Raw genomic sequence first — 135816 nt, 5'->3', positions numbered from 1 at the left:
AGACATATCAACATCAATGATCGATGATAGTTGAAACATTAATTGTACATCATGTGTATACAAATCTTAGAATAAAAACTTGAAAATAGAAAGAAAAACTCAGAAATTTTAAAAAAAAATTAAAAAATAGGCATAAAACCAGAAAATCAAAATTACAAAAAACATATATACGCAAAATAAGATCTAATTTTATTTTCTAAATAACGAAAAGGTTTTTAAAAAACTAAAAATGCTCGCAATGAGTAATTTTGAAAAAAAAAAAAAAAAAGAAGCAGAAAGCGCAATAAGAAAAAAAAAACACACACACACAACACCCAAAAGGGAATAAAGATTAAAGTACAAATCTATTATTAATGGCCATGTGGATCTTAAATAAAGATTACAAGGAAAAAAAAAAAACACAATATTGGGACCAAATAATATATTTCTTTTTATTCGAACCACTAAAAATATTACCTAATATGGACCTACTAATTTCTCCAAACCAAGCAATACTGAATATAACAATGAGAGGATAACTGTTATTCTATATCTTAAAAATTATTTTTAAGTAAAACAAGATCTTTATTAGTAGAAGAAGGCCAAATTGTGCTTACGTCTAGATGAAGCAATAGGAGAAAGGTCAAATTATTCACAAAATTTCTCATTTCATATTTGACTTTTTTACCGTTATTCATTTGTTAACGAAACAATTTTTTATCATTACACATATTAATACCAAATTTTTTAATTATACTGATAATATCATCATAAGTGTAATTATCATAATTAAATAATTTCGAGATATCAGTAAGTTCATCCTTAATTTTATTAGCAAATTAATAAATGAGATATTTATATATATATAGACACTCACAAGTATAATTATGAGAAAAAGAAATAAAAGGTTATATGGATGCATGGAAAGCATTTAGTTTTCTGCTAAATTCTGGAGGCCACTAATTTACGGCAAATCATTTAAAGTGTATAAATTTCGTGTAATTTATTTAAAAAGAATATTATTAAAAAATATATTTTTTATATGAATTTTAAATTTATTATTTTTTAAAAAAGAATACTAATGAGTTACAGTAAATATCATTTCTATATAAAATATGGTGATCTTGTATCAGTCTTTACATAATGATATGGTGTCACGGAAAGGGAATAAAAAGCTGCACCGATACCTGATCTATATTTTTGACTTACTAGCTATGATTAGATGTGTGTGTTAATATGACATGTATCTTCATTAGCACATACATCAACAAGTGAGGCGTAGTCTTTAATTCCCATTAATCTAAGGATTAACAGCATAGGTAATTGGGGCCATAATTTAATGCAGAGAGTACTACTTACTACTAACCCATAAACGGCCCCATTTATTTTTTGGTTCATGAACGTCCATTATTATGTACCATTATTAACCTTTTTCTTTTTGGTCGGACGTACTTTCAGAAAAGCAAGCTACCTCTGGAGGCTTGCACTAATTTCTTTCTTTTTTTTTTTTTTGTTTTCAAATTATATTTCAAACTGCATGGGAAGCAAATGGAATGCGGTGGATTTAGACATAAAATTCAGATAAAATGAGATGAGATATTTTATTAAAAAAAAATAAAATATTATTAAATATTATTTTTATTTTAAAATTTAAAAAAATTAAATTATTTATTATATTTTTATATAAAAATTTAAGAAATTTATAATGATAAGATGAGATAAAATATGACTTGTTTTCAAACCCACCCTACACAGGAAATTTATAACCAATTATTAATTTCAAACTTTGTTTTAGGAGGCCCTTCAAAGTTATCACTAGTGTAATTTTACTTTTTTTGTTTTTTTAAATATTTAAAAATATATATAATATAAAAATTTATTAGTAGTGACTTCCTTAACTGTTAAAAAATAATAATAAAAAAATAAAATAAATGATCGATCAAAATGAAAACTTTCAAAAGAATAAAAAAATAAAAAACTCCTTCAGAGCTGCTCAAACATTTCTCAGGAGGAGTTTGAGCGGCTTCACCACTCCCGTTTATTTGAGAACTCATATGAAGTAGAAACCGTGCATGTGTATACTGTATATAGATCAGTGCAATACACGGTGTGAGAAATGCATGTACGGGTTTCCAAGCGGACAACCAAACGTGGAATGCGTGGGGCTATTTTACATTAATAAGACACCAGAGCTTGGGAACAAAAGGGGCCCAATGGTCGGCTATCAACAACTTCAGCAGAAGAGATTGGGATTTCAAAGCTCCGAAGGGGTGTGAAAACATAATAATTAGATTTAAGATGATTTGTATTTTCCCAACAACCAGCTGACAACACCCAAAAACAAGTGCTCTTCAAAGATAGAGTGAGCGATTAATCTTAAACGGTTCAGCCATTAACTGAAACTGTAACAATATTGATTGCTGTCTCTGTTACCCAGATGGAGCTTGAGTAGTACTTCTCCAATCTAAAACCAAAAAACATCGATTGCCATTACCAGGCCAGATGGTAGTTCCACACGCACAGAATCTCATGAGCTGAATGAATCAGAAAATGGACCATCAATAATAAATAAAATAATTCATCACCATTTCACCTGCGGAGAATGACTTCTCATGGAACTGTAGTACTTGACGAAACACCTTGTCATCGAGATTTTATAAATGGCCTCAGACTCTCAGGTGCAATCCAAAACGAATTTCTCATAAATGGATCGATGGAACTGATTTCCTCCTGACAACTAACGAGCAAAGCTGATCATCAAAAATAAGGGATAGTTAATTTGGCAAATTAAATTGCACCAAACGTTTTTTTAGTTGTAAATAGTTACTTTAGTTGTAAGTTCATTTTTTTACACACGTGCTGCACATGTACACGGTTTCTTCTCTTGTATATATACACGTAAACTCAACTCTGTATTTTACTTTTCACTTTCATAATAATGGTGAATACAGTTTCCAATTCAGAAGAATTCATGGACTTTCTTAAATCTTCTTGCACTTTCGGGTGATTGGATCATCCAAGATCAATTTTCCTACGTGGTATTAGAAGAAATTTTCTATTCTTGATGGCTTCTTCTTCTACTTTTGCAACGCTCGCTGTGAATCTCACGGACGATTCTTCAAAGTCCGTATTTTCTTCATCATGGCGAAAATCCAGAGATTATTCTTGTTTCTCAGTTGCTGCATGTAGCTAATTACAATTCTTGGAGTAGATCTATGAGGATTGCTCTCAAGGCAAAGAACAAACTAAGGTTTATCGATGGCAGTTTGAATTTTCCTTCAAATTCCTCTAATCATGCGCACGATGCTTGTCTTCGATGCAATGGTATGGTGTTTTTATGGATTCTCAATTCTGTCTCGAAGAAATTAACAGCAAGTTGCATTTAGATTTATACAGCTGCTGCACTTTGGGCTGACCTCTAAGTGAAGTTTTCGTAGTCTAGTGGGCCACGAATTTGCCAACTTCATAAGGATATCTCATCTTTACTTTAGGAAGACATGTCTGTAAGTAATTACTACACTCAGTTGAAAACCTTATGGGATGTGGACCAAATTGTAATTGTGGTGTGTTGAAAGGGTTACTAGAATATCAACAAGAAGAATGTGTGATGAGGTTTCTAACGGGGCTTAACGATACATATTCTCAAGTTAGAGCCCAAATTCTCTTGCTAAATCCTCTACCACCCATAAACAGGATTTTTTTCCCCTAATTTTACAAGAGGAAAGCCATCGTAGCCTTGACATTTATAAAGTTTCCAATTTGGATTCCGCTAGTTTGGCTTCTACTAGACAAACATTTGATTCCCATAAATATGTTCCAAGATCCAACTTCTATTCACAAAAATCGAAGTCTATTTGTAGCCATTGTGAAATAACAGGACGCACGAAAGAAAAGTGTTACAAACTACATGGATATCGTCTTGGCTACAAGAACACAAAGCCTAGAATAAATTAAGTTGATGGTAACTCGTATGATATTATTTCACAAGATAAACAAGTTAGAGAGATACCTCAATTACCATTTACTCAAGAACAATGCCAACAATTACTTTCTTTGCTTGAGATACACAATTCATCTAAAAAACCTGCCTTGGCTCATTTAGTAGGTACCACATCTCGGCCAAATCCTTAGTCATTTTTCAATCAATCAGGTAAATTCTTGTCTATTGTGAATCTTGATCCTTGTTTGTTCTCTGTTAAACAATATCATTTTGATCTTGATATTCCATGGATTATCAACACTGGAGCTACTGACCATATGGTTAGCTGAGTGTCACTTTCCCTCTTATACCATTGCATTCATCTTTTTTCACACTACCAAATGGCCATAAAGCACCAATTATACACATGGGTTATTAAAATTTCAAATTCCTTGGTTCTTAACAATGTTTTGTTTGTTCCTTCATTTTCCTTTAAATGCTTGTCAACTAGTCATCGTACCCATTCTTCTAATTGTTGCCTAATCTTCTTAAACAAATTTTGCTTCATGCAGGACTTGTATGCATGGAAGACAACTGGTCTAGGTGAAGAAAGAAGTGGTCTTTACTATTTGCTGCATCATAAAGCATCAATCTCTGATGCATCGTCTATTGGACCTTTTGTTTGTACATCTATCAATTTGGTTCTATGGCATTATCGCCTATGTCATCCTTTTTTTCTCAAACAAAGTTTTATACATAAACTTTTTCATGTTGTAACTCCTTCAAGACATAAAACTGTGATGATGTATGTCATTATACCAAACAATCTAGATTAGTTTTTTCCAATAGTGACAAATATGGGGCACACTTTCTACTCCTTGTCCCTTTGAAATAATACATTGTGATATATGGGGCCCATTTTCTACTCCTACTCTAGATGGGTTCCATAATTTTTTAACAATTATTGATGATTTCACAAGAGCAACTTGGGAATACTTAATGAAAACCAAATCTGAAACTTGATCCAAACTCATCTCTTATATTGCTATTGTAGAGACACAGTTCAGTTCTAAAATAAAAATCTTTAAGAGGTGATAATGAGTTAGAGTTTGATATGTCTGCTTATTTCTCTGCTAAATGTATCATTCATCAAAAGAGTTATGTAGCTACTCCTCAACAAAATGGAATAGTGGAAAGAAAACATTGGCATTTACTAGAAGTTGCACGTGCCTTAAGGTTTCAAGCATATTTACCTCTTTGTTTCTGGGGTGATTGTGTTCTAACAATAGCTTATATCATAAATAGATTGCCTACGCCTATCATTTCTAACAAATCTCCCTATGAACTTCTATTTTCTCAAAAACTCAGTTATTCCCATTTAAAAGTGTTTGGTTGTTTATGTTATGCCAACACTCATGTTGTTCAAAGATCCAAATTCGATTTTAGAGCTAGAAAATATATTTTTCTGGGTTATTCATTTGGGATAAAAAGGTACAAATTATATGATTTGAACTCTAAATCTGTTTTTTTTTTTTTTTTTTGTCTAGAGATGTAGTATTCTATGAACATGTCTTTTCATATAAAAACAACAACAACATTTCTTTAGATCTTCAATCAATTTCTTTAAAATCTTTTGTGTTGTCCATTTCTGCTTCAAATATACCTGTTGTTGTCTTACACCCTATTGATAATGCAGAGAATTCTCACCATTATTTACCTATTGATCAGTCACACCAAGTTTCAGGTTTTAATCCTTTCATTAATAATCATTTTGTCAAAAGGTCTACTAGAACCAAACATGCACTACAATATTTGCAGCAATATTATTATGATTTAATCACTTCTTTTTTGTCAAGCATGGAATCTTCCATTGCTACAACTTCTTCCAAGGTAAGTACTCCTTATTCTTTGTCTACTTACCTTTCTTGCAACAAACTCTCTCCCACTCATCGTGCTTTCACCATAACTCTCTCATCTCAATTTGAATGTAAATACTACCATCAAGAATTTAAATTCCTCATTGGCAAGAGGCTATGGCAGCAAAATTATCTACACTCGAGAAAAGTAATACTTGGATTCTCACTGACTTGCTTCCTGATAAACACCCCATTGGTTGTAAATGGGTGTACAAATTAAATATAAATAAGATGACATCATTGAAAGATTTAAAACTGGGCTTGTAGCTAGGGGATACACTCAACAAAAGGGGTTGGCTTTTATTGACACTTTTTCTCCTGTGACCAAACTTACAAGTGTTAGATGTTTGCTAGCCGTTGCTTCTTCACATAATTGGTATTTACATCAATTGAATGTAAATAATGCATTTTTCCATGAAGATTTGGATGAGGAAGTGTATATGACACTACCTCAAAGGTATGACAAAAAGGGGGAGACTCGGGTATGCATATTAACCAAATCACTATATGGCCTAAAGCAGCCTTCAAGGCATTGGTATTGTAAAGTCACTAATTGTCTTTTAGAACATCATTTTACACAGTCTAAGTGTGATTATTCCTTATTCACATGAGTTTCTGGTTCTACATTCCTTGCCCTTTTAATATATATTGATGATGTGATTGTGGCTAGCAATGATCTTAAGGTTGTCCAAGACATAAAATCTGTTCTTAATGGTGCTTTTCAGATTAAGGATCTTGGAGATCTTAAATATTTCCTTGAATTAGAAGTGGCTAGATCTTGTAAAGGAATTTCACTATGTCAAAGACATTATGCCTTGGAAATACTGGTTCATACTGGTTTTTTTCACTGTAAACTAGCTAAAGTCCTTATGAATTCTAACATGCGTTTGGCCAAGACAGATTCTGCATTGTTAGAAGATCCCACAGTATATAGAAGGTTGGTAGGGAGACTGCTTTATTTGACAATAACGAGACCTGACTTGGCTTATTCTGTGCAAATCTTGAGCCAATTCATGGATAACCTGCCTAAATACATTTAGATGTTGCACATCATGTATTAAGATATCTATAGGGTAAACCTGGTCAGGGCATTTTTCTTTCATCTCCTCCTTATTGCACTTGAAGGCTTTCACAGATTTTGACTGGGCAACTTGTCCAGACACCAGAAAATCAGTCACTTGCTTTTGTATAATTTTGGGTGATTCTCTTGTTTCTTGAAAATCATAGAAACAAAATATAGTTTCATAATCTTCAGTTGAAGCTTAATATAGAGTATTGGCTTCCACTGCTTGTGAATTAACTTGATTAATTGCTTTATTCCAAGATTTTGGCATTTCTCGTCAGTATCCAGCATTATTATTCTGTGACAGTAAAGTTGCACTCCATAAAGCAGCAAATCCTATTTTTCATGAGAGAACTAAGCATATAGAAATTGATTGTCATATGATGCGTGAGAAGATGCAATCTGGTGTACTTCGAACTCTACATGTTACTTCTCAACACCAGCTAGCAGATATATTCACCAAATCCTTGCCTCTTACTCAATTTCTTTATGTTCTTTCCAAGATTCTGTTCAAGATGGTTGTTCTTGACATTCACACTCCATCTTGAGGGGGAGTTTCTTGTAAGTTCATTTTTAAATTTTCTTATAAATAGTTACTTTGTAAATTTTTTAAATAGTTACTTAAGTTGTAAGTTCATTTTATTACATGTGCGCTGCACATTTACATGTTTTCTTCTCTTGTATATATATATATATATATATATATATATATATATATATATATATGTAAACTCAACTCTTTACTTATTTTTCACTTTCAAAATAACAGTGAATATAGTTCCCTCTTCAAAAGAATTCTTGGATTTTCTTGAATCTTCTTGCACTTTCAGATGATTCGATCATCCAAGACCAATTTTCCTACAGGTACATTATGATGGACACTTTCCTTAGAGTCAATTTTGCCACTTCCAAATCTTAACATGCACAAGACTTCTTAATAATCTACTCTCAAGATACAACAACAACGTCGGTTTCCATTAATCTCATTTTTTGTGCACATAAAAAGATATCTTTGAACATAATATAAAATAAGCCCAAAGAAAGAAAGACACAAAATAAAGGATGAATTGTTTCTCTAAATTTTCTATAGAATTTGGAGTGATTAAATTCGTAGGTGGGGTTCCCTATTTACAGAAAATAAAATGACACTTGTGAAAAGTCATAATTTTTCAATTCGCGGTGAACACATTTAAAACATTTTTAATTAACCAAAGGTTGCAACATTTTGTGTAAAGGCCCCCTTTTCCAAGTGTTGTGCATTGGTTCAAATTATAATGGTGCCTATTTGTGGGACTTGAACATGGACTATAAGGAAGAACCATAAAGGCCGAACCACTGAACCAATGCATTGGTTCATGACATTGGGCACATATTGATACTAAATATGGTTAAAATGTTGTGATCAATTAACTATAAAATCAACAAATCCCCCACTTGATTGAAATATTTTAAAAAATAAATAAATTCTTTAAGCTAAATACTATACATCAATAGAGGTAGTTTGCGGCTTTGAATGTCTACCTAGTGTTAGCGTGTTTCCATCTGAAATATTTATGCTGAGCCAAGTGTGGAACCAGAATATTTAAACTCAGACTTCTTCATACCACACGCATAGTATGACATATATCATGTTCCTATCAAAGTGGTGCATAAATGTTGTGCATTATATCTTGGATTCATGAGCACTTTAGGAAATAGCCCAATTACAATAGACTATAGCCCCACAGTAACAATCACATATGTGAGTCCTCCAAGGATACCTACAATTTAATACCTCGTCTTAGTTTTGGACTCATTCAAAACATTTAGCGTTTTCATTATCATTGCATTCATAGCACCCACACCCTAGGGATGTACTAATAGTAATATTTTGATAATGCTCTTCAATCACTCAAGTAGCTTGTTCTTACCATTGAACTTTCTTCTTGGGGTCTCTAGTTAGGAAGGTTGGGTTTTGACTACCGGTGACTTAATTAATGGATTTTCGTCCATCACCCTTAATGTATGTATAACCTTTAACTTTGACAATCCTTTCATCAAATGATTTGCTAAGTGCTAAGTTATCTTCTGAATTTACACATTCAAGAGTCTTTCTCAGGTATATTATAATAGAATGTTTGATACTAAGTGTCTCCTCTTATGATTAAAGTATTTATTATTACAAACACTTATCATAGCCTCATTGTCACAAAGAACATAAAAAAGCTGATATTGACTTTTTAACTAATGGAACTTCTGACAATAAATTCTTAAGCCACTCTACCTCATATCCGGTAGTATTCACAGCTATAAATTCAGCCTCCATAGTAGGTCATGAATCACAGTTTGCTTGGAAGATCTCCAGGCCACAATTGCTCCGCCAAGAGTGAAAATATATCCACTTATTTCCTTACAGTCTACTATGCCAGTTATCCAACAAGTATCATCATATGCTTCTAATACAATAAAATACCTAGAATAAGGGATACTGTATGTCATGGTTCCTCACAAATATATAAGAATTCTATCTAATGTCTTCTAATGAAAATCATCAGTCCTACAAGTAAATCTGTTAAGTCTACTCATAACATATGAAATATTAAGTCTAGTAGAATTAGCAATGCACAACAATGTACCAAAAACCTGACAATATCTCAGTTCTGAAATAGGATTTTCAAGATTCTTACTTAAATGCAAACATGGATCAAGAGGAGACCTAATAGGTTTTCATTCGAATCTACCAAACTTTTTAAGAATTTTTTCAATATAATGAAATTGATTTATGCTAATACTATTACGACGTCTAATTACCTTAATACCAAGAATTACTTGCGCTTCTCCCATATCTTTCATGTCAAAATTCTTAAATAGAAAATTTTTAACATCAATAATAATTTCTATATTGGTACCAAAGATGAGAATATCATCAACATAAAAATATAGCATTACTTATATATGCACCATAAACTATTTTAGCATATAAACACTTATCACATTCATTTATCTTAAAATCATAAAATAAATTTATTTCATCAATTTTTTTGTGCCGTTGTTTAGAAGTTTGTTTAAAGACATAGAGAGATTTAATAAGTCTACAAACTTTGTTTTTGTCTTAGAACCACTAAAACCTCTTGTTGATGCATGTATATCTACTCTTATAGATCACCATTAAGAAAGATGGTCTTTACGTCTATTTGGTGGACTGGTGAACCTTAAGTTTATAGATTCTACCTAAAGCAATTAGAACACAAATTGTGGTTATTTTAGTAACAGAAGAATACGTATTAAAATAATCGATACCCTCTATTTGTTAAAACACTTTGCAACAACCTAGTTTTAAATTTATCAATATTACCATCAGATCTCAATTTCTTTTTAAAGATCCATTTACATCCAATGGAGTTGCATCAGGGAGGAGGATCACATAAATTCCAGGTGCCATTAGTCTTAAGAGATTCCATATAATTGTTTACTTCTTCTTTCCAAAAAGAAGAATCAATAAAAAACATGGCATCATTGAAAGTCAAAGGGTCCTTCTCCACATAATAAGTATAAAATCCTGTCCAAAATCTTTTTTCTTTCTCGCTCGTTTTCCTCTTCCAAATTTATTTTCTAATCCATATGAACTCTCTGGATTAGATAAAGTTATAGGTTGATTATTGTTGGAAGGGAAACTAAATGTAGATAAAGGTCTTTCTACTTTAGTTTTGAAATGAAATAGATCTACAAAAAATGTTGTATCCCTAGACTCCATAATGGTGTTGGGTTCAATACATTAGGCTTCTGATTTGATAATGAAAAACCTATATGCATGATATGTTTAGCATATCCAATGAATAATGCATCTATTGTGTTGAGACATAATTTTATTTTTGTAATTTTTGAAAAATTAACCTTGCCAAGACAACCCCAAACTCTAAAGAAGTTAATATCGGAAATTCTATCATTCCAGAATTTATATGGTGTCTTGTCAGATCACATGAATGGTACTCTACTCAAGATAAAATAAGATATAAGTATTGCTTCCTTTCATCATTGCTCGGGTAGGCAAAAATTAGAAAGCATGCATTTGATCATCTGCCAAGATTCTATTTTTTCTTTCAGTAACACCATTGGGTTGAGGAGAATATGGAGGGATTTCCTAGTGTATAATACTATTCTCCTCGCAATATTGAACCAATTGATTAGAGCAGTATTCACCTCTTCTATCAGACCTGATAATCTCAATATTTCTCTCTAGACTTTAGTTGATTTTCAGCTTCAGTTTTATAGATAAAAAGTTTATTAAAAGATTCATTTTTTGTTTTAAACAAGTAGAGATAACACTTGGGCAAATCATCTATAAAAGTAATTAAGTTATTTATTACCACATTTCAAAACACCATTTAAATGGCAACCATTACTATGAATTTATTTAAGCAGTGACAGATTTCCTAAAACAAGTTTAAAGGTTTTCTAGGTTGTTTTGACTGAACACATACTAAATATTTTTTATCTAAATCAATAAGAACTGTAGGAATAATTTTTAAATCCATCATTTTTTGACATTATGATAATTAACATGACTTAATCTAGTATGTCATCCTTAAGAAGAACAATTAGAAAATGCAAATCTATTCTTAGAATCGGATTTGTCTACGACATTGTTTTGAACATTTATGACAAATAAACCATCACTCACATAACTTTTTTCCCACAAATGACATATATTTAGTTACAATAGTTTCCTTAGGTTGAAATAACAATGTGTAGTTTGCCCTACTTAGTAAAAATCCACCAATTAGGTTTTTCGTTGCTTCTGGCACATAAAACACTTATTCTAAAGGAATGGTGTTTCCTAATGTTAGTTTGAGTTCAAATTTTTTTACTCCAAGTACTTGTGCATATGTGAAATTAACCATCTTCACTTTCATGCCGTTTGTATTCCGATACATTGAAAAAATATTGTGGTTAGAAGTGACATGTACGGTAGCTCTTGTGTCTACTTTTCAATCATAAGAACTACAAGTCAAATAAATTAGGAGACTTATGGTTACATACTGTTCATTGGTTCCAACGGAGTCAGTCCTGTAAGCACCATATAAGCCTGTGGGTTAAGCAATCTTGGGTTGTTCGTTGTCTTGATTTTTCCTCTTCTTGCAGCGATAGTTTTTAGCCAGTGACCCAATTTGTGGTAGTTAAAATAAATGGATCTTTTATCATCTTTGTTGATATATGACTTTGGTTGTAAATTGTGCCTATAACTAGTTTTACCCTTATTGAATTTGTATCTATGGCATAATAGATTTCCATGTATTCTTTGGCCTTCTACAATATTTGTCTTCGACCGAAACTTAGAAATCAAATGTGGGATATGATCATTTTTCAAGTGTTGTTATTGGATCCTATTTACACAGATTAAGGTTTTCATGTTCTTGTCTTCACTATTATCTTTAAGAAATATACCAAAATCTTTCCATAAAGGAGTCGACTTGTTTATTCTACAAGCAATTTCGAGATGCTCGATAATACCCATTCCCCGTTGGTCCGATTCATGGTAAATAACTCATGAGTTTGCTATAGCACAGATTTGGAATCATCAATTTTAAAATCAAGAAATATACTTGTGATATACTTATCCATTCTAGCATATTATACACATTATTTTTTATCAAGAGTATTCCAAATCTTTTCGGCAGATTTAAGGTGTAGGTAAAGAATAAAAAGTGCATAACTTAAATGATTTAAAATCATACATCTACACAAGTTATCATTTTCTATGTAGGTTTGCAATTCAATAGTACATGCGGATTCATGTTAATGATCAGAAAAAAGATGATTTTCAAGAACAAAATATAATCCATGCATTATAAAAAAGATTTTCATCTTTTCTAACCAACGCTTAAAATTGACTCCTTCAAATTTTTCGGGTGTAATAGATGTAACACTCAGGCCCAGCACCAAGTCCAAGCCCAAGCCCAAGCCCATGAAATATTAATTTATTGAGAAATTTATTGAGATTAATTTTTATGGGAAGCTCATTTGAATTTTAACTAGTAATTTTGAATAGGCTACGGGTCCAAAAAAATTTAGTTTGGCTCTTAAATAGACTAATTGATCATTTAAAGCCCAAAAGCATGAACCAAGCCTAAGACCCAAAGACCCACGAAAAGGCCAAACCCATTTACTCGACATCCAAACCCGTGTATAAAACCATACACGAACACTGCTCATCATCTCTGCCTCCATTACATATTTAGGATTTTCAGTGATTCATAACAGTCCCATGTCACACGTCCTCCCCATGGGTAGACCATGTTGTATTGTACTGCAACCTCCCCTCCACGCCAACCCAAACCGCAAGCCACCAAACACACACACACACAACACACACATATATAGACCCATACAATGTACGTTCATCTCCTTCAAGCTATACGGTTGCCGCAACAAGTGTCACCCTTGTGTACATTGCCACCCAACACAACCTTGCAAGCTCCTCCATTTCCAGCAACCACAAGCAGCACACCCCCCAACTGAAGCTGCCACATCACTACCACCATGCACCACCCAACCACAGTTGCACTGCTGCCCTCTCTCTCCACAATAAGCTGAGAATGAAGGCCCCTGCTCTGTCTTCGTGAGCCGCAAGTTGACTAGATCAAGAATCACACTAGGAAGCCACCTCAATGACATACCCAACCGTGAAGTACCTCACCCGTTCTACCGTAAAAGACTTCTTGCTAAATCAGTATTGTATGTCCTCCACCGTGAATGCAGCCCTGTCCGCACCTGAGTACCTCCAACTGGCAGACTCCTTCCACCGCATCCCTTTTGTTTCCAACAACCTAAAACAGAGCACTTCAGTGCAGCCCCTGTCTAGGCCCCTTACATCCTTGATCACTGCTCAGCAGCACTAAGGCCACTGTTGCGCTGCCATAGTTTCCCATCTTCACTACACCACCGTACCACATAGTGGCCACCATGAACCGCCACAAAACCAAGTCGTGAGTTACACATTCTTCCCCACACCAATTCTCTCTCGACCACACTTCGCTCTCTCTCTCTCTCTCTCTCTCTCTCATGATCTACTGTCCTGAACAACCATCGCTGCTCACCCACGCTGGAAGCTCAAGGTTAAACCCACGACCCACATCACATGACTACTCTGCCCGTAAGCCTCTCTCCTCCACTTCATCGGTTAAAACACGTCTTTTGTTAAGCCTTAGATAGTAAATTACATATATGTGATCCAGTGCTTATTACTTATGATGATATTAGAGTGATAAAACTAGGAGAAATTAGATGTTGGAGGTTGTAGATATTTTAGAGTTTAATCACATGATTATTTGGAGGGATTATGTGGATATTAACTATTTGGGGAGTGATGATGTCTTTGGCTTATGATTATAGGCTAAATGAAGTCTAAGCTATTAATTAGATATTTTGGATATTAATTAGAAAGTGTGTGTTTAATTAAATTTTGGGTTATGATTATGGGCTAAATGAAGTCTAGGTTATTTATTAATTTCAGGTTTAAATTAGAAAATGGGTGCTTAATTAAATTGTTACATACTATTGGGAATTTACACGAGTTACGTGACTATTTTATAGGTGATGATTGGAATTCCCTTAGTATGGTTGTGAGGAAATTCAGATGAAGTTAAAAAGTCTGGATAAACGAGATTCTCATGCTAGACTTTGCATAAAAAAGATATGGACTGAGGTTGATTTGTGAAAAATATGCATGTTATGTTTTGAAAATAACTGTGACAATAACCTCAAATATGTGTTTTGCATTACTCATAAATTTTGTATAAAAGAGAAAGTATTTTCTGTCATGATTGGTGTAGATATGATCAAAAAATTTAGCATTATGTTTCTAAACTGTGCAAAAAGAGCGAATATGACATCTGAAAATTTGTGCATGTTTTGTGAAGATGCTTTGAATCTATTTTGAATATGTGAAGATGCTTTGGATCTATTTTGATTATGTGAAGATAATATGATTCTGTTCAGTACTCTGTTTTTATATAATTTGATATCTGAAAACTTTAGGCATAACATTCTAATTCTGTATCTAGTTCTATTTTTGGTTCTGATTTGATGACTCTGATTCTGTTATATAGTTGGTACCAACATTTCAATTTTTTAGTGCACCAACTTTGAAAACAAAGTGATTTTTCTACGTGGTCTTTCCTGTTTGCCCACTCAGGACTCTGAGAATGAATAAGGGAAAGACTCACATTATGATACTGTCTGGTTTGGCAACCAGGGATAGCAAAACCCAACCACTGGAGTTAAACATGGTCTTTGTTATGATATAATAAGATGATGATGTTCAATTATGTTATGTCAAGAAGTTTTTTTAAATATGAACATTTTAAACAGTCGCTCTAATATTTTGATAACATGTTTTTGGGATCTGCATTCTGAAACTAAAATGTTTTACTTTGCATTTTAAACTTTGTGAAAATGCTCATGTTTACATACTACTATATGTTCTCTACTTACTAAGTTGTTGATAACTTACACTTTATTTTCACAATATTTTTCAGATGATTTGAATATTTTAGTTGATGATCAAGATTATGGAGCATGAGAGAGATTATTTAAGTATAGTGGATTAGGCACAAAAGGATATCATGGTTATTGGAGAATGTTATTCAATAAATTTGTTGTGTTCTGATAACGTGGTATGTTGAGAGGTTGACATTTATATTAAGACTTTGTGACTTTTTAGTTAATTATTTTGGAATAGTTAGTTTAAAACATTGAAATCTATATGTAATTGAGAATTTGGAGCTTAAATTTGTATTTGGGAGACATGCTTTTAGGTGAAAGGTAGTAACTCTCCGACTTATCTAAGTATGGGGCGTTACAATATGTTTGTTAGAAATCATGGTTATAACCAATCAATTAACAATGGAACTCTATTTTAAGAAAGAGAGATCTACCCTAATATTGTTGTGAAAAGAATGGAAGATATAAAGGATTTATGTGCATATGCTTTGTAAACTAGAAAATAAATAAAATAACACAAATAATTTAGAAAGAGAGAATCTGGTGATGGTGCACATTGTGGTGGACGTTTTCCTTAAGGTAGATTCCACCGCCTCAAAATCTTAACATCCACTAGGCTTGTTGACAGTCTACTCCTAAGATACAATAACGTCGGTTCTCATTAATCTCATTTTCGATCCACACAAAAAGTAGATTCTTGAGCTCAATATAAAATAGACAAAATCTAAAAAAAGAAAGACACAAAATGAAGGAGGAAGTGGTTTCCAATTTTTGTAAAACAAAAAGATACTTGTGAAAAGTCATAACTTTTCAATTTGAAATGAGCACATTTAAAAGGTTTTCTATTAACCAAAGGTTGCAACACTTTATGTGGCCCAGCGGTTAAGGCCCCCTTTTCCAAGTGAGTTTGCATTACATCAGTCACTATTCATTTCCACACCTGACAGTTTTTTTTTCATAAGGTCTAAGGTGTAGGATGATGAATAATGGCTAATGAGAAGAATTATTCTTTCTAAGTGTTGTGCACTGGTTCAAATACCCACCGTGCCTTTTTGCTTGAATTTTTCCTTTGTTTTTGTATTCTAAAAAAATATTAAAACAATGAGATGGGGAGTCGAATGTGGACTATAAAGAAGAACCACAAGGGCTGAACCACAAAAACAGCGAGTTAAAATGGCTACTTGATTTATTATTATTGGATAGACGAGTTAAAATGGCCGAAAGGTAGAATGCTCTCTGGAAGTATCTACTTTTGGGTGTCTTTTTTTGTTGTGAGGGAATGAAGATTAAAAAATAGAGAATTTTTCTTTTATAGGGGAGGAAGAAACTGCTTGGTACTTTATTTCTTGTTTTCAATTTGAAAGTTGAAAATAAGAAAAATAATTTGATAAGTGGCAAGCTCATGGGATGGCATGTGTCATCCGTTAACTGAGATAGACAGAAAATCTGATGGAGGGATCTAATCCAAATTATTTAATATCACATGGGGCTAATCCTATAAAAAGGCAAAGGGGACTAATCGCAAATGAGCATAAGCATATGGGAGTTATGTCCAAACTTTCCTATTGATAATAGTTTAGTCAAAACAACCTTGGCATAACCGTAACTGAAAAGACATCAGAAAGAGAAATAGAGGATACGTTTTACCCTGTGGAAAGGTTGTGCATCTCGGCAACCAACTTAGCATAAATAGAAAGTAAAATATTCCCCTCTTAAGCTTGACAAGCTGAGTGTGCACTAAAGAAAATCCACACCAAAATCACTTCATTTCCAAAATGGGTGCACTTGAAACAAAATATGTTGGTACCAAGATAGTAGCATAACTAAAAATAGAGGCCACAATTAATGATCATGGCAGGGTCATTAACCAAAGCAAATATAGAATCTTATGCCTCATGATTTTCAGTTATAATATAGTATTAACAATTGTGCAATAAATAGATAATACCATTTAATCACATAACAAATGCAAATGTTACATTTACATTTTATGCGGTAGATAAATAGTGTACAAAAAACACTCATGTCTACACCAGTCACAATAAAAATATTATTTTAACATTAGATATAGAGAATAGTGTAGAAAATAACTTAGGTGGTTTTCATAACAAAATATGCAAGTTTCTAAAAAAATAAACATCAGTCAATTTTAGGTAAAGTCTAGCATATGAGTGTTGTTTATTAGATTGATTGGCAAATGCTAGTGGTTTGCTCAATACTTAAACAAAGTTTTGCCTGGTCTATTACGGTAATCATTCAAAACTGCCTAGTAAACAATATGGCAATTGATCAACATAAAACTAGCTTAAGAAATATCTATATCATTCTGACCAAAGCTTGATAAGAAGCAACTCATGAGCATACTAGAGAATTATTGTCTTCACCCCCTTTTCCAAGGTTGCAGCAGAATGCTAGGGTCTACTTGACCGCACCCTCACTAGAGGCAATTTTAGGAGATTGGGACTGTCTTCTCTCCATTCCCTTGAGGCTATCTAGGGAGGTTGTGGCCATCTTGACCCCTTCCCTTGAGGTTACCTCGAGAAGCTGGGTCTATCTTTACCCTTCCCCTTAAGGCTATCCCAAAAAGGTGGGGCCCACTTAGTCCCACCCTCATTTGAGGCATCCTCAAGAGACTATGGGTGCCTTCGCCCTTTCCCTTGAGAGTACCTTGCAAATCTGGGCCTATCTTAGCCATTTCCTCCAAGCTAACTTTGAAAGCTGGGGCTGGCTTTGCCACACTTTTACTTGAGGAATTCTTCAGGAGACCATGGCCATCTTCACCCCTTCCCTCAAGGCTACATTGGGAAGCTATGACAGTCTTCATCCCCTCCTTCGATGCTACCTCACTCTACTAGGCCTATTGTTACTTTTCTCCTTGAGGCTACCTTGGAAATGTGGGGCCGACTTTGCTAAAACAGCCTTTAAGGCATCATTAGGAGGTAATGACCGACTTCACCCCATCCTTTGAGGCTACCTCAGGAAGGTAGGCTTCTCCCCCTTTCCCTCAAGGTTCCCTTCGGAGGCTGGTGTCAGCTTTGCCCCACCTTCCCACAAGGCATCCTATAAGGCTGTAGCCACCATCACCTCCCTTCCCTCAAGGTTCCCTCAGGAAGCTAGGGTCTTCTTCACCTCACCTTCCCTTTATGCATCATCCATTGGTTGTGGTCGTCTTGGCCCTTTCCCTTGAGGCTTCCTCTGGAAGTTAAGGAAGGCTTCGCTCACTTCCCTTGAGGCAACCTCAGGAAGATGGGGTCGGCTTTGCTTCAGCCTCCTCAGAGGCATCCGGATGGAGTGGCCTTTTTTGCCCCTTCCCTTGAGGTCACCTAGGGAAGCTGGGTCTGTCTTTGCCCTTTTCGTCGAGTATCTTGGAAAGTTGGGACCGACTTTGCCTCACCCTTATTCAAGGCATTCTCGGTAGGTTGCAGCTCTTTTTGCCCCTTCCCTCAAGGCTACCTCAGGAAGCTGGGGTTGGCTTTGCCCATCCCTCCCTTGAATCTTCCTTGGGAACTACGGCTTGCTGGGATTTTTGTGTAGTGCTTAGTTTTATTTTGAGATTGAGTTTGATGATAAGATTCAAGCATTGATTTTGTTGGCCTCATTATCGAATAGTTAGGAGGCATGAGAATGACTGTGAGTAATTCTGCCGAGAACATAAAGCTGAAATATGATGATATATGAGACTTGGTTCTTGTTGTGGAGGTGCGTAGGAGAGATTCTGGTGAAACCACGAATTCGGGTTTTGCTCTTAACATTGATACTCGGGTAGAGGACATGACAAGAACTCAAATAAGGATAGGTTAAAATAGATAAATGAGGGTAGGAGCAACTTAAGCTTTGGGTATCAAAGCACTTGCTGTAATTGTGGCAAGATGAGTCACTTAAAACAAAACCGCAAAAACTTGAAGAAAATTGAGAATGATGCTGCAAACACGGTGACTGAAGAAGTACCAGATGCTCTAAACTTGATCTCTATAGGATAGCTTAATGATGAAGGTCATTCGATAGTTTTTTTGGTTGGTGTATGGAAGGTCACAAAAGGAGCTATGGTTCTGGCTCATGGTTAGGGGTGAGCACCGACTTAGTCGAAGTCGGATTCCCCTAAATCCGACCATGACTCCAACTTTGACTTATTAGAGTGGAGTTGGATTTGGGCTTTCAGCTTTGGACTTTTTTTTAGCTCCATATTTAGTCCATTTTAAAAAAGAATTTTTTGTGGGTTTTCAATTTTCAATTTTTCCAAAAAATTAAAAACTAAAACTAAATCATTCACTGTTAATTTACTTCTATACTAATATCTAACTTATTTTTATACTAGAGTTATACTATAGTATCTAATTACTTGTTATCATACTATAGTATTACATATTAATTTTAGTGTCTAATTACATGTTATTTTACTATAGTATTACATATTATTATATTATACTAGTGTTGAACTTATTTTTACACTAAACTTATTTGTAATGTCTAATTACATGTTATTATACTAATGTCTAACTTAATTTTAAATTAATTATATACTAAACTTTCTAGTATCTAATTACATGTTATTATACTTTAGTAAATTAGTATATGTGTTATTAACATATTATACTAGTCTTCTTTAAATACTACTGTCTAACTTATTTCTATGTTTGATTATGTATGGTAGTAATACTATGATGTTTACATATACTAAACTATCATTAGTCTACTTATATTATAGTATAAGTATATTTTTTTGGAATAATTAGCTCATAGTAATATATTATTGAATTTAACTCTATATGTTCTGGTTATATAACTATACTAGTATATATGATATATATATATAGATAAATACATATTTTTATAATATATGTACAATATCAGAGTCAAATTTAGAGTTGAAGTCGGAGTCGAAGCATAAAGTTGAAGTTGGATTGGATCGGAGTCAGTCCAGCAACACCTCCGACTCTGACTTCGAGCCGGGGTAGAGTTGAAGCAGAATCGGATTTGGAATCCAATTTTCAGATTTTTTATCAGCCCTACTCGTGATTAGAAAACTAGTACTGTGTAAATGAAATCAGGATCAAGCGACATGATTGCTAAAGCTAAGAACAATGCAGAGTTGTGGTCCAACAAGCTTGGTCGTATGAGTCAAAAAGGGATGATGGTACTCCTGTCAAAGGGGAAGCTGCCAAAACCTAACGAAGTTGATCTACTAGAGCTACAAATTCAACTCCTCACGAGTATGAGTTTGTAAGCCTGGATGAACTTCCTAATATCATAGTGCAAAGTAGAAGTATGAGTGACAGTGAGAGTAAGTCTAGTGCACCCATTCCTATTGTTTCGCAATCAGATCCAAAATCGTCTATACCTACAGTTGTTATTCATAGGTCGTCCAAGACTACATGACTTCCATAAAGGTTTTCACCCACCTTGAATTATATTCTATTGGCTGATGGTGTTGAGCTGCGGAGTTATGATGAAACCTTGAGATATGAGAATTCAAGCAAGTAAGAGTTAGCAATGAAAGATGAGATTGACTCTTTGTTAGGGAATCGAACTTCAGAGCTGACTGAACTTCCAATAGGGAAGAAGGTTTTGCATAATAAGTGGTTATATTGGTTAAAGATTGAGCATGATAGCATCAAAATGTATAAATCTAGACTTATTGTGAAAGAATTTCAATAGAAGAGAGGCAATGACTACTTTGAGGTTTTCTCTCCAATTGTACAAATCACAATAATAAGGTTAGTACTTGGAATGATGGCTTTAGAAAATCTACATCTTGAACATTTAGATGTGAAAACAACATTTCTCCACGGTGATTTAGAAGAAGAAATCTATACGCATTAGTCAGAGGGGTTCACAGTACAAGGAAAAGAGAATCCAGATGTCAGGCAGACCACTGTTATTATGTTAGGTATTTGACAACTCCTATATCATTATATTGTTGTATAGGGATGATATGCTTATTGCAGGTTTCAATATTGAGAAGATAAACAATATGAAGAAATGATTGTCAAAACAGTTTGCAATGAATGATTTGGGAGCTGCAAGGCCAACTTTCAAAAGCAGAGTATGTTAAAAGAGTCATCACCTGGTTTAATATGGACAAATCAAAATCAGTGGGCACACCTTTGGGAAGTAATTTCAGACTTAATAGGGATCAGTTACCAAAGCTAGAGGAGGAGCAAGATTATATGAGGAAGGTACCTTATGTCTTAGCTATTGATTCTCTAATGTATGCTATCGTCTATACGAGACCAGACATTACTCATGTAGTAGTAGTTGTGAGTCGGTACATGAGTAATCTAGGAAAGTAGCATTGAGAGGCAGTAAAGCGGATTATGAGGTACTTGAGGGGTTTTTCAAATTCATGTCTTTGCTTTGCGAGAGCAAATATGAGATTGCAGCGTTATGTTAATTCTAATTTAGCTAGTTATACTGATAGTCGGTAGGTGTATTACCGCGGTTTGGTCCAATTTTAAACATTTTAAAGAACCGAACCGGTATCCACCGGTTTTCAAAATTTAAGAATCGATACTAGATCGATTAACTGCCGAAATCAGAACTTCCGATTTTTCTAATTTTGGTCCGGTTTTTCCGATTTTAAGTATAAACAAAATCATATTCCAAAAACTTTTTAGCAAGAAATTGACCCATTTTTGGCTGAAAAGTTATAAAATTAGAGTTTATATGTTAATATCAAAATTCAAATGTTATATTAAAACTTTTAAGATTAATTTTATGTTATATCAAATATTATATTAATTTTATATTATAAGATTAATAGACATGAATAATAAAATTAAAATCTTATATTATATTAATTAGCAATTTAGCATATATTATATATAATATAATATAAATAATATTTTATATATAATATAAAATTAAAAATTAAAAATATATGTATATCGGTCCGATTCGATTGAAACCGATTTTTAAAATATGAAAACTGATTACGAATCGGACTGAACACACTAGTTCAGAACATTTCGATCCAGTTTACCCATTTCTTTTTTGCACCCCTAATAGTCGAAAGAGTACTATAGGTTTTGTATACACTTTGGATGATACTGCTGTGTCATGGGATTTAAGCTTGCAAAAGATTGTTGCTCTGTCTACCACAGAAGTTGAGTATGTTGTTGTATCTGAAGCCTCAAATGAGATTATTTGGTCACAGAATTTCTTGGAGGAGTTGGGTAAGAAGAATGAGAATGGTACTCTCTATAGTGACAGTCGAAGTGCCATATTCATTGCCAAGAATCTAACATTTTATTCCAAGACCAAACACATCAAGACAAGATATCCTTCTTTCATTCTCTTCTTGATAATGACTAGTTGAATACTTTAGAGGATCTGTGGAAGCAATAACCCTGTAGATATGTTGACTAAGGGTATAGATAAACTCAAGGGAAATAAAAGATGACTAATAGAAAATAAAAAATAAAAAATAAATGCAGGGGAAATACACTAAGAGATGTTTGGAAATAATTTTCATCTCATCCCATCTTATCTGATCTGATCTGATCTAATCTCATCTCATCTCATTTCCTTCTCAAATATCATTCAAATACAAATACTTTCAAACTAATCATTGCAACTTTTTCAAACTCTCACACAAAATACAATAAACATTCAACTTTTTTAAATCCCAAAATAAAAAATATTAAAAAATTATATTCTAAAAATATTTTAATCAATTTTAAACTTTTATATTATATCATCTCATCTTATCCCATCTACGTAACTAAAAGAGGTCTTAAACTCAAACTATCTCACACTATTCACAAACATCTTATAACTATTCACAAAATTCACATATCATCTTAATCTCCAAACATCTCTTAAGTGTTAAAACCAAAGTTTTTATTCTTGATCTAAAAATAATATTCTTCATAAAATAAAATGATGAGTTTTAGTAAATATTTTTAAGAGAATTAAATCCATCTAAGTAGATAGAGTTTTTTACATAAATAAAATATTAATATTAGTAAATATTTCTAAGAGAGATAAAATCATTTAAATAAAATGAATTTATAAAACTATATTATTTTCAGGACTTCAAAATTAAAGAAGCTTACTTAAAAATTAGGTCTGGTTCAATAATACTAAGATACGTTTGGATAGTAAAGTGATTTCAGAATATCTGTAAATAATAGTGAAAAAGTAATGATAAAATATTTAATAATAGTAAAAAGTATATAAATAATAATAATAAAATATTAAATAATATTAAAGTGATCTCTGATCCTAAACACAACCTTAACATACTCAATTAAAAAAAATTTAAACTTTTAAATATTTAAATAATTTTAAAATACTTGACTCGATTTAAAAGTGATCCATTAAATTAAAAATAAAATTTTGAGATTAAAGACTTTTAGACCATGCTCATGATCAATCTTAAGAGGAATTTTCATGGATGAGTTTGAGCAAATCAATGGTTCGTGAGTATTCCAATTTCCAGCTGCGACGGCCGTATACATGACGACGCATCCATAATTAAAACGACTCAAGAATAGTAATGGAAACACGTTGTCACTATTAAAACGACTCAAAAATAGTAGTAGAAACACAGACCCAAAAGAAGAACAAGGCCTGAAGGTGGAATCATAGAGCATATGGGAGTAAGAAATCTCTATTTTAATTATTAAGAAAGACGTGTAAGAGTTGGCGACGCAAGTACATGTCGCGTAGTCCTCACTAACTGTCGGTTGAATGCTCCAAATTTACAATCATAACCTCGGAAACACATCGTACACATTACACTCTCGCCCGCAAATCATGCTCCAATTACAACACAAGTCATATCAGAACACCCAATTACTTGGGATCATATTCTTAACTGGGTGTCTGAGACAAGTTCTCACTGCGTACGTATGCACGAAAGAGAACTGTTAAACGTACACAAATTTTATATAAAAGTGAATTTATATAATGATATGTTATATCTATTTTATAATCTAATTTATTATATGAAGTTACGTCAATTTATAATTTTTTTTTTTTTTTTTTTTTGTAGACATGTATATAGAAAAATGAAATATCCTCTTAGAAGTAGTGGCTCCTAGTTAATTGGGAGCTTGATTTAATATTATTGAGGCAATAATAATAATAATAATACTCAGAAAGTGCATAAAAACAAGTAGTTATCTTTGGGTAGCTTCTCCAAGATATAACATGACCATGGTTGCTTGGCCCCATTAGTCTTATTAGTTGTGGTACTACTACTGGAGTTTCCGGTGGAAATTAAGGGAAACAATTCAAAATCTAAAAACTAAAAATAAAAATTATTAATACATTGAATCATATAATGGAAAATCAAATATAGAGGAGGAACTGGAAGACTCGATCTAATCTAGCTCTTCTTTCCCTCCTCACCACCTTCCTCCATGTATGATTTCTTTCTTCTATCGGCATTAGCAAACAGACAAGTGACCAGGAAACACGTGGCGTATATCCCGTGAATCTTCCAGTTGGTCTGGGGCGGTTGGTGCAGCACCATTCTGTGAAACACCGCCATGTAGTAATGCAACCCAACTGCTAAGCCCACTAACGTCTGGGCCAGGCCCATTAACCTCGAGCCCAGCCCACATTCAGTCGAGAAGACGAGGATCAGGTACATCAAGAGCAACAGCAGATAGAGCACGTATCCGAGCGTTTGCAGCAATTGTAGACAAATGTACGTGGAATGCGAAGTAGCGTAGAAGAACCTCAGTGGCTCCAGCCCCGTGATCAGGGAGGAGAGGCAAAGAATGGTGAAGTAGATGGAGAGGTATACTTGGACGAAGATCAAGAGCTTTTGGAGAGAGAAATAAGCCTTAATCCTATTGAAAACGAGAGAGACTAAGACCAAAGGGACGAATATGAAAGCACAAGAAACCAAGGCGGCAATGGAGGGTGCATATTTGTTGCCGACAAGGGGTTTGAACCCCTTCGTGATTTCTTTGTTGGCTTTCGTGAGGTAAAGTTTGGAGGTGGTTGAGAATTTCTCAAGGTCCGGAATCAAAGTCTGCTGGAACTTGGTGGGTAAATCTGTGAGTCCCGAAACCAGATCATCTTGACCATCTTCGTCATCAATCCAGCTGGGTTGTGTTTGTTTCTTTGTCTTTTGTTGGTCGGCTTTTTTATCTGCTTTCTGGTCCTTGTTTGGTTTTTCAGATTCATGCTCATTGAGGTTCTTCTCTTGATAGGTTTGGATGTCTTTGGTGGAGGTGAGTTTGGTTGTTTTGTCCTTGGGTATGCTTATTTTGAGTAGATCCGAGGATTTCTTCATGGAAGATGAAGTGGGTAATTTGGTAGAGTTTGTGGCTTTCGATGTGGAATTTAGCTTTTTGATCTTGGAGGTGGAATTGAGCTTCTTGAGCTCTATCTCAGAGAGAACAATGGATGCTGCTTTAGTAGAATTTGTACTTTTGGTAAGCTTGGTTTGGGTTTTGCTGGACAAGCCGAGTTTGGTTTGGTTTTTCGAGGACAGGCCAGGCTTTATGAGCTTGGTCTGGTTCTTGGTGGATAGACTGGTGGTTTTCTTTTTCGGCTGGTCATCTTCTTCTTCTTCTATTTCCAACATTCTTCTTCTACCAAGCAACCTTTTGCTCTGGGGCTGAGATTCTGAGCAGGCACAAAAGAGAACAGAAGTAAAGAGGAACAACACAAGATAAAGCAGAAGTACCTTTCTGAGACTGAAATAAGGAAGGCGGGCCATTTCTGAAATCGAGGTATATTGCCTTGAAGTTGAATGAGGGGGGGATTCAAAGATCAGACAGACTTTGGATTTGATCCAGGGTTATACAGGAGAGAGAGAGAGAGAGAGAGAGAGCGAGAGAGCAGGAGAGAGATAACAAGAGATGTGGGTCTGTAACTGGTGCATTTATAGAAGACAAAGAACTTAAAAGCAATGAGGTAGGAGAAGAATTGAATGCGAAAATACTAGAACTGCTGAAAGAATGAGGGATGAGTCACATGCATGGTGCAAGTAGGCACTGTAGAATTCCCTTATACCTACGCGGCTTTACCGGCCCGGCCCGCTGTTGCTGCTGTTTCTGTCTAATCAATGTGTTAATCTGTGTTTAGTATTAAATACTTCACGTTCAAACAATAATGGCTTCGGAGGTAATAAATTACAGTCAAATTATTCCATGGAAAACAAAAAAGGTCGCACTCTATCGTTATTGGGGTAGGCATGAACCCATTTGAAAGGCTTGCAAATTATTTCTTTTTCTCGTGGTATTACAAATTCAAAACGTAGGAAAAAGTTAGGTCGATATGGAAAATCCGGATATCAATTCAATCTATATGATAATAAGTTTTAAAATTAATTTGACTCTCTGAGGTTAAGGCCGGCTTCTTTGGATAGAAAAACGATCTCATCTTATCATTATAATTTTTTTAAAATTTTTACATAAAATATAATAAACAATTCAACTTTTTTAAATTTTAAAACAAAATAATATTCTAACAATATTTTATTTAACTCATATAAAACTATCTCATTTCACTATCCAAACTAGCCCTTAATACTATTATATAATATTTTATTGTTTTTATTGTTTGATACCTTATTTATGACTTGACTTAGAATTTTAATTGCAATTGGAATGCTTAATTAATCAAATTATGATCTTTTGGCTACACATCACCTACTACCTATTAATTTTCGGGATCACATTCTGCAATTAGCCAATCAATTCATGGAAGTTTACATGACCCGTGAATCAAACAGAGAATGATACTCTAAATCTAAAAACATAGTGGAATATTCTATCAACCAACGTTTGATAAATTCGACAACAACAACAAAAAAACAAGTTGTGTACCCTTTGGAAAAGGAAGATGAAAAAAAGCAACAAAAAGAAAAGAAAAAGGAACACTAGGATAACAAAACAGCCACTAGCTAATAGATTGAAGGAATTTACCCTTAACTTTTGTATAAAATCACTTGTATATATAGTTGTATTCACAAAAGATCATAAATGGCTTCAATATTCATAGATGACAACAATATTAATGTGATGTCTTCCCATAGTTTACAATGTATTGAGAATTATACCAAATATTCTCTAAACAAGGAAAGCTCAAAGTCATAGGGTCGTAGACTTATCTCTCAAGCATGGAACCGAAGACTTTGAGAAATGTCTGCATACTCAAAGAACCAAGCAAAGCAAAGAAATGCACTAATAAATTAGAAAAGGAGTGGAAACCAGCAGTTTAGGCCATCGCATTGCAATTTAAAATGTCATTTGACTTAAATCCATGTCACAATATATATTAATATGATCGATCATACCCTTATTTCCAAGCCAAGACCTCAATAAATAAGTACAAACTTGGGGGGTATGTGCCGTTTGACTCGGTTTCTGACTCACCGGTCGTACGTCTTAAATGTTCCAAGCCATCGATCGGCTTCATGATCGTGATCTGGCAAACATGACATGCTGTGAGCCTGTGCGGGAGACCGAGAGTTGAAATACTTGACTTTTGGTGCATCCACAGCTTGCTCAATTTATGAAATTTTGCTATGAAAAAATAATTAATATAATAGAACTACTACAACTCTGTTTCGTAAACCCCAACCCTAGTACATGCTGCCCACGTTGCATAAGACTTGGGAGCCCACCAGGTGTGGGGGATCCAAGGCTGTAGGGCCCTCCATAACATTGTGTCAACAATCCACGTCATGGTTTCTGGCTTGATCTGCTGGAAGAGTTACATCCACCGCCACAATATTCTTACCGTGGAGCACACCGGTTTGGAAATTTATGCCCGGCCAAGGCTTGTTAGAATCTGAAACCTTTGTAAGTATGCAGACAAATCCTCTATATATATATAATTGTCTTTTGGTTTGTCTGACTCTTTAACTCACAGATCATCTTGTAATTCCGAGCCAACCGATAAAAAGGTTCTTCCCCCACTGCAATCATTAAGATTTAAGAGACTTTTGGGATTTAACCAAACCAATGTTTTGTCGTTTGTGTTCCCATTGGATGTGATTTTGATCTGTTCGAGTACTGAGCGTAGACCAACAATGCGGTAGGACTAGTACTATTGCCCACCATCTTGGGTTGTGTAATTATTAAGGTTGAGAAGATACCATTATAATTCAAAGTGTCAATCATGAGCCTAATAATACACTATACAATATTGTCGTTGTTGTATTAAAAAAAAACAGTGATTGAATGATATCTTTCTCAACTTGTTAGGAAGTAGTTAGTGCATTCTATATATATATATATATATATATATGATTCAGTGGGTGAAAAGTAGGCTAGAAATTAAGATGTATCTCTTGAAAGGTGAGTAGTATACTATACATGTGACTTCACACCTAGATGGCAAATTTCTAAGCATTAATGAATCCCTATAAGATTAGGCTGTATTTGGTTGCAAGACTTAGTTGAGTTCAGTCTAATTTTAAGTTGAATCTAACATCTAAACACTCAACTCTCAAATTACTAAAATTATATAAAATTAAAACTTCCTTATACGTGGAATCTACAATTTTTTTCAATTAAACATATCTTTTTACGTAGAACCCACAACCTTTTTCAAATTTTCATAAAAAGTATTAAATTCATCTTAACATGCAAATATACTTTAAACTTAGTTTAAATAGGCCCAAGATAACTCATACTTCAACTCATAACTATTCATAAAGAACTGAGTTCAGCTAAACTTAGCTCAACATCCAAATGCAACCTATGACTTTATTGATTGTAATACCATTGATCCGTAGCCGATGAATGAAAAAGATATGAAACAACTTTGAATGCCAACTTTTATCAATTAGGATTGGGAAAATTGATATTCTGTCTCCCACTATAGTGTTAAGATCTTGAGTTTTTTCGACTAAATATGGGTTAAGGAAATAGAGTCACCTCATATTTGGTTGAAGAGAAAAGGATTCACCTCAGAGATCAGGTGCTTTAGATAAGACAATTAACGGCATAAATCAGTCATTATCTCTGTCATCAGCCCAAGAAATCCATCTTTTCTCATTGCGCTTCCACTCCCAATTAACTCTATCCCAATTCAAAACCACTACTTCATATATATCAGACCTTGCAAACTGAAGTGCGTGAAGATTTTTTGCTTTGTAGCTAGGGCACCTGTCGGGGAAGCACATGAAGCGATATGTAAAGGAGATAAAAAAAGGCCACGAAGAAAAAGATGGACTTGATTCTAAATATCTTTATTTAAATGCATGAAACGTTAATGAGGAAGTACTGTCTCCCTTCAATGTTCTAAAATGGCCGATATATTTATATGTGTACACGTGGAGAACTCAAGGAGAAAAATGAAAGTGTACTTGAGGATCAGCAAGATAGATGGGATACTTTTATTTCTTACTCCCCCTCTCCCCTTTGGGACGTAGCGATATTTATGTTTGTATGAAAGATTAATGTTACATACAATCGTATAATCACTCAAAATATGTTAAATCAGTTGACGTGATTGAAAACGATAAAATAAATGATAAAAAGTAGCATTGCTAAACAAATCCAACTTTCTAATGGCAATTTCTCCATCCTCTGATCACATTTTAATATAAAGACATGTAAACCATAAATCTAATTTGGGCACTTCTAGGCAGGTACAAGTACTATGAGATGCTTGTTATATAAAAAACACACTGAAAGTCAAACCAGATATAACAATGATCTTAAACATTTTTGGGGGGCATTGAGCCTATATAAATATTTGCATATATTTAATAATGCATCATTAGTCAATTAGAACAAATCAAATTGAAAGTCACATGTCAAGTTGTGTAAGAATGTATTGAGCAACAATTTTAATATTATTATTTAAAATCCATATAAGAACAACTATATATATCGTATTTTAAGCAAAAATAAGTCACGAATGAATTGAGCAGACACAGCAGCACCGACCAGATTCCAAAGCGTGGGAATTACCACATAAATGAGTAAAGTTCATGGTACAACTTGCTGTCTCTTTATTATCAAAAAAAAAAAAAAAAACTTGCTGTCTCTTTAGACAGAGCTGGCATTTTAATTTTTTTTTGTTAAACAAAAGAGGAAAAAAGATGGGGTGAGAGAGGCTCGAACTCTCGACCTCAGGATCACTCAGAAGCTATGAGACCTACGCGCTAGCCAACTGCGCCACCACCCCACCGGTGCTGTAAAGCCTGTCCAAAAATAATTTCATCACTATTCTCGAGAAACATATTGCTCTACTAATAACAACCCTTTTCACAACTCAAAGTTCCATATTTGAACCCTTCTTTGTTTGAGTTATTATTTTTGGGAAATGGCTGGATGGCTTTTGTGGAATAGTATGCGGAGAAAGGGTACTTGAACGCAATAGAACAAGTGTATATATGGAGCTAGCTTTTCAACTACACGAGAATTTGAATGGGATTTCATTTAATTCTATATTGCCTCCGACTCGTTCAAAATTACTATTAAAAAGCTGAGATCGCACCAAGTTAGAAGAGTAAAAACTTCACATCTTATGTCACAAGAGTAAAAACGACTACAATCTGCGCCAAACCTTGCGATTCAAAATGTGTTTTGAATCTGTATAAAGATAATTTCCTCATCAATAACTACAATGACATGGATGAGTATTACAAGGAAAAAAAAAAAAAAAGACAGTATAGTCATGAGATTGAGATCATAAAGTTAAACCAATGACATATTCGCCACTGTACTTACTGTTTCTTAAATACCCAGTGATCTCCCAAATTAACCCACGAGTGATTATGACATGCAAATGTCTCTTGCTTGTGAACTTGAACGGATCTCCATCAACTGAGAACCGTAATGGACGTAGTGTATTGGTGAAGCTTCTTCATCATTTGAATCAGCTTTTGATTCAACTGATTTATTATTCTCCCATTTTTGAGAATGTTAGTTGATGTGAAAGCAAATACTTCTCATCATTATCGTCCAAATCAAGACCTTCATCTCCTCTGAAATCTGTGTTGATGTCACTTGTTTCCTTATTCAGCTCTTTTGTTTCTGAAACATGAATTTCAGAGTACTCTTCTCTTGAAGGGGGATTATCTTCCTCTAACTGTTGCATTTCCAACTCTATTAACTCCTGCATTCTTGCCCGTTCCCTGTCTCTTGGGTATGTGCAATAAAGGAAGGAGTAGATGAAGCAACATATCGCCATTGGTACACCAATTGCTGTATAGAGCGCTTTGGCAAGTGCCATGGCATTCTCTCTATCTGTTTCTATCTCTTCAGCATCTGGTAATCCTTTTGGAACTGGTTTATAACCATAAACATGCTGAGCCAAAATCCCAACTATAGGGGGAGCAAATGAAGCTAATATGGACTCAAAAGATCGATCCAAAGCATAGATGCTCGTTCGAGACTTCTCAGGTACTATTTCTGCAAATATGGGACTGTTGCACCGTTTACATATCAAAGCAAACTAGAAAACTAGAGGCATACATATTGTAATTTACTCAGTTACATTTTTAATTTCACAAGTCTGGCCTGGATCGACATTGAGGATTTTGGTATAGCAGCAGCACCCATGTGAGCAAAGGAATCACTATTTGAGTCTTCCCTAGGAAGTGTTAAGTTTAGCCTGATTCCACCCATAACTTGGGGAAACTTATTGGCCATGGAAAGAAGTGCAATGAAGAGTATGTTTTATTTTACCTCTTCACATCATGCCTATTACAAGTTTTCATCTATATAGGAGTGTCATTTTTGGTGAAAAGATGTCATGTGTAGGGAAAAGAAGTAGAAAAATCTAGTTGAGGAATAGATTGGTTGCTCTATTTTATGACTAATATGTACTCAATTCCCCCCCCCCCCGGGCCAAAAAAAAAAAAAAAGGCCTCGCACATGTGCAAATGAGTTCATTGAAACATTATATAGATGCATAACTTAGAAATGTAGCAAATAGAGTCAACTAGAACTCTCCAGTTTAACTACTACTAACACAACCAATAGACTAAGGCTCCTGCGATAAACTGCCCTACAGTATCTCTCGAGCTCTAACATGCTACCTACGGCATGCGTGCTTAAGAGTCTCAAAGTGGAAACCCCATTCAGGTCTACCTTTGGCTGCCTCCTTAGGTTAGATGGTTCTGCATATCATTCTTTGAATCCTTTTGTAAAGCTACCTTGCCTACAATGATCTATTAGTTTTTCAGACAGCACAAATACTTCACAATCAAATATTGTGCAAATTAAAGCACAGTTATGGCAGTGAACAGTGCCAATGAACCAAAAGAGTTGAGAAAATTTGCTAATGGTAATTCAGAGAAATAATTTTTTTCTCAACGAACCATCTCTAATCCCCACGTGTTCATAAGAGCAAGACTGACATATGCTGCTCCAGACTGATTACACTGTACTTTTGACAAAAAGGGTCATTTTAGATATAACCTGTCACTCAGTGTCTCCAAGACGCAGCAGTACAGCAGCCACCTCCACAACAAATCTGATAGAGCAACTGATTCCACTCTTCAATTCAATTGTACCATAGTAATGTTCAACCATCTATCTTAGGGGACACTAATCTTAAGTCATTCGATATATTAATTTTAAAAATTTCCTAGGATGGCTATATTGAATTCTAGATGCATGCAATGCATATTTCATGTGTATTATTGTGCTTGTGACAATAGATTAAGCAATGGGTTTTGTTGCTCTTCCAATTACTACCATCCCTTTCAAAAAAAACCATTACTACCACCCAAACCTAAAACAAAAAAAGTAAATACCTTGTTAGTTATTGAACACGAGGAAAGAGGATCTAATGGGTCTAGAATACGTACTTGTTAGTTGCTGGAGCATTCCAGGATATGCTCAATCCCATAATGAACAAGACCAGCCCGTGCATGAATGCCGTGGATGGATCATCAGGTAATGCCAGCAGCAATATGGCCGCCAAAGGAATGGCAGAACCTGAGCTTATCTGTGAAAGGATTATTCTCCCTGAATTAGGAAAGCGTTTCGCAAGCAAGTCTCCCATTTTCCCTCCAAACAGACCTCCAAGTGAACCGGCAATTATAAAGAGCATCCAAAGGAATGCTGTTGTTTTATGGGAGAAGCCTATAAGCTCTAACCACATAGTGGCAAAAGACAAGGCTGACCAGGGGAATGATCCAGAGACACCTTGAGCCACAATTATCTGGAAAGATGGGATTTTCATCACAGACTTTGCTTCTTTAATTAGGTCTTTAATTTCTGACCAAAAAGGCTTACGTTGAGTTCGATCTTGAGCTCTATTAGTGTCAGAAAAGTTTGGGTCCTTGGCAAAAAGGCGGACCAAAATTCCTACTACGACACTTATTAGTCCAACCAGATGGAAAGAAATTCTCCAACCAGGGATGCCCATGAATGATGTCGATGCTAACAATACAGAACACAACCCACCAATTATGGAGCCAAAGTTTCCTGTTAATTGTAGCCATCCAAAGGCAGTACCACGGTTGCTATCCTCAGTTGAGTCAGCAACAAGGGACTGAATAGCAGGCGTCACTATGGCAAGTCCAATCCCATTTAAACCTCTTGAAACTGCCACCTATATGACCAAAACAGATAACTAATGTTAAGTTATTTATCTAGCATGTCAATGATAACAGAGGTTCTTCTGTCAGCATTTTCTTTTCAGGAACTGCAAATGCTTCAAACAGAATAAACAGGAAGGCTTTATTACCCGCCATCCAGGTTATAAGTTCAAGCTCCTTCATCACATACTGAAATTCTTTCATTAGGCTTGATATTTGAAGTTTCTTACGTTCATATGTAATTCATGATAAACTGTTACTTCATTAATAAAATACAAGCACATATGGCACTTGATATGTGTAATTCTCATATATCATAATGTTTCATTAATTTCTGATCAAAAAAATGTTTCATTAATTTCTAACTGTTCTTTCAGGAATACGTCATATAGTTTAGCTCTTTTGGTGTGGGTGTGTCTAAAACTATATATATCCTTATAGGATTAAGTAAAATTCAGCATCAAAACATCACAACATTTGACATGCAGCAATGTAATTCAAGACTTAAACCAACTAAAAGGTTTCATCTCAAAAATCTTGAAAGGCATTTGGGACAACTCTCATTCAGTTCATTCATTGTTGATGGTACTTTTTTTTCTCAGTGAAACGTAAAATCAGAGGAGAAACTGTTAAGAGTGAGCAAATTCAGATAATTTCTTTGCTTTGATGATAAAAACTATAGCTCTGAAAATAACATTACTCTTTGCTGAACATGTAATGCTATATTTTAGGAAATAACATAAATGCTTTTGTCTTCATGTCACCATTTGGGAGACTTTGCTGGAGATAACTTTACACTAAAGCTCTTGCACTAAAATGCTAAGAAAACAGACAAATTATCTCTCTCTCTCTCTCTCTGCCTTCTGTAAGCTTTCGTCCATAAAAAGTATTAAATGAGCAACTTTTGGTTTGGGATGTTAGTTGGGGTATCCCACCCCTGCTATTGTACCTTTTCATTTATATTAATCTAATTTTCCTATACAAAAACAATAATTCATTATGTTATCAAAAGAGATGATGTCAAACAGGTGGTGCTTTTAAGTTTGAATCAGACTCTACTCTACCTTCGACGTAAAAATAAAGAACTCATTTGTAAAACAATCTTTAGCTAAAATTGATAAGAGATTGCACAGATTGAGAATTAGCCCAATTTAGAAAACTCTAATTTAAAGTCAAATGTGTAAGTTCTCTTCTCAGAATGTAAAATGTATTGCACATCGTAGGAATCATTCAAAGTCTAAAAACTAACTACCCGATCTTACCATAAAACCAAGCCCATTTCATGGGAAGCTATAGATCCGGCCACAGTAACATGAACACAATCCGATATATATAACCAAAACCTAACCCAATAAAATCATCTGGACTATGTTCATATATATAAATATATATATATATATATACGCGATCTGTTTTCTACGTCAACCATATCCACCATATTACAACACCACATTTTACACACACATACTCACAAATAAATACACCAAAAAATTTTCACAGAGAGAGAGGGAGACCTGGAAGAAGGTGGAGGAGATGGCAACGAGAAAGGTGGCGGCGGCCCAGAGAAAAGCGCCGAGAGCAATGACGTGGGCACGGTTGTAATGCATACCAAGGTAAGCGGCGAGTGGGTAACAAGAGGACTGAACTATGGATCGAAACAGAGTGAGGGAACCCAGCCCAGTAGGGTCGGTGTGAAGAGCGGCCCCGACCTCCTTGTAAACCCCGGGCAGCAGTGACTCGTCGGCCCTCTCCATAATACTCGCCAGATTCACCAGCACCAGCGTCAGAGTCTCGGATTTCATTTTCCAACTCTCTTCCTCAGTTTTCGAGCACAAGAGTCCCTGTTTCTGACCGTGAAACAGAGCTGTTTACCAATTAGATTCTCTTCCTCCGTTTTAGGGAGAGAGAGAGTTGGTTACCGTTGACTCATGACTTGAACGGTGAGGGTGGCGTGTAATAGTTACCATATTTATATAGAATTAATAATAATTTCAGTTATTGATATAGCAAGATCTTAGCCATTAACTGAAAAATAAGTGATGGATTTAAAAAATAAAATAAAATAAAATTGAACAATTGAGCAATATGGCATGGGATGTATATGAGTGCCTTGCGATTAATTTTCCTTTTAATGAAAGTTTCATGAGTATAAGTCTAATTTAAAGGAGAAATAATAAAATACTCTTGCAATTTTATTTCTATTTTTAACCATTTTTTTAGGAATAAATCTGCACAACAGTCTTCTGTTGGCTGCAGTCGCAACACACCTGACTTGTGGACAGACTGATGTGTTACAATAGATTGATGTGCTCTGTAGAGGAAAAAAAAGGGGAAGAAGGAAAAAAAAAAAAAAAAAAACCAACTCAAATATGCTACGACTGATGTGCTACAATGGACTGCTCTATAACTTTACTCTTTTTTTAGATAAAAAGAGTAACTTTTTATATTCGTTCATTCTCTCTCACTCGTATAACTTTCCATTGGATTGATAGGACTGATTCTCTTTTGATTATGCATTTCAGATGAGATAAGATGAATATTTTGTTAAAAGTTAAATAAAATATTATTATAATATTATTTTTATTTTGAAATTTTAAAAAAAATTAAATTATTTATTATATTTTATTTAAAAATTTTTAAAAATTGTAATAATTATATAAGATGAGATAATTTGATTTTATCTAACCAAAACAGCACTAAACCCTAAATTTAAAATGTATGCTTCCATTGCACCAAGCACCAAAACTTGATATGGCATATAATTGGCATCAATGTTTAGTGTTTGACATACGTGTCCTTTTCTTCGAGCACAGTAACTATTTATACGTTGTCATTTCTACGTCCCAAAAAAAGAGGGAATGTCTTCTTCTTCTTCTTTTTTTCTTTTTTTTTCTTTTTTTTTAAATATATATATATATACCCTTTATTTTTATTTTTGGAAATCTCCTCATGATGGCAACTCTTTAAGGTCTTTACCTCCAAGATTCTAATCCCTCTTTAAATCGTTATTTTTGTTCCAATATTATTACTGTCGGAAAAAACTACATTGAACGGTCTTGTTAAGGTTGTCATATATATATATATATATATATATATATATGTCTTGAAATTTTGGTGGATTAGATCGTGCGACTTTCGTGGGGTTTGTCCAACTGGACTCGTTCTATCCCCGCTGCTTCAATTGTGAAATGGACCACAAAAATCTAGGGCTGAGCAAAAATCCGACAATCCGACTCCGAATTCGGCTCCGCTCCGGCTCCGCTCCGACTCCGCTCCGGCTCCGACTTGTCGGAGTCGGAGTCGGAGGTTTTTTCTTCTTGACAGTCGGAGTTGGAGTCGGAGTCGGAGTCGGATCCATTGATGATCCGACTCCGACTCCGCTCCGATCCGACTCCGATCCTCCGCCTCCGCCTCCGATTTTATACGTATTTTATAAAATATGTGTTTTTCTATATATTAATTATTTAAATTTTATACAACTATATCTTATATAGTTAGTTAAACTCAATAATATACTAGTTAAATAATATATTTATACTATAATATATAGACTAAATTGACTAATAATAGTTTAGTATATGACTATATGTAAATATCATACTATTACAAATTTACAATATTACTACCATGTAACACTAAATTACTAATGTATAAATATAATAGCATATAATACTAATAACTAATGTATATATAATATACTATAAACACTAAGATGAATAATAACATCGACATGTAATATTGTAATACTAATGTATAAACACTAATCTATAAATTTATAATAACATATAATACTAATGTATAATAACTAAAGTATTATTCATATAAATTACTAATAGTCTAATAGTATTAATTACTATATATAAATTAGTAAACCACTTTAAGCCTATATATAAATGACTATATAAATTACTGTAGTATCAATTACTAATACTATATTACTATATGATACTATTAAGTTATTAACTATAGTGATATACTAGTATAGTAGTATTAGACATTAAGTATACTAATACAATCAGTAATATAGTCAGTATAATACTGACTATATTAAAAAAAAAATATATAGTCAGTATAATACTAATATACTAATACTATTATATAGTTATACTAAATTAAAATCATTATAGCAAATACTAATATATAGTTATTCTAATCATTACAACTAATTCTAATACTAATATAGACTATAGTTATAACTTGTAGTATCATAACTATACTAAATCACTATAACTTATACTAATATAGTTATACTAAATGACTATATCTATAACTATATATATCATATAGTATTAATATCACTATTAGTATAATATATAGTATTAATAATAACTAATAGTCTAATACTAATATAACTATTAGTATAACTAATATTAATACTAATACTAATATACTAATACTATTATATAGTTATACTAAATTAAAATCATTATAGCAAATACTAATATATAGTTATTCTAATCACTACAACTAATTCTAATACTAATATAGACTATAGTTATAACTTGTAGTATCATAACTATACTAAATCACTATAACTTATACTAATATAGTTATACTAAATGACTTTAACTATAACTATATATATTATATAGTATTAATATCACTATTAGTATAATATATAGTATTAATAATAACTAATAGTCTAATACTAATATAACTATTAGTATAACTAATATCACTACTAGTATAACTAATATTAATACTAATACTAATATACTAATACTATTAGTGTATTACATATATTTATATATATTAATATATATATAAAGTATATTAGTGTATTAATAATATTTCGTATACAATGTCGGTGTCTTTTTTTTAATATTCATATATAATAATATATATCATATATTTTTTTATGAATCTTCATATATATATATATATAATATAAAATAGATTCATATTAATTAGTATATAATGTATATTAGTATATTACTATAGTAACTATTCGTTATAGCAAAAACGGCGCCGTTGGATACTCATTTAGGTCTGCAGTGCAGACTGCAGCCTAGCTTATCCCTTCTTCAAGTTCAAACCCGTGCCTTCTCTCTCACGCAGCGCTGCATCCCTCTCTCGCTCGACGCCAGTCGCCAGTCGCCCTCTCTCTCGCGCAGCGCCGCAGCCGGCGCAGCTCTCTTAGTCTTTCACAACCCTCTGGTCCCTCTCTCGCACAACTCCTCCCTCTCGCGAAGCCCAGCCCTCGCGCCCTCTCTCTCGCGCAGCGCCGCAGCCCTCTCTCGCCAGTCGCCCTCTCTCTCGCGCAGCGCCGCAGCCGGCACAGTTCTCTCGCACAACTCCTCCCTCTCGCGAAGCCCGTCCCTCGCGCAACCCTCTCGCAGCGGCAGAGCCCTCTCTCGCGCAAACCCTCTCTCGCGAAACCCCTCTCTCGCGCGACGCGCAGGCGGCGAGGCGCAGCCCTCCTCTCACGTAGCTTCTCCCTCGCGCGGCGTACTCGCAGAGCCCCTCCTCTCACTCAGGCCGCAGCTCCTCTTGGCAATCCGACTCCGCTCCGACAAGTCGGAGTCGGATCCGGATCGGATAATGTACATCGCGGAGTCGGAGTCGGAGTCTGGGCCCTCCGACTCCGAATCGGTCGGTGCTCAGCCCTACAAAAATCTATTTCTCGAGCACCACCATCTATATTTATGATGCAAATATATCCGGAGATAGACATGTGGAAAGTCTGATCTGTATTCTGTAATACGGGGGCCCGATTCTATAATTATTGTGATTAAGGACTCGTTTATTTTTTTTAGATGAGATGGGTTGAGATTAACGTTAAAAAGTTAAATAAATTATTGTTAGAATATATTTTTTAATATTATTTTTATTTTGAGATTTAAAAATTTTGAATTGTTTATTTTATTTTATATTAAAAATTAAAAAAATTATAATGATTAGATGAGATGAGATATTTTCTGAAAATAAATAAGACTTTAAACACGTGTATACTCAAATATGAAATACCCATTTCACTATAGGTGGGGCTTTTTTTTCATATTTTTTTATTTTTTAAAATTTTAATATATTTAAAAAATAAAAAAATATATTAATACAGTTAAAAGTATTTTTTTAATCACTAAATAAATTGACCAGCAGTCAACTAGGGCGGTCAATCTAGGTGGGCAAAGAAGCTTTTTCCTTTCAATATACCTCCTGAACCATCGATCTAGTTCATACAAGAATTATAAACCCTTATATTGAGCTACTCAGACAGACAACGTGGATGCATTTCATTGTTCTTTGTAAATTTTACTAAGACTAGTACAATCTCTTTGTGAGAAAAAGAGTGTGCGCGCGAGCGCGCATTCTCTCTTATCTGTTCCAATACCTACAGAGTTTGAAGCTCGTTGCACATTTGGTTTTTATGACCACAAACATGCTGAGCCAGAATCCCCGACCACTGCTGGATCAAATTATGCTAGCATGGACTCAAATGGTTCACATCTAAAGCGTAGATAATGAGACTTCTCAGGGACTATCTCTGCAAAAATGGGACTGCACAAACATTTACATGTCAATGAGAATATTAGAGAGACATTATAATTGCGCATGCTTCACTTGAAAATATGGCCAGATGTACTTTAATACAAGTTCATACTCTGATCGGGTTGATCCTCATCATAATTTGTCCGCACTTCTCGGCCATGCGAAGTCGTGAAGAGTATGCTTTAACTTGATTGATTGTGTGTGTAATTTTCTGTCGATGCCAGTTATCTTTTCTTTTTTCTGGAGAGGAATGCCATGTCAAGGTAAATTGTGAAAGCAAAGCCGAAAGAAGCAGAAGAGTCGTGAAAATAACTGCATCTGGCTGCTCTCAGAAAGCCATTTAAATTCCATGGTTAGCATCAATGCAATGCACTCTAAACTGAACAATACCACTAAATATGCCTATATTTTTGCACATTGTACTGATACAAAATCTCCAGGAAGCTTTGTATTATTTGAGTTCATTACATATCCAAATTTGAGTGGAAGCTAAGGTGAAAGCAGAGATGACTCATCATCATTATCATCCAAGTCAAGGCTGTTCACCCCTTCATAAGCAATGTCAATTTCGCTTGATGGAGCTGCCTCTAGCAGCCGCATTTCAGATTCTATCAATGCAACCATTCTTGCCCGTTCACGGTCTCTTGGATATGTGCAATAGAGGAAGGAATAGATAAAGCAACAGATTGCCGCAGGAATGCCAATTGCTGTGTAGAGTGCCTTGGCAAGTGATGCAGCATTCTGTCTATCCGTTTCAGTCTCTGCAGAGTTTGATGACCCTTTTGGAATTGGTTTATAACCATAAACGTGCTGAGCCAAAATCCCAACTACATAGGGTGCAAATGACGCTAGTATTGTCTCAAATGTTCGATCCAAAGCATAGATGGTCGTACGAGACTTCTCAGGGACTATCTCTGCAAATATTGGACTGTCTACAGTGCTTAGATTCAAAAAATACTTGGTAGTATAAATGAATTTCAATTGTAATTGTTCAAGTTAAAGTTCCCCTACAAACTAAAAAAAAAAAGCATTTAGGTCTTTCCTAGGATGCCTTCTCTAAAGTTACAAATTCAGTCAAGATGATTCTGATTACACCTTGTCCAAACTTCTGGAAAAGAAGTCAGTTAAGTATATGTTTTTTAAGCTGAAGATTACAGCTATATTATTTTTGGTCCATTCAAGACCAAAAAACTGTCATTGAGAATATATTAAGTTGGGTTTGACAAAGCTGACAAATTTTCATTAAGCACCCAAAAGAGTGTCTAAATAAATGGTCACTGAGAAAATGTTTAATTGATGTTTCTAACAGAAGGGGCTTATCCAAACTAGTAATCCATAAAAATCAATTTCCCTCTAGTCCTCAAGACTGAACAATGGTGCATCAAGCTCTGGTGACATCTTGTCATATTCTGAAGGGCAGATCTGGATTAATTGGTGATACAACCAGTTGCAGTAACACTTACTATATGGAGCAACATTGTGAACCGTAATATTATCAGCTTCCCTCTTCAAAATTATCACCTATGACACTGTTATTGAGCTATGAATACATCCCATGCTCCATGCACGTCTCTTGTGCTAATGTCTATTTTTTGTGCTGTTATATCAGGAAAAAGGGTTTTCTTGCTCTTCCTTTTCTTCCCCACCCAATGGTCCCAGACACTGAAAAATGAAATGCTTTTTTTATTTATTTTTATTTTTTTTTATCCGAGATAAGGAAAGGAAGACACAATTGATCAATTATACGTACTTGTTAGTTGCTGCAGCTTCCCAGGATGTAAAAAACCCCATAATGAACAAGACAAGCCCATGCATGAATGCAGAGGATGGATCATCAGGCAATACTAGCAGCAAAACAGCAGCTAAGGGAACAGCCGAAGCTGAGCTTATTTGTGACAGGATAATTCTTCCAGAATTGGGCAAGCGTTTAGCAAGGATATCCCCCATCCTTCCACCAAACAGACCTCCAAAAGAAGCACCAACTACTAGAATGGTCCAAAGGAATGCTGTCTTTCCATGGGAGAAACCTATAAGCTCCAGCCACATAGGGGCAAATGACAAAGCTGATCCAGGGAATGATCCAGAGACACCTTGAGCCACAATTATCTGAAAAGATGGTATTCTAATTACTGACTTTGCTTCCTGAATTAGCTCTTTAACATCTGACCAAAAATGCTTATGAATCACTCGACCATTAGGTCCACTATCACTCTTCGGAAAGTGCGGATCATTTGCAAAGATGCAGAGGAATATACCAACTATAACACTTACAATTCCCACAACAAGGAAAGCAATCCTCCAGCCAGTTATGCCCATGAACGATGTTGAGGCTAGTAGTACAGAAAAGAACCCGCCAGTTATGGAGCCGAGCTTTCCTGTTAGGTATAACCATCCAAAAGCGGTACCACGATTGTTAACGTCAGTTGAGTCAGCGACAAGGGACTGAATGGCAGGTATGACAATGGCAAGCCCAACTCCATTTAAACCTCGTGACACTGCTACCTAATTAGACAAATGATCCCACTCTAAAAAGTTATGCAGCTGAATGCACATTGTCAATTTTGATACCAAATCAAGGAATGCAATAAAAGGTAATTTATTTTCACCCCTCTGAATCTATTTAACATCCTTCGCTCTGGGCTTTGTTTCAATTGGCCGGTATTTCCTCTCTCTTTGGACATTATTGAAGCAAGTGATGAATTACCAAAAAGCCCTGCATGATTCAGCTCTTAAATAACCAACAAAGAAAGGAAGACTCTCGAAGAAATTGGCAAAACTGATTGTGCTGAGGTGTACAGTGTAGATTTGATCTTTGTAATTTTCTGTTACGCACACTGTCTATAAATACTCAGTAACTGAGTACTCATTGTATACAAGGAAAATACAAGAAATAGAATTGCACTTAAAGAAGTTTTCGTTCCTTTCAGGAATTTTATCAAGCACTTGTTGTGCAGCTTTTTGGGTCCTTTTTACCCATTCAATAGACATCCACAGGTCCTCTCCCATAAATTTTCTTAAAACAATTAAATATTATTTGGCACCCTATCATCCATGCTTTTATCAATCCGTTATATGTGCTACCAGTTAACTGCCTTTATTTTGAATTCTTGATAAGCATCAATAAGTACCAATATCTAATTAAACATCACCAAGCCATCTTGCCCATTTCGTGAACCAGTTGATATTGTAGATGGGTATAGATCAACAGATCAATAATGTAAAACACAAGCAGAGGAGTTCCATAGAGATAGATACCTGGAAGAAGGTGGAAGAGATGGCGACGAGGAACGTGGCGATGGCCCAGAGAAAAGCGCCGAGGGCAATGACGTGGGCACGGTTGTAGCGCAGAGCCAGGTAAACTGCTAGTGGGTAACAAGAAGTCTGCACTATGGATCGATACAGAGTAAGTGTGCCCAAACCAGTAGGGTCTGTGTGCAAAGCAGCCCCCAACTCCTTATACACCGCCGGAACCAACTTCTCATCAGCACTCTCCATGATACTCGCTAGATTTACCAAAACCAATGTCATAGTCTCTGGCTTCATCTTGATGTTCAAGACTCCACGCTCTGCTTCAATCAAAGTCCTCAATTTTTTTGCCTTGCTTTTTGGATAACGGTTGTGAACTTTGGGGTAGGCGACTCTGGTGTGAACAGATTGACTGGAAATACCAAGGTATGAACCCTCCTCTCCCCTTCCGTGTTTGTACGGGGGGATTGAACCAAAAGGTCAAAGGTCGCTGCAAGTTGCATTAATTTTGTCTGAAAGTTATATCTGGTGTATAATGGAGGTTTTCCCGCCTCTTTTGGATCTGGTATCTCTCTCAGATTTAACCCACTGCACGATTTTACAACTACAAGCACGTTCTGAATTTGAAACACGGGGCATTGTTGTGAGGTTTACGAATTCGGAGTGGTGCTTGCAGACGGTATATCTCATGTTAGGGAAATCAACACAACGGAAAGAATAAAAGCGGAAATAAAAAACTACACATACGCATTCAGTGATATCAAGAATTTAACGTGGTTCGATAACTGCCTACATCTATAGAAAAGAGTTTCACTAATAAATAGTGAAATATAATAAAATATTACAGAGAATGAATATCACACTCCACTCAATTCAACTCTCTTCTTTTTTCTCAGAGTGCTCTCGACTTTCTCTTTTCTTTTCTTTTCTTTTTGGATGTATCAAACTTTCGCATAGAGCTTCAATTTATAGGCGCCCGATGTATCATCTACCTGTATGAATGCATTAAATTATTACATTAAATTGGCAGTTGAGCACTGGGCGTTGGAGGTTGAGCAGCAAGCCGTCAATAATGACTGCTTGCTTGGGCAAGGACTTCAACATATCTCAACTTGAAATGGGTCTGAGAAGGGCATCCAGTTTCATGCTTCCTATAAAATGTCGAAAAATGGTCAAAACAAAAGCGTAAAAAAGTCATTCTCTCTCTGAGTGTAAGGTTTTCTCTCTAAGTTTCATTGTAAACCTAGAGATTGGTCCTCCTAGACTTTTGTCTGTGTAGGATAGAAAATGGATAGTGATTTGTCAAAGTTATGTGAGGGTCTGAAGCTGACGGAAGAAGAACAACAAGAGGTGGTGGTTAGCAGTGAAGAAGTGATCATATCAGAGGAAAAGAGTAAACAATGTTTCATGATGATGGTGATTACAGATAAGGAAGTAAATAGAGGTGCTCTTAGAAACACTATGGCACGAGTGTGGCAAATAGAAAGTAAGGCTGTCTTCAAAGAAGTAGGGAGAAATAAGTTCCTAGTGGAGTTGAAAGAAAAAGCTGATAAAAAGAGAATCATGCAGGGACGCCCTTTGTCTTTTGACAAAAATCTAATTTGCCTGCAGGATTGTGAAGGCCACGAGTCTTGGAAGGAAATGCAATTCCAGTATGAACCTTTTTAGGTGCAATGTAATGACCTTCGTTTTGCTGGGATGAATGCTAACACTGGCTTTAATCTGGGCAAGTCAATGGGGGAGGTTCTCATGGTGGATACGGTAAGTAGTGGGGTATGCTGGGGTAGCTTCCTAAGGTTAAGGGTAATGATAGATCTCACAAAACCTTTGGCGAGAGGGAGATTTTTAACTCTCGGGAACTCAAAGCACTGGATTCCTTTCAAGTACGAAAGGTTACCAAACTTTTGTTATCATTGTGGGAAGATCAAGCATGTCACTGGAATGTGCGACAAACTTGATAGAGGAAAAGCTAGTTTAGACGGCTTCAACCAACAGTACAGTGCATGGCTAAGAACCAGTCCAAAAACCTCATTTTCTGAGGTTTCTCAATCCAGAAAGGGAACAGGTCATGGCAGGGTGGAGGGTCACGACCAGAGAAAGGGAGATGGAGAGGTACAGTAGGAAAAAGTTGTACCAAAGGGAAGAGAGGAGAGTGTAATGGCGGGAACTGAGGAGGAACAAGAGGCGGGAAACCAGGGTGGTAGGTATGGCGCTCAGAGTAAAGCTGACATATCCTGCGAAGAGGGAGGAGTAAGTGTAACAGTAGAAGCTTCATTGGGAAAGGAAGTAACCGTGATAGAAAAAGGGGACCAGAGACCTAGTTCTAAGATAAAGACTATTGAGAAGTCAAGGGTGGGCCACGTGCAGTCCCCTGAAGAGGGAGATCCTTCTAGTCAGGTCACTAATGTAATTTCCCAAAGGGTCAAAGCTCAGACAGGCAAGTGGAAGAGGAAAGCACGTGCAAGGTTAGTCAGCAATGAATTACAGAACAATGCGTGTGATATGGAGCTGGATAAGCCTAGTAAAGCAAGGAAAAGAAAGGGTCAAACAGACAATGGAAGGTTGGCTGGCAAAAGAAGTAAACAGATGCATGTTGAGGAAGGGGAAGAGTGTGTGCTTAAGGCAGTGGCTGCTATGCAGCACTGCCAATCCCCATGAAACTGCTAAGCTGGAACTGCCGAGGGCTTGGGAACCCTCGGACAGTTAACGAACTTCATCTATTGGTAAAGGAAAGAACCCCATCTGTTATATTTTTGTTAGAAACTAAAGGTAACAGATGTAAAGTGGAGAAGGTGAGGAACAAGTTGGGAATGGAGCAAAGTTTTGTGGTCAACAGCATAGGCAAAAGTGGAGGACTTGCAATGCTTTGGAAAACTGAGGTAAATGCTCAACTACTTTCTTATTCAAATAGCCATATATCTTTGACAATATTTCCTGAGAGTAGTGGTCAACCCTGGAGACTCTCTGGGTTCTATGGTAACCCTGCCACAAACAAAAGGAAAGCTAGTTGGAGTCTCCTTAAAATGCTTAAACCCGAGCCTCCAATGGCTTGGTTATGTATGGGAGACTTCAATGAGATCTTGAGTAATGATGAGAAGTATGGGGTAGTCACTAGATCTTTTTCTCAAATGGGGTGTTTCAGATTAGCTATTGATGAATGCGACTTGAGTGATCTTGGATACACAGGATCTAAGTATACTTGGAGTAACAATAGGGAGGGGAGAGATTTTACCAAAGAAAGACTGGATAGAACTATGGGAAACGGGGAATGGCCATTACAATTCAGCAATAGTGAGGTCTCAGTGTTACCTGCCCTCAATTCAGATCACTCTCCTTTGTTTATAACTTGTGATAATGAGGAAGCTGGAGTTAATAGAAGGACAAGATTATTTAGGTATGAAGCTTACTGGTCAACTAGACAGGAGTGCAAAGAACTAATAAAAAATTCATGGAGGGTTTCGTGCAGAGGAGCCCAATCAACAAGGAACTTCCTAGCTAGTCTGGACAGATGCAAGCAGTTATTGAGAACTTGGTCAAAAGACATGAATGGCAAGCAAAAACACCTAATTAAACAGAGAAGTGAGATGATCCAAGAGTTGCAGAGAATAAACCAAGGAGATTTTAATGACACCATCAAGGGATATCAAAGGGAAGTTAATCAGCTTCTAGCTGAAGAGGAAATCAAGTGGAGGCAGGGGGCAAAACAATTGTGGCTTAAGGAGGGAGACAAAAATACAAGCTACTTCCATAAGTGTGCATCTCAAAGAAAGAAGAATAACAGTATTCACCAGATTGCAAATGAAAGAAGGGAGCAAGTGAGTAATAGGTCAGAAGTCAGGGATATATTTCAAAGGTATTATCAAAAGTTGTTTGAGTCCTCTAACCCGAATGGTATCATGGAGGCCTTGGCTAATCTAGACTCAGTAGTGACACCCGAGATGAACCTCCAGTTAACAAAGGCATGTTCATATGAAGAGGTAAAAGGTGCTTTATTTGAAATGGATCCAATGAGCTCTCCAGGACCTGACGGATTCTCTGCTGGATTCTATCAGGACCACTGGGAAGCAGTTGGTGATGGTGTGGTCGAGGTTGTCAAAGAGATCTTTAAATCCAATAGGGGTATTCAGGAAATTAATGAAACATTTATAGTGCTGATCCCAAAAAAGAGAAGGCCCAACTTGGTGACTGAATATAGACCAATAAGTCTATGTAATGTGATTTATAAAGTGTTCTCTAAAGTACTAGCCAACAGAATTAAGCATTTTCTATCCAAGTTGATATCTCCATCACAAAGTGCATTTGTACCAGGAAGGTTGATCTCTGATAACATCATCGTGGCATATGAAGCAATGCACTCAATGAAACATAGAATGAAGCATAAGAAGGAGGGGTACATGGCTATGAAACTAGACATGAGCAAAGCTTACGACAGATTAGAGTGGTCTTTCTTGGAGGCAGTGCTCTCAAAGATGGGTTTTGATAAGAGGTGGACAGAATTGGTTATGCAATGTGTCTCTTCAGTAAAATATTCTCTGCTAGTTAATGGAGACCCTCAATAGCACCTTATACCTTTTAGAGGATTAAGGCAAGGGGACCCTCTCTCCCCTTACCTATTCCTACTTTGCACTGAAATTCTTGGGAAGATGTTGGATGAAGCTGAGAGAAAGGGTTACATAACTGGTTTTCCATTTGTAAGAGGATCGTTGAAGGTTAATCATCTTTTCTTCACAGATGATAGCTTACTTTTTTGCAAAGCAAATGCACTTGAGTGGAGTAGAATGTCTAAAACTCTCAAAACTTATGAGGAAGCCTCTGGACAAAGACTCAATCTTGAGAAATCAGTAATTTTTTTCAGCAAGAATACAGTACTTGAGACAAAACAGGCTATTATCTCGGTTTTTAAGATGGTGGAAGCTAAAGTGTTTGAGAAGTACCTTGGCTTACCCTCATGTGTTGGAAGGAACAAGCTAACATCATTTAGACCAGTTCTGGACTCTATAAGGAACGGTATGCAGAATTGGAAAGTTAAATTCATTTCAAAGGCTGGAAAAGAAGTGTTATTAAAATCAATAGTCCAAGCAATACCTACATACTGCATGAGCATTTTCAAGCAGCCAAAAACTATTCTCAATGCCATTAACAAGCTTATGCAAAAGTTTTGGTGGGGCAGTCGAGAAAATAAAACGAAGACTCAGTGGTTGCCATGGAAACTACTTGGAAAGAACAACGCAGAAGGTGGATTAGATTATAGAGATTTTGAACATTTCAACCTTGCTTTACTGGCCAAGTAGGGATGGAGACTAATACAACAGTCACAATCTCTAGTAGCTAGGGTGATGAAAGCTAAATACTTTTTCAGGACTGATTGCCTACATGCAAAACTGGGCGACAATGCTTCATTTCTCTGGAGGAGCTTTTTGGAAGCCAGGAAGGTGTTAGAGGAAGGATTGATATGGAGGATTGGTAATGGGGAAGGGGTTAGCTTATGGAGAGACAAATGGATCCCTCAACCGACCTCATCAAAGTGCAGACCCCTTTAGATCAAAGGCATGCACACTGGAAAGTCAGTAATTTGATTGATGAGCATTCCAAAACTTGGAACCTGTCGGTTTTGAGGAGCATATGCACAGAAGAAGACATTAGTAATATCGGCAAGATACCTATTAGTTGGTGTGGCAACCCAGATAAGCTCATTTAGAGGTGCTCCAAAGATGGCATGTTTACTGTCAAGAGCGCATACCATCTGTTGGGCACAATGGAGCAGTATCCAAAGGGGCAAAGTTCTGCTCAACCCAACCAGAAGGAAGTGTGGCCCAAAATATGAAAGCTGAAGACTTCAAGTGCTGTTAGAGCATTAGCATTGGATTGGTTATCTTATTCTTCAAATTTTAATTAATATGTAACTTTTTCACTTTTAGCTAATCATTCAAAACTTGAAGTCTACATTGGATTAGTCATCACACTCTCTATAATAATAAACTATTATTATTTTTTATTATTTATATTTGTTTATTAATTTTTATTTTATTTTCATAATCTTTAATAACCTCCAACAAATCATATTCATTTTTATTTTTAAAATCTAACAATCTGTAATATAATAATCTCATATGTATATAGATGGTAAAATCTCATATCTATAATATAATAATCTTAAAAAATACTTTTAAACTTGCTATAGTTCTTTTCATATTTGAAAAGAAGAATGGATTTACTGTAACTTATAGTTTGGATGAAAACAATTTAGCTAATTCAATGTGGAGCAAATATGAATGATGTTTGCTAAATTTGAAGATGAAAAGACATTTGGCTAATCCAATGCCAATGCTCTTAGGATGTTTCTATGGAGAGCTACTCACGAGTCTTTACCAACTAACCTCAATCTCAAGAGGAGGAAAATTAAGGAAGACCCTTCATGCTCCATTTGTAGACAAGAGCCAGAATCTGTTATGCATGCATTATGGTCATGTTCTGCAGTGATGGATGTATGGTCTGTCAGTTCTAGAGGACTTCAGAAAATGAAGGTTGGGTTCAAGTCATTCAAACAAGTAGTGGAACATGTAATAGCAATCCTCAGTGAGGAGGAAGTTGAGCTGTTTGCCTGTACAGCTTATCATGTGTGGAGGAGAAGAAATGTTTTTTTGTTTGAAGGAAAGTTTGAGAAACCATCTCGGATAGCTCAAGCAGCTCTTCAATTGACTAAGGACTTTAAAGAAGCCAATTACAGTGAGCAAGTTAGTTTGGTTCCTGGAAGGCCTACTGGTACAGATTCCTGGAGTCCTCCTCCATTGAATGTCTATAAAGCAAATTGGGATGCCTCAGTAGACCGAGTACATAGCAGAATGGGGGTGGGGGTAGTGATCAGAAACTGGGAAGGAAGGGTAACAGCAACTCTAAGATCATCAAGGAGTATATTTCCTGATGCCAAACTTGCAAAAGCAATGGCTGCACTAAGAGCAGTCCTCTTATGTAAACAGTTAGGCATTTCAAGAGTACTATTAGAAGGGGATGCTCTCAATGTGGTTAACGACATCAACTTAGAGACAAAGGACTGGAGCTCAGCAGGGATGATTATCCAAGACATCAAGGCTGAACTTCAGAACTTGGAGTATGGATCGGCTCAGTTTATATCTAGACTAACTGTATTGCTCATTGTTTAGCTAAGGATGCACTAAAACTCTCCCAGGAGAGCATAACTATGGAGGGAGTCCCTCTTTGTATCCAACACTTGCTAAATTAATGATGAAAGTTTGACTATTCAAAAAAAAAAAAATGTCGAAAAACGATTCTGGTATATCTTTATTACAACTTTATATTTAGGTCTTGTTTGATTTCACAAGTAATCTTATCTTATTTTAATATCTAAACACTATAAATAGAAACATATTTCAATTTTAAATACTTTTTAAATCTTAAAATAAAATTATATTCTAACCCTATTTTAATTTTATAATTTATTTTTTTTATTTTTTTCTCTCATTTTATAAAATTATATTAAATATTTTAATTCAAATCATTTCATCATTATTAATAAATTATCTTACTATTATTTTAAAAACTAGAGCTTAAAGATAAATGGTTTACCCGGTTTGTGAATAGAGCAATGATACAATGACAATCTATCTAACATTCATTTATGACTTATTAATAAAATAATAATTTTCTTTATAATTTAAATATATCAAATCAAAATCAAAATTAAAATATTAAGATTGTAGACAAATAGTAAAGTAGTAGGTATTGTATCATTTCTCTTATGAATAAACTCGTGTGCGATTTTTGTGAGGATGAACAACTGTGCAGCATTAACCTCTTCCATCACAAATTTTGTCTATACTATTTAACGGAAAACACATGTCACTCTCTCAAGTCCCACGTGTTAAAGTCTTTTTTCTTATTGAAAAAAATTCAAATAAATTAAAATTAAAATTAAAAAAAAAACCAAAAACATAAAAAAAGAAAATGTGTTGTGCCGAGGGGAGGGACTCCCCTTATAAGCCACCCCATGGTGGTTGGCCAATATAAGGGTGGCAAAGAAGGGGTCGCCAATGGCTGCCGAACCAGGTGAGTTTGGTTGCCTGATGTTGATGTCGTGTTTCATATCCTAGGCAAACTCAGTAGTTCCTCTCGATGATCTGCAAGATCCACTAAGATGAAAGCTCGGGGTGGTGTGGGACACCTCTTGTGCATAAGTTAGAATAATGTTTTTGTAAGAAGTGCGCTAGGAGAAAGTATTCAAGAGAGTGAGTCTATGCAAAGATCAAAGCTTAAGATCCCTTTACTTAAGCTCGGGAGTGCCTATATACCTGGTCGTGGTGGTCCTCGTTCACTGCTAGCAGATCGTGTAAGGGCATACTGAGCACTGCACTAGTGTCAGGCTTCTCCTTTGTCATGTCAGTCGTCGTCTTGCCGTATTGTATGTGGGTCACTCTTTCTTTCCCCGTTTGTCTCTTGTGGCAAGTGAGGTGGAGGTGCACACACTGTCGCGATTATAGGAGTGAGTGGACGTCTGGTTCTAACGTTGCGAGCTGGTTCCTCCGACCATTTAATGTGGCATGCCCGTTGTCTATGGTGTGGGTTGTGGTTTGAGCAAGTGACGTAACTAGTCACCATATCTAATGGGCCTTCTTGGGCCTGGTCTAGCCCTCCTTACTTTGCAACTTCTGTGATGGGGTTACCTATGCCGGCTTAGGCCCTAAGGGGAATGAACCTTACGCGACCCAATGTGGGAAATAAACCCCCTCTTAGTACCCCATGAATTCTCACTGCACACATGCGGTGAGAATTCAAAAGTCAACTGTCATGGTCGACATGTGTCACTTAACTGTTACAGCGGGTTATACCCATGTTGCTGGCGTCAGTTATTGCTGCCACGCATGAGAAGAGGTTTGTCTTCCACCCAATTACGGATTGGTTCGTGTCCCCCATGTGCACGATTCTTTCTCTTATGTGCCCCGGGAGTGTGTGATGGTTTATTTTCCTCATCGTACGCACAATGTGGATCACAAACTTTGCTCATGACGTTTCCCCTTTTACAACGCCGGTCACTTCTTGCATTGGGAAGCCCAACCGATGCATGGCTCTATTTAAACCCAATTCCTTCATCGTTGTGACATCCCCACTATTTCTTCTTTGTGTGCCCCTTCCTTGTATGCTCTTGCTCTCATTGCCTTATTCTTCAAGTGCCTTCCTTCCTCGTCGTTAACTGTTTCTAACTTCCGCCTTTCGCTCACCTCATATGGCTCCCAAGAATGTCCCTCGCCCTCGCCCCAAGAAGGACCACTTCGTGTGTTATGAGGGGGCCTTTAGTGACCCTAAAGGAGTGGCGAACCCCGCTACTGGAGAGAAGCTGTCGTTCTTTGAGGGTCAGAATTGGGAGTTGATAGCCTCTCCCATTAACTTTCATGCGCTAAGGGGGAAATTTGGCATTCTCGATTCAATAGTTTTGGAACTCACAGGCCGCCGTGCCACGGCCGTCTACGACAATTGTTTGGTGATGAAGGTGGCCCTTTTACCCCATAATGTTCGCGAACAAGCTACGGCTATCGTTCTACTGCCTTACTCGCGATGTTTTGGACTACCTTCCTTTGGCTTCCGCCCAACTTCACCCAAATCCTTGGCAGCTTTTGGTCTCGAGTTGCATGATTTATCGCATGTTGCTATGCACCAAGACTGAGGAATACCCCAACCTTAATGCTAGGGAGTTCCAACCGTTTACAGGGTTCCCACCCCATCGACCATTCAAGTATTGGTGGCTCAAGCAAGTGCCGGAGTTCCTAGCTGCTCTCGGGGATGAATTGGATAATGACGAGGCTAGCCTTCTTCGAGTCCTTTCTTAAACCTGCCCTCAAAGGGGCTCTTGCATCGGTGGTGCCTTCTGAAGACGTCGCTGAGCCATCCCTGCTGGTTCCCATCGAGTTTATAGCTGATGCCTTGTTGCAGCTTGCACGGCGGTGGGTGTGAGTCCCGGCCAAAATGAAGACAACCTGCGACATCAACTTGTGGTCGAACTCAGCAATGACAGGGTCTCCATACCTTCCCCGCCCTTTAGCCAAACCTCCGAGCTTGAGATTGCCTCATTCTTTGCCTAAGAGGAACTCACACTTGAGCCCCCAAACTCAAGAAGAGGGGGAGGCCATTGCGCCCGAGCATGAGATGGCGCAAGGATCCCTTGACTTGTGGGAATCTTCTGGCGATTAGAACTTGCGATCTAAGGGCGAGGGGGTTGACGGGTCGTCAGAATCTCCCTTTGTGGAGAAAACAACCCCGAGGTCAAGGACATCAACCGGGGAGCAATGGACCCAAGGGCAAGGGGGGAAGCGGCTAGGGACGTCCCCCTGAGGGCGTCTGAGGAGGAGTTGGAGCCCAAGCCTACTTCAGGTGGAGGGTAGGCCACTGTAGGAGGTTCCAGTGGTGATGGCCCTTCCTAGGCAGCCACCTCGCGAATCTCTGACCTTCCCTGGCAAATCGGTGGAGTCGGCTCGTCGGTGCCCCCTGGTTTAAGCCGCTAGAGCTTAGGCCACTAAACGTGAGGCCAAAAAGTTGAGGGAACTATTTTCGTAAGTATTTGCGTGGGACTTTTTTACCTTTACCGATTGGTTTCTCTTTGCTTTTGTTCTTAAAATTGCGTGTTTCCTAAAGGCTGACCAGTTGGCCTCCCTAATCGTGGAGGAAAGATGGGAGCTTGAGGAAGAGATCCAAGCAGTTAGGTCTCTCGTCCTCCTTGTCCGCTTGAAAGTCCGTAAGGCGAAATAGGAGGCAGATGAAATGTCTCATGAGAAAGACGTTGTGGTGGGGAATATAGTTGAGCTGCAGGCCAATCACAAGTGTAAGAAGCGTAAGTTGGCAAAGTTTCGCCAGGATGAGGCCTTCCTCACAGACTACTTGGCCAAGTCGTAGGACGAGGCGGGACATTCTCGCCTAGAGGCCAAGCCTTTGGAGGAGGAGAGGGACTGGTTTCAAAATATGTTGGACAAACGCGAATGGGAGCTGGAGGAAGCCATGGGATCACTCAAAACCCTTCATGGGGAAGATGCAAGATTGGTTGAGCAGCATAATGCGAAGGTCAGGCAGCACAGCTGGTTGACGAGCAAGTACATCAAGCTAACCAAGTCGATGCAAAGTAAGATGGAGGCCATAAAGAAGCTTGCCTGCCAGATTAAGTCCTTGGTGTCTGAGCTGACTTTGGCAGGTGACGCGATCCGGTCCTACGACCTACAAATCCAAGCCCAAGAGTCCAGTTGGGAGTCAGCACACGTGTCCGAGAGGACAACTCGTCCCAGTTGATGAAGGTTAGAGACATTGGGGACTTAGCTTAGGGTTATGGGTATAAGGAGAGGCTTAAAAGGTTGAAGGATTATTTGCTGCAAAACCCAGGGGCCGACTTGAGGGCCCTCAACTTGGCCTCTCTCGAACTGACCCGCACGTTCTGCTTCGCAAAGACTCTAGGCAAATACTTGGTGCCCGGCGCCTTCCCTGATCCTCCTCTCTACCCTTAGCCTTAGGGATCCCTTGTGATCCTCCCTAACTTTTTTTTTTTTTTACGGATTGTTGTAATTCTTCTGTACATTGTTCATTTGCAAGCAATATGAAATTCGCCCACTTTCCAACTTTTCTTGATCTTTTTTTTTTTTTTTGTGCATTTGTCTTTGCTCTGGATTTGATTGTTGGTTTGGTTCCTTGTGGGCGTTAACCATTAACACGAGAACTGGCAGGCCACGAAGCTTGGCATTATGAACATGAGGGCTGGGAAGTCATGTGACTTGCGAGTCGAGGGACTAGTCTTGGTTGCCCGAAGGTTGGCAGGTCATGAGACTCATGTCCGACTGGCCATCTAGGTAAATCCAGGAACTTGTACCTGGCCCAAACTTCGTAGCGAGTCGAGGGACTCGGCTTGGTGGCATGAAGGTCAACATGTTAAGGGATTTGTGTCCGACTGGTCGTCTGGGCAAGTCAAGCGACTTGTGCCCAACCCAAACTTTGTGGCGAGTCAAAGGACTTGACTTGGTGTTTCGTTTGCTCAAGGGAGATAACTCAAAAGAAATGAATATTCATTTCCATAATTCCCTTCCCTTTGTTGTGCTTCAGGCGTAGGGCTGTAAATGAACCAGTCTGTTCTATAGGCCGCTCGGTTAAACTCAAATCGAACTCGACTCGTAAAAATAAAAACTTGTTCATGAAAGTAGATACCCGCTTGATTTGTAAATGACACATACCCGACAAAACTCGACTCAACTTGGCTAAGACTCGTTAAAGCCTGCTCGTTTATGCTCGAGTCGACTCATTAGCTCAACTCGATTAAAACTCATTCATATATTGATATATATATATATATATATGCATACACCTATGTATATATATATATATGTACTGAACATGGCTTTGCCTATTCTTTAATTAATATACTTTTACTTATCAAAAAAACATATATACATATATATATATGTATTAGCTAATAATATAAGCATACCACTTTTATAATTAAATATATAATATGTAATCTAATTACTTGTCTATATAGTGAATATACTTTATAGATATATTTTATAATTTGTATAATAATTAATCGATAAAATTTAATAATTTCATATACTAGTATGTGGGAACCATATATGAAATAGATATATGACATCATATTAAGTGTATGTATTAATAATATATGTAGGCATATAATATATTGTTATCTTGGATAACTATCAACTAGTTAGATATTGATTATTTATAAACTTTTTAAAATTTTATAATTCGATAAAGGTTCTACTTGTTAGTTGCATAAATTCAATATTATATTGTTTATTTTTTTAGTTGTTTAAATTATTAAATCTTATTAACAAAATAAAAAAAAAATAAACAATTTGAGCTCAAACTCAGCTCGACTCGAACTTGTTTGTGAAACAAGCTTGAACTCGAGTTGAGAGTTTAGCTTATTGAGTCAAGCTCGTACAAAGAATATAAAAAAATCTCGAGCTCGAGCTCGAGTATTTTGAGTCGAGCTGAGCTCGGCAAGCCAAAGATTGGCTCGGCTCAGCTCGACTCAATTACAACCCTATTCAGGCGATACAACCTTGGTCGATTGTTGGCCTTTACTACGAATGATCCCTCTCATCGTGGTCCCAGCTACCCTTCTTCTTGCATCGTGACTCCAATTTGCTTAAACACTAAGTCGACTTCCTTGAGGGATCTGGGTCTGACCCGCCTATTGAAGTACGACTCAGCTTTCCTCTTGTTGCTCGCCGTCTACACCTTGGCTTCTTGCCTTCTCTCTTCCATTAAAAACAATTGTTCTCTCCGTAGGACAACATTATGGGCACTGTTGATGTTGTGATTTATATCCTAGGCAACTTAGCAGTTCCTCTCGATAACCTGCAAGATCCACTAAGAGAAGGCTTGGGGTGGTGTGGGACACATCCAATGCCTGAGTTAGAATAATCTTTTTGTGAGGAGTGCACTAGGAAAAAATATTCAAGAGAGTGAGTACGTGCAAAGATCAAAGCTTAAGATCCCTTTACTTGAGCCCAGGCGTGCCTATATACCTGGTCGTGGTGGTCCCCACTCACTGCTAGTAGATTGTGCAAGGGTGTACCGAGTGCTGCACTAGTGGCAGGGGTCTCTTCTGTCATGTCAGACATCGCCTTGCCGTATTGTCTGTGAGTTGCTCTTTCTTTCCCCATTTGCCTCTTGTGGTAGGTGAGGGGGAGGTGTGTACACTGTCGCAATTACAGGAGTAATGGATGTTTGATTTGACATTGCATGATGGTTCCTCCGACCATTTAATGCAGTGTACCCGTTGTCTAGTGATGTGGTTGTGGTTGTGGTTCAAGCAAGTGATGTGACTAGTCACCATATTTGATGGGCCATTTTGGGCTCGATCTAGCCCTCCTTCCTTCGCAACTTCTATGATGGGGCTACCCATTGCCGGCTTGGGCCCCAATGTGAATGAATCTTACACGGGCCAAGGTGGGAAATAAACCCCCTCTCACCCGGGTTCAATTGACGCGACATCCACCCTCCAGTCGAACCCACATGGTTTAGCAACCACCGGTGGCTGAAAAAGGGTCACAAAGTGGTGGCCCCTTCCCACCACCTACGTGGTGGCCGACCCTTGGACGACCATAGGGTGGTCGGATTTGGGCACTTGGGATGGTTTGGAGAGGGGGTCCCTTTCCTCTGCCAAACATTTTTATTTATTTATTGTATTTCTTAATTTAAAATTTTTTAAATAAGAAAATGACTTAAACACATGACGATTGTATATAGTGACACGTGTCTTTTGTTATATAGGATAGACGAAATTTGTGAGGAAGGGAGTTAGTTCTCAGTTATTGATAGCATGCAGTGTTAATCCTTAAAAAAAAATTGCACAATGATCTAATCGCAAACCAGGTAAAAGATCAAAACTGCTACAGGCAACCGAGGCACAAAATCATGGGGGAATCGGCTGTACCACATCAGTTGATATATTAAAAAAAAAACATAACACAGATGAAAACGGGGGAAGGAGGGGAAATTCAGATTTAAGAAGAAGAAGAAGAGACCATGTCTGGGTATGGAAGAAAAACTTTGCGATTTTGGGCCAGGAATAAAGAAGAGATCGTCGTCGTCGTCATCTTACAAAGAAAGATACTACACTTTTTCAAAACAATTGATAACGAGTAACTACACAGACGATCAACCTCGAATTTTTTCAAATCGATATAAAAACGAAAGTAACACAAGTCTCCAACTGAACCTCATTTTCAAACTCAAAACCGGATTATAAAGCCTTATATCGGTTCCAAAGTTTTCAGATGTAACTGCCAAAAACACTAGCAGAAGTCCTCTTTCTCTTTACTCCTCAGTAACATTCAATCCTTCTTCGACATGCATCATCAACAACAGAAGAAAGAAACTTGCACCTAGACCCCCTCCCAAACATATATTCATAATATATTTGTATATGGAGAGAGAGAGAGAGTGAGAGATCTGATCTAAAGAGGAGTGAGAGTCTCTTGTCTAGGCCATCTTCTGGTGCCACCATCACCTCCTAATTAGCACCTTGCAGTCTCGGCCTCAAACCCACTGAACGAAGGAATGGACACAGAAGTGGCGACAGCATTGGTGGGAGTAATGGCAATGACACTTGGAGTAGAATCAAAGCGGAATCCAAGAAGGCCACAGGACAAAACATCGGCCCTTACTTCACGACCCACCATCATCATATTGTAGTGGTGGCTAGGTGAGAGGTTTCGATGGTGGCTAGAGAACAACTCTAGGGGCTGAGGGATGGACGGGAAATGGGTGAGCGAAACTTATGATGACCTGTTGTTCATAAGTTGCCTCAGATCAGGCATGATGTACTGATCCTCCATTTCCATAGGGAAACAGAGGAAACTTGAGGAGGAAGGAAAAAGGAAAAGGATCTTGCAAAGATGGAGATGGAAAATATCAGAGGTGAAGAAACGGCGAAGGGGAGAAAGAGAAGGAGAAGGGGAAGGGGAAAGGCTTCGTGGGAGATCCGAAAGGGAACGAGCAAAGTGTCTTCGTGGGATGCATATCCCGAATGAAACGAACCGTTTCATTAAGTTACATAGGACACGGTTACGTGGCGATTCTTCCAGCCGGTTGCATTCAGCATTTTTCTTTCCAGTTTGAGAGGGTGGCCACATGTGTAGCTTTGGGCTTTGATTTTCATACATTTTAGACCCAAAAAGTTGAAAAGATTGACATTTCATGCCGAGTTTTTCCAATTACATGTTTGTTACTTAAACGTAACACTTTCAGAAGTCTTCCCATTAGTTACGTGGCTAGTGTGCTAATAAACAAACTCAGAAAATGGAACTTTTCTTTATGATGTCCTTAGCCATAAGTTTATGAGTTTCCCATCATCTGAGAAAAGAGAAAAAAAAAACAGTAAAATATGCTGTCCGTCGTCTGTGACTCTGTATATTCAGCTTCAATACCGTTTGTGACCGAAAAACGATAAATAGATAAATAAAAAACGTGTTGTGCGTATCCAACTCAACTGGGTTTAAGTCAAGGTGACAATCGAAGTTGATATTGTAAGGGCCCATTCTTGTAGTAACATCCAAATTACAAGCTCAGCCTTTTTTGATCATAAGCCCAGTCCTAATCATAGAGGGAGCATTACTTTCCCATCTCCTTGGGCCTCAACAATTTCATTATTCAAGGGGGGACCCTTATTTTGTGGTTTGCTCCCTAGATTCAAAGTCCTCTATCCTCATCCATTATTGGAAGATCTTAATTTCTTTAGCGGCATCCAAAAGCTTCCTCACTGCCACTGCTATCCTTCATTAAATCCCAAAAGAAAAAAAAAAAAAAAAAAAAACAGTAATAAATAAAGAGTTGGGCTGCCTTTGTCCGTTTGTTACAATGGGATCAGTATTTTCTTCAGTCCACTTAATATAAACCATCTTTTGAATTTTTACAACTTAGAGCATTAGTATTGGTTTCATCATTTTCATTTTTAAAATTTGATGAAAAGTACATGCTTTCCATAAATAAAAAACCTTCTCATTCATAACCCCACATTGGATTAACCATTGGATTCATCAAAATAATAATATAATATTATACTTTTTATAAGAATATTTTTAATTTATTTTTTTCATATTTTACAATTACAATAACTATATGTTAATTAATAATTTAATTTGATACTTAAATTATGTTTCCCAACTTAAATATATTGTGGCTCAAAATTGGGAAATAATAATTTAAGTAAATAAAATAATAGTTATAGAGTGTGAATAGTGAGTCTTCAAATTTGAAGATGAATTAGAATGTACTGTAGCTCAAAGTTTCAGATTTTAGTATTTGGTGAATCCAATGCAGTGATTTTAAACATAAATTCATCAAATTTTAAAGATTGAACTCATTTGATGAGTCCAATGCCAATGCTCTTAGACATGTATTCGTAATTCATCTCAATTCATTTTATTTTATTTTATCATTATAATTTTTTAAAATTTTTATAAAAAATATAATAAACAATTTTTTTTTTCAAATTTTAAAATAAATTTTCCAAATTTCTATACAAAATATAATAAATAATTAAACTTTTATTCTACTATTCACAAGCCATCTCAATCCATCTAAATTTATCTCTGAATCAAAACCACTCCTTAATATTTCGAAAGGGAATAAAAAGAAGACATAATTACCTTTATAATAAGATTTAAATAGTGAGGTAAGATGAGATGAAAATTAAATAAATTATTATTAAAAAATTATTTTTTAATATTATTATTATTTTAACTTTTAAAAATTAAGTTATTTATTATATTTTATCTAAAAACTTTAAAAAAATTTAATGGTTAGATGAGATAACTCTAAGGGTCATATCTTCAACTCTAATTCAACATATTTGTCACCCACTTTTTTACTTTTAAAAAATCTGACTTATCATGGATTTGTAACTCATTTTTTGTCTCTGTTTTTCCTTTTATTTTATTTTTTGTTTAGTAATGTTATTTTTCCTCCTACTTTATATTACTTACTTTATTTTTTTGATGTGACTAGACAATGTGATATCATATGGTTTATTAAAAAAATATAAAATAGCATCCGAATATATAAAAAGATGAAAATTAAATTATAAATTTTCTCTAATCTTTAATATTTATATTTTTAATTTTTTTAATAAATGACGTGATACCATCAACTAGATAAAATGAATAATATAAATTTATTAAATTAATGAATAGAGTAGCATTATTCTTATTATTTTAAAATTTGGAACAGATAATTATCATGCACTAACGAAAAAAAGTCAAGTGGCAACTGCAAGTTCGAAATCTAAATGCAAAAAGCAGAACTCGGAGTCGGGTGAGAACGATTACACGAAGGTGGAATCAGAAAGGAAGGGGTCGCCATCATAAGCAATGTCAGTGAGTAGAGCCTAGCGGAGGAGGAGGAGGAGGAGGGGGAGCATAGGTCATCACCATCCGTACATATGAGGAGGAGGAGGAGAAGGAGCAGAGCAGCTTTGGTACTATCCAATAAAGTGCTGTGGGTCCCAATTTGACATGGACACCTTATCAATCATCATGACACGTTAACCTCCCTACTCCTATGTCGGGCCCACCTCTAATCATCATACCTCCACGTGTACTTTCCCGCCTTGGTTTCGCTTAGTGTATTGTCTCGCTTTGTACTAATAAGCCTGATGTGGAGCTGACGTAAGGATTTCTCTCTCTTTTTTTTTTTTTTTTTTTTTCATAAACGGGGAAAAAGAAATATAAAAATGAAGAACTACTGTTCAATTATTTAATAGGAATTTATGAGATATATTGCTTTATTGTACTCATGATTGCTCCCGTTGTGATTATTTCGTAGGTCAGGCAAAACTTTCATGAGGTGATGCCATGTGTATGTGATAGTTGGACAACATTTATCTCTAACAAAATTTAAAAGAGTAGTGTTATTAAGCATTAATTTATACCATTTAATTTGCACTTTGACATGTTACTGTTAAAGTGTTATATGATTTATTAGAAATTCTTTGAGCTAACAACATTCAATCTTAGATCAGGTGCGTTAACCTCGTCACGCTCTGTTTAATTAAAGAGTTTTTATACTAAGTAATCTTATACCACATATTTATTGAAAAAAATAAAAATAGGTATATACTACATAGTAAAATTTTTATTAATTAAATCTTACTTTTTTTATTTTTACAGAAGAAATAAGATGGATTAAAATTAAAGTTAAAATTTGAATAAAATATTATTTTTATTTTAAAATTTAAAAAAATTAAATTTTTTATTTTATTTTATGTAAAAATTTAAAAAAATTATAATAATAAAATGATATAAAATAAGATAAATTAATAGAAATTATGAAAACGAGACAGTGTAAGTTGCTAACCTAATGCGATGCCACTCCATTTGACATTTTCAATCCAAAGTACTTTACTTTGAGGCTTTTACCATGCCGACTAAAGTGGCTTTTTCATCAAAGTTTTACGATGAAAAAAAAAAAGTGTTTGAGTTTTGAAACCTTGCAATTAAAATATGAAAAATTAGAAGGGGGTAAATAATAAGATTTCTATTGTTACGAGGGAATATTTTGTCTCCAAGTCAATGACCTCGATCTAAGGAACACATATTGGCACATTGCCCGAAAGTTGTAATAAAAGTCAACCATTACTCTTTTTTTTCTTCCTCGATTCCGGCCAAAATGTAAAGGCAGCCGAACTTGGAGTCCAAACTCCAAAGTCCATAAACTAATGCATTTTCCTTTAAATAAATGAATAAACACCCTTGTCACTTGTGGCATTTACAGGCTAATAATGATAGAATTATTTTATTATTATTTTTTTATATTTAATTTTTTAATTTTTTAATTTTTTAATTTTATAAAAAAAATCTACAATTAACGTTGAATCATTGTTAGTGGGTATTAAAACAGACAAAGAGGGCTCTAAAAAAATCAGTACCCTTGAATGAATTGATTGCTAGCTAGCTTGTGTAGTGTACGTCCATGCACATTGCAATATGGTCAATTATTTGAGCACCTTCATGTGCAGATTCCCACGAGAAATCCTTCATTCCTTCCTTCATTCAATCTGGTTTAGGTTTACTTTTAGTTGAATTTCATAGTAAAAAATCTTGCATAAACAATAGAACTCGTTGAACTGAGCATGCATGTCTAAATTGATTCTTGGAATGAAATCTCGAGCATGAATCCCTCTATTAGATTTATCTCTAACATCACTTTTAAGCAAGTGCATGATATTGCTTGATGATCTTCTTGATTCAACTAAAAAGAAAATTGCCGTCCTGATCATGGCAAATTAGAGAGGAATATTGGCCCCCACGAGTCTGAAAATTCCTGTTGCTTTAGATTAAACACTTTTGATAATTGGAGGATATATATATATATATTATATACGTGTGTGTGTGTGTGGGACCAATGAAAGTTAAGCGAATGTTGGGTCCCACGACTGTGATCAATACATAGGATCTTTTACTGTTAGTCAGAAATGAATGGGGGGATCTGTCTCAGTACACGCATGACACGTCATTTACTAATGGTAATAGGCTGTGGAGATATTTGTATGATCTGCGTGTATTGGGAACTGACTCACCGAAAGCGTTGCCGTTCCATCTAATCACACTCTATTCAATGCCAGCGCTTAAAGACATCCATTCATCGATTATCGTCTCTCTCTCTCTCTCATCTTTTTACTTTTCAACGATTTAGAAAATGGAAAACCAACATAAAATAAAATATAACTAAAGAAAGTAAGGTATAAGTCATAACAATGAAGATATTCCATAAAAAAAAAAAAAAAAACAATGAAGATATAGGGAGATTTAACGTAGTTTGACAAATTTTGTCTAACAAAACTATTAGGAGTTCTGATGCAGCTAGTGAAAAGATAGATGCACTAACTATTGCTCTTCACATCACACAAAGAGAGTAAATAATCTGAATATTTTGAGATTCAAATTTTAAATAGTAGACGAAATAATTAGTCTGAATGATCATAAAAAGACAAATCTTATATTTAAATAATTCATGTATATTAATGAAAATTTTGAATAATTTAATTTTAAGAAGATTTCTATTATTATTGACTTAAGCATCGGAAGCGTTGCATTAAACCTCTCAAACTACTTTACTTTTTGATTGCAAGAGATCGAGAATACGTAGCAGCAGTAAAACACTTCTTCAACACTATTTATTAGAAACAAAATGCCATTTCTATTGCTTGATCATATTTTTGGCGCACAATTTCCTTCCTACCCGTGCATTGCTAGCACGACCAATATGTCCTGACTCTCAGTACGTTACTCTAGACCTTGTGCCGGTTGTTATCCTCTTTTCCATGTTTTCTTGCTCTTTCTTTCGTGGGCCTTGGTATTTGGTTCAACTATATTGTTGACCCAATTAAGCTTTATCTTCTAGTCCATTAGTAACCAAAAAAGAACTATAACTTATTATATTTAGTTGGATTTAGATGTTAAAGTGAGTTGAGTTAAATTTAATTAATAAAATATTATAAGCATATTATTTTTTAATATTATTATTATTTTTAGATTTAAAAAAATTAAATTATTTATTATATTTTATATTAAGATTTGAAAAAATTATAATAATAAATTGAGATGAATTGAGATAGGTTTAAGTTTCAAATAATGGAGAGGTTTTTAGAGATGAGTTGAAATTGGTTGAAATGGTTTGTGAATAATAGAATAACAGTTGAATTATTTATTATATTTTGTGTGAGAATTTAAGAAAATTATTTTGAGATTTGAAATAGTTAAATTGTTTATTATATTTTGTGTGAAATTTAAAAAAAAATATAATAATAAGATGAGATAAATTGAGATAAATTTTGAATGGAAACAATAATTCATAATGATTTTATAGATTAGAAATGTTTATAAATAATTATTTATAGAGGCAAAACCAGTACTAAACATATACAAAAAATCTTCACAACCTCCTAACACTCCACACTCCACATTATTTTTAATTTTTATTATTTTTTTTCTTTTATTAAATATTTATTATATGAATAATGAATAAAACATTTGAAATAATTTAAAAACAATAAACTCAAAAAAAAATTTAAAAAAAATTTAAAAAAAATATAGAGTGTAGAGTGTGGTGGAGGTTGCGTAGCAATGCTAAAAAATATATAGTCTATGACTCTATGTAGAATAATAGAAAGTAAATATATATTCCGGGAATATAGTGGGACCGGAGAGCGAGGTGGGGCCATTGCTGACTCAGTTGTCATGATTTCATCAATATGGGTTCAGGGAATTAGCATCATGAAGGGGGAGCAAACATGATGAGACAGAGGACGGTTGCACTTGGCAACGGGCCCCACACTCAACCCCCGCCCCCCACCCGTTGTCTCTTGTTAATGTTGTTTGCACATTGACATAGGGCTTCCCTACACTACTCTACTGTGAGTTCTTGCTGGGAGACAAATCCAGCCACTTGCGCACACTGAAAACTCACTATGTTGTACCAGCTTTCCTGTACATGCTATCTAAGTTGTATTAGGCCATAAAAACCGACTCCGGCCTCTCGTCATTAGGTCTTCCTTCATGTGGGATTCTTTATGCTGCTACCAAAAAGAACAAATTAGTATTGCTATTTATAAAAATCTCCATATATAGATATTCAGAGCATGCACTTCATTAAAGTGTCATTATTTAGCTTTTCAGATTTCGATAGTGCTAAAGGGACGCATGCAAGCTCGTAACAATCTCAGGCCGGCCAGTTTAGGAAACCAAAAGTCCTAGTAATTTCAGAGTGTTTGAAAATCTATGCCTGTTTACAGGCCAGATAGATCCTCAGAACTTGTGCATTGTTTTGCTTCGTTGGAATTTGTTGGGTGTGGAGGCAATTGCAATGGACATCATAATTTGGATCACTGCCTCTACAGTGTTTGAGAATTTGTGGCAGACAGTATACGATTCATGAAAATAACCTCTGACCCACTAATAATAATAATAATAATGTTAATGTAAATATATAGGAATTTGCAGATTCAGTTGCGGAACGATCGAGTTCCATAATATTTGTTGAAAATACAGTACTGTAAGTTCATGATCAGTTTCCACTACCATTTTTTTTCCCGATATTTTCTTTGATAATTTTTTTGAGCGATTGGACTTGACATTGGCTGTCTAAAAGTCAGTACTTGAACGTTCTTTTCATTGTCAATGTAGAGAGATCAGAGAGATACTCGACATCAGTAGTGCAGGGATGGCCCCCTGCACTGAAACATGTCTTCCGTATCCCATCCAAAATTTATAATTTCATTATATATTTAATATTTATCAACATCATCAGGGACTGATATATACCTAGCCACGTACTACTCTTTTTCCCAATAATTCAGAATGTATGTCAGTTGCGTGGCTTCATACCATGCATACATACACACACACATATATATATATATATATATATATTTTAGTTGGACCGTAAATAAAAAATATAATATATAATGCCTATGGGGATAAAAATTTTCAAAATTTTTCTTCTGCAGTAACAAATCTTAGAATAGGACAAAGATCAACAGTATAAGTTTTTCTTAATTTATTGATCAATTATTATATATATCGCAAAGGTTAGAGAATCATGATATATAAGCTTCATATCATCATCTATAAATTTTGGGAAGTTTATTTTTTTTTTATAAAAAGTGAATTCCGGTATGAAAAAATTTGTAAAAATATATATATATATATTTTTTTAGTGAGGTTCACTTTTTTTTATAAAAGATAACTATGGTGTATTTGAAGTTTATTTCTAGCATTACTCAACGTATAATATATATATATATATATATATATATAGTAGAAAAATTTTATCCATCATTTTTACACCACATATAATTTTTTAATTTTTTTTTCTCTCACCAAATATGTATTGCATGGATAATAAATAGAAAAATTTAATTAACATAAAAAAAAATAAAATAAATGTATATATATGAATGAAGAGCAGCAAAACTCATATAATAAAACTCCGAGCAAGAACTTACGGACTCCACTTACCACAGAAAAGGTTGCAATGCTATGTCGACGTTGCATCAAATAAACTATAAATTATGTTATTGCTTTCATTGTCACAAAACACATCGTGCCAGAGTTAACCGGCCGGATCATGAAAGCAGGTACTGATGAAATTCTATTCGATATATGATCATCATCTGTTGATCCGACTAATGAATAAATATCGTCACAACTATAATTTGGCAGAGTACTGAATCACAACTAAGTATAGGGTTGTAACCGGTCCGGACCGGTTTTGTATTTTTCAAAACCGATTACGCACCGGTTATCCTCCTAAACCGGTACTTCCGGTTTCCGGTCTGGTCCGGTTCGGTTTTTCGATTTTTTTAAAATGTAAATTTCACAATTTGTCATTAAAAATTTGTTTATAAAAAAAAAAAATTGATTTAAAAAAAATTATTTTATACTTTTATTAATATATTAGACTATATAATAGTATTAATATTAGACTATTGGTATAGTTATAAGTTATATATTAGTATTAGTTATAAACTTTTAGTGATTTAGTATTAACATTTTATGTAATAATTTATAAATTATAATAAGAAATTATTTCATATATGAATATATATGTTATATATAAAATTTCATATAAAAATTTATAATTATACATTATATATAAAACTTATATATATTAATATTTAATATATAAAAAATATTTTGTATAAAACTTATATATAAAAATATTATTTTTTATTTTTTTTAATCAACCGGTCCGGTCCGGTCCGGTTCGGTCCAAAAAATTTCTGAACCGGAACCGGACCGGAACCGGACCGGAACCGGCTGGTTTTTACGTTTTAAAAACCGGTTCCGGACCGGACCGGTTCAAAACCGGTAAAACCGGTCCGGTTCGGTCTAGTCTGATTTTCCAATTTTTTGATTTTTCGGTTTGAATTTACACCTCCAACTAAGTATGAGAGTACTGATCCATGCATGAATTACATGCAGTTGAGATCAAAAGTTGAAAGGAATTAGAGGATCATGATTAAGCTGATCTCTTATGGGCTGTTTGCTGCTTCGAATCAGCTGAACACTAAGCCCATAATGAAAGCTCCTGATCATGATGATCAAACCATATTGACTTGGTTAATTTGCCACGTGGAGAGGAGTACTTATATATTAATCTTTGATTATAATTTGTTTTATTTCTTGTCATCTTGGTTAAGTTTAAAGTTTTTTACCATAGCTGCAAATTTAGAGAGAGAAAATTATACTCTAACCATCAAATTACCATCCATTTTGCATTACTATTTTCAAAATTGTCACTAATTAACCTCTTAATTATTTACAACAACATTAGTAGTATAATTACAAATTCTGATTCTTAAAATTGTATCATGATATCTCTAAATTAGTTTTTTCATCTAGACAAGCTTATAATGTCTTAATAAAACTGCAAATTTGACACGAGTGATTTAAAAGATCGAATAGATTGCAAAATCCAATTCAGATTCTTATTTTTTTGTTTTTTCGAGTTCTCTGCATAGATATACATATAAAATGGATCATACAATATTTATTGAATATTTTATAATGTATTTACTCGATAGTTATAAATATTGTGAAACAAATTTTACATGTCTATCTCTCTCGCTCCAACGTACCCATGGATCCAAATTATGCTAAAACAATTGTTACAACTTACTCATGCATGCTTGGATGAACGTACGTACTGGTTAGTTAGTTTTATATGAATAATGTTATATATATTCGTAAAATATATAAGTATCGTATAATTATTTTAAAAAAAAATAAGCTCTATTGATAAAAAATTAATTTTTTTATATAAATTTTATATTTATTTATTTTTATAAAATAATTACACAACGTTTGCAAACTTCTAATTGAAATTATCGTTTCTCATATACGTTTGGATTCGAAGATGATTTGAGATGAGCTGAGATGAGTTGAGATGGATTGTGAATAGTAATGAGATGAGTTATGAATAGTAGTGAGATTTATGAGTTAAAGTTGCTGAATAGTAGTGAGATGAGTTGAGATGAGCTGAGATGAGCTGAGATCACTTACGAATCCAAACGAATCTAAAAGATTAGAGATGCAGGGCGGGCTCACCGGTACCTTTCATTCACTGATTCGATCCTAAAGGGTACGTAGATACACATCAAGGATTAGAGATGCCAATCATAGCCTTTGACTCAGATAGCACCGGCCCTAATTTTTCAGCGAGGCCTTAAGGTTCAACCCTCCACCCTCGATCTTATCTAGGGGGAAAAAAAAAAAAAATCAACGAGGATTAGATCAGATGACTCATGATATCCAGTGGGAAATGTGCAATTGCTAAAACCAAAGTTGTGTATGAATTAAGGTGATGTGGTGAAGAAGATAGTAAAACGACCTTCCCTGCATCACTATTATTAACGTGCATGTGATAGATAGGGTTAGGTCTTCGACTGGGCTACTGTACTGCGTATAAGGGAGACATGCACTGTCCTTACCCTAATCTCACTGATCATCATCTTAACAAGAAGGAAAAAGAAAAGTCTCAGTACTTTTGAAGATTAAAAAAAAAACAAAAATACATTGGCCATTCCACCCACTATATTATATGATTTTAGAAGTAAACAATATGCTTAATTAGATTATATTTAAGGTCGTCTTTTCCTTTCACTTTCACACAAGGCCGTGCTGCTGAGGATATCTTCCAACACTGATCCAAATATAGGTATATAATAATAATAATAATAATAATAATAATAATAATAATAATAATAATAATAATAATAATAATAATAATAATACCAAATTAGCATTGACTATTGACTAACAAGTTAACAAGAATAATTCTCTGCAAAATTAAAGCTAGGGTTCTGGAAGCAGAAATAATATAGCACCAAGACTTTGGCTCAAGTCTGCAAAGACTGATCATGATCGTCACTAATTCCCTCAGCTAGCTTGTAGTCGGTCTTTTTTCATCATGGTTCCCGTAAACCACGTCAATCATAAAAATATAAAGAACTCAAGCCCTGATTTCTTTCTTTCTTTATTGTTTGTTTTATTATTTGTTTTTTCTGACCAATCTTAATTCGATCGTTATGTTTCGATTGCTGTTGGGCCATCCCAGTTCAATTTATTATAAAAAGGAGGGGCCATTAGACAATGTGGAGGAGTAGTTCTTTTGTTTTGAGTAGTAGAAGTGACACAAATATATATATATATATATATATATATATATATATTATATAGAAAATGAAAAGTCTTATCCCACCGCCGAGAAAAAAAGAAAAAAGGAAGAAGAAAATTCTTACCTCCCTAAAATGGTACAATTATAAATAGTGTAGGCCAAAAGCATGTGATTAAGTTCTTTATAGAAAGGGTCAATCAATTGATGCCTGCCCCCATTAAACAAATCTTAATTAGATTTAGAGGACATAAAATGTCATGTGCTGGAGAATATAGTATTCTTATTCCATAAACACGAAAGTTTGTCTTCTTCTGGCATGGAGCACTTGAATATATGCCTTTTTCTTTTTGTTTTTCAAGTGAGGAACGGTGCCAGCCTTTTTGATGAGGATGCCAAAAGTTCTACATCTTTTTGAGTTTAGGCTCAAATTTGTAGGGCAAATTTATGGAGAGAGAGAGAGAGAGATGCATGCCTCCGGCAAGTTTGCCTTACTGTTTCACCCTTTGACATAACTCGTGGGCTGTGAGATATGGGGATATGACCGAGTGAGAGAGAAATGCCATCATTGCTAAAGAGCAAAAGGCTTATTCACTGGCATGGGCCACCATGATGCTAAAAGAAGTGTCACCGGTCACAACACTCTGATCTCTGTCTTAAAAGGCCTAACCTGGCCCTTAAATCTCCCAAAATCTCATGCCTAATCATTTCAATTATGTGTGTGTTTATATATATATATATATATTTGAAAAGAAAGATTGCATCTCCAAAAAGAAGTGAGAATATTAGTGCTGCTTTGTAAAAGCACTCTCTCAAAATCCTATGGTCTGTACCCCTCATGCATTTTGCAAAAGATTCAAAGTAACAATTTTGAAAGGGCACTGTTTCCATGATTCTATATATATATATCCCGGCCCCTAGCTCCCAGCTCCCCATCATTCTAGGTTTTAAACCAGAGACAAAAGATTTTATAATTGAAGTGAAAAAGATCATGATCTATCAATCGATTGCAATGAAAAAGATTACTTACTTTTAAGATGTATATATATAGTTACCGTTTCATGCAAAGATATCCCATTCTCATAATGATCATTATTATTTCAGATCTAGGAGTAGTAGTAGTACTACTACTACTAGTGCTTGCTTGGATGTGCTGCTTTTTCTAAGTTGTTGATATATTTGAACATTGGCACTTTATGTACTGTTTGTCATGTGCCAATAGCCTTTGGCGGGAAGGGATGATCATCGAGATCTTTTGTCCCAATAATGTTTGACAAAAAGGTTCACATAAGCTTTGTCTCATTAACCCCGCGGCCTCTTTGTCAATTCCTGTTCTTCTTGCTATTACAATGTGCAGCATGCTTAGGTGGGTTTATATTAAAGGTGATTGGGTAATGATATAATATTATTGATAAGGAAAAGTAGTAGTAGTACTGATGTGAACAAAGCGATGAAACTTATCTTTACTTATTTGCATTATTATTTACAATTATTTATGGCATGATTGGTCAAAATTATTTGTTTTCAATTTTTGGGAAGAAGATGATCAGCTGTTACGTACAAGATATATCATCGATTGATATTTGTACTATATATATATATATATATCCTAATTTAGGTAAATCTAAATATATTATTGCTTATTTAATTATGCTAATAGAAGTTATGAAAACTAGATTCCATGTATATATGTTAATCTAAACGATTGATCAAGGACCAAATTATATATTAATAAGAGTACCCTTTTGGCATGAAACAAAGAAATTAAATGCGTTTTACATGCATGCAGGAGATCGATGATCATGAATTAGCTAGGGGCGTTTTCTACACTTGAATAAAAAAAGCTGAATCTGGAACCTCGATATTATTCTTAATTGCATGGCCCCAAGAAGTATTTGGAGTTTGAACGTTCGCAGCTTTTAAGTGCTAATTTATATTTAATTAGCTAGCTCTCCATATATATATATATATATATATATATATATATATATATGCAAAATGGAGCACGTACAAAAAAAGCTGCAGAAATCCTTGGAATAAACTGTCACTCGTCAAATATTTCTCGTAAATGATAACATTAAGCAAATCCGATGCCTACTTTGTCATTTTGCTAATTGCTTAGTACACATGATGATGATCATCATCATGATCCACACCAAACGCTAGCTGATAATATAATATATAATAGAGGCCTGCACTGGTGATCAAAACTCCTTCTTCCTCGTTATAATTTTTTTATTACTGCTCCGGCAATTATTTATATAATGTCATGACTAACATAAATTAACATGATATATTCTTATTCCGGGATTTAGTATAAAATTAAATAATTTTACTACATTAATAAGGAAAGGTATATATATTATAGTACTACTTGCATTTCAAATTTTGAATGCTAGCTATATAGCATGGAGAGATCATTGGATTAAGCTTATTGTATTTTCATTCTTGTTTGTTCTAAATTAATAATTTTGTTTTTTTTAATATATATATAAGAGCTTGGTTTTGAGATTTCAGGATATTACTATAATCCTCAGCTTGTGTTTGATGATCTTGGTCGAGATTTATTTGGTGGAGTACATGATTTTCACATGCAGCAAACTTTTTGTTCTTATTTTTCTCAATGGGTTGTGAGGTGGGGGGCATAGATTGAGTAGTACTGTCATTACTTTAACGCGCTCCCAATAAATCGAGCAGGATAATTCCAGCTAAAAGTGGAGGGGGAAAAAAGAAAAAACAAAGGTTTTCATCAGCTTGCTGCATGCACCGATCAAGTACTTGCATGCACCTAGCTAGCTAGCTTTGGCACATTTGCTTTTTGTCTTCTTATTGTTGTCTAGGATTCCTTACTAACTATTATAAATTAAAAGCTTAATTTCCAAAATTATGTTTCACTACTAATCATGGATTAATGTATTTTAATTTCTCCTCCGTAACCATATTGAATATATATATATATATATTGAACATGAGATGCCAATTGAGTGCATTAATAAAATCTAAGTACTCTTGTGGCTGTGCTTAAAAGATCAACAGAAAGGTCGTTTTGTCCGAAATGTACAACCATTAAGTTAGATATATTGGGTTCTTTCGCCTGAAATTATATATGTACAATCGGGTGGTTGATTAGCCAAGTGCATGCTAAATTAATATTGTCCAAAAATTGGTTTTGTTACCATTTGCATTAATAGTTGTTTAATGGTGTCCATTAATTTGGTGGACCAGTGTGAAGCTTTTGGCCATCATCTGTACTAGTCCTCCACAAAGGGCATCAAAAAGTTTATATATATATATATATATATATATATATATAATGAAACACACATGACATGAAGATGTATTCAATTGAAATCTAAGAAACAATTAATATTAATGCGGCGGCTTACGATTCCCCAAATCTCGCCACCAATCACTCCCATAGATCATAAAGATTTTTTAGGTGATTAAAAATTTGAAAAAATTAAATAAATCGTTGAGAAATTGCAGAGAAATCGGGCGAGTTGCACCAAACAGTAAATTTTTGCTTCTTCGTTTCAGATAATTTAGATGGAAATATATATGAGAATTAGAGAAGGTATGACGAGGAGGAAGATGCATACTGTTTGACGCCTGATGGGGTTGTAATTCCCTCTTATCATCTATCCAATTTCCTCCGTATGTACAGCAGTCAAACTCAGAAATTCATGTACAAATTAAGATGAAAGACCAGGAAATATATAAAAACAAATATATAGCGCAACCATCTATCTTACTGATGAAAATGAGACAATTAAAACACTGAAAAGACCATGGGCGCCGTTTGTATATGAATGTACGAAAATGACAAAAAAAAAAAAAAAAGAAAAAAAGAAAAAGAAAAAGATAAGATCAGGCTATTATTTACATATTATAATCTAGAACGAAATAAACAAAGTATTTCAATTAAGTTGTTGGTGATCACTCAAAAGACGGAGAACACCAAGATTTTCTTCCATGCATGATCATCTTTATACTAGTAGTACCTCATCATCTCATTCGTACGGTTTGTGATTTTCTTTCTCATTTTGGTTATGCCTAATCTGATGAACAAATCCATGATTCCACCATACCTTCGCTTCTTGTAGCCACATTCTCCGGCCCCTTATCGCCATGAAAATCCGATGAAGAAGCCGCCGAGTAATTCAACGACGTCTTGCCGTTGGTAATCCTCTCTGAATTACCATAACTTCCGTTGAGTGACCTCAAGAACCCTTGATCACCGCCGTGGGCCGGTCCTGTGTCGTTCGCCCAGCTGGTAGGAGGATTGTTCTCGTTCCTCGAAAATGTCCCGTCCGATGAAACTATGTGTGAAAGCCCACTGAGTTGTGTTCCAACGTGCTGATGGCTCAAACCAAGTTCCTCTAAAACATTGCCCATTTTGAGATGAGAATCATTGGGTGGGATTTCCAAAGAACCCTGGGTTTTGGAGCCAAGAAGAGCTGAACTGGATTGCGTGTATTTAGGTTGGGCTTGGAGGAGAGTCTGGAGGTTGAGAATCGGGTTTTGCATGTTCATGTTGAGAAGATTATGGGGCTGCTTCAATATGCCTAAATCAGAAGACAGTTGGTAGTTAATGGAAGTAGAGTGAGAAGCATTGCTCGTTGAATCAGAACCTAAAACATCAATCATTGAAGAACTAGGAAATGACAGGGATGGAGCTGAAGAAGAAGAAGAGGGAGAAGAAGACAGAAATGGGGGTGTCTGAACTTTCTGAGCGAACGGTCTCAAAAGGTATGGAGGCTGTGCTGGGTCCAGGTACCCTGATCTCAAAGAAGAGGAAGCTGTGCCGAAGAGATCGAGGCGGCTTCTCGGGAAAGGCGACGATGTGAAGGGTGGTGCGGGGATCCCAGTAAATTCCTGAACCATGGCTCGGAAATTGGTGGTGTCCGTGGTCAACACAGTAGTGGGTGCACGCCTAGACGCTCTCGACCTCTTCTTTGGGTTTCGTACCACGTTAGTGTTATTGCCTCCAGCTTGATCGTTTGCACCTGAAATACCCGAAGCAGAAACCGAAGCCCGAGGAGAATTTTCTGGTGCCGGAGGGATCTGTATGGCGCAAAAAGTCCCGTCTCTGCTTTGTCCGCCTAATTGATTGGTCAAGAAAGGTTGGCTTTGGGCTGAGGATGAGGGAGTTATCAAGCCGCAAAGATCGGTGGCATTTGGGTCAGATCTTAGCGTTTTGGACCAGACCATATCGAGATTTAAAAGAGAATTCGGGTTCGAGCGTGATGATGACAACGGGTCGAAGTAGTTTAAAGGGTCGAACATGGAAGAGGAGGAAGAGGACTGGGTTTGGTGGTGGTGGTGGTGGTGTGTTGGCGGCTGTGGATGGTTAGGCAATGGACCGAGATGGCTGCTTGGTGTGTTCAAGAATGCTGAGATCGATTCGGCGCGTGAATCATACTCTTCATCCCCACCACTCGAAGATTGCATACTGCCACTATTACCGGAATCCATAAGAGAGACAGAGAGGACAAGAGAGGAAGAAAAAGTGAAAAGAACGAAGGGGAGACAGAGATATGGTGTGGGCTGGAGAGAGATTTTGCTTACTTAGACCCTTTTAAGACGAAGCTACAAAATAAAGCATGAGGTAATTAATAGTAAAGAAGAAACAGAAGTCTTTCTGGAAGAAGAGCTAGCTTTCAGAAAGTGTCCATGTGTTAAAGGCTCTGATTGGGAGCGAGGACGACAGTGGCTTTGCGTGCTTTTGCTCTGTCTTTGAGCAAAAGGCCGGTATGTGTAAAGAAGAGAATAACCAACCCACGGATCATGAAATTGATGTTTGCAGAAGCGATAAATCAAAGCCCCCGCCAGGAACTTGGGTTTTTCAGTATTTATGAGGTACGTGTTGGGTTGGATTAGGGTTTCAAGGCGATAGAGAAGAGAAAGAGAGCGGGGTAGTTCTCTATCCTTTTCTTCTCTAAAAGAGAGGCAGCGTGTACCTGAGGTTCCACTCACAAAGATCAGAGTGGGGTAGCCGTGAGAGCAGGGAGAGGAAGGTGGGGATGATGGGGGGGGTAACTGGTCAAAGCAAGTATCGGTTTTGATTCGCTGTGCAAAGCTGGAAGAAAAGAAATGAGGTTTAGGGCGTTGTTAGAATATATATTTGAAAGAAAAAATATATATAATCAAATACAATCTATATATAAATATTATTATATTTTTTTCTAATAATGAGGTGGGCAAGCAACCAAATTAGGGAATTTGAAGGTTGTTGAATGGTACGTAAAAAAAGGAGAACTACCCTCAACATGACTCATGTATACTTTTCAAAGCCCTGCAAAAGGCCAGCCAAAAACAACTAATTAAAATAAATAATTTATTTTATTATGTGTAGATCACGCTATCTATCTATATTATTTAGATAATAAAATGACAAATCAATTTAGATGGAATTATTAAATTTCTGGCATTTTCCCATTAAGGTTAGGACGTTAATTATAAATGGATAGCAAGAGGCCAAGAGCAAACAAATTAAAGCTCGTTTCATTTTTGTTTCTTCATACTAATTATTTCCGTAATGATTTTATTTGGTAGTGTAAATATTTAAAACTACTAATTAATAATATTTATAAATTATTTCTGCTTAATTTGTCCAAATCAGAAACCAGTGCAAGGTACGTACACGATAACTATTAATTATTATTATTGAGATCAGAATCTTTCACAATAAAATTAAACATAAATGAAAAATCATGACATTTCTCATCATGTTATAATTATCTTCTGCTTTACCTTATATTAATTTTGCCATTGCTTTCTTCCCTGCCTATGATATAATAGATTCTTCTTTCTTCTCATTGTCTTACTAAAAAGAAAAAGAAACTGTTTGGAAGAAAAGAAAAAGAGAAAGATCCAATATTGGATGGATGGATGGATGGATCAGTTCAACAACATCCGAGTTCGCTGCAACCATCAAAGCTAAAAAGAAATCGATGTTATTTTCTACTGATTATTCTATCCTTTGGGGAATATTAAATGTATGTATATATGTATATAATATTTAATGATCATATCTTCAGCACACAACTTGGGTACTTCTAGACGTCTTTATCGTTCTACGTGTAACATATAGATTCTTCTCTTCACCAATGGTGTCCCTACAAAACCAAACCCTAACCCTAACAAAACCAGTCCCCACGTTATACGTTTTCTGATTCTACAAGCTGTAATGTACACCGATCGAGCACTCGTAGTACGTTCATGTGTTAATTCTGATAAATATATATATATATCCACCCTTTATAAATCTTACAGTACTTGGGACAATTAGTACTACCACGTTAATGAAAGTTACAGCTAGCTAGCTAGGTTCTGACGTTCTACGTATGATCGATCATCTTCTAGTACTAGTTTTAATCCGCCACAGACTAACTAGATCATAATAATTATGATCCTTTCTTTAAGATCATCACCTCCAAGTGGCAATTATTAGGCACAAATAAGTTACCTAATTATATATGTCTTTTTTAAGTTGCTTGAAGATGATGTAATTGAACTGCTTTGGTACTATATATTTAGTACTGCAGGTGGACACTAATATCCCTGCTGCAAGCCAACTACAAAGTTAATTATTAATTTGGAGTATTTGATATTAAAAAGAAAAAACAAAAAAAAAAAAACATGAAAAACTGGAGATTGATGGGACCTGATCTATCGTTTTCATTGAACCTGTACCTCACAAATTTAAGTATGCAAACACACGAGTAGTACTATCACTGATATGAGCCGTTGGATTGATGGGGATCGATTGATGTCTTTTATGACTCATGACTTCATGTGCCACAATTTCAGCTCGCAAAATGCTCCCCAAAAGTCTAGGTATAGGGGGCTAGAGGGCCCTCATAATCTTACATGAGTAAGTTTCCATTATTACTTGCACCAGCTGCTAGCTAGGAGATATTGTACCTTATCTGCACCAAATTGTGGTGGACGTATTTGTGGTGCCGAGATAATGTATGGCCCAAGAATTTTAGAATAAAGCTAATAATTTGATGCTCATTCGTTTTATACAATATACAATACCATAATCTCTCTTCACGTGACAAATATATCTATATATATATATATACACACACACGTATATGAATGATGATCATGACCTGGAATCAAGTATTTTGAAATTTCAGTCAATCTTAGAATTATGAGGTCTCGTCGATCGTATGGTTAAATAAAAAAAAAAGGGCAAACAAGATCAATGGAGTTTTTCCTTAATTTGAGAGCTGTAGAAAATATATATTTTGTGGATATCAGTGCATGATTCATGTGTGTAGCACTAAAGTATATATGTTGCATATTTCTTTTGTATGTAGATCACAGTCTTCTGTAGGGTACTGTATCACCATCAAATTGAAGGGCAAGAACAGTACCTAGCCTGATGGTAGTAACTACAAACATGTACATATATAAATATATATAAATATATATATTATATCAATATTTTAATCGATTTGTCAAGGACTCCTGCACAGATGGAGGCCATTACTAGTTGGGAAATAAACAAGATATTATCCCCTAATTAATTCTGCTTGGAACACATCTAATTAGCTGATCTCTTGGCTTTCCTTCTTTGATATTGGATATATATAGCCCTGAGTTTTCTATTTGGTTTGACTCTTTGTGCATGCCTATTTTATCTCGGGTTGATCGAGTTCCTGTAAATTGAGTGACTAGTAGTAGGTATAATCACCAAAGTGCTTTCCAATATTTCTCATACTAATTGATGTATTCGCTTCAATCAAGTATCGGGCTGGAATTTAACACCACGGTCATGTGATGCATGGTTGTTTATTTTTTCATTTTGCATGATGGGATATACCTTGATGCCTACTTGGGGTTCTTATAATTGAGTATATATATATATATATATATATATATATATTACTTTTACTTTAATTAAGGTATTAAATCCGAGTAAGGTATATATGTACTGTAGTCCTAGACGGCTACCTTGTTACGGCTTCACCCTGATCGAAGACCGGACCCACCATAGTATGCGCCATTAATAAGACCTCCAAAAACCTTTGTGGCACTTGTGGTACTAAGAAGAAGCAATTTCAGTACTTGCGTTATTCTAAGGAGACGGGCCGTCCTCATGAGATCAATGTATATATATATGTGTATATAAAACATGTATATATATATATATGTCTATTTTCATGTTCCGAAATCTCCATTTTCTATATCCTAAGAGTGGATAACTAACGATCGATTTGTAGAAAATAAAAATAAAATAAAATATAGAAAAGAGAAGGGAGATGGAGAGAGAGAAAATGAGAGAGACTTTTAAGGACAACATTTTTACTATAATGAAGTGTCTGAATACATAATATATATATATATATATATATATCCCTATTTATAGGTGAATGAGACTAGAGAAATAATAGAAATATAATCAATTAATGATACTAATTGATAGAAAAACTGTACACATCATTATAAACAAGATTACATGATCAGTAATTGTTCAGAAAAGAAATTGATTGATTGATTCCCTCTCAACTCCATTTTGATGCATTTAAATAAAAGAAATTCAAATGACTATAAGACCAATTTCCCTCCTAACCCTTTTTTATGGGAATATTGTGAACTCTTTCATAAAAATGTGGGAATCCATATATAATCTCATCATGCTATTAATTTTTTTTTTTATAATTTTAAATGGATTAGAACAACTTTAATTTGCTAGTTTATCAATTAGCTAGATAGAGTGCGTTTTATATAAAAAAAATTAGGGTTTTACGCATAGCACCAGTAGTACTGTACAGGTGTTAATATTAACTTAAAATCTTCTCTCCTCACAATACATAACTACTAACATATATAATTATCTAATTAGGCTTTGTTTGGTTACGCAATTCAGATGAGATGAGATGCGATTTTTTGTTGAAAGTTAAATAAAACATTATTATAATATAATTTTTTAATATAATTTTTTTTTGAAATTTAAAATAGTTGAATTGTTTATTAAATTTTGTGTGAAAATTTAAAAAATTTATAATAATTATATGAGATGAGATGTGATAATTTAATTTTGTGTAACTAAACCAGCCATTATTCCTAGCGAACGTATTCAAGGTTGTTTCTTATTTGTGGTGTTCGGGTATGACAAAACTTGAATTTTTTCCTCTCTTTTAATCGTGGTTAAAGGAAAATGTCTTTTTTTTTTTTTTTAATTTTTTCTATCTTTTTAAAAAATACAAAATTACTCACTGTTTTATATAGAATTATAAGGTTGTGTTTGGATGTTGAAGTGAGTTGAGTTGAGTTGAGTTGAGATGATAAAATATTGTTAGAATATTATTTTTTAATATTATTATTATTTTGAGATTTGAAAAAATTGAATTGTTTATTATATTTTGTGTTGGAATTTAAAAAAGTTGTAATGATGAGTTGAGATGAGTTGAGAGTATTTGAGGAACCAAACGAAACCTTACTGTCGTAAAATAATTGTAATATATTTGATTATTTTCCTTCATATTTTCGTGTGATCATGATGAGAGCATCCAAATTAGCGATGGATCATATTAAACAAATTTAGGCGTGATGATCAATCAGGAACAAAATTATAAACTGTTCATGAACAGTAGAATTTGGGTTAATAAGGGTGTAATATTCCAACCAAACCTAATTACAACCTCAAGTTAGAGTAGCTTGCATATGCATGTTCAACGGTACGATTTGATCGGCTGCATGCATATCTTACGGAAAAGGAAAAGAAATTAATTAGTACTTTTGTGGCTAATTAATTAATTAACATTATGATCAGTACGTACGCTAGTATATATAAATATTAATGGAGCCAAATTGTAAAAAAGTCAGTAATTTTAATGATTTGAAGATGAATTAATCTAGCTATCTGTTTTGATAAGTTGATATACATGCATGATGATAGTGCAAGACTCCCCAATTACTCCATGAGTTTGTGAGTTCATAGTATATTTATTCAATTTTTATTTATTTTTATTATGATCTGCAGTTACGTACTAATAAACTATATATATATAATACGTTGCTATGAAGCTGCCATAGTAAAAGCCTTGGAAATTTAGTAATTGAAAATGGGTACATCTGATCTGTAAATAAACTACTTGTGAAATTCCTCATGTAAGGCAAGAAAATAATAATAAATAATGGGATAAATAAAATAATAAAATAAAATAATGGGATATATAATATTCCCCAAATCAGAATTTCTTCATCCCCACTCAAGAGAATATTTCTCTTGTCTTTTCCCTTTTTTCCTTCTTTTTTTTTTGGGTGGTTTCTTCTCTGGTGTTATTCTATGTACATGACCACCAATAATGTAGAATGCCAGCATCAAAACAGCCTAAAAGATGCATGCATGCCTTGTGAAATTCAACAACAGCTGTATATCATTCTCCTTTGGAGGAAAATATAAAAATAAGCTTCTTCTTTTTTTAACCAATTAAACTCCTCTTATTACATATAAATATACATATATCTCTATATCATCTTCAATGGTTACAATGCACCAGTACTCCCACGTTTATGACAAAGAAAAATATTTGATTTCTAAAAAGATTTTAAAAAAATAAAGTTTACGATCGAACTAATGCAACTTGTTATGATACATAATCATATTCCAAAGTTTTATTTATTATAAAGTAGATTTAACATATCATATCAAGACACATCAATTTGTAATCATTGTTTGTCTTTTCTCCTTAGGAACTAGACTCGGGAACTAAGCCCAAACGATATATTTCAAATATTTCTCCCTTCGCACATATACTCTTTATCTTCAGCTTCATGAATTACAGAGACAAATTGATAGATTCTTTGATTCGTTGGAGTGACGACTTGCGGGATATATAGGAAGTTATAATAAGCTATCAGAGCAAGTCGGAACTGTACTTGATTTCTCTTCGGTGTTTCTATCACTTCTTTACGATAAAAGATATCACATACATACTTATGGAGGTCAGCCAAGGAGCCGGTTCAGTAGTAGTAGTTGTACTCATGGTTTAGTACTCAAGTTTGTTTCCTTATTATTTATTTTCGACAAAGCTAATTACTGCTTACGATAAAAATATGTAGTGTGCATGGCTTGATATAGGTCATATATTTCTCAAAAATGCTATTTTTTTTTTTTTTTTATCACGATTTTGTCATATCCAATAATCACACAAATTGACGGGTGACTTCTTTTTATAATTACTAAACTATGAAACTATTTTAAATTGAGAGAGGCCAGGAAATTACGTTGTGCTCATGAATTGAATCTAAGGGGTTGTTTGAATTGAGAGAGGCAACTCATCTCATATCATCTCATCTAATCATTATATTTTTTTCTAAATTTCTATATAAAATATAATAAATAATTCAATTTTTTTAAATTTCAAAACAAAAATAATATTAAAAAATAATATTCTAATAATATTTTATTCAACTTTCAACTCATCTCATTAAATCTAAACTCACCATTCAAACCTTCCCTAAAACTTTGTCCCACCCTTCCTCTCTCGATGTTCAGTCCACTAAAACTTACAACATAAGTACAGAACATAGGCTGAAAGCCAGGCCCATTAAAGATGCACATTATACAGTTAAATATATATATATATATGTTACATACTCCTTTTTTCTTTTAATGTTTTTAAACAAAATATAGCCCCCATAGCTAGCTGCTTGATTTAATGTCATGTTGTTATCTTAAACCTACATTTAATCAATGGATTTGATATGAAAGTGATATAAAGAGCAACCATAATTTTCATGATAAGAATGTAATCACGATTAAGATCGAAAAATTCAAGCAGGAGTTGCCCCACCCCCACCTAACACCCCCAGTTTTTTACTAATCCATTTTCACACCCCTCTCTCTCTCTCTCTCTCTCTCTCTCTCTCTATTTGGATAAGAATTTCAGGGAAAAAAAAAATTCAAATCAATTGAATCATAATGATTATATTATATTACGCTAAACTAATGACATTAAATGCTAAACTTAGGATAACAAATCTGGTGTGTGCCAAGGGGTGTGTGTTTAGTTTAGGTTCAACATGTTATATAATTAAAATTCTAATATAAATATTAGTTTTAACTGATAAGATGAGAGTAGTGTGTTCATTCGCTCAGAAAATATGATATTACTCGTTGGAGTACCACTGTACTACCCCCCCGTACACGGGCCATGAACATGATGAAGAAGTTGTTGTGAGGCCCATGGTACCATCCAAAACAACATCGAGAAGCTGAGTTTCAGATCCATACGCAAAAATGTACTGGTTTTTAAGGTTTATTGTCCGGGCCGACTCCATTGATGCGGACCAAGCCCACCATTATGAGTCATGACCCCTCTTTCTCACATGTTTGTAATCAAAGTATCAAACTCCAGATCTCACCATTTTTTTACCACCAACACTACAAGTAAGTCGATTACTATATTTTTGTTTTTGTTTTTGGGATGTGAAATGAGATGAGATAGAAATTTATAAATAGTAATGAAATAATTTATTGATAGTAGTAAAATAATTTAAATTAAGATGTTTTTATGAAGTTTTACGAAAGAAGAGAGAAAAAATTGAATAATAATAATATTATAAAGTTAAAATATTATTAGAATATAATTTTTTAATATTATCTTTGTTTTGAGATTTGAAACGAATTATTTTTTAATATTTTGAATATTTGTGATATTTGAATGTTGAAACAAAATAGGAAGAGACCAAACGGAATGGTCCCTACTCCCTACTAATCCAAGTGCGGGAACTAATCCAAAACTACTCTTTCAAACTTACTTTGGGATGATGGGCCTGTGGGCTTTGGTGTAGCCATTATGCTCTAACACATACGGAGGGAGCCCAATGCAAACTGGCAAATTCTGTTAAGTATTATTTGAAGAATCTCAAATAATAGTTGAGCTTGGGCGGCAAGGCAAAAATAGCGCGTTTCTTTTCTTCGGTTCTCTGGTTTTCCTTGACGAAAATTGGATATGGGTCTTTGTCTGAAATTTGAATGAACGATTCTTTTACGACAAAGCATAGTAAAACCATGCCCGTTTCTCGATTTATTTTCTTCTCCTCCAAACGCCGCTCCACAGATGCTTTTAACCTACTTAAAAGGTCACTCTCTAAAACCCTTTAATCACACCACTTCTTTGCATTCTGATTTATGGGTTGCCATATTTTGTCGCTCTTTCTATAGTTTAATTTCTTTAATTTGTCTTAATTGGAATGATTCTATCCATGGTGTGTAGAACTGATTCATAAAAAGCATAAAGAGTTATTTCTTTCTTTCTTTTTTCCCCTTTTCAAATAGATAATATGATTTAATGGTTGAGGGTGGGAATTCAGGTACTACTCTGTGTAGCTTATTAGTGTCTGTGACATTCGCTTGGTTTTATAGTGCTGGAAGATCTTTCTTTATTGAAGTTAGACTAGATTTGTGAAACTTGGGAAACGAATAGGAATTCGGTGTTCACAATTGGCTTTACATGGAAACGGCTGAAGGAACAATAAGGTTCCGTTTGTTTCCTGAAAACATTTTCTGTTGAAAACATCTTCCTAACGAAAATGTTTTTACATTAAAACAAATGGAGCCTACATGTTTATCTGATTTAATTTGGTGCAGAGAACCTTACCCGGGCCTGACACTCCTTGGAAACGTGCATACAAGCCACAAAGCTTCTTGTTTTCTGGTTCTTCTAAAACTTACTTATACGGAATCATATTTATATGTTGTAGGTGTCATCCATCTAGGAGAGTTCAGACTTGTAACTATTCGAAATCATCAGGATACAGTAATGGAAAGACACGTATTCATCCTGTAATACCTGTAGAAACACGGGCTCCTCGCTCATGGGGTGCTTATGTCATTGTAATGCTGCCTTACCCCTGTATAATCTCATTAATATGTGCTTCTTTTCGATTGGCCCTTCTTGAAATATATGAATAATGAACAAGATGAGGACTTACATTAGAAGCTAATAATCATCTGGTTGTTTGTATTTATCCATCTATGTATTTATTTATCTTTCTGCAGCCAGCTGCTATACTTGGATTTGCTGGGCTAGCAGCTTTTGTTCATTATAATGATGAGAGACGAGCAATTTTGAAAGGTACCTTTTGAAGAATCTGGTTTTGCTGGGTAATTGCTTTTAATGGGTTGGAATCTGAAAGCTAATAATTGGAACCTCTTTGGATCCAGTGTTTTTAATTTAGTTTCATCTTCTCGTTTCTCTTTGATTTCCATTCAGTAAGATTGAATAATTTGTTTAGTAGTTGTCTGTCTATCTCATGATGAAAGTGTTCATGATACAATATTGTAATTTGTGGTGATAATCATGAATTTGGCTTCGAGGATAGCAAGAGGACAATAGATGAGCTTAAAGTTCCTCTCTCTCTCTCTCTCTCTCTCTCTCTCTCTCTTTTTTAAACTTTGTTCTTATGGGTGGGGATCATTGATTTCAATGGACTAAATGTCCATGATTTTCTACTTTCGGTTGTAAACCCTAGCTAGTTAGGTACTTCTCATATGTACTTCAATGGACTATGTACTTGGGCTATTCCTTTTTCTCTTATGAATAATACTTCTTGACTACCTATAAAAAAAAATCATGAATTTGGAATTGGTCATTTTCTGTTTGTGTACATACATATTTTATTCCAACCAATCAAGATTTTTACTTTCTGATTATCACACACACGGACATAGTTGTATGGGATTCTAAACATGATTTTAACAGCTTCAACCTCAACGTCCCAGTGTACAGTTTATCTGGTAATTGAAGTCAGAAAGCAATGATAGTAGAGTGTTGACTAAATTGTTCCTTTTATTTGCCTTTCATTAATGCTTTTATTTGTAGTTAAATTTCCCTTGATTCATGTTATTACACACTTTCAATTTAGATCATATGAGTATGCCAAAGGACCTGCAGATGGAAGAGAGTAATGTCACTTCGTTAACTTCTTCAATGGAAAGTCATTTTTGTTGAGCTGGACTGTCTTTTTTATTCCTTTTTTCGACTTGACAGTAAGACAGTAACGATTTATATTTGGGGATGTGATCATTGCTTTCACTTGTTAATTAGAGTTTTCTTGTTGAACAGCAATGAATGTGGGAGAAGGACATGTAGTTTTTAATTGGATAAAAGTGTTGGTTAAACAGAGCTAAAATGGTAGAGGGAAAGAAATATAGTATCCAATTCATGTATGATGAATCAGGTTTTGAAGTCTTCATGACAGTCTGGTACTGATCGGCAGATGAGTATATACTGTTAGATCAGAGTAGATAGCTCAAGTGCTTTCATGAATATGTACTCAATAGTGTTTCGGAACCGATTAGGAACTGTCAAGTAGCTTAATTGGTATTGGTAGGTCACTGGTGGGAGGTTTTAGGTACACCCCTACCCTACATTTCTTTTATCATTGTTGTTGCTGTTGCCGTGGTAAAGAAAAAGTTTGATTTGCTTGCAAAGTCCCAGGCTTCAAGTCTAACAAATAGCTTAAGTTGGGATCAAGAGGATAAAGTAAAGTGGGTTGACAGCCTAAATAGACAAGGTCTTCAAAGGAGTTCCTTTAGAGGAAACAAATGAATAAACAAAACATTGTGTCTCTCTTGTGAGTATGTACAAAAAGTCCTTTCTGTAGCAAGCTTGTCTGGTTGAATGGTTAAACTTTCTGCCTTCATGTTTATAAATTTTTTATTATTCTCATTATTTTAGTTTATAAAAATGCATTAGTGGGAAGGAAAGAATGCAGAATTGTGTATGGTTAGCAATCTAAGAGGCCCCTGTAAAGGAGGGGAAGAATGGTCCTGACTTATGCAATATACGGGGGACCTTGTGAACTTAGGAAGAAGCGGATTGAAAACCTTGAGCTTCTGTTTTTTGCCCTATCTTCTAAATCTCCCATATAAAAAATCAAGATCTGAATCAAAACACATACAACTTTTCAATATTTTGTTGAACAGGTGAAATTGTGGTTGATCGAAGGGATGGTGGTTGGTGAGAGCATTGATTGGGAGGGAGAGAGCGGGGGATCAATTTTCTAGAGATCAAGAGGGAGGAGTAGAGATATTTTCTTTTCATAATGTGATGAGAGGTGAAAGAAGCCACTTTGCACGTGTAACACCTAATTTCCCTTGCCCAAAATACATTTTTCCTTTGGCTTGTATTTTCTGGTAGCACCAAACACCGGAAAATGTAAAAAATTATAATGAAGCAATGACAACTTAAGAACAAAGCCTTTGGGTACTTTTGATTCGCAGGATAGGCCCATGCAATTGAATAACCATTCCCACCCTAGGGGTAAGGAATGCAACTTTTTCGAAGAGACCCACTATTTCTTCAAATGTAAAGTAATAAGGAAACAGAATATTTAAAATTTGATGGTGGCTCCCTTAACGTTGGGGATGGTCTGACCACACCACCAGATACTATTTTGAGGGTGTTCTAACTACCCCTATGGCTGTTGGGGGTGGCAAAAGCCACCAAGGCCATTGCGGGTGACCAAGCCACTCCATGTGGCCATATGGAGTGGTTTGGGCCACCCCCATCGAAGGTCAGGGGTGGTCGGAAAACCCCCGAAAGCTATTGGAAGTGGCCCCCGAATTGAGATTTCTGTGGCTGTCAGACCACCCTTGGGGTTTTGTGAGGTGGCAAGCCACTAACAATGTTAAACCAATTCTTTATTATTATGCTAAGGTTAAAAAATGAAAATAATGGCTTGTTTCAGGACTTTGATATTTTAGGAACTTTTCTCTATTTCCAATGAGACTCTTATATGTTTTCACCAAAAAAAAGAAAAAGAAAAAAAAGAACGCCCATTTCTTTTCTTTTCTTTTTGATTGGCACCGGGTGTCCAGGAACATCGTCCTGACTAATCCTAGGGGTGCATAGGCCCTTGGCAATGAATTTCCCATAAGTGCACCTCGGGTAATTTAAGGGGAAAATCCCCTAGTTCGATGGCCTCTAGAGATTGTTTGCACCCAAGGAGATTTGAACTTTAGACCTGGGGAGAGCATACCCCCAAGCCGAAGGCCTTTACCACTTAAGCCAACTCCTAGGGCTTTGCCCATTTCTATTCCTTTAGGAATGACAATACCCATTTTTTGGACCAAATGTACCCATAGTTTCTAAGAAACTAAATACCAGTGCCTTTTCTTAGGAACCTTCAAAATTTAAATTGGGTTGACAGAATTCAAGGTCCAGGCATTTAGCTAGGCACTAGGAAGTGACAATATTAAATTAGATATAGCTCAGTGGCACCTCAAATTGTCCCAGTTGAATATTAATTATCTTTTTTGTTTGATAAGTAATAATCTTTATTGAATAGAATGAAACTAGGCAATGCCCAAGTACACAGGAAGTATACTTGAATATTAATTATCTGCTTCTACTGTTCTGTCACTATATAATCACTAGTAGTTAAAAAGCCTGAATTGTGGTGATTTTGCATCCCTCAGCTAGCTAATAGTTAAAGAGTTACAGAAGAGTTGACTTGGAGTTGGGGGTATGGCAATTTGGGCCCAATTGTGATAATATAATTGGTCTATTTAAAAGCATTATACAGCATCCCTAGGTAAGAATTGAATTGATGCCTAGAGTTACTTGGCTCACTGTTGGCCTCAAATTTTGCTGGCTGTTGAGAATGGTGGTATAAGAGGCTGAAATGGTCTAGCAGCATATCTAGAACATGCAAAAGTTGAGAAGAAGAACATAACCTATGGCTAACCTCGTGCAGGTCAGCTAGTTAATGTCATTTCTCCTCCTACAAACAACAAAACTGTTATCTGTAATCAATGTAGGCATTGCTTAGAAGCAATAGAGCAGGTACATAATTTGAGTCCCGTTCTCTTTTCAATTTGAAACATGAGAAATCTAAGCATGAGAAATGTGAGAGTGCTGTTAACAATTGATTGAAAACTATATTAATACTCACATACATACATGGTTAGTTATCACGTTTATTCTAATTTCTATCGTTATTGGTTCAGGCCAGGGCAGCAAATCTGGTGGAAATACTGTCAGGGGGCCAACAATTGGTGGTCCATTCACTCTAATTGATACTAAGAATCAGATTGTTACTGAGCAAGATTTTCATGGAAAGTGGGTTCTCCTCTACTTTGGCTATACTTCATCCCCAGATGTTGGGCCAGAGCAAGTCCGGATTATAGCCAAGGCTGTAGATATATTAGGTTGTTACTTTTTTCGACATAACTTATGGCACTGCCTTTTCTGTTATGATCACTGAAGTTGTGTATTTTTTTCTTGGAAATTAGAGTCAAAATATCATAATGAGATTCTACCGGTGTTTGTCACAATCGATCCTCAACGAGATACCGCTGCACAACTTCGTGCTTACCTTAGAGGTGAGGCTTTGCTGACAACTGGAATGTGTTGCAGTATGCTAACTGTTTGAGATAGAAACGTTTTATCAGATCCTCCCTTCCTCCTGCATTATCCTCCATGTTTTTTAACTGTTTGCAGAGTTTGACTCAAGAATACTGGGATTAACGGGCCCTGTATCAGCTATTAGGCAGATGGCGCAGGAGTATCGTATATTCTTCAAGAAGATAGAAGAGGAGGGTGATGATTATCTTGTTGAGTCTTCCCATAATATGTAAACCCTTAGCTCACCCTTCTTTTCTCTGTCTTTTCTGATTGAACTCAAGAGTGTATTGTAACCTATCTCAAAACAATCAGGTATCTTTTGAACCCAAAATTGGAGGTTGCGAGATGCTTTGGTGTCGAGTACAATGCGGAAGAACTGTCAGAGGCAATAACAAAGGAACTGAGGAGTACCCCATCTTAATGGCTCCAAGTTTTTAATAGGTTGCCAATACTTCTATGCTATAAGGGAAAATATTGTATTTTGGACATCATTCTGACCTCATCTTTATTTTTGTGGTCATTCTTTTTTCCTATAATTTTTGAAATTTCAAGTTCATGCTCCCGAGTTAGGCAGCAGTATGTACGATGTTGGTTAACATTTATCATGTTAGAAAATTGTTGAGACAAGAACAAGGAAAGATAAACGGGAATTCTGATTTTTTTCAACTTATGTAAAGTTACGTTTGTTCTTGTCGGCACTTCTCAATTTACACCTTTTCGAGATGGAACGTAAATCACTAAGATTGGATGCCTCCATTGCATAAGAAGGCCTAGGTTAGGTTTCTGCCTTGGCATGGTTAGTCTATTTTGCACATTCTGATGAGTATGAATTTGAGGTTGCCCATTTAGGACATTCGGTTTGTTTCCTTTCAATGTATGGCCTCTTGATTATTAATTTTTTAGGATGAACACAAAAAACCTGTTTGTGACTACGATATTTTTCTGTTTTAGTATCTGCAGAGTTTGCATCCTAGAAACTTTCCATGTTGTTTGAAATTTCAAAATCCCCCCAGATTTCATTTATAATTCTATAAATATAGAGAATGGCCATCCCAAAAAAGTTATAATCCCCATATGCTCTCTAAAATTTTAATATACCTAGAAATGCCTCTTTAATTTCTCTATAGTCTAAAAGATCACTTGATAGATTTTATGAAAAAAAATGAATTCAAAATATTTCATTACAAAAAAATAATGGATGAATGTTATTCCATGAAATATTATCATTATAAATTTGAAATGTATATTAAATTATGTTTTTAGAATTTTATTTTTATGCGTATGTAACAAATTATCGAGATCTAATTATATATAGTTATGTTTTATAAATTTTTAATTATTTTTTAATTTTATATAAATATATCACACGGTCACTCATAAAAAAAAAAAAAAGTTGCTGATTCGGCCACTACACACAGATTGACATTATTAGATGGCTCTAATACCATATGGAATGATGTAGGGGAGGCGTATACGTGGCTACTGCTCAACTCCATTAAAATAATTTAAAGAAAAACTAACTTTTAAAAAAAATATAGAAATATGGCTATTTTTTTTTATGAAAATATTTCCAAAAGACGTGGAGGGTTGAGTGAGTTTCCATGCAAGGGTGGAGCATATACTACATCTTTATACTCTCAGGACAACCTCTGGCACAGGTTGTAGAGACGGAACAACTTGGCCAAGCAAAATTGCAACCTAATTAAAGTACTGTTTAGTTTTATATAATCGGTTCCGTTACCTAAAATATCATAGCTGGCCTGGGTTCCTCAGAAAAAACACGACAACGTGCCCTCGACTCTCTCTCTCTCTCTCTCGGCCCGCCGGGCGCCAAAGAGGTGTCTAAAAATCTAGAGATTCTCATTGAATCCAGGACCGGGTCTCTTGGTTTCCCTTTTCTATCACATAAGAAACACAAAAGAAAATAAGTAAAATAATCAGGTAGAAACGAACAAAAAAAAAAAAAAAAAAGGAAAAAAATAACGAGGGTCAACTAGTTTCATTTAATAAATAAAACAACAAACCTGTAAATTATTCTCCTCCTTTTCCTGATCTTTTCACCATCAAATCATGTTATCTAATTTCATCGTTTCTATGGTTGAAAGAGATAGAAGGCACAGAGAGATTGTTTTCTGGCAGCCACTTCAGGAGGCCATGCAGATCATCTCCTGGGGCTAGGCCAAATTCTCAGTCTTTCTCATGTCTTTGTTATTTGGTTTTGTTTTTTTGGGTACTTTTGTATTCGACATGAAACATTAAGATCAATATGTTTTTTCAATGCTACCTTTCAAGGCTATGTTTTTTGTAATCTAGTTAATCAGTTTTAACAGCACCAATGTTCGTCTCATTTTTGGCAAAATAGCACGCAATGAATATTTCCCTTCATCAATAAACTACACCATCAACAAGGATTGAGTAGAGTACTTGATAGGTAATTTCAGAATGGAAGACAGCTCGCCGGAGAAGAAATCAGGTTGTGGTATATTAAATGCAGTTTTTGGGCGACATAGCTTTTGGCCACGAAGATCTACCTCAACCGGTTCGATTCCCACTGGGAACCGTCCTGATTTTGTCAAGACACCAGACACTCCAAATTCAAGGAGGAGACGAGTTGGCTCCGATGACAGCTCCATCCTTGAAACCTCATCAAATGTATCAGAATCGTCATCAAAACCCGTGGGTAGACCTATCCAAAATCCTCACATGCCGCCTCCTTTCTATCGCCAAAACTATGGCAGACCCTTTAATGAGGCTACGTTAGTGGCACCCTCATCAGGTACAGGCTTAGCAAAGATAGCTCCTTGCCAAGGATATGTCAACCAGGGGAAGAAGGTGCCATGGGAAGCCATTGGCATTTCTGGGGAGCTCGAAAGCATCATCGTGGATCACCAAAAACATCAGGGAGGTAGTAATCTTGTTCGGGCGTCATCGAGCAACGTCATGCTTTTTGGCAATCTGGGTAACTTGAGGCAACCAGGAGGAAATGTGAATTCGTACAAAGTTTTTAATCATCATCCCAAGTCAGAAAGAGAAGAAGGCCCGATGTTCAACGGAAATTACTCAACCAGCGTGATGGGAAATGTGGTAAAGAGTGCTAATAGAGAAGGGAAACTAGGCGGAGAACAGTCAGGTTCCTTGTGCAGGGCTATCTCGACTAGAACGGATCCTGAAACATTGAAAATTTTGGGCAACGAGGATTACAAGAATGGAAGATTTGCAGAAGCCCTGGCCTTGTATGATGCTGCAATTGCTATTGACCCCAACAAGGCTTCGTACAGAAGCAACAAAAGTGCTGCATTAGCCGCTCTGGGTAGGATTCTTGAGGCAGTTTTTGAATGCAAAGAAGCCATCCGTATAGAACCTCATTATCATAGAGCTCATCATCGTTTGGCAACATTATATTTTCGGTAAAAATACCATTCCTCTCTGGACCATGCTTGGTCGTTTACAAGCATTCTTATATAACACGTAGATATATCTGTGTATACAGATTAGGGGAGGCAGAAAAAGCTCTGTATCACTACAAACATGCAGGACCGGAGGCCGACCATGTTGACATTGCCAAGGTGAAAACGCTTCAGGCGCATCTCAACAAGTGCACCGAGGCTCGCAAATTACGAGATTGGAACACCCTGATTAAGGAAACAGGGAGAGTCATGTCTGCAGGAGCAGATTCAGCACCACAGGTGAGCCATAAGTTATCAAATTCCCATCCCTTCCTTTATTAGTTATGCCTCATTATGTTAATCTGATACCATGTTATCTATTTGTGGTGATTTTGAAAGATATTTGCTTTTCAAGCCGAGGGCTTGTTGAAGCTCAGGAGGCATCAGGAGGCGGATGAGACAATGCTGAAGGGTCCGAATTTCGGGGCTGACGCTTGTACTAAATTCCTGGGGCCTATTGGTAGTGCATATGTGCTAGTCATCCGGGCTCAAGTTGACTTGGCAGCCGGCAGGTTAGTTTTCTTTACCATTGAGATGATCAAAGTCTTGACGTGCACACATTTGGATCTGCAAGCATCTAATGTTCATAAAAATGGAGAAAGTAATATGACCTTTTACACTGTTTCTCTGTGCTACTCCTGTTCGTGAGTGATCAAGATTTGTGTAGTGAGGAAAATGATGGTTTTATTGGTTTACAAACGACTTTGACAGATTGGATGAGGCGTTGGAGGCAGTTCAACGAGCAGCTCGCCTTGACTCGAATAATAGGGAAGCAAACATTTTGATGAGGAAGGCTAAGGCTGTTGCAGAAGCTCGATCAAGAGGTAACGAGTATTTCAAGGCGTCGAGATTCTCAGAGGCAAGTGCTGCATACGGGGAGGGACTGGAACATGACCCATATAATTCAGTGTTGTTGTGCAACCGAGCCGCCTGTCAGTCCAAACTTGGCCAATTTGAGAAAGCAGTGGAGGACTGCACTGTTGCCCTTAACGTACGACCCTCTTACTACAAGGCTAGACTGAGAAGAGCCGATTGCAATGCCAAGGTGACTCTCTATCTTACTGCCTTCAAATATCAAATCGACATGACTCTTGGCTATTTCTAGTTACCACTACTTAGAACTGTTGGGATAATGGCGTCTCAAATTAATACAAGGCGACTCTAAAAGTAATGACATTATTTTCATTTGCATTTACCGATGTAGTATATTTTAAATGATTTTATATATTAATCATTTAATTAATTGACTTTCACTTAAAATGTGTCACATCAATAAGTGTAATTCAAAATGTCAAAATTTGTAATGAAACTTAACATTGCTTAACGCATAGGATGCCTAACCCTCGATAATTAACTATTATTTACAAAACATGAAGATTAATTGAGTTTCATGTGTAGCATTGTTCTTCTACTGCGTGTGATTATTGCTTGTGATAAACATGTAATTTGGATATGATATATAGTTGAAAAAATGGGAAGCTTCCATTGAAGACTACGAAGTCTTGTCAAAGGAAACACCGGAAGACGAGGAGGTGCGCCGACTCTTGTTGGAGGCCCAGAATCAGGTCAAGAGACAACGTGGTGAAGAGGTGCAAGGCAATTCGGCATCAAGTGTGTAATGGAGCTGATTCGGGTCGTCATCTTGTCCCAAGTAAAAGGAGACTCAAGACATGGAGATCGAGAAAAAAGCCTAAAGCCACCCATGGAACTAAAAATAAAGGCCCCGGCCGGATAGAGAAATGAGCTAGCTAACTAGCAGCAGCGCGATACATGGTCTTCTGGAATATCCTAACAAGCTAGCTAGGAGCTGCCTGGCTAGGATACAATACCAAATCAATAGGAAAAGAAAAAACAAACAAGGGTGTTTAATCTAGAGAGGAATTGAGAATTGACTATACCTTTTTAAACAGAAGTTCAATAGATATACGTTCTATTGATTCAATTTGTTTCTGTATAGTTTTTTTTTTTTTTTTCAACAAGATAGATTCATTCATAAATAAAAACCGTTCTTACAAGATTAAGAAAAACTAAATTATATTGTACATCATTAACTAGTCAAAATAAAAGGAGGATCTTTTCCGCTGTGAAAATCCAACATGCAAGGTGGAATAAAGGAAATGGGTATGCTTCCATATAAATTCTTGGAAGTTGCCCACTGCGCAATGGAATGTGCGCATCGATTTTGATCTCGATGCATCTTTTTGGTGTGCCAGCTGTCGAATGAATTCAGCAAAGATTTGATGTCGTTTACTATAGGCTGAATGGTCCAATCTGCTACTTTGTTAGGATCATTTGCCCCTTGCAAAGCCACTAGTGAATCCCCTGCAATGACTAGTTTTTTTATATTTATGCTTGTAGCCTCCTCTAGTCCAACGTTCATTGCAGTGGCCTTTCCTAGATTTGGGTTATGACTATCGATATGTTTTGTAATGACAAAGATTGGATAGTCCTCTTCTGATCTGCATAGCGCTGTTGCTGTGCTACCTGTTTGTCTAACTGCTACATCAAATAATAGTTTGTAATGCCCATTTGGTGTAGCTCTCCAGTCATGGCTTTCATTCACTTTTTTAATGTCCCACGCATTACAGTGTTCCTTATAAGTTCTCAAGGTGCTAGAAATAAAATTATCAAGATTTGGATTTAAAAACTCATGAACAGTTTTATTTCTTAAAAACCAAATATTGTCCATAGCATTGATAGCAAATATTTGAAAGTCTTGCTCCTCTCCATCCAAAATGTTCAACTTTTATGTGGGGGAAATGATGCATTCAATCCAATCACAAATTTCATGGTTAGCAAACCATGTAATATCCAAGGGCCATAGTGATTGCCCCTAAAGAATTCTGGTGAAGGGGCAAGTAAAGAGCAAATGTGCTTGAGTCTCTTCCTCATTGTTGCATATTTGACACTGTGTTTCCTCCTCTGTTAGGGGTGCAAATCTTTTCACCAAGGATTTTGTTGGAATTATGTTATTCAGAATTTTCCAACAAAGCAATTTTAATCTATCTTGAATTTTAATCTTCCAAAGATTTTTCCAAATGTTTGTTTGAACATGCAGTGATTTGGAATTCATTGTGATGGCAGCATAGGCAGATTTCACTGAGAATTTTCCAGAAGAATGGTGCATCCATCTGAGTTTATCCTCTTGTCTGTGAAAATTAGTTTAAGCTAGAGAAATTTTCAGAATTTCAGTCACAGTATCAGGATGGAAAATGGCTTGTAACAGTAGGATGCTCCATCTTCTAGGTTCTTCCATTGTAAGCTTAGAGACAACTAGGGTCCTATCTAAGGAGATGGAGTTGTTCTTTGGAATTGGCTTGAAATTCAGCTGAGTTGGGATCCAGGATTAGACCACATCTTTGTGCTTGTGCCATTATTTATTTGATAGCACACACTCTGTTTCAAGAAGTCTCTTTGCTTTAAGATGTATTTCCAGATCCAAGAATTTGAAGCTTTTGAAGAGTGTCAAAGAAATTTGAATTTTCTAAGTATTTTCCAGACAAGACAGTTTTCCAAGTGGCATTGCTCTTATTTGAAATGTTTCAACCAATTTTACACAGGAGGGCTTTATTGAAATCTGAGATCGTTCTTAAGCCAAGGCCTCCAATGGATTTGGGTTTGCATATTGACTTCCAAGATTTGGGTGTGAAATTTTTTGATTTTTCAATTGGGAATCCCCACCAAAACTTTGAGAAGGCTTTGTCAAATTTTTTTGTGACTGATTTTGGGATCAAGAGAGTAGACATGACATAAGATGGGATGGAGCTAGCAACAGATCGAATTAAAGTTGTTCTATTGGCTTGAGAGAGAACTTTTGCCTTCCCTCCTGCTAATTTTTCAAAGATTCTTTCTTGTAGCTCTTCAAAATGGATTTTTTTATAAGCTTTAAAAGAGATAGGAAGTCCCAGGTATTTTATTTTTGAAGAGTCATTTAAATAACCAAAGAGATTCTTAACCTCTATTTTATTTTAAGGACGTGTATTCTTGCTGAATTGAATGGATGATTTGCTGGAATGGATTTTCTGGCCCAACCAAGAAGAGTAGTTTTCCAAACAGTTTTTGAACACTTGCGCATTCTGTTGAGTGGCTTTACAAAAAATAATGAGATCATCAGTAAAAAGCAAGTGAGAAATTGGCGGGCTATTTCTGCAAATTTTTACCCCTTTTAGAAGCCCCAAATTTTCTTCTCCAGTAATGAGTCTCGTTAAAACTTATGTACCTAAGATGAACAGAAAAGGGGAAAGAGGGTCTCCTTGCCTAAGCCCTCGGGAAGGATGGAAATAACCACAGGGGTTCCCATTGATAATCACTGAGTAGGAAACAATGGTAATGCACTCTTTTATCCAATTAATCCAAATCCCGCTGAAGCCTAACACTGTCACAATGTTCAAAATGAAACTCCATTCCATCATATCAAAGGCCTTTTCCATGTCTATCTTGACTGCCATAATACCCTCCCTCCCTCTCTTCTTTTTAAGATGATGAAAGATCTCTTGGGCAAGAATGATATTTTCTTGGATGACTCTACCTGGGACAAAAGCTGTTTGATGAGGAGATATAATTCTTGGAAGAATCTTCTTTAGTCTATTTGCAAGGATCTTTACTACAATTTTGTAGCAAACATTCGAGAGGCTGATTGGTCTGTATTGATATACAGTGTTTGGGCAGTTTGTTTTTGGGATGAGGGCAATATGGGTGTGATTCAATTCCTTTAGCATCTTACCATGAATGAATAAATTTTTTATGGCTGCTATGAAGTAAGTTTTTATGATGTCCCAATATTGCTTGTAAAACAAACCAGTGAAACCATCAGGGCAAGGAGCTTTCGTTGAAGGTGTTTGTTTAATGGCATTAATGATTTCTTCATCAGTAGGGATTTCACAGAGAAAGTTGTTTTCCATGCTTGAGATCTTATCAGGGAACAAACCTTCTAAGTCCATGTTTGGATTGGGATTGGAAGAAGTGTATATGCATTTGAAATGATCCAGAAAAGGTGTTTTGAATGACATTTTGATCAGTCGTCCAGTGATTAGGATTCAACTTTTAACTCTTAATGGAATTAGCCCTTCTCTTGATTGTTGTTGACAAGTGAAAAATTTTGTATTGAGATCAGTTGTTGTCAACCATTGAACTCTTGACTTTTGTCTCCAAAAGATTTCCTCCCTTTTAAGCTGTTCATCAAGGAGGGCCTTGATCTCAACTTCAGACTCCATGACTTGAGAGGTAAGATCATTGCTTTGAATGTTTGAAAGAGTTTGTTTCAAAATTTTTATGGAATTCTGAATGTTTCCAAAGTGATTTTTATTCCAAGCTTTTTCTACCTCTTTCAATTTTTTGGATAAAATAAAGCCAGGTGTTCCTACATGAGAGGTATTCCAAGCTCTTTGAACCACCATCTGATAGGTTGGGACCCTTATCCAAATTCTTCAAATTTGAAGGGATATCTATGATGATTGCTTCCTATAGTGTCCAAAATAATTGGAGAATGATCAGAAGAGCTAATGGGGAGGTGTTGAAGGGTTGCATCTGGAAAAAGATTAAGCCAAGAAGAATTAGCTATCCCTCTGTCTAGTCTTTCTCTAATGTTCCTAATTCCTTGTCTGTTGTTGGTCCAAGTGTATTTTGGTCCATGAAAACCAATATCAACCATCTCATTTGTTTCCATGTAGGCTCTAAGTCCATTTAAATTAGAGGAGCAAGCAAATGGTCGACCTCCTTGTTTTTCAAACTGGTTGAGGACATCATTAAAATCATCAATGCTAAGGACAGGACCATTAAAACTATTAGTAATTCTCTCAAGATTGTTCCAAAAAATTTCTTTTTTACTATAATGCGGAGGACAATAAACAAGATTTTGCAGCCACGAGGAATGAACATGATTCAAGTACACAAACATGGTCATTACTTTACTATTCATATAAACAGGTTCTACATCCATGTCATTTTTCCACATACACAAAAGTCCACCTCATTTACTGTCTGGTGGGATATTTACATACAAGTTGAAACCTAATCTATTCATAATAGTACTAGTATTCATAGCATTCAAAATTGTCTCCGATAGGAAGACGATATTAGGTTTTAGAGACCTGATATTTGCTCTCAAGCTTATAATTGCACGGGGACGGGCAAGACCCTAGCAATTCCAACACATGATCCTCATTTTTCATCTGGTGGCAGTATTGGCCCTGCCACATTGGCTTCAGACTCCAATGAAAAGAAATTCAAGTTTTGAGTCTGAGACAAGCTACCCAAACGCCGCGCTTTCCATTGATATGGAGAAAATCTTTGCTTCTCTGTTTGCTTTTCCAGGATGTTGTGTTTTTTCCCTTTTGCACATTGAATTTTTTTTGCAATTGGGATCCTCTCCATCTCTTTAGAGTCTGAGAGTATTTGATGTATTTTCTTTTGCTTGCTTCACTTACTATGAGAATCCTCTCCCAATGAGTTTGTCTCTCCTTACCCTTCATAAGTCTGCCTTTTCTTTGAACCAAGTTCAAGTTTTTAAGTGATTATTTGGCTAGAAAATTTCAATTTTTGTGATTCCGTTTCGAAGGAGGAAGAGGATTGTGAATGGATTTTAATTTTTGAGTGGACAGGTTTGTGGTAGAACACAAGAGGGTATATCGACTGGGTAGAAAGTATTTCATGTGTGTAGGTGGTGTTTTCCTTCAGGGCGTTGCTGTTTGGCTGGCCATAAATGTTTGGCTGCTTGGGTTGAGTTGTAATTATGGGTTGAGCTGAATTTATAGGCCATTTCAAAGGGGTTGGGTTAGATTGTGAGGGGTTAAAGACCAAATTTTTTGAGGATTGAGCCGAGCTTTGTGTTGTATGAGATGGATTCGGTTTTATTACAAAGCACGACCTGCCAGATGGGCTCACTAACAGTGATAAGGAATGGGCCTTTGAAGTGAGTTCTGTTGGGTTTTTGAGCTGTTCAAATTGTGCTATGATGTTCTTGAAAATCAAGTGGGGTTCTTCCGTTGGTTAATCTGTTTGTTTGGTTTGCTTGCCAAAGAAAGTGGGTGAAGTGATGAGAATTAATGGTTGTGGGTTGTAATTAAAAGAAAGGGGTGCATCTCTTACCCGTTGATCGCAGTCGTTTTGATGAATGGAGTGGATATTCTTGGCCTTTGTGAGGGGGGGGGGGACATATTTGACTATTTTTGTTCTGCAAATATATTTCCCAAGCCGCCGAATTACACAAAGGGCTATTCACATTTAATGAAGTCACTTCAACAGAGTAGTGAGCTTTCATGCTTCCACGTGTCCTCAACAGTTCTTCTTTCATTCCATGAATGCTGAGATGCTCACCATGAACGTTCACACTGCTACGTCTGAGTGCACTGAAACTGAGTTCTTCTTGGACCATCAAGCTATGGGTCTGTTGCATTTCTTCCATTTTATCTTTTCCTTTCGGATGTTGATGAAAAAAATGCCTTATTTCCAGGTCTTCATTTTTGGCTATAGGTCCTCGCATTTCCAGCTGGCCCCATCTTGTTGCATTCAAATGATTTTCATGTTGCCCCCCTCTGACTGTTTAAGCTCTCATCCATGGACCAAAGTTAGTAACCTAAGTTCTAACTTGAAACAGAGGACACACTTGTTGTATGTGACCTAGACATCCACAGTAGTAACAAAAGTCCGACAACCTTTCATACTTGAAACTGATCCATGTTGCTTGTCTTCTAGGCCGTGAGAGTGGAAACCCATCTGGGAGTGGATTCTCGACGTTTATCTCCACTTGCACTCTCATATACTTTCTAAGGATTAATTTCATGATCGTGGCTTGCTCTACTTGAATAAAATTTCCTAGCTTCCTTGCTATTCTTTCTGCATTTGTTGTTGTCATATACTCCAGAGGCATCCCGTGTATTTGAACCTAGAAGATTGACATTTTAAGATCAATTTCTTGCAAGTTTAAACCAATGGGCCAATCTCTAACTAACATGTGAAAACCTCTAATATTCCAAGGCCGTTGCTCTAAGACCTAATTTTTCTCTTGTTGGGTTGGAAATGTGAAGAGCAAAGTGTTTGTGCAAAGGTCTTCAATGGAGAGTCAAGTCACAAAACTCCATGCAGCCTTTATTGTAGCATGCAACGTAAGTTTGTTGAGCGGCTTGGATGAGATGATACGTCTGATGAGTGCATGCTCTGAAAAATATGCTGCATTTTTTTTATTTTTGGCTGTAGATCTAGGTCTATCCATTTTAGGGTTTAGGAGGTTTTGATGTTTCCTTCCAGTTCTGCCTTTGGGTTCTGGACAATTGCAATTTTCTCAGAAGTCTCAGGGAGATTTTGCTTGAAGATGATTGATTTGTAGGAAGTGTGATTTTTTTCCATATTTGAGAAATGGACCAATGGTTGAGAAGAGTTTACTGGAAGGTGTGCATTAGTAATGGTGGTTGTAATTAATGTTGGATTAATTGATAAAGGATGGTAAGGAAATTGGGAATGGTGGTTGTATTTCTGGGTTGATTAAAGAAACTGGGTAAGATCTTGTTTAAGTTGGGAGTGACTCACTGGGGAGGAAAGGAGAACTCATCTTTGGGAGTTGGAAAATCACTTAATGAAAATCACTGAATGTATAGTTAGTTCAACGTGTGTATTTCTTTCTTCTCCTTAATTTTCTTTTTTCTCAAAGATTTTGTTTGTTATTCTGTTCGATGAGAAAAATAAATTTATAGGACAAGAAAAAATTAGCAGAGAAGTATGTTTTTATCTAAATTAAGGATCCTAAGAATGAGAGAGAGAGATATTTAAAATGGGTCCAACAACATTTATTATTATCTATAGATATTTTAAACAACTATAGGAGAGGCTTTGCTCACAACAACGACCAAAGGTTAAAAAGAAAAACTTTGCTTTAATTGGTTTGTGTGATTTGGTTTAGAATCAAGAAGTTGGACATGTAATCCATATTCATGAGTGATTAAACCTACCTAGCTATTAGGGTTTGTGAGTTGTATATAGTACTCTATATGATCGTAAATCTTATCCCAAAATGGTATTCCTATACAAGGTAGGAAATCTGACTATGATTTCACTAATCAGGTTTTTTTGATAAATATTTATAATAAGCTCAATCTCCTCTCCCAATATAGTTTAAATACTATTCATATCTCTTAGGCTATTCGTTTGAATTCTTGGTATGAATGGGAAAGAGATAAATATATAAGGTGGGTTGATCTCAATGTTTATTATTGTCTTATAATGTGTAATATCTCTCAGATAATATTAAATGTTCAATAAACATTATGAGTCACATTTTATATGTCTATATCTGATCTCGTATTTTCATAATCGAATTCCAGGACATCTTGATCACATTACTCTTCTATTGTGAAATAGTAATATCGAGTAGCTCACCTAAAGTTTCAGTAGCATGCAGGTGTGCATTGGTTAGATCAAATTGATGTCTTCAGCATTGAGTTAAATATGAAATATTTTGCAATTTAAAGTATTGGGCGTTCAAGTTGATCTCATCACTTCTTAGCATGTTTTTATGATTGTCTAACCTTAGCAAGTCAGGAATCAATTAAGGAGAGATGATCAAGAAAACAAAATTGTGTCCAATGACATATATAATAACCTTTTTCCATTTTTTCTCCATAATATAGAAAATTATTCTCCCAAATTCTCAATCTCATGGCACAGGGGAATTAGATTGGATCTCATATCCTTGAGAATCCCATGATCTCTCATCCATTAAACTACTTGTGAATAAACCGCTTGATTTGACCCATCGCCTTTGTTTATCCAATTTGACTTGCACATGCATACATGGGTTGGCTTGAAAATTGCTTTCATAAATATAATAGCACGATTGAATTTGATGGAAAAAAAAAACTAAAAGAACTGTTTATCATAGATATTGTAGATAAATAATTACTATTTTACTTTACTGCTTTACTGTAAATAGTAAATAGTTAGTTGATGTAACTAGCTAGTTACTTAAAGTCTTCAGTTCAAGTTAGTTACTTTTACTTTCCTTTAGTGTACTGGTATAAATACCAATTCTCACGTGTAAATCGATATGCTGAATACAAGAACAGAGTTCTTTCTCTCAGTATTTCGAGAATGTTCTTGATTGGAATGATTTGGATTTCCTTCATGGTATCAGAACGAATACCTTAAGGTTTTACTTCTGACCGCTGCAAGATTCAATACAAGATTCACGTTTGTTCAAGATTCAATACAAGATGAGTACATCAGCCTCTGTCTCATTGCATGCAGAAGATTCTAACCTGTATCATTTGCAAAATGGAGATTCTCCTGGTTCTGTTTTAATTTCTAACCTTCTTTCAGGAGATAATTACCATAGTTGGTGCAGATCAATGGAAATGGCCTTAAAGGCAAAGAACAAGTTAGGTTTCATAAATGGAATGATAAATCCACCAATGGATTCAGATCCACTCTTCGCTGTATGGGACAGATGTAATAGCATGGTTTTGACACGGATTTTAAACTCGATGTCAAGAGATATTAGGGAACCAATTGTTTATGCGAAGACATCAAGAGAATGTGGGAAGAATTGTGTAATCAATTCTGTCAAGGGAACAGGTCAAGGATTTTTCAATTGCAGAAGGAGCTCTCATCTTTATCTCAAGATCATGCTTCGGTGAGTGTTTACTACCGCAAGTTTAAATTTTTGTGGGATGAATTGATGAATTATAATCAAATGCCCAATTGTACATGTGGAGCATGTAAGAATTATAGTTGTGGTGCTACACATTTGTTCTTAGAATATCAACAACATCATCACATTATAATGTTTCTCATGGGGTTGAATGAAGAATTCTCACATGTTAGAGGCCAAATATTGTTAATGGATCCATTACCACCAATTACTAAAGTTTTTTTCTTTAGTAATTCAAGAAGAAAAACAAAAGGAAGTTAGATCAATGGGTAGAACTGCTGTTGAAACTATTGTTGCTTTTATGAACAAGAAAGCTGAAAATCCAAGACCAAGTTTCGAAAAACAGCAGTATAGAAGGGAAAAAGTTTTATGTACTTGACTAATCACACAGTGGATAAGTGCTATAAACTACATAAATATCCTCCCAATTTCAAGCAAAAAGGAAAAGTTTCATTAAAAAATCAGATTATGGCCCAACCTGCGAGTACACCCTTTGATTTACATAATTCTATTCCATTCTCTCAAGAAGAGTATCAACAATTGCTTGCATTAATACGCCCACAACAAAAACCACATGTTGCACAAAATGTCAACCATCAAGCAGCCAATATCATATCCACCTCGACTGTTTTACCTCATTTTTAAGGTAAAAACTAATTTACATCTTTCTCATAATATGTCATCATGTTATTCTAGCCTTTCATCCATAAGAAATGAGTCTCCATATTTTTTCCAAGCACCTGAATTATAGATACAAGAGCTATAGACCATATCATATACTCATTTAATCTTTTTACCACAATCACATAAGTCCTAAATACTTTGTCAAATTGCAAAATGAAGAAAATGTTACAGTCACGCATATTGGGACTGTTTATTTGTTAGATGATTTAGTTTTGAAAGATGTATTATGTGTGCCAAGTTTTGCATATAACCTTCTTTCAGTAACTAAACTAACTTCTGATCAAAATTGTTGTTCATCTTTATGCCTGAAATCTGTTATATACAAGGTCTTATCCCATGGAAGATGATTGGGAAGGGTAGAAAAATAGCTGGTTTATATTTTTTTGCAACAACTATCAGTGAGTGTAGCTAGTAACTCAGTTCTTTCATCAAATGTCAACTTTATTTCTGACTCTAATTCTAGCTTGTGGTATAGTAGATTAGGCCACCCATCATCTTCTAGATTGTTAGTCCTTGCAAAATTACTTCCAAACTTTGTTATGAATAAAAATGATCATAAGGATCATTGCTCTATGTCCTTTGGCAAAATAGAAATGTCTTTCATTTCCAATTCATTCTTACAAATCCAGCTTTCCATTTCATTTAATACATTGTGACGTTTGAGGTCCTTTTTCATTACCTACTCATGATGGTTTTAAATACTTTTTTAACCATTGTTGATGATCATTCAAGATCATCTTGGGTATATTTGATGCGATCCAAATCTGAAGTGAAAACCCTCTTCATAGCCTTTAATAATATGATTCATACATAATTTAAACAAAAAATACAATGTGTAAGAATTGATAAGGCTTTAAATTTAGCGTGACTGATTTTTTTTTCTGTTCCAAAGGAATTATACATCAAAGGTCTTGTGTTGAGAATTGCAACAACCCGATCCTAAGAATAGGCCATAAGATAAGTTTTATGTATTTTTCATATAATTATAAATATTCTATTATTATTATTATTATTATTATTATTATTATTATTATTATTATTTTATTAGATTTTACATTGTTAATTTTAATAGGGTTATTATCATATTGTTATTATTACTATTGGTATTTGTATGACCATTAGATTTTTGCAATAGGCACAAGAGTTCTTCTTGCCTTATTTCTTCCTATCTCCACCCGTAAGCCTCATCCTTATCCCCTTAGTGATAAATCCAAATGGGAAACTAACTCAGAAATCCTATCATCAATCCTCCATTTTCCCTCTATAAAATCCCACAAAGCACTCTGAAATAACACAAGAAACTTTCTAAGCTATCATAACAACTCCTCTGCAAACTGCCAACCATCGTGAGCCTAAATCTTCTCAGCCATGCACGACAGTTCGCGTTAGGGAGCCATGAAACTGAAGGCGAAGCCTTTGTTTCTCTTGCACAGTAGCCACCTCAAGAAGTTGAAAAAACTCACTCCTGCCAGCACCACCTTAGCTCCTCCTATTTGCAATAGTGCACTGCCCCTAGCTCAACCACTGCGGCAACCTCCTTGCCCAGATCACGCTGACACCACTTCAAGGGACGTCGGAGTACCACCCACGGTGCCAGAAACCGTCGACCAGCTCAACCCCGTAACACCCACTCCCTCTTAGTAAGCCACGACCGTCTGCCACCCTCTCTCTCTCTCTCTCTCTCTCTCTCTCTCTCTCTCTCTCTCTCGTTTTTGGCTAAACAAATCCTCTCTCTCTCTCTCTAAAATCTCGCTCCCTCTCTTGGTGTCGCACCACCCTGCCTAGAGGAACCCGGTCGGGTCGCCGGAACCTCCATCCAACCCAGAGCCGTTGTCACCTCAGCCCCCTTCTCCCTCTCTTACGCACGACCATTTTCTTTCATTATTTTTGTTCCGTATGATTTTATCTCCAGATCCTTGATTTATAACGGGCCCTTGGGCCCTAAGTCCATATGGCCAGTGTATTCTTAAGTCAATAGAGTGCTGGGCTTTCTTTAAATGAACTTGTATTTTAATTAGGGCTTGATCTTATTATACTTCAACAACTGTTTTAGTGATTTTATTGGGCTAGTTATATTTTCAGAAAAACATTACTTTTACATGGGCTTCATCTACTAAAATAAATATGAGCAAATCATATTTAAATTATTATAGAAAGTATTTAAAGGAATTAAAGTATATTTTTATACTATTGAGCCGATTATGTTAATTAATAATCCAATTGACTATTTAACTAGATTTTTAAGATTTTTACGTTATATTTTAAATAGAAAAATTAAAGAATATGTTATGAGTTTGGAATAATTATGTTAGGAAAGGAAACATATTTTAAGAATTGGGGGTTTTTTATGACTTATTTAAAATAGCCCAAATATTCTACTAAATTATAATATGTTATAGTATTTAAGTAATTTAAAATATCAGGATTTATTGATTATGGTGTTAAACAAAAGATTTATTTGACTATTTTCTAGATTATGAATTTAATTAAGTAGGATATTAATACATGTTGTTCCTAGACAAATTTAATAATAGTTAATACTGCGTATAGGTGACGAGCTACGAAGAGAGATTCAAGAAGAAGCGCATCTAGGTAAGTAATTTGATCACAAATTAGGATCATCACAGTTCAGCTTATATAGATTATTATTAGTGTCAGTTCTTTGACAACCATTTTTATGTACCACTTATGTCATATGCAAACATGTCATCCAACATAGCATACGATCACGTCATTCCTCATCATGTTCAGATTCAGAAATTATAATTATGTATGTATTATGTTATGCATCTCATATGCATAAGAAACGTAAGCTATCTTAAGTTAAAGTACAAGATAAGATCAAATTAATTAATCAGATGACCATTCAGAAGCATGGTACCAATATAGTTATGTTTAGGGTAGATGTGCAAGCCACAGACTCAAGCGTGACCCACCATAGTATGACAGAATACTATCAGCGGCTTCCCTCGTGGCCGTGAGACGTGGGGCAGGTGTACAATCTCGCACACAATGTTAAGTGTGTTGGCCAGTCAGATCAGTTAATTAAGTCAGATAAATCAAGTCATGCATAACATATGTAACAATATGAACAATCGTGAATTTAAGCTCTCAGCATGAAAACTTTTATGAAAACCTTATGTTTATTATGTTTACGTTGTGATGGATTTCTTGCTGAGTTTTCGACTCATTTTAATTTATTTCATTTTTTCTTACCACCCAGGTAATGAGGAGGAACACGAGCAAACAGACCAGTTCCTTGACTCTCATCAAGTTCCACATATGAAAGCTGCTCTAAGAATTTTGAAGTATGTTAAAATGGCTCCAGGATAGGGTATTTTTTTCTCAGCCTCTTCTCAGATTCATCTCAAAGTTTTTCTTGACTCGGATTGGGCCAGTATCCTGATACAAGGAGGTCCATTTCTGGTTTTTGTAGTTTTCTTGGTGATTCTCTTGTTTCATGTAAATCTAAGAAGTAAACAACAATTTCAAGGTCATCTGCAAAAGCTGAATATCGATTTATGGCCTATACTATTTGTGAAATAACATGGCTTCAGTCTTTACTTTCTGATCTTCATCAACATCATCTTCAACCTGCTTTACTTTTTTGTGATAACCAAGCTGCCATCCACAATGCAGCAAATCCTATTTTTCACGAAAGAACCAAACATATTGAATTTGATTGTCACCTCATTAGGGAGAAAGTACAAGCTGGACTACTTAGAAATTTGCATGTTTCTTCTTCCCACCAGCTTGCTAATATACTTACCAAACCACTTGGATATGCTGCATTTCATTATTTGTTATCCAAGATGAATGTCCACAACATTTGCCATTCATCTTTAGGGGGACTATCACAGATATTGTAGATAAAAAATTACTGTTTTACTTTACTGCTTTGCTGTAAATAGTAAATAGTTAGTTGATGGAAGTAGCTACTTAAAGTCTTCAGTTCAAGTTAGTTACTTTTACTTTCCTTTAGTGTACTAGTATAAATACTAATTCTCATGTGTAAATCGATATGCTAAATACAAGAACAGAGTTCTTTCTCTCAATAGTTTTTTCTCTCAGTATTTCGAGAATGTTCTTGATTGGAATGATCTGGATTTGCTTCACTGTTAGGTTTGTTTTGCACATCATCACAGAATTTCTCTGGCACATATCCGTCCATAACAAAATGTGAGTTGGTCACTAATTAATTCATATTAGTTAAAAAAATTCTATTTGCAAGTTGGCGTAGGAACACACATTCTAAATCGGTTATATGAGATACTTTTATTTACAAAAGAAAATTTAAAGTATTTTTTTAAAATTAAACACTTCCTGTAAACAGTATAGATAGCGTGTCCTATAATACACCGACCTACAAATAAAAGCACTCTAAACTAGAAGAGAAACCAACTAAAAGGACGAGCCATATATAGGCATGTAATGAAACTCAAAGCCTTCAAACCTTAACCGATCCTAGTTAGCAATCAAACATAATTAGTTAACCACTGAGAGTTTAAGTAATTGGCAGGTGACAGTAGCTCCAATGCATCTCTTGACCATATTCATACTCATGTCATCCTAACAGTGTTAGTTAATTAATTACCAAATACCAACCAATTGGTATGAAGTCTCGTAGTTGACGAATGCCAATATTAGAAAATAGCAAAGCAAAGGGAATTTTCGCACCCAACAAACATTACCTAGAATGACCTAAATCAAGAATAATGCTGGCTAGCTTGTTAATTGTAACTTAATTTGGAGTTATCTTGATACATGTCTTGTAAAGTGGACAAGTAAGAATGAGTAGAATTATCGGACCCAAAAAGGAATATACTTGTATTCAATATGGAATAATATATGGGAAGTTAAACTTCTGATCACTCTAGAAACAAAGAAACTGTCTGGCAGGATATACAGCTTGGCAAGCATTTTCACTTGTCTTTTGTTCTTTTCTTTTCCTCCAAAAAAAAAAAAAAGCCCAAGATTAATACTACTAATGCAAATATATCCATAAAAATATATAGTAAGTTATAAGAGACCTAGTCACCTAGATAAACACTTCATCTCAGAGGTCGCATACGATCTCTTTATATCTCGTTGGATGAAAACTTCAATAGATGATCTTGCTATGAACGAAAGGCAGTCCTCTCTTAAGCTCTAATTCCCTCCCATTCAAGTCCCTTAATTGTGAAGCTAATAATTGAACCTTATCGATTTAAACCAACTTTTTCTTGTTCTAAGATTTCTATCAACCTAGTCATAATTTCAAATAAATGTTTACCAATGGGGTGTTTACTTATATGTTTAATAGATTGAGAAATTCTTCATATATAAAGAAATGTCATAAAATAAACTTACAAATTGACTTATCTTGATATGGTATGCTAGATTGTAATTGTTTTCCTGTAAAATAGATTTGACGTATCAGATCAAGTTACGTTAATTTATGAATTTATTTATATAGAATTCTTTTATGAATCTAGCATTACAAATATGTGCATGCACAATAGATTGTATAAGCACATTTCTTAAGATGAAAATGGTAGGCAAAATTGTAAGTTCCCACAATTGAAGTTATTGTCACTCTCGTGCAACCTCTTTGATCATCAAGGCAAGGCTGCATGGCGATTGATATAACGTACAAGAAGATGAAATTGTTTAACCTCTAGATTGACCAAGTAAATTAAAACAAATTAACAATCCAAATATAGGCTTTGGAAAACCAATCATATTGTGACCCTAGAGCTGTACTCAACCCTAAATGAGTACTCATAACATGCGTTGTCTTTTTCTTCAAGCCGTAACCTCTTTTTTTTCAAACCCTATATTTGCCAACCAACATCCCTTGATCGATGCAACCATGATCTCCTCCTATTTGCATATGCATGCAATCAATATTTTTGCTCCACTATATAGTAATCTTCCCACCCTATCATCCCATTTGCTCACCCCTTCTCATTACCCATGGAGAGGCGGGTCCCAAGTACCAGAGATGATGAGACAGATAATGATCCTAACATGTTGCCGCCATCTCTCTCTGCTCCACAATCTGAAACCTATGTAATCCAAATCCCTAAAGATCAAATCTATCGCGTTCCACCACCTGAGAATGCATTATTAGCAGAACGTCACCGCACCCCGGATAGGAATGACAAGAACACAACACGCCGATCTTGGTCATTGACAATTTGTGTCATGTTGGCTGCATTGATTTTGATAGCCCTGTACGTCATCATGTTTAGCCCTAATGCTCATTCATCCTCTGTTGCGCATGTCGTAGTCAAACATCCACACTTCTCTTGCCGTGCAAATTACTAGCATGGATACAAAATTTTCTTGGAGGCCAAGAATTATGAATTTATGAGGATTAGTTAAAACCATTGAGGGGTTGCCGAATTATCTTTCAATGGCAAATGCCAATGGTAAATTTATAGGAAATGATGAACTTACAATTTTTTGATAACTATTTTACAACTTTATTTCAAAAAGGAGGATAGTTATATAAAATCAAAATTGTTTTAAACGTAGTGACACAATTATATTTATTGATTGTAAAATGAGTTGTAAAACAATTCTAAAAGAGTTGCAGGTTTATCATTACCCAAATTCTCAAGCAAGAAGAGAATAGCTCTAAATGATTAAAATTGTCATACGAGGATCAAAGTGCCTTACTAGATGGAGAAAATTATGAAAGACATGAAATCTAAGGTATACTATTAATGTCTAGCTCTCAATTTGCAAGCTGTGGTGAAGATGAAATTTGGTACAATCAAGACCTATATTATGGACTCGAAATGTAAATTTAAGGTGAGTAGGAAACTAGGGATGAGTTCGAGGATCTTATCACAAAAATGTAAGACCAAATTCAAGTCCTAGAACAGGACATACTCACCTTCAATACCATCTCCCGTTGCGGTGTTACATTGTTACTCCCTCTACAGTTTTTTTCATGAATTAATGATTCAAAGTTCAAAAGGATGGGCTTATATGTTATGAGTGGTGCTACTCGGCCTCCTGCTTATTACGTCTCTTTTATACCGCTTGATGTGGCTTAGCCATGTGGCGGTCACGTATTTAAAAATAAAACTATTCATCTGCTCGATCACCATCTACCATATGTTTCTCCAAACCCTAAACAAAATATACAGATACCACCATTAATATGCACCGGAGCAAAGGCAAAAGAGAAAAAGCTGCATCTTTGCAGCTGCAAAATCACAAATCCAAGATTGATTTGGTTTTTGGACGTTTTTTGGTATTTTTTTTTTGTTTTCCTTTTCCTACTAACCTTAGATTTTTCCTTGGATAATGGAGAGACAAAATGGACTTTTGAGATTCATTGAACCTTGTTTTTGTTTTTTAATGTAAGGAGCTTGGATTTTCATGCAGTTTCTATGTCATTGTTACAGGGAGAACCCATTAATAGTCATGCCTCCATCTATATAGATTGTCTACACAATGATGTACGATTATGCTGGTTGACACATAAAAGCTACCGAGCGGAGTCTGAAAATTTACAGCTTCCAAAAGCTTGCCTTTTAGATCTTGCAATAGTATTATAATAATATAAATGAGTTACTTCATATCAAGAGAGTGATTGAACATCTGTATAAGTGATTGCTGTCGTGAAATATGGCTTTTTGTGTTTAAAATGTTTCCGTCGACACTCAAATCTACACTAAAAAAAATCATTTGCGGCAAAATTAAACTTGACATTAAATTTCGTCGCAAATGGTGCAAAACGACGATTCCAATAGTATATTTTTTTTATTGTGGCGAAATTTTAAGTTTTTATGGCATTTTGTGGATGCCGCAAAAATCACTACAAGACAAATAGTTTTTTGCGACCAATTCTTTTGCGACAATTTTAATTTGATCGCAAAAATTAATTTTTTGCATTCCCATCGTTTTATTTCAGACGAGTAAAAATCCATTGCTAAAAATAACTTTTTAGCGACCAAATTAAAATTATCGTCGTAAATAATCTAGACGAAAAAAACTAATTCCAACACCTTGATTTCTTTTACGATGGCATTAATTTGTCGCTAAATGGTTTATGTTGTATTTAACTATTTGTGGCGATTATTTAATTATTTACAGCGATATTATACCGCCGCAAAAGTTGAATGTTAAAAACAAAATAACGGAAAATCCTTTTTAAATTTTTTCCCCTTAATCCCCTTGATTCCATTATAATCCTGTTTTCCCTCCTATGCAGCCCCCCTCCTACGACTCCCACTCTCTCTGCAATTTGAAACTCTGTGACGTCCATTCACTGCTGTGCCAGCCCCTTGCTGCTGTTATGCCACGATAAGCCTGATGCCCATATCCACGTCGTCAGCCTTTACCTCACCGATCGGTAAGCCTTATTCTTCATTTCTTTGTCTCTCCATCTCTCTTACAGCAGCCACATCTTTGATGTTGTCGAAAGAAACTCCATCGCATCGCCACCATGACCAGTTGGAAAGGAAATTCCACGTTGTCAAGTTGATTGCACGGTGCACATACACCCCTTGCCCTCTAACTCCAGATTTGTCACCATGGATAGTAGGTAAGCCCTAGACTTTATTAATGTGGAGTTGAATTTTGGTTTGATTAAAGGATGGGAGTTTTAATTGATTATGGAAATTTTTGCCAAAATCTAAGCACCTTAATTTGTATTGTTGGGAGTGGTTTTAGATGATTGAATTGTTGGTTACTATTGTGGATTTGCACAGTTTGGACATTGATGAGTAAATTGGGTGTGGTTTTGGGAGGTCAGTTGATGTTATGAAGGGTTATGGCTTTTATGTTTAAGATAACAATGAGTTTTGTGTAATTATATTAACATGAGCATTTTTGAAAAGGTGAGGATTTGGTCTTGGATGGAGTGGTGTGAATAAAACAGGCTGGGTATTCTTTGAATGGAACCAACTAATGTGTATGCCTTTAACAATCTTCAACCAGGTTTTTTCCCAAGCTGATGTGTAGGCCTTTAATGTATTTTTTTTTTTATAAGAACTAGAATTTGTCAACTGCTTAATTTAGAGGTAGTCATCTTGTTAGTACTGATGTAAGTATTGTTGAAGAATGAAGATTAGTGGCGAGAGACATTGTTCAACAAGTTGGTAAAGTCAATTCGTGAGCCACTATTATAGATTGGCCTTGTTTGGGCTGTTCAACAAGTTGGTATGATGACTGCTTTTGAAGATAATGATGACCCAATTTACTAATTTTTTTTTCTTAAAGCAATTCATACTTTCTGAAGAGTTTGAGCACCACTTTTCAAGAATATCTTATATCTCTTTGTCATTTGGAAGTTCATTATCAAGACTCCAAACTTTCTTATTATAATATCTTTTTTTGATACCTAGCAGAGGTTACTGAAACTGCAAGATTATAGGCATTTGGCATAATAGTGAGCATATGTGGTCCTAGTCTTTACAAATTCCATTACATGTTGTAATTGAGGACTCTCAACTTGTCTATGAAGCTGTAATCTATTTTTCTCGAACTGATTATTTTAAATTACTATTTTAGGAAATATCTTGAGTCTCTACTATTCAAATACTGTAAATTTTCCAACTGGATGCTGACATGATGTGTGTCGGTAGTGTTAACATGATGTTCTGGTGTTCTAGAGTCATGGTCTGATATGGCTATTCCAAAACAATTTATTCCAAGACTTTCCAAGTCTCTCTTTAGATTTTGAACATTTAGAACTTTAGTGTATCCGTAGCATTCTAATATAATCTTACCTTAATGGCAGGTCAAGTTATTTTTTAGGAGTATATTTTGGAAGAAAAAAGGGATTGTCTTGAAATGCATGTTGGGTTTGTGATCTCTCTCCGTCTCCACATGTATTTAATGTGAGCTATAGAAAAACTTAGTTTCTCTAAAATGAGATCAGAATGTCATAAATTGTGTAATGAATAGCCAAAAGTTTGGGTCTGATCTAAGAGCCACTCTAGGAACCAGAGACCTAATTAGTTGAAATTTCTATCACCTCCTTGGACTTTACACGCTTCTATCAGATGTGTTTCCTCACATTCTACAAGAAACAATTTGGAAATGCAGTAAGCAAAGGATTTGGTATTTTTTCTATATCCTGCCATTGAACAATCCTAGATTCACATCCCATCTACAATGTTCATTTTAACATCTCAGTGTCGAGTTAAAAAATAAAACTGTAATTTAGCATTGCTCTTTCTCAATAATAATGTAATTTTCAAGATTTGACTGTTAATGATATTATGAATATGCCAAAGTGATTAGTCATCATTTTCAAAATGGTTTTATGCTGATTTCTATTATTTCTTCACCCTTCCTAAAAATTTCTTTGTTGTCCATGTACATTTCTTTATATTTTTTGTTGTTCTTTGTTACACTGGTACAATACTTTATTACCTCCGGTTTTTGCCCTTGGTAAATGTCAAACACTAATGATTTGGGTTGTACTTAGAACGCATGATTTAAGCTATTAACTACTTCATCTTGACTCTTACAAAAATTGGACTTACTCCTACTGTAATGCTGAGCTGGTACTACCCTCAATTATTTACATCTATTGCCAACTTCTAGAGTGCTTGTTCTTCTAACAATGCTGAATCTTTAACATTATTTTTGTGTTTTTTTTTTCCAAACTTGTTTTCTATCACTAAAACGTACCATTTTTTCTCTTTCTATCACGATATTGGTGCTCTTGCTTCTTTGCTACCTATTGCATTTGTTTTATAATCATTTGAGGGTGACATCAAATATTTTTGCAGAAACCCGTCATAAAGATTTCTACAAGTTTGTTGGACTTGATAATACATGCTTACATGTATTGTATTTTCTTGTACATTGAGAAGTCTAAAATTGCACACTTTTTTGGAAATAACAGATCAAATTCTATTCATTAAAGAGGACATACAAAGTTGACATAAAAACAAGTCAGTTATAAACGTTAATAGCTTCCAAGCACACTTCCGTGATTGATATGATCTAGTCCAGACGCCAGATCTCTAAAGACCTAAGTCTAAGAGATAGCGCAACTCTATCTATGACAAAGTTAATAGTAATCGGGAGACAAAATCCATATCCTGACTAAGCGGAGTATGGAGCACCAACCTTACCATAAGCACCGCTAAAGCGGAGGGGGGGACCACTCCATTCAGACTAAAGTCCGAAGACACAATATTTTTGGATTTTTATTTTTCTAAAAAGTAAAGACAGGATACAAAATAAAATACATTGTGAACACACTGTAAAGGCTAAAAAATAGTGCATAAAAACGCTACTGTGGTGCGTACAGCACATGCACCACTCTGGGAGGAAAAACCTCCAGTCTTTCTTGGAAGATCCGAAGTCACAGGTTCCGGAACAGTTACCCGTTGCAGCGGCAGAGAGCTCCTCGGTGGAGCTTGGGGGACATGCGTCAACGAGCTACGAATCTTCAACCCGCGCGTGCAGGCTACGCTCCACTTCAATTGGAGCCGCGTTTGGTGGTCTCGAAGATCAGTGGCTGAGCAACCTCCAGGTGGGATGCGTGTTGGCTATTGGGTGTCGAAAAGTCCCGGAAGGTGATTCTCCCTTCATTTGCATGGAAAAAAACACAAAAATAAAACCAAAAACACTACACAGAAAGAGGCAGACAAGCAAAAATGTGTAAAATTGCACACTTAGAATATAATGTAATTGTTAATTTATGGATTGTAATATAATGTAAATGCTTAGAATATAAAGCATGTACTTTGTGTAAATGCTTTATGGATTGTAATATAATGTAAGATGTGTATTTTTATGTATTTTGTTTGAATACTATTTTTTTTTGTAACATACTATTTTAGGCGATATCGGATTGTCGTAAATAATTTTTTTTTTTTGTCACAACCACTTATTTGAGGAAACAAGAATCGCTGCAAATATCTATTTGCGACCACACAAATTTGTACAACATTCAAGACAAAACGTATGATATTATGGTTGGAAATTATTATTTGCAGCAATTATACTGCTGCAAGTAAACATTGGCGACTATTAATAAATTGTGTTGCAAATAAGTGTTTGTTGCAGTATAATCATAGCGATCAAGAATTTGTGACCAAATCTCAATATTATAACTGACATTTTCAGCCGAGAAAAAATCGTCGAGAAAAATTCTACTGGCAATAATTAACCATGGTTGATGCTTTTTTGCTATGACATTTGAGACTATTTGCGGTGATAGCGGCGACCAATTTTGCCGCCAATATACACATTTGTGCGACCATATTTCATTTCAACACGAGAAGCTTTTTGAGAAGTATTACCAACCATCTTGCGTCGATTCAAAAGCGACACTAAAAAGTATTTGTGACGAATTTAGACGACGCAAAAACTATTTTTCTTGTAGTCGATTTGCTTTGCTTTTTGTTTAGGTTTCAAATTGAGAGAAGGGGGATCGAGCATGGTTTTTGTTTTTATATAAATATGTGGCCGCCACGTGAGCAGTAACAAGCATGGGACCGAGTAGCATTTCCATATATTATACATGACTAGCTTTTAAGAAGAAAAAGTCCCTATTCCCTATCTATCGTTACAGTTCTCTAAAATTTATTTGTTCGCCTTTACTTGATACAAACATTTGAACACCTTGATCTAGTCTAGAAATTTGTTTCTTTTTGGGTCTTCCCTGGATATGTTTGCATGGGCAAGATATGGGTTTGGAGCCCCGAGAAAAATTGGACAAAGCTATGGCCCTGAATAGGTTTCAGTGGGTCACAAAAGAGTTCGACTGTCCCAGATATTGAACAGAGTTGACAGTACTATTACAGGCCGATCTATGCCACCCCTTGATTCATGTTAGTTGTAGACTCTACTATTCTTGAATCTTGGATTTATAATTTATTGATCAAGTTTATGAAAATTACGGTTTTTTTTTTTTTTTTTGTGATCCATATCAGTTTTTTTGAATCATCCTCTAATATCCGGACAATTTGGTTTGTAAAGTAAATTAGTTGATATATTTCAGGCTGATCTTGATTGCAACCATCCAATGAAGAACTATTTCAATGTTTGAAATTACTGGTTTTTTTTATTAGCGCATTTAAATTATTTCTTCATTTTATTTTGATAAGTTTTCTACTTGACATGATCTCTATACGTACAATTTATAATACATAAACGTTTCAAAACAAACCTGGAATTCCATTAAAAAAAAATGATTCATGTGAACTAATTACAGATCAGAAGTGTAATCATATTATATATTTATTAAATTGTTACAATATAAATTAAATGGTTCAACCTTTCTAAGAAACAATTGGTGTTTTGCTAATATAGTATCAAATTAAGTTAGATTATAGGTTGTCTTGTTATTTATGTTTTATCTAATACTCTGAATAATTATCTTGATAATTATAAATGAAAAATATCTATTTATCATCATCCTCTTAACATATATCTTTTGATATGGTATTAAATGATAGACTCACAAGTGAAACATAATAAATAATCTCCAATTGTTTAATACCATAATGATGAGAGAATGATGGTAAAAAAGATGATGAGTAGTATTACTCAATATATATATATATATATATATATGTATATATATATGTGAACAATTCTATTTGGATGTCTTAATTTACACCACACATATCCACATGTCATAATTTGAATTGAAAAGTAAATTTTAAAATTTGAATATTTTAAATCAAATTATGTTATATGAATAATATTTGATGTAAACAGGGACGAGCCTTCCCCCAAGGCTCTAACACAAAATTAAATTACATATATATATATATATATTATAATTTTGTTTAATTTGTATATTTTCCTTAGTTTTTGATACCTTTGTTCTTGATCTTGTCCACAACAAATAATTGGCACTAGTCAATGCTCTTAAATAGCCAGTCTTACGAGGTGTCTTGCAAATTGTCAATAATTTTTTAATAGACCTTTTTAATATATAATCAAATTAGAATTTGGTATCAACTAAAGTTTTATGATAAATACACTTTGTTTTCCTGTTTTATTCACTAGATATATAGCTAGTTACGCAGAATGCAATTGAGCTAATTAAAGCCTTTTAAACTTATAACGTTACTGCTATAAATTATTCAGCAAAATACAAACTTAGTTTATGATTTACATATATTACGTACATCTTTTTTATAATTATTATATAGATTGTTTCTATAGTTCAACCTTTTCTATTAATTGCAATATATGAAAAGCTTAGATGTAAAATTATTGGTATTCATGGAGGAATGCAAATTCGAAATTTATTTTTTTCTTTCTTATCATAATTACTCAATTTTCTTTTATCAATTTGTTAAAGGTACTGTTTCTTAAAATTTTCAATTCAACTATTTATTATAGACCTAAAATATCCAGCCCCTCCAAACTTATAATCTTTGTTTTGTCCATAAATATAAAGACTTTTAAATAGCGCTCATAAATATATATAATATATATATAAATATACCCAAAAAGTGATCATAAGGGTTCGTATATAATGCAATGACATGATGATGCGAGACAAAGTACTCTAGCTAGCTAGGAGTAGTATGTTTCCATCGTTTTCTCTTTACGCCTAGCTTTCTTTCCTGAAAAGATCTTTAACACAATAATAACGATCGATGGAAAGAAGAAAAGAAAGGAAGAACACAAACAAAAGGCCGTAGTGCATAAAAGACAAATCATTTTATGATCTGACTAGTGCAAGTTGCATGCTTCGAGGTGGTAGCTAGTACTTTAATTATAAAGAGAGTTGGAGTTGGACTAAAGGAGATGACCTTTATATTTAAGAGTGTTAAGTATGGACAATGGATACTTTAGAAGTGGGAATTACTCTTTTTTCCCCCGCCTGGCCTGCTACACTAAAAAGTACGTACTTTACAACTCGATCATTAGTAATGAAGTTTGGAAATCTGGGGCCTCCTCCCATTTGTTTTTCTCATGACATGCATATGATAATATGCCTCTGCACATGCATGGTTATAAGTTGGAAACCATACATGCCCCTTTTATTGGGTTTCATTGGCATTGATAATTGATTGTCTTAAAAACCATGTCTTCCAGCTTCTTGTTTCATATATATATATATATATATATATATATATATAATGCCGCTAGCTTTTGCAGGCAAGCTGTTCAAAGACTTCAATAATTTCTATCTCCCTCTTTTCAAATCTAGCTAGGTCATGAAATTGGACTAGCTTTAGGAGTTTTTCATCCCGTTATGCCTTTTTCTAATCAAACAATGTTTAATTAGTCGCATACATGATTAGTTAGACAATAATGACCCATTAACACGTACATTCCAAATTACTCATATATTCCTGATCATCATCAAGATTCAAGGCCCTTTCACACGAGTCAGACTGACAGGTTAATTCCAACCATTGACTCATAATTCCTGGCCACTGTAAATTTGTTCCCCATAACAAGGTCATATAGGGTCACATGGGAATCCATGTGACCAAGAGTACTTTGGCGCAATCCAACCAATGACCAGAACCTGGCCTATATATTCTGCATAAATATGTAATGCACGAGCACAATGTAATTAGTTAGCTAGGGCAAGTCCAAGACAAAGCACCAGTACCCTCCATGGCTCGACCCTCAATGCGGGGACCAATTCCCAATTAGAGCACACGTGTAAGAGATGATCTATTATGTGCTTTGCGAGTACCTGGCACGCGGTATACTTCAGGACCATACATATTATCCCTGGCCAGCATGAGGTCTGGATCTGACAAAGCCAATGCATGCCAAAAGGTTCCGGCCTCTTCCATGCTACCTTATTTTATATATATATGAAAAGAGTAAAGTAAAATAAACTATGTTGCAAAGTGCAGAAACGAATCACAAGGTACAATAATAAGCATGGATCTAGTGGTTCACATGAAAGATTTCGAGGGTATATATTATTCTGAGGTCCTGGTTGGTGGGAACAAGATGAGTTTGTGCACACATATATAATGTGATCCCTATATATAACGCATCCAGGACTTACTACTATTATAATGGATTTAAGTTTAGAATTAACAAAGATGCATGCAAAATGGGTTTTTCTTTTTGGTCTCGATCCAATATATATATATATATGTATGTATGTATGTATGTATATATGTATATATATAATGAATGGTGGAGTAGTAGTAGTACTAAAAGGAAGGTGATCAGATTTTTGTAGTGAAAATCATGAGTTGGTTGCGTTGGAGGCCAGGAGGAGTCTCTTTCTTTTGCACCAATAATTGCATCTTACAAAGACTTAGTTTAATTCAGTTAAGTCGCCAATGATGGTTGAATCTAGTGGACTCCATCTTTACACGTCTGAAAGAGACGAAGTTGTCAAGGCTTGGGAGCTAGTGTGTCCCTATTCCAAAATCCATGTGTTTTTCTTCACATCAAATACCCTCTTTTTAGTGGATGCCAACTCCTCATTCAACAATAGATTCCCTCACCAAGTGGTGGGTTTCTCTTTCAGAAACCTAACCAAAAAGTTCTTCCCTCAGTCTTCTTACAAAGTGAAATAATAATAATAATAATAATAAGAATGGTCTAAAAAATGCAGCAGATTCCATTCATCTCTGAGGTGGGGTTCCTTCAATCTAGGTACCCAATGCTGAACGCTTGTTTGTTTATGCTTGGGAGCTATAGTTAATAAAGCTTGTATATATCCACATATATAAGATCTAAAACAGCAAAAAACCATTCATTCATGTGCTAGCTCTTGTTTGTGATCAGGTGTGTGAGGATCATCTATTAATTAATTAAACCCTCCTGCTCGCTCTAGTTAATGTAGGCCTTTCTTTTTTCTCTTTTTACAAGTTTCCTGTTTGAACAACATTCAGCTTCCTGGTTAGTGCTGTCAATTCACATAATTAGGTTTGTGCCTTAATTTGATATTTAATTAATATCATGAGTATTCTCACCTGCCAATTATATACATATGTCCTATATATATATATATATATATAATTTTGCCAATTACTGATAATTTTCTACTTCCGATCGAGGGGTTAATTCTAAAGCATGTTAGAATTATCCTAAATATTCTTTTATACTCCTGCCTTGTCTGAGAAAAGGGATGTATACAGAAAAATGGTATGTCGAAAAGGAAGCAGCTTTAACACGAGAGAAGCAATAAATATAATGTGGGTACAGTACCTAACAATAATGCAGTCCTATTTTTTTTTCATAATTTATTGCTAGGACTGAGCTGGTCATGGTGTAAGTCAGACCAACATGCACTTATAAGCACTACAGCTTGTTCAACCAAATAGATGTCAAACACTAAAATTAATTAATTTGATCAGCACAGTAACCTAACAATAATTCTGTCATATTTTTTCCCTATTTCATCGCTCAATTACATGAACAAAAACAAAATAGATGCCAAACAAAAAATAAATTGACATTTGATAGTGGTTGATTCGATAGCCAGTCATGATGTACAAAACTGATCATGTGATCCCTCCCCGTTTATTTTTGCGGATTAGATGATATGAATTGATATAAAAGTTGAATAAAATATTGTTAGAATATATTTTTTTTAATATTATTTTTATTTTGAGATTTGAAAAAATTGAATTATTTATTTTATTTTATGTGAAAATTTAAAAAAATTATAATGATTAGATGATATGAGAATCGTTAAAATGATTGTGAATACAAATGAGGCCAGATGGGAATTGTTGACCACTTCCCAGATGCTTTAAGACCAAATGCATGCATTCAGCCTTCTCAGTTTAGTTTGACAGTTACTGAAAACTAAAGAGAAATTATATGTTTTCCAGTACTCTTTTTTAGAATGCTTTCTATTCCACCAATTATTGATCTTCAAACGCATGCACAATGGGGGAAGTATTGCCTTGGAGTTACAGAATGAAGTACTGGTGCGCGCATGAGATGTTTAAGCTCTGACCAAAAGACATTCTCGTTGAAGAAATACTACTTTACTGCTATTCCTGATCAATCGGCCATGATATATACAAGGAATCGCAAATGTATGTATTGTATATCCAGTAGCTGTCGATGTCTTTTGAGGAAAAGCTAGAGATCATTGCGTCTGTGAACTCTGAATTAAGTTAAATATCAAAGAGGAAATTCATTTGCAAAATGCAATAGCCAGCTTTCAAGTACATGACCATATAAATATATATATATATATATATATATAAATATATTTATCTTTCGAACATCCAACGTTATCCTTTTGACTCAGCATGTCAAGAGACTATATATCTGAAAAAAAATAGTGATCCCTCATTGCCGATAAGGGGTCCTCACATTACTTGAATATATGCATTTAGCCAATCAAAAATCGTTTAGAATCTTATCTTCTAAAGGTACTACTTGATATTCCTATGAGCAATCATGTAATTGATCTGTTAAGTAATTTCTTCGCTCGATCGAATGTATTTATCTGTTCATTGTAGTTAATGCATTCATGATACTGATATAAATATTTGTAGCTAAATAAGGATTAGTAGGCCTTGTGGTATGCTAATAATGTTAATTAAAGTCATTGAAAAAAAAACTTGTGAATTAATTGATCTCTGGCCTATTCTTTAAGACATGATCATTTCCTTATAATTAATTTACTGGGTTAATCTGGCTATATATTTTTCTGCAAATATATTTTTTGAACAGTTCTTTATCTTTCTCTCCTCAACAACTATGATGGGAATTAAAGAGACGTGTGTGTAGAAAGTGACAACCTAACTCAACGTTATCACATGAAGCTCACTGAGTGCAGAAAAAAAAAAAATATAACCATCAATATATATAAAAATGCAGAATAATTATGACAATAATCAAGCTGTAGGTACCATCCCACATTAATTAGAGGTTACCTTTTTTTGTTTTTAGTTTGAGATATTCCTCTGTGACAAGTCTTCTCAATCAAATTAACAACAACATCATAGCCTCAAAAGCAGCAGTTTTATTTTATTCAAAGCATTTAAACTTTCCTTGGCCATCACAATAATATCTACTGTACTTTGACATATAATGGAATTGAAAATTAGAATTTACCTTTTGCTTTCATTTTTAATCCCTTTCTTTTTTAAAAAAATAAAAATAAAAAAAAATAAACTGAGCACCTTTTGCTTTCATTGATTAGATCCCACGAGTTCCTGATCAGGATCCCGAGACTTCCCAAGACTCCATTTTTTAGGTAAAAATAGCACCAGTACACTACCACTTCATCGCAAAGGCTGACATGAGAAGGCATGCATAAAGTGCTCAGCATTCTTCTGAGGGGAAAGATTAATTTGAGTACAACCTATTAGCTAGGCTGTAGGAAAATACTGAATGAAGACGGATGGATACCTTACCTAATGCGAAAATGCCAGTCAAAACCTTGATCATCAGCTAAATATTACGACTCAAAGCAGTGCTGTTGCTAGATAGATGCATATTAATATGGAACTAGTTCTTCCTTCCTGTTTTCCTTAGATGTTGAAAAAAACTTGGAGCTGTCATTTCATATATGAAACGACCATAGATTCATTATTTTTGGAAGATGATATCCTGCATCAAGTCCTTGATGTTATTTATGCTGGGGATTTTTCTGAGAAAAAAGCTTGAGACCGGATGGGTGCGAAAAACATTTTTCCACCAATCTATTCATCACTGAAAAAATGTTTTTCACACCCATCGGGCTCAAACTTTTCTCTTTTTGTGAATAGGAACATTTTCCTAGTCCAAGAACGGCATAATTTTGTTCCGAAAAAAGCAATATGCATGTGGGCTTTCAATTTTTTTTTTTTTTTTTTCTGTTTGTGCCACTAAATACGTACGGACTGTATTATCTCTGATTGTACATCTCCATAGCTGCGCCAGAACTATGTATCGAGTTCAACTGTTCAATTGGAATGGTATTGTATCAAAGGTCGTGCGGGAAGATTGAATAAAAAGTATCATGAACTAGTAGTACTGCATGGTAAGATCAAACATTAATCCTGCATTATCGATCCCATTATATCTTAGAAAAACATATTCAATCGAGAGAGTAAAATTTCTATGCATTTGGAGAAACTAGTTACACTTCTTTTTCCCCTAATACAAAGGTAGTTACAAGATGGACAAGGCCTTCAAAACAAGCAAAGGTCACAGCACTTACGTTCTCTCCCTTCACTTGCCCATTTTTCTCTCCTCTGTTTTTTTTGCCTCTCTCTAGCTACCCTGAACAAGAAACTACATGAACTCTTTCCACCCTTGTATTCTGGAAGTGTGGCGGAGATATATTCCATCTTATTATAATCACTTTACACCTTCGACTGTCCTCCAAGTACTGACGGTCGTTTCCACTGAACCAAGCGTTGCAAGAAGTCCCTAACCTGAAAATTAATAAAGATAAAAAAAGATGAGTCATATCCTAGGCATGCAAGAATTTCTTCAATTTTTTTTTTCTAAGTAATCAAATTACAGTCAAAGTGCATGTATTGGGTACTTGCCTCGTCTGGTTCTTGCAAAGAATAAGATGCGCAGGTTTCTTTTGGGAACTTAGAGACAAGAATGCCAAAACCTTGTCCTTTCTCTCTTAATATCTAATGACAGAAACAAAACGTACAAAAATATAAATACTAATGAAACACTTTAAAACGTTTGGAGCAAAAACCAAAGGATCGATATGACATGATCTAAAACATAGGATACCTTGAATGCATCTTCATCTGTCCGATCATCTCCAATGTAAACAGGAAAAACGTCGCTACAGTTGGCAAATCCTGTCAAAAGAGATTACTCATTATTATAGAGATAAAACAGAAATATAATTAAATTTTTAAATGATTTAAGCTACTAAAATAATCACTAATTTTATGGTTTGATCATTGTGGGTAAGTAAAAACTTACCAAGAGACTCTAACAAAAATTCAAGAGCCTTCCCCTTGTCCCATTTAATAGTAGGACGAATTTCTAGCACCTGTAATGTGCAAGCAAAGCAAAGCCATATTAAAATTAAGTGATCACTGCAAAAATACAAATAAATTAATTTAATAGATTCCGTTGAATACCTTTCGTCCTTGGGTAAGTCGAAGTTCTGGGTACTCTTTTAGGACGGATTTAACTTGTTGGAACAGTTCATTCCATTTCTGTATTTTCATACAGTGATCAGTCAGACTACCTTTCCAGTACTAGTTTTGACATAAAAATGCACAGAATATGCTTTGTTTTTTTCTTTAACAAGTTGCGCAGAATATACATTAAGATGTACGTAAACAGAAAGATAAAATAACAATAGTGATGATGATTGTGATTGTCGTAATACCTTTTCCTCCACACGTCGAAAATGAACAGAGACGCAGAACTTGTTATTCTCCACTTTAGCCCCTGGAGTTGATTTAGTTTTCTCCACCAAATGTTTGTAAACCTGAAAGATTCATGTTTTAAAATCAGCTAACTGCAAATGATTCCGATGTTTGTGCCTATCGAAAGGATAAAATCAAGTGAAATTGCAGAGAAACCAGACCTCGTCGATCATCGGAAGAAACTCGCTTGCGGGTTGGAACAGAACAGCACGACTACCCTGCAGAGCGTAGAGATGAAAATCAGGAGAATTAGTAGAAATTTAATAAAAATGGACAAAAAGTATTGGAATTGAAGGATATCAGAGAAAGTACAGAACTAGTTTCAGCTCACTCACTTTCTTGTATTTGGAGCCTTTTGCCGGTCCTTTAATGTCCATGCCATGGCTTCCGGCATAGTACAACTCTGCTAACCGTACGAAACTATAAACCTATAATTTATACAACACAACTCTTTCAGAAAAATGATCGAAAGGTTTCAATTTAAAAATTAGTAATTTAAAGTTAACAATCGAAACAGAGTCACATGAAAATGAAGAATCGATCGAACAACTTGAAATGTACCTTGTCTCTGCACCTCCCACTCACAATAGCAGTCGGAAAACATCCTGCCAGTTTTCGCACCGTTTGTCTCATCTGAGACATGGAAAGGAAACAAAGTTAATAACGAATAGAAGTTATAAACAACGACAAGAAGATGACCGAAAGCCAAGAACAGCAGAACCAACCGCATCAGACATGAAAGCCTTATCGGGGTCATCGACTATCGGAGAGAGTGTGCCATCATAGTCCAAAAACATAACTATCTGTTTTCCCTTTGAGGCATCAATGATTTGCTCAAACATGTCCAAGGCTGATGGATGAGAAACCTGTTTGTAGAGAATAACACAAAAAAAAATCAGATTCATCATTCCCAACCCCAACACCAGAAAAACCCGGAAAAAAGAATGGCTCCTTTCTTTGAACCAGTTAGTTACTCACAGTCCAAGAACTCCTCCGGTCATGATCGGCCAAAGAAGGTGTGGATTTGATATGGGTAGGAGAAGAAGCTCTCATTGACTCAACCCAAGCGTTTATTCTTCCTTCACCATTGATCTCAAGGTTCTTCAGAAGCTCCGTCGTCGAAAAGGAAATGTATCCTCCCGGCTTCTGTGCCGTCATCGTTAAAATAGAAGATTTCGACATGGCCATAGTTATTGACATGTTGAGACCAGATTTCTTATCGGAGACTATCACATTCTGTTTCGTCATCTTCACTCTTTTTATCTTCCGAAACTCAAAAATGTTTTGCAGAGAGTTCTAAAGCTTTTCTTGTCAAACCAATACTATGAATCCCGAATCAAAACGGAAGAAACAGATTGGAGAAAATCTTGGTTGTTGAAGCAAAACAACCTCAATTTTGAGATAGCAAACTCCTCGGTCGTTACGAGGTGCTAAAAGAAGGTGAAATAGGGAAGAACGAAGATACAGAGTACTCGGGTTATATGACAGAGAGGAGCACTTATAGCTTCCAAATATGGGCTATAAGAAGAGAAAAGCTGAGAGAGGTAACCAGCGAACGCAAACAGACAGGTCTGTAAAAAGCAGAGGCCAGAGAGAGAGAGAGAGAGAGAGAGAGAGATGTATGGGTGCGAGAGAGACATATCCCGAATGGTCCATTTATAGTTGTCACCGGACACAAACCGACGAGATGGATGCCCCTTGGAAAAACTTCCTTAATAGGGGAGGGACCCACGCCCTAATCCTCCCCACAGAAATCCTCCCGGGCCCATTCTTCCTCCACGTTCGGGCCCCACCACTGCGTTGTCTTCCACAATTGCAATAAAAACCGGCTGTCTCCGCCGTCGCCGTAACAGAACTACAGTCCCACGTCGTCGGCCAGTTAAAACTTTTTTCATTTTTTTTTTCTTTTTCTTTTTTTTTGTCTACGACTGGGCATTCCTTGACCTTGACGCTTTCACCTGAACTGGGATTCAGCCGCGTGGCCTTCCTTCACGGTTCAGATGCATTGGGTTTTGGCACCGGCTCTTGGCTTAAACTTTCCCTTAATCGGATTAAGGATATTGATTGCTAGGTCGCCACGAATACAAACATTTATTTTTTTAAAAAAGAAAATAAGAGATTCGAAACCTCCAATTTTATCGATAACTTTCTCTTATAAGTTATAACGGTAGAATATCATTTTACAAATGAAAAAAGAAAGAAAGAACATAAACATCAAAATTCAAGAGTTAAATATTTAAAACTTATGCAAAATTTGGAATCAAAACTTTAAATTTTAGAAGGTCACGAGGTAAATCTTATAATATTTATAATTAGTTGAATAATATTTTGAATACAATTAAATATATAAAAATTCTATATGTAGTCACTTTTAAATATTCTTTGTACACTTTATTAATGTGATTGACTGTATTCTTATTTTTTAATATAAAATAACAGTTTTGGCCAATAACATTAGTGAAATGCATAATGAATACGTAAAAGTGATTGTACGTATAGCAACACTCTTAAATATATCGTAAATATTGTGCAATTCATTTCCGTATTTATTATTTATTGTTTGATCTAAATACAAAATGCACATCTTTTACTACTATTTGTGTGGGAGTTTTGGAATAGCTAGGCAATTATTTAAACATCTAATAATGTACAATTCCCTATTTAAATTGAAGCAAGCTGCAAGAGAATCGCATGAATCCGGTGGACGAAGGTATAAAACCAGTATAAGCCATAAAAAGGTTAGAGATTAAATTAATAAAAATGGTCCCCCAAACAACTTAGAAGAAAAGTTGAATGTCTCGCCCCTTGTAATGGGGGGAGTAAAACAAGCAGCTTGAAGCTTTTTTTGGTGATTATGCAGTTAATAAAAAAAACCAGCTGCGCTTCCAACCTTTCTTGAATCCCCCCAAAATGTACTAACTACTACAATATTGTTGGGAGGGCTGTTGCTAAAAAAGAAATGAAAAAATAGGCAATACGACCTTGTTGGGGGCATGCAGTCAATAGTCGCACTGGCAGATGCAATTACTCAAGCATCTACCGAACCATGACTTTTGACCCTCGATCTGAATATTACTTTCAGTCTTGCTTTATATATATGTGCTTGTTACACTATAAATTAAGATTGATAAATTATATGCCATTATTTCTTTGTTGGAAAATTGTATACACTATACTATCATCCTACTAAATATGATGTGACATATTTATTACCATTAAATTATCATTTATTATATATTTCTTTATCATCTAATGGTGATGAATGTATCACATACTACTTAGTATGATCAAAATAAGATGAGAGTATAGTGTATAGCATTACTCTTTCAAGTTCTTGTCTAAATTTGAGGGTATTAAGTAGGATAGAGATTGACGTATGAGATGAGTCCGACAACCTGGAATATTGATATGTTACTTTATGTGTCTATTTCTCTCTTACTTAAATCTTTAAGTTCAAATAATTAAGAACTTGACAGAGACCATCATCCTCATTTTGAAGAGTTAAACTTAGGCAAACTCAACAAGAAGTAGTCCTAATTAAAAAATATTATTTCCAAGAATGTCAAAAGTAGTAGTACTGCAACTATGCTAGACAAATCCAAAGTTTGATATCTTTTACTGATCAACGAAATTTGAATCTCTTATATGATCATATATAATCACCCCCTTGCAATAGTATATAATAAACTTAATTGGGGGCATTTAATTTGTCACTTCACAAGTTACGATCTTTCGGTGTAATAGTATGTATATATATATATATATATATATATATCCCGTGCGTACTATTATTTTTCATTTTTCTCTTTTTTAATATTTTTTTTTATAAAAAATCAATTTCATTTTATAAAAAAAGTTATATATGTGACTCAAATTATTGGATAATGTTATTTCCAAAATTCTTGACGTTCTGAAAATAAAAACAGAAGTTTTTTTTATACCCAACAAAGGGAAAAATACTATTTAAATAAGTATATTATTCAGATTGGTCATGAAAAACTGATCTGACACCTCTCCAATTAATGCCACAAGATGTCAAGAGCCCTTTTGTCGCTTTGTATATCTGAAAAACATCCATGCTAGCTAGCTATATATATGGACCAATAATAAGACTTGTGCATGCTTGTTCAAATCGATCGCATTATATATATTAATTCTTCTATCTCTTGATTAAAATGTCTAGCTACTGCACTAAATTAAGGTATGTCATTGAAATTATAAGGTGCATGGATGTTCTAACACTTTTCATCACTGAATATATATATATATATATATGGAAAATGTACACATAATTGGATTACTATATATAATATTAGCTTGTTTGATCATAAGACTCATGTATGAGCTGCATGCAGCTTACTGGCCGGAGGGGGGGGTTCGAGATCAGGATGTGCCCCTAAAACATGTTTAATTAAAGAAATGATCAGTAAAAAGAATGAACACTTGCTAAACTCTTATATATGAATAGACTCTAAAGAAAGTGAAGTACAGCTGCCTGATGGGTATATATGGGGTACGAATTAATGCTATCAGTACGTACGTACAAGATCAGTAAGCAAAAGAAAACAGTAGTTATTTGATGAGCACTGCATGCATTCTAGCAGATCAACTCTTTCAACTTGCTATTTGCATCATGTATATATATATATATATAGGAACCAAAATCCAATTTTGCCACACTCACGAATCACGATCCCCAATATCCCCTAAACTAAATTAATTAATTGCATGCCTTTGTCGCCTTGTATAATAATAATAATATATTAAGGTTGTTATGCACTACTGTTCATTGATATTTAAAAGTATTGCATGCTTCTTTTTGCATATATAGATCATTAGTTGTAGTTCATCATGTGTTGCGCGCGTTGTGCATTATCAACTCTTTCAACGGCACGTCGTTCCTCTAGTTAACTTAGAATTAAGCTATCGTTGCTTAAAGCTGCATGATGTCTGTCAGACTATCACATTTGAAAGCACAGTACAAGACCTAATTAACCGGTGGAGATAGAAGTACTAGAATGAGCTCTGAGAGAGAGAGATGCAATGAATGTTAAGTACAATATGACAACTGGCCTTCTTCAAGCCATTGGTTCCCTTCTCTGTATCTAGCCTTGAAACCGGAGATCAAGAATATTCAAGATGGTCGTGGAACACTGGAATCCCCCTTTTGTTTTACGTACTATATTTTATATTCACTTGCTATATATGTCTACTTAGCTCCTAATAATGCAACTTAGACTATTATTAAGAAGAAAGCCACCAAAACTAAGCCCTCGTGATCATGACTTGCAGACCAAGAATGTGCATATATATATATATATATAATGTCAAAAGCGAAAGATTCTTATAAAAAGAAAGAGACCAGGAACCGACTGTAAAGATCAATTAACTAGTAAAGATCAATCACCATTTCCAAGATTCAAATCCTATTTATATATATATATATATATATATATATATATATATATATATAATATGATATTCGATCGGTGAATTATATGCCTTCTGGCCATCAACAAAGAAGCTAGCTAGCTAGGAAAGAGATTCTGATATTATTTGGTCGTCGCGTTCAGAATTTGTCACATGCAATATGGCCATTTGTTTTGAGGACTTCTATATTTTGTGGGTATCTTTGTACTTTTATATATATATATAGAAAATACTCTAACTACAAAGTGATTACATAAAAGTAATCTTATAAATTGACATAGTTTAATGTGATTGGACAAATTATAAAATTATTTTTATTATAAAATAGATCTAACAGATAAGATAAAGTCACGACAATTTATAAGATTTTTTTATATAATTCTTTTATAAATGTAGCAAGCCAGTTGTTTCACACACACTTTAATGAGTTTGGAGATCCTTCTTCCGATGATCAGTACGTACTTTACTAGTATAGTCAAAACAGGAGGCAGGCATTATTCGAGTTCGAAATTAATGCTCTAAAGTTGCTGATTTTTTCAGTTCCAACTGATAAAAAGTACACGGCCGGAGAAGTAGTGATCAACTAAAGTATATAAAGAAAACCTTTGTTTCTTTTTTTTAATCAAAGAGATCCCGTGTTATTCGCCTAAATCTACGTTTTTAATCATGTTTGTTTCTTTAATAATGCCTTATATCATTGTATATATATAATTCCTAGACTTGGCTAGTCTTCTTCCACTCCTCTCCCAACTCATCCAATGACCAATAAAAAGTCGTCATGTCATCGATGGAAGAAAGTAGTTTATAAATTATAATTTTTTTTTGTGCGTACCAAGAAATTGATAACTCAAATGGTTTTTGTAAGCTGTTTGGATTAGTCTGGTTTGATTATGCAGGTCAAATAAGATAAAATATTTTATTAAAAATTAAAGTTATAATATAATTTTTTAATATTATTTTTATTTTAAAATTTGAAAAAGTTAAATTATTTATTATATTTTGTGTATGAATTTAGAAAGTTGTAATAATTATATATAATGAGATGAGATGATCAGATAGTTTTATTTTGTGTAATCAAATCAGTCTTAAATTTTTATTATAATTTAAAAAAATGTGATCTCTCATCCAATAATTAGTGAATTAATTATCTTTTTTAATTGATGCATTTAGAGCATTGCCTTGAACGATCCCTTAGACACGTGTAATTTACTTATCTCATGTGAATTAAATAACCATCTAGTTATACGAGATCTTAAGGAGATTATTGCATGAGATTTCAAACTCTCAATATAGGTAATTTAAGAACTTAATTGTATTATATTCTTATAGAAAAAGGAAATTAACAGCCGCCCCCAGTCTAAGGAGCGAAGTTGTAGCCATCTACCCAACAAGAAACAACCACGGATCCCCAAGGTATCAGAACTCAGAAGTCCGACATGTCTCGTATGCACAGCCCTCCCCGCTAGAACCTGACCGTAGCTAGGGACAATACCCACGCACGCTGTTGTACTAAATCTCCGACACCACACGTGTGCCCCTGTACATCGCATCCATTTTCTCTCTCTTTTTCTTTCTTTTTAATTTTTCTCGTCTAGGTGCTAATTACCCAGTACACGTGGCCGAATTCCTGGAATCCCACGGTGGCCAGATCAGGCACACGACATTGAGGGAACAAGCTGTCAACTCCGATGGTCGGTGGATTTGGGAATAAGCACACGATGACATGCTTTTTTTTTTTTTCAGCTTGGTTCTCGCTTCTTTATTTTAGAAAGATTAATGATATATATACACCATATACTATAAAATGAGAATATTTTTATATAATGATATTATTTTTATAAGATATTTTATAAAAATATTTTTAATTTAAAATATAATTATATAAAATATTGTAAAAAATATTTTGTTGCAATAATATATGTAGGTGAATAGATGTTTTTTTTTTTTAAGATGAGTAAATAAAGAGTTTATATTAAAAATTTATATAGTAGAATCCATTTTCTTTAAAAAAAAAAATACACGATATTTACACAAACATAAGATTGATTTTAGCATTACTCTTATTCTAGACTTAAAAAGCATGAGTAGTACTCAGGGGCGGAACTACCTTATGGCTTGGCCTCCCAAAATTTTTAAATTTTGATAAAAATTAAATTTTAGAAAGTATTTTTATAAAATAGATTATATAAAATTTAGTATTTGACCTCCCAAAAATTTTTTTTTTAACTTAACCTCCAAACTAGATTTTTTGATTCCGCTCCTGGTAGTACTCCATGTTCATGTGGTTGTATATCATTTTCCAAAATAATAATATTATTTTGGGAAAAAAAAAGGAACTTTGGTTCTTAGTTGGCACATGGGTTGCAAGGTCATGATGCAACATATATATGTATGCGCAATTAATGTATTATTCTCGGGTAGAGGGAGACTTTGGCTGCATATGTTTTTGTTTGTTTTAGCATTATCGTACTGAGATTAATTAGTGTACGTTACTAGCTAGCTTGTTCTTTTAGTTCCTATAGTCTATGAACATCTTTAGGAAAAGTTGATGATTCAGATGAACGTACGTGCATTAATGGATCACCCGTCCCGAGTCAGTAGTACTACCGGAGCCTTCAAGATCTCAATTTCATAGAATAAAGCCACCTTCAAGGTGGCTCCAATAACTCAATCTGTAACGTGCAGCAAAACAATAATAGATGGAAAAGACTTGTCGTCAGCAATAAGTTGATCATTACTTTTCGTAAGGATTTCTATTTTGCTGAAAATATATAATAGCGGCGAATATTTGTAGTCCCAATAAGTTCATATGACTTCTCGTAAACTAATATTTGTAGCAAATTTGCTAGTATTTGCGACGATACAACACGGTTACAAAAATGTATTTGCAACGATTTTCAATGGAATCCAATAAGACAATTGCGACAATTTTAACCACTATTTGTGATTAAAATAGTCGCTTAAAAAAAGATAATTATTACAACGATTTTAGACGTTCCTTGCATTAGAATAAAATTGAATAAATAATAACAATTAACATGCAACGAAGTAATAATTGTTAAAAAATACTTGTTACAGTGATTTTAACAGCTTTTTGCAACAAAAGGTAGCGCTGCAAAAATGCTTTTTTCTTGTAGTAAACGGAGAAAACTTGGAGAGAAAGTATCATATAGCAAGAAAATTCTCAATGTATCTTAATATATAGCGTACTGATCTACATGATAATTAAATAGCTAATTGTCCAGAAAACTTAAATTAATTAAAAAATATATAATTATATCTTGAACAGTTTTTTTATACAAAATTAATTAACAGTTTTATGTTACGGTTTTGTATGATATAAATAGATGCTATTTATATGTATATATATATATATATATATGTGTGTGTGTGTGTGTTTGTACGCGTGGCACATATTATTATTATTTTTCACACTTGTTAATAAAAGATAAAAATGAAGTGTTTACGTATATATTCATCAACCGCGTCGTCCTCTCCTATCATAAGAAATGACGTATATGGCATGACGCGACAGGTAGCTTGCAAATGCCTTTTCCGTTTTCCAGAAGATGGCACTTGAACTTTTTAAAAAACGTGAGGATCACTGGAGTACTTGATCTGCGGTGGTATCGGGTGGAGGCGGTAATAAAGGTTTCACATTTCATTTTCATTACCAGTAGTACCGCATGCATGCCTATATATATATTGCATGCGCGCTCTCTTGGAATATTGCATTATTGGGCAAGAAAACTACTTAAATAATAACTCTATACATGTAACATATATAACCACAACTTTTTGGTACTCAATTATTTAATAAAATTAAAAGAAAAACACGACAATGCCAAATTAATTAAGCACTAAGCACTAAGACATACACCGGGCTACACAAATTAATTAGCAAATCATGTCATATATAGATATATATATATATATATATATATATATGAGAATTAAAAGCTGATCAAAACGGGTACTACGTAGTAATGAACAGGTAGACGCCGCAAGTTGTGCTTAATTATTGTGGCGAGCATTTGAGTTAAACGGCCAGCTCGATCTGTATGCGCGCATGAGCACTTATACCAGCTTGAGCCTCTTTTATATATATATATATATATTGGCCATGAAATTGAGCCTAAATATATTATAAGAAAAATAAATATTTGTGATAATTCGTTTGTGATGAAATGATTATTTATGATAAAAATAAATTTATTTTAATTAAAAATAATTATTTCATTAAAAACATTAACTAATTGTAAAAAATCATTTTTCTTATTACTAGTACTCGTGGCAAAAAATGAGTAGTGAGTACTAAAAGTATAATAGATCCGACCAAGTCGTTTAGTGCTGTGGGGTATCAATCAAAGACTTTGGTCCAACTAAGTGGGGGCATTATGTTATTATAAAGTATTATATTTCACTCTCTCAAGCCAACGTGCAAGTGGCCAAACTTAATTAATGGTAGCAGAAGTATGACACGTAGTTTGACGTACAGGTGGTGGACACCCGGCCACTTATAATATATATAAGCAGTACTTGTAAATATATTTTTGATGCATGAATGATGGATCATGCCATAGCTAGCTAGCTTGCTTCGTCAACCCAAATGAAAATTAATGTCGACGATCGATGATGACCACCATGTAATTAATCATGGCATGCCCGTGTTGGTTAATTGACAGCCAACTGCCTGCCAGGGATCAGATAAATATCATGTTTTGTTCATGA

The 135816-nt window shown here is 35.2% G+C and overlaps 8 protein-coding genes and 1 non-coding gene across 15 annotated transcripts; 3 read left to right on the top strand and 6 right to left on the bottom strand.

The window, feature by feature from the left end:
• Nucleotides 1–24382: 24382 nt before the first annotated feature.
• Nucleotides 24383–26294, bottom strand: LOC109013232. The gene has a single exon (XM_018995247.2). It carries the CDS (start codon nt 26034–26036, stop codon nt 24690–24692), a length of 1347 nt encoding a protein of 448 aa, XP_018850792.1. The 5' UTR covers nt 26037–26294; the 3' UTR covers nt 24383–24689.
• Nucleotides 26295–30378: 4084 nt separating this feature from the next.
• On the bottom strand, nt 30379–30463 carry TRNAM-CAU. Its single transcript is given in 2 exon segments — nt 30379–30414; nt 30426–30463. It is a non-coding gene; the product is annotated as a tRNA-Met (tRNA).
• A 318-nt stretch (nt 30464–30781) lies between these two features.
• Nucleotides 30782–35756, bottom strand: LOC109013233 (uncharacterized MFS-type transporter YwfA-like). Of its 2 annotated transcripts, none has more exons than XM_018995250.2 (3): nt 35345–35756; nt 33096–33844; nt 30782–31706 (listed from the first exon to the last, which is right to left on the bottom strand). In XM_018995250.2, the coding sequence occupies exons 1-3, from the start codon at nt 35630–35632 to the stop codon at nt 31181–31183; spliced, it is 1563 nt and encodes a 520-aa protein (XP_018850795.1). In that variant the 5' UTR covers nt 35633–35756; the 3' UTR covers nt 30782–31180. The 2 variants fall into 2 exon arrangements, with proteins under 2 accessions (XP_018850795.1, XP_018850796.1); XM_018995251.2 differs by having other exon boundaries at nt 31555–31692.
• Nucleotides 35757–39981: 4225 nt separating this feature from the next.
• Nucleotides 39982–44218, bottom strand: LOC109013234 (benzoate transport protein-like). 6 transcript variants are annotated; one of them, XR_004802372.1, is made up of 5 exons: nt 43575–43665; nt 42926–43032; nt 42070–42821; nt 40432–41247; nt 39982–40328 (listed from the first exon to the last, which is right to left on the bottom strand). XR_004802372.1 is itself a non-coding variant. In XM_035693733.1 (3 exons), the coding sequence occupies exons 1-3, from the start codon at nt 43860–43862 to the stop codon at nt 40809–40811; spliced, it is 1479 nt and encodes a 492-aa protein (XP_035549626.1). In that variant the 5' UTR covers nt 43863–44218; the 3' UTR covers nt 39986–40808. The 6 variants fall into 6 exon arrangements, 2 of the variants coding, with proteins under 2 accessions (XP_035549626.1, XP_018850801.1); XR_004802370.1 differs by lacking the exon at nt 42926–43032 and having other exon boundaries at nt 39988–40328; nt 42070–42425; nt 42591–42821; nt 43575–44217; XR_004802365.1 differs by lacking the exon at nt 42926–43032 and having other exon boundaries at nt 39988–40328; nt 43575–44218.
• Nucleotides 44219–50044: 5826 nt separating this feature from the next.
• On the top strand, nt 50045–50725 carry LOC109013282. Its single transcript, XM_018995321.1, has one exon. It carries the CDS (start codon nt 50045–50047, stop codon nt 50723–50725), a length of 681 nt encoding a protein of 226 aa, XP_018850866.1.
• A 23253-nt stretch (nt 50726–73978) lies between these two features.
• On the bottom strand, nt 73979–76430 carry LOC109013235 (rho GTPase-activating protein gacF-like). The gene has a single exon (XM_018995258.2). It carries the CDS (start codon nt 75720–75722, stop codon nt 74301–74303), a length of 1422 nt encoding a protein of 473 aa, XP_018850803.1. The 5' UTR covers nt 75723–76430; the 3' UTR covers nt 73979–74300.
• A 7719-nt stretch (nt 76431–84149) lies between these two features.
• On the top strand, nt 84150–90202 carry LOC109013237 (protein SCO1 homolog 2, mitochondrial). Its single transcript, XM_018995260.2, has 7 exons — nt 84150–84353; nt 84975–85107; nt 85273–85348; nt 89227–89427; nt 89512–89601; nt 89720–89852; nt 89936–90202. Exons 1-7 carry the CDS (start codon nt 84247–84249, stop codon nt 90042–90044), a joined length of 849 nt encoding a protein of 282 aa, XP_018850805.1. The 5' UTR covers nt 84150–84246; the 3' UTR covers nt 90045–90202.
• Nucleotides 90203–91742: 1540 nt separating this feature from the next.
• On the top strand, nt 91743–95011 carry LOC109013291 (inactive TPR repeat-containing thioredoxin TTL3-like). The gene is made up of 5 exons (XM_018995330.2): nt 91743–93030; nt 93114–93309; nt 93409–93581; nt 93781–94114; nt 94533–95011. Exons 1-5 carry the CDS (start codon nt 92066–92068, stop codon nt 94686–94688), a joined length of 1824 nt encoding a protein of 607 aa, XP_018850875.1. The 5' UTR covers nt 91743–92065; the 3' UTR covers nt 94689–95011.
• A 29276-nt stretch (nt 95012–124287) lies between these two features.
• Nucleotides 124288–127277, bottom strand: LOC109013238 (probable trehalose-phosphate phosphatase J). Its single transcript, XM_018995262.2, has 11 exons — nt 126634–127277; nt 126381–126521; nt 126217–126288; nt 125991–126083; nt 125817–125873; nt 125616–125717; nt 125362–125439; nt 125201–125270; nt 125003–125073; nt 124801–124893; nt 124288–124683 (listed from the first exon to the last, which is right to left on the bottom strand). Exons 1-11 carry the CDS (start codon nt 126901–126903, stop codon nt 124612–124614), a joined length of 1119 nt encoding a protein of 372 aa, XP_018850807.1. The 5' UTR covers nt 126904–127277; the 3' UTR covers nt 124288–124611.
• Between the last annotated feature and the right edge of the window lie 8539 nt (nt 127278–135816).

This window comes from Juglans regia, chromosome 1 (genome assembly GCF_001411555.2).
Source record: "Juglans regia cultivar Chandler chromosome 1, Walnut 2.0, whole genome shotgun sequence".
In the NCBI taxonomy this organism is placed as follows: Eukaryota; Viridiplantae; Streptophyta; class Magnoliopsida; order Fagales; family Juglandaceae; genus Juglans; species Juglans regia.
Note: the sequence above shows the minus strand (reverse complement) of the source record. Positions and strands in the feature narration are given on the sequence as shown.

Bases quoted from the DNA above. Each gene is read 5' to 3' on its own strand.
- LOC109013238 (XM_018995262.2), bottom strand. From the start codon at position 126,903: ATGACGAAACAGAATGTGATAGTCTCCGATAAGAAATCTGGTCTCAAC. The intron at 125,271-125,361 runs GTATTCAACGGA...TGCACATTACAG, and splicing joins GACTTACCCAAGGACGAAAG to GTGCTAGAAATTCGTCCTAC. The intron at 125,074-125,200 runs GTAAGTTTTTAC...CTCTTTTGACAG, and splicing joins ATTTTTGTTAGAGTCTCTTG to GATTTGCCAACTGTAGCGAC.
- LOC109013291 (XM_018995330.2), top strand. From the start codon at position 92,066: ATGGAAGACAGCTCGCCGGAGAAGAAATCAGGTTGTGGTATATTAAAT. The intron at 93,310-93,408 runs GTGAGCCATAAG...TGATTTTGAAAG, and splicing joins GAGCAGATTCAGCACCACAG to ATATTTGCTTTTCAAGCCGA. The intron at 94,115-94,532 runs GTGACTCTCTAT...TATGATATATAG, and splicing joins GAGCCGATTGCAATGCCAAG to TTGAAAAAATGGGAAGCTTC.
- LOC109013232 (XM_018995247.2), bottom strand. From the start codon at position 26,036: ATGGCCCGCCTTCCTTATTTCAGTCTCAGAAAGGTACTTCTGCTTTAT.
- LOC109013237 (XM_018995260.2), top strand. From the start codon at position 84,247: ATGAACGATTCTTTTACGACAAAGCATAGTAAAACCATGCCCGTTTCT. The intron at 85,349-89,226 runs GTACCTTTTGAA...TTATTGGTTCAG, and splicing joins GAGACGAGCAATTTTGAAAG to GCCAGGGCAGCAAATCTGGT. The intron at 89,428-89,511 runs GTTGTTACTTTT...CTTGGAAATTAG, and splicing joins CAAGGCTGTAGATATATTAG to AGTCAAAATATCATAATGAG.
- LOC109013233 (XM_018995250.2), bottom strand. From the start codon at position 35,632: ATGAAATCCGAGACTCTGACGCTGGTGCTGGTGAATCTGGCGAGTATT. The intron at 33,845-35,344 runs GTCTCCCTCTCT...TTGGTCATATAG, and splicing joins TCTCCTCCACCTTCTTCCAG to GTGGCAGTTTCAAGAGGTTT. The intron at 31,707-33,095 runs GTACGTATTCTA...ACGGTGCAACAG, and splicing joins AATGCTCCAGCAACTAACAA to TCCCATATTTGCAGAAATAG.
- LOC109013235 (XM_018995258.2), bottom strand. From the start codon at position 75,722: ATGGATTCCGGTAATAGTGGCAGTATGCAATCTTCGAGTGGTGGGGAT.
- LOC109013282 (XM_018995321.1), top strand. From the start codon at position 50,045: ATGGATGTATGGTCTGTCAGTTCTAGAGGACTTCAGAAAATGAAGGTT.
- LOC109013234 (XM_035693733.1), bottom strand. From the start codon at position 43,862: ATGAAGCCAGAGACTATGACATTGGTTTTGGTAAATCTAGCGAGTATC. The intron at 42,822-43,574 runs GTATCTATCTCT...TTGTCTAATTAG, and splicing joins TCTCTTCCACCTTCTTCCAG to GTAGCAGTGTCACGAGGTTT. The intron at 41,248-42,069 runs GTACGTATAATT...CACTGTAGACAG, and splicing joins GAAGCTGCAGCAACTAACAA to TCCAATATTTGCAGAGATAG.